Here is a 144,179-nt window from a genome sequence, read left to right on the forward strand (position 1 = left end):
ACCTTTTTTTACGTTTATTAAAAGTCAGCAGCTACAAAAAGTGTAGCTGCTGGCTTTTAATAAACTGACACTTACCTGCTCCACGGCTCCAGCGACAGGCCGGCCGGGGCTCCGCTCCTCGCCCCCCCTCTTCATTCTTAGTGTGGGCACCCGGCAGTAACAGCTTTCGGCTTCACGGCCGGGCACCCACTGCGCATGCGCGAGCGGCAGTGCGCATGCGCGAGCGGCGCCGTCCGATTGGACAGGCGCTCGCCTACAGGAAGGGGCTGTGAAAAGGCGATTAAGCTAATCGCCTTTCCAGCCCCTCGGCAGAAGGAGGAAGTGGGACAGGAAGTCCCCTTCTCCTGAAGCCCCCACTCCCCCCCCCCCCCAAAAAAATGACATGCCAAATGTGGCATGTAAGGGGGCGAGGAGTGGGTTAAGCGGAAGTTCCATTTTTAGGTGGAACTCCTCTTTAAGGTTGGAAAGGGTACATCTACATTTTTACAGCTTCTCGAGCACCCTGGGAACGTTGAAAACTCAAACGCTTATGCCGCGTACACACGGTCTTTTTTTGTCTTGTAAAAAAACGTCGTTTTTTATCATGAAAAAAAAACGAAGTTTTTTCAAACGTCATTTTAAAAAACGATGTTGCCCACACACCATCGTTTTTTCAAAATGCTCTAGCAAAGCGCGGTTACGTACAATACGTACTACGGCACTCTGTTCCATTCAAGCTCCCGTCTCATAACTTGCTTCTGAGCATGCGTGGGTTTAAAACGTCGTTTTAGCCCACACACGATCATTTTTTGTGACACAAAAAACGACATTTTGAAAAACGACATAAAAAATTGAAGCAGGTTCGAATTTTTTTTTGGTTGTTTTTTAGAAGACGAAGGCCGCTAGGTGGCGCTTCCGTATGTTTACGCGAGGAATATGCTAATTAGGTAGATACGGCGATTCAGAAACGTACGTCCCGCGGGCGCATTTTTTTACGTCGTTTACGTTCGGCTTTTTTCGGCGTATAGTTACCCCTGCTATATGAGGCGTAGCTAATGTTAAGTATGGCCGTCGTTCCCGCGCCGAGTTTTGAAATTTGACGTAGTTTGCGTAAGTCGTTCGCGAATAGGGCTGGACGTAATTTACTTTCACGTCGAAAGCAATGACGTTTTGCGGCAGGTTTTCGAGCATGCGCACTTGGACTTTTTCATGAACGGCGCATGCGCCGTCAAAAAAAAACGTAAAATACGTGGGGTCAAAGCAAATTTGAATAAAACACGCCCCCAACATCCCCATTTGAATTAGGCGGGCTTACGCCGGCCACATACGTTATGCCGCCGTAACTTAGGGCGCAAGATCTTTCTGAATACGGAACTTGCGGCCAAAGTTACAGCGGCGTAACATATCTAAGATACGTTACGCCGGCCGGAAAGATACGCTCAGGTATCTGAAACCGGCCCAAGGGCTCCTGCTGCTGTCAATCAAATGCAGTGGGGAGGAAGTGGGGGGGAGAGGAATAAGCCTGGTACACACGATCAGATTGCTGGCCAATCGAGCGTCTGATTTTTGTCTTCAGGGCATGTGTCTGGATCTAGTCTTGCATACTAATAGTACACAATTGTCGGCCAACAAACACAAACGTAATGACGTACTGCAAGGAATTTTCAGCTCTTGAGCGCCACCCTTTGGGCCCCTTCTGCTAATTTCATGTTTGGTCAGCATTGATTCCGAGCATGCGTGTTTGTACTTTCAACTTTTGTGTGATGGACTTGTGTAGTGACCATCAGAAAACCGACAACAGACTGTTGTCCGCCGAAAATTTACTAGCCTGTCAATCCCACATTTGTTGGCAGAAAGTTGAACAATTGTCTGAAGGAGCATACTAACAGTCTGTCAACAGACAATCCCCTGCCAACAATCTGATCGTGCGTACGAGGCTTTAGTCTCGCTGTGTGTGTTTATGAAGCGTGGCTCCATAAACACACATAGGTAGATTCAGAAAGAGTTAGGTCGGCTTATCAGTAGATAAGCCGACCTAACTCTGAATCTACGTCGCCGTATGTTTAAGCGTATGCTCAAACAGAGATACGCTTAAACATATCTAAGATAGGCCAGCTTGCGCCTATCTTAGCTTGCAATTTTTCGGATGGCCGCTAGGTGGCGCTTCCATTGCGGCCGGCCTAGATTATGTAAATGAGGGTATACGCCGATTCACGAACGTACGCCCGGCCGCCGCAGTCGAATTACGTTGTTTGCGTAAGGCCTTAGGCGGCCTAAAGTTATTCCACCTATGAGTTGAATAACAATGTTAAAGTATGGCCGCCGTTCCCGCCGCGAGGTTCGAATTTTTTAAGCCGTTTGCGTAAGTCGTCCGCGAATCGGGAGTTGCGTCGTTTACGTCCACGTCAAAATCAATAGGCCCGTACGGCCTACTTAGCCGCAATGCGCACTGGGAAATGTAGGCGCCCGGCGCATGCGCATTAGCAAAAAGCGTAAAAAAACGTGAGGTCAAGCCTCATTATCATACATCACGCCCCCCTCCAACCAATTTGAATTAGGCGCCCTTACGCCCGCTCGTTTTAGGCTACGCCGCCGTATATTAGCAGGTAAGTAGATTGAGAATCACTACTAGCCTAGCTAATTTACGGCGGCGTAGCCCAAACACACTAAGCTACGCCGCCGTAACTTTACACTATTGTACCTGAATCTACCTAACAGTTCAGGAGTGAGCGGACACTGTGTGCCCCCATAGCAAATGGGGGACACACTAAGAAGAGGAGGAGCCGAGATCACCGCCGGGACGTGAGAAGAAGAGGATTTGGCAAACCGTTCCACTATGAGTCCCTGATCACCACCATTAGTGGTATAAAAACCAAAAATTCCAGTATATATACGCCATAGTTTATAGACTCCATTAGGTGGATTCAGGTACAGTTACGCCGGCGTATCAGTAGATACGCCGTCGTAACTCTGAATCTACGCCGTCGTAAATTTAAGCGTATTCTGGAAACCAGATACGCTTAAATTAGGCTAAGATACGAGCGGTGCAAGTCTCCTACGCCGTCGTATCTTAGGGTGCATATTTACGCTGGCCGCTAGGTGGCGCTTCCGTTGAGTTCGGCGTAGAATATGCAAATGACTAGATACGCCGATTCCCGAACGTACGTGCGCCCGTCGCAATTAGTTACGCCGTTTACGTTAGAGATACGCCGGCGTAAAGATAAAGCTGGTCTCTAGGTGACGCATCACATGCAAAGTATGGACGTCGGAACAAGCGTATCTTTTTATGTCGTTTGCGTAAGTCGTACGCGAATGGGGCTGTGCGTAAATTACGTTCACGCCACAGGCATTGAGCCGACGTATCTTTGGGCGTAAATACGACGTGATACTGCGCATGCGCCGTTCGTTCGGCCATGCATCTACATGGGGTCAAGGCTCATTTAAATACAACACGCCCCCTACAGCCTACTTTGAACTACGCGCGCTTACGCCGGCCCATTTACGCTACGCCGCCGCAACTTAGGAGGCAAGTACTTTGTGAATACTGCACTTGCCTCTCTAAGTTGCGGCGGCGTTGCGTAAATACGATACGCTACGCCCGCGCAACGTAGATCGGCCGAACGTGAATCTAGGCCTATAACTTTCAACATACGCTTATTGGGATTTTTATTTTATTTTTACCAAAAGGCATGTAGCAGAATACATTTTGGCCTAAATTTATGATGAAATTCGATTTTTTTTATTTATTGGATATGTATATATTATAGCAAAAAGTACCGTATTTTCCTGTGTATAAGACGACTTTCTAACCCCTTAAAAGTCGTGGGTCGTCTTATACGCCGGTAACCTAACCTTACCTCAGAATCGCGGCCGTACGATTTTTCAAAAGCCGCGCCTCCTTCGTCTTCTGTTCCGTGATAGGCGGAAACACTCAGCTTCCCAGGAGGCACTGTGTTCAGTGTCTGCCTATCACGGAGGCCCTCTCGAGAGTGTACACAGTGCCTCCTGGGAAGCTGAGTGTTTCCGCCTATCACGGAACAGAAGACGTAGAAGGCGCGGCTTTTGAAAAATCGTACGGCCGCGATTCTGCATGTCTTGGGATAAGGTAAGGGCACAGTCTGGCATGTAATGGGGCACAGTCTGGCATGTACTGGGGCACAGTCTGGCATGTACTGGGGCACAGTCTGGCATGTACTGGGGCACAGTCTGGCATGTAATGGGGCACAGTCTGGCATGTAATGGGGCACAGTCTGGCATGTACTGGGGCACAGTCTGGCATGTAATGGTGGCACCGTGAGGCGAGGCATGACTAGTAGGAAGGGGTAGTCTTATACGGTAAGTATATCCCAAAACCAACATTTTAGCTGGAAAATTAGGGGGTCGTCTTATACGCCGGAAAATACGGTAAAAAAAAAAAATGTGTTTGTTTTTTGGTTTATATAATAAACAAAAAAACCCAGAGGTGATCAAATACCACCAAAAGAAAGCTTGTAAATGTAAAAATAAATAAATAATATAAAATTTAGTTCGAGTACAGCGTTGCATGAACATGCAATTACCAGTTAAAGTATCACAGTGCTAAATAGCAAAAAAAATAGCCTAGTCATGAAAGGAGTAAAACCCTCTGGAGTTGAAGTGGTTAAAAAGACAAAAACAGAGGCTGACACAGAAATGTTTTTATTTAAAAAAAAAAAGTTTGTTCTTCAACTCATTTTAACTTGTGATCCGTCTGCTGCTCAATGACGTCGCACATCCTTAAGACCCCTTTCACACTGAGCCGCCCATAGCGTCGGCGGTAAAACTCCGCTATTTTTACCATTGATGCTATGGGCGGATTTGCGGCGCATTTCGGCCGCCAGCGGGGGGGGGGGGGGTTTTACCCCTCACTAGCGGCCGAGAAAGGGTTAAACCCGCAGCGCATTGCCAGCGGTATAGCCGCGCTGTCCCATCGATTTCAATGGGCAGCAGCGGTGAAGGAGCGGTAAACACACCGTCCTGCTAGCGCAACGCTCCAGTGTGAAAGTGACAGCTGTTTAAGGGCGGATTGCAGGCGCTATATTTAACGCTGCATTGCCTGCAATATGCTCCAGTGTGAAAGGGGTCTAAGAGCTAGTTTACATTTCAAAACAAGGCTTCGGACACGCTTTGTTAAAAGCTCTCAGAACGCAAGTCAAAGCCCCTGTCACTAAATAAAATGGTTCGCTTACGTCCTGTTTACACCTTGCTTTTGCTTCAAAAATGATTCTCAATGTCGCTTTATTGGTGCTTCAGAGCATCTTCAAAGTCTATGGCAAAGCTTGCTTGAAGCCCCAACCCAAGCCCTACATAACTCTTTCGTACCTAAGCCTATTTATGACATTTGTAGCCAGATTCAGGGAGACTTAGGCTGGCGTATCAGTAGATACGCCAGCCTAAGTCATAATTTGCATCGGCGCTAATTTAAGCGTATTCTGGTAACCAGATACGCTTAAATAGGCTCAGATACGAGCGGCGTAAGGGTCTTACACCCTCGTATCCTAAAGTGTAATTTTTAGGCCGGCCGCTAGGTGGCGCTTCCATTGCGGTCGGCGTAGAATATGTTAATCAGTAGATACGCCTATTCACGAACGTACGCCCGGCCGACGCAGTACAGATACGCCGTTTACTTAACGCATTAGCAGGCCTAAAGTTATTCCATCAAATAAATGGAATAGTAATGTTAAGTATGGCCACCGTTCCCGTGTCGAAATTCGAAAATTTTACGTTGTTTGCGTAAGTCGTCCGTGAATAGGGATTTACGTCGTTTACGTAAACGTCTAAACCAATAGGCCCGTGCGGCGGACTTAGCCGCAATGCACACTGGAAAATGTAGGCGCACGGCGCATGCGCAGTTAAAAAAAAACGTCAATCACGTCGGGTCAAGCCTCATTATCATAAAACACGCCCCCTCAGACAAATTTGAATTAGGCGCCCTTAGCAGGCAAGTACATTGTGAATCATGTACTTGCCTCACTAACTTATGGCGGCGTACCTTAAATGCCTTAAGCTACGCAAGTATGCGCTCGCCATCCTGAATCTAGCTATTGGTGTGTACAAGTTAAAATACATATTTTTTGCTAGAAAATTACTTAGAACCCCCAAATATTATATATTTTTTTTAGCAGAGAATCTAGAGAATGAAATGGCGATTGTTGCAATATTTTATGTCACACGGTATTTGTGCGGCGTGTTTCAAACGCAACTTTTTGGGAAAAATTTACTTTCATGAATTTTTAAAAAAATGAAAAAGTAAAGTTAGCCCAATTTCTTTGCAAAATGTGAAAGATGATGTCACGCCAAGTAAATAGATACCAAGCACGTCACACTTTATAATTGCACGCACTCGTGGAATGGCTACAAACTACGGTACCTAAAAATCTCCATAGGCGACACTTTAAACTTTTATTACGGTTACCAGGTTAGAGTTACAGAGGAGGTCTAGTGCTAGAATTATTGCTCTCGCTCTGACGATCGCGGCGATACCTCACATGTGTGATTTGAACACCGTTTTCATATGCGGGCGCGACTTCCGTATGCGTTTTCTTTGTTGCGCAGACTCGCGAGGAGGGGGGCGCTTTAAATTTAAAATTTTTTTTCTTATTTATTTTTATAATATTAAAACAATTTTATTTTTTTTTTTTACATTTTGATCACTTTTATTGCTGTCACAAGGAATGTAAACATCCCTTGTGACAGTAATAGGTGGTGACAGGTACTCTTTATGGAGGGATCGGAGGTCCCTCCTTTGCACTTCAAAGTATTCAGATCGCCAAAAACGGCGATTCTGAATACTGTGTACTTTTTTAAATCCAGCGCCAGTGGCAGCCGAGAAACCCGGAAGTGACGTCATGACGTCGCTTCCGTGTTTACATTGCGGAGACTGAATCAAAGCCGTTTACGGCTTAGTTTCAGTCTACGCCTGGACACTGGAGGCGCCGGATCGAGGATTGGGTCTCCCGGTGGGACGGGAGACCCGGTCGGAGCGGCGGGAGGGGGAAGATGTCCCCTCCCACTCCTCCGGCATAACAACCGAGCAGCTTTTAGCCGCATCGGTTGTAATGTCTGGATAGCCAATCGCCGGCTCTAAACAACGGTACCGGGATGATGCCTGCAGCTGCAGGCATCATCCCGGTATAACCCCCGAAAGCGCATATATGCGTACGCTCAGCGTAAAAGGGTTAAGCACCATGAAGCAACATCTAAGCTTTAAAAAAGCATGTTGAAGTGATAGGAGCTTTGGTGGGGCTTCAAGCGAGCTTTGTCACAGACTTCTAAAGAGGCTTTAAAGCGGAGGTGTTTAAAATCAGCTGCCATAGTACGGTCTGTATCCGTTTTTTTTGTTTTTTTAATCGGCCTCCTTACCTTTGAACATGGGCCTTTAGTGAGCTGTCACTCACTTTTCCCCGCAGGAGTGGGCGTGGTTTTCAAAATCCCCCATCAGCGCTGTCTCCTGGGAGTTAGTCCTGAGAATCCCAGGAGAAGCTGTGTTCGAAATCCCGCGATATCTCGCGGGTCATGTGACTAGTAACTTGTCTGCTAGTCACAGCGGGGAGTGTCCTTTTCAGGACGCTGCCGGCCGTTGTCCTAGCAACGGCGCAGTGTTGACGGCGCTGCTCGCCGTCACACTGCGCGTGCGCGGGATAGAGCGGTGAATGCTGGGACAGCATTCACCGAATCCCGGAAGGGCTTCAGGAGGGCTTCAGAGTGCCCGCAGTTAAGATGGCAATGTCCATCATCAATTTTTATAAAATATTCTTTTGGGGGAAATCGTCTTGGTAGCGGCTGCGAGTAGGAGACTGGTGAGTACAATTTTCGTTGTACCATCAGCGTTACAAAAACATCTTAAAAAAACAAAACGTTTTCCCGCGGAACTCCCGCTTTAAAGCACCACTCGTTAGTGGGGTATCATTTTTGAAGTGAAGCCAAAGCAAAAGCAAGGTGTAAACGGGACTGTAAGTCAACCCCTTCATTTAGTGACGGAAGCTTTGACTGGCGTTCAGGGAGCTTTAACGAAGCCTGTCCAAAGCCATGTTTTGAAGCAAGTGTAAACTAGCCCTAAGAAAGCTTATATGTCCCATCAGAGACACGTGTTCAAAAAACATCTTTGAGACGTAGGTGAAAATGCAGGCAAAGAAATTGCGAAGTCTATATTTATCTTCTTTCCTTACCATTCTTCTTGCCTAATGAATGTGCGCTCTGACCATGCTTACGCGAGTGCTAAAAAAAATCCTCGGCTCCCATATGACATTATTTAAGCTTGGCAACTGTTGCCCTAGGTACACACGGATGCACTCTGGGACCAAGGGAGTAAACGGAGCATTGGGGAAACAAATAGGTTAGGTGGCAGGCAGTAGAGTGATCCTCTTTGCCCTGCAAAAAGTTCACATTAGGTCATGTAATATGGCTTATGCCCATTCCTTGGTGTCCGACAGCGACTTGTTTTTCAGAAGCCTATGCCGCACTCAGAAAAAGACTAGGGGGTCGATTCATGTACCTCTGCGCACTTCTTACGGAGGCGCAGCGTACCGTTTTTTCCCAGCGCCCCTGCAAATTATCTGCGCTACGCTTCATTCACGAAGCAGTAGCCACGTAATTTGCATGGGCGCTCCTCAAAAATGCCCGGCGTAAGGGCGCGTAATTTAAATGATCCCGTAGGGGGCGTGGATCATTTAAATTAGGCGCGTTCCCGCGCCGAACGTAGTGCGCATGCTCCGTCGGGAAACTTTCCCGACGTGCATTGTGGCAAATGACGTCGCAAGGACGTCATTTGCTTCAAAGTGAACGTAAATGGCGTCCAGCGCCATTCACGATTCACTTACGCAAACGACGTAAAATTTAAACTTCGCGATGCGGGAACGACGGGTATACGTAGCATTGGCTGCCCCTGCTAATAGCAGGAGCAGCCCTACGCGAAACCCGACGAACGGAAACGACGTAAACTGCGTACGCAGGGCTCGCGTAGGGTAGTGAATCGGCATTAGTATGCAATTTGCATACTATACGCTGACCACTACGGGAACGCCCCCTAACGGGCATCGTAAGAATGCAGCCTACGATATGACTGGCGTAAGAGCCTTATGCCAGTCATATCTTAGGCTGCAGTCGGCGTATCGAGGTTCCTGAATCAGGAGCATTCGAAAACGCCGGCACAAGTAAGCAATTGCGCTGCGTAACTATGGTTACGCAGACGCAATTGCTACCTGAATCTACCCCTAGGGTATGACTACTATGATGGCCCCAACGCCGAACCTGAATTAGACTTTACTCTCAGGTGACTCCTCTGATGGACAACGAGGTGGCTGTTTCTTGTAAAGCATTTACCGCACTCGAAGCAAGAATAGGGCTTCTCCCCTGTGTGAGTCCTGTGGTGTTTAGAGAGATTCGACTTATCTTTAAAGCACCTCCCGCACACCTCACATGAATAGGGCTTATCTTCCCTGTGGATTCTTCCGTGTCTGAGAAGGTTGGCTTTGTCACGGAAACATTTCCCGCACAGCGAACAAGAGTAGGGCTTCTCCCCTGTGTGAACCCTCATGTGAGTGAAGAGATGAGACTTCTGGGTAAAAGACTTCTCGCAGGCTGAGCACCCATACGGTTTCGTCCGCGAGTGAATTTTTTGGTGCAAAAGGAGATGCGAGTTCCGGGTAAAACATTTGCTGCACTGAGAACACGGGTACAATTTCTCTAGTCTGGGGATACGGAAATCTGTATCCAGGTCGTCAATAATACAAACTTCATGAGTAGAGAGGTCAGAAGATAGATCTTCACTATGAGGTGCTGGGAGGAAATTTGAGACGTGGTGATTTTCTATTGGAGAATCACATATGATGTCATCATCTTCGATTTCTCCATCTACAGTGATAACGGGGTGCTCATACTTTCTGTATCGTCCATCTAGAGAAAAAATAAATAAATAGGGTCATATAAGCAATTTGTGTCATTCATATTTAACCACACCCCAGCCGGCCACTGCATATACACAGCCGGGTGGGCGCACCCTCCTTCTGAGTGGACGTTCAGGAACGTCCCTCAGAAGGAGGGGGATCGCGTGCCCACGCAGAGGCGCGATCCCGATGCGCTCATCCTTGCAGCAACATCACAGATCCAAATCACCGTCACTGAGCGAATACCAACCGAACCTCCGGGAATATCAGCTCCCCTGATCACCATCTTCATCATCGCTGGATCAACAGGATCACTGTACCATCACATCACCATCAAACCATCTCCCACCATGCTCATCATCAAGTACGCAGCAGACCAGACACCCTCCGCAGCCTAAGGAATTTGGCCTCAACGCTACCAACCTCCACGCAAAGAACACTACGGAAAGAACAACTACTAAGAATCTACCGCCAACCAAACCTAAAAAACGAGAAGCCACCGCCTCAATTACAACACTTAGAATGCGCCCTGATCAACACAAAATCGGCAGTCAAGCACAGACAGGAAATCCACGACTTCATTGTCCAACACAACACAGATTGCCTCTTTATCACAGAAAGTTGGCCAACACCCGACTGTAATCCCATCCTAGCGGAATTAGTGCCCGAGAACTATCGCATCCTAACCGAGCACAGAACAGGACGAAGAAGAGGAGGCCTAGCAGTGATCTACAAATCCCACCTCGCTCTCACCAAACCAACTCTACAGAACTCACTGCGCTTTATGGAAACACTCACCCTGCAACTTCAAACAACACCCGAGGAAACCGTCCACATACTACTATGCTACAGACCACCCGGACCAAAGACGCATCTCCTCACACCCTTCACAGAATTCTTCTCGACGTACACCCTGAAAACCAAAAACCTGCTGTTACTTGGGGATTTCAACCTCTGGGCTAACTCAACCCAGGATCCCATCGATACCGCCTGCATCGACCAACTCGAAGAACTTGATCTGCAGCAACTTATAAAGACGTCAACACATGCATCAGGTCACATTCTGGACCTCATCTTCAAACAAAACATGAATATTAACACTCTGGACAACAGACCTTTACCTTGGACGGACCACCACGCCATCAAATTTATATTAACCATCGACACCATCCTTCAAAAACCCAAGCTCCCAACAACAATACACTGGACAAGATCGCAGAAGAAACTACACTCTGAGCTCTTCAAAACCACACTAGCGACCAAAATAGAAGTACCAAATCTGAACCACTATCAAACACTCAACGCCTTAAACAAAGCATTACTGCAGTCGACACAGTCGCTCCAAAACGCAAAGCTCTCAGCCAGAAAAACAACTCGGGCTGGTTTAACGACACTCTCACTCTACTGAAACAAGATAGCAGAAGAGCTGAAGGAGCCTGGAGGAGGAACCCATCAATAGAAAACCACACAAAGTATAAAACCCTCACCAAGAATTACCACAAAGCGATCTTTAAAGCCAAAAAAGAACACTTCGCAAACACCATCTCAAAAGCCCTTAACCGTCCACGGGAACTTTTTAAACTAGTCGCTAAGACTATGAACCCCTCCTGCTTGGAGCCCCCTGCAAGTGAGACACAAGAATTCTGTAATGAATTATCTGACTTTTTTATCGACAAAATCGAAAAGATTCGGATAACAGTACAACAGAAAAAAAACATTAACCCCACTCAGATACAGCAAGAAGAAGCAATCAACATAAATAGTCCACGATCGACGATTTTCGAACTGGTCCCAATTACCATCGACACCACAAAAAACATCATCGGAAGCCTCCAAGACAACACATCACCAAATGACATCATCCCTACAAAACTATTGAAAGAATGCACTGACATCTTGGCACCCACCATAACACACATCATAAACCAATCGTTCAGGGAAGGGATTGTTCCGATCACCCTCAAGCAAGGCATAATAAAACCCCTCCTAAAGAAACCCAACCTCGACCCTAAAGACCCAAACCATCGCAGACCGGTAACAAGCCTGAACACCATCTCCAAGATCATGGAGAAAGCAGTAGTACAACAGATTCAGCCCCATCTGGACGACCACAAACTCCTAGATGCCCTTAAAATTTTGGTTTTCGCCCAGGCCACGGCACAGAAACGGCTCTTCTCAAGATATGGGATGACGCTCTCGAAGCAGCAGATGACGGAGAATCCTGTCTCCTAGTGCTGCTGGACCTTAGTGCAGCCTTCGACACGGTAGACCACAACATATTGCTCACGCGACTCAAAGAAGTAGCAGGAGTCTCTGACTCGGCCCTACCGTGGTTCGCATCTTTCCTAGAAAATCGCACTCAGACCGTGAAACTTGGAGATTTTACATCAGAAACACGGACCATCACATGCGGAGTTCCTCAAGGATCACCCCTCTCACCTGTACTCTTCAACATCTACATCCGCCCGCTCCTCAATATCATCAGCAAACAGGACCTGTGCTACCACTCCTATGCGGACGACACGCAGCTTTACCTTCGAATCACCAACAAAAAATACCAATTTCATGAACTAGGAAAGTGCCTTACACTGATCGACAATTGGATGACGGAAAGCTCCCTCAAACTCAACGGATCCAAAACAGAGCTACTCACCCTTCACGCAAATAGGAAATCCATCTCCAGGACCACATGGACACCACCCACCATCCTCGAACAAACCATCGCGCCAAGCAATAAAGTCAAAAGTCATCTTTGACGAAGACATGACGATGGATGCACAAATAGAATCAGTTGTCAGCGGTTCTCATCATCTGCTCCGCATGCTACGTAGACTCATCCCCTTCATCCCGAAAGAGGACACAGCAGTAGTGGTTGGATCAATCATCAACTCACGACTCGACTTCGCAAATTCACTCTACTTAGGACTACAGAAATACCAGATTTCACGTCTACAAGTCATCCAGAACACGGCAGCCAGACTGGTAACAGGTAAAAAGCTGTGGGAACCAATCTCCCCCGCCTTGAGGTCCCTCCACTGGCTGCCCGTACAGGACCGGGTGACATTCAAGACACTCTGCCTCACGCACAAATGTACACAGGGTAACGCTCCTCAATACTTAAGCGAGAAAATAAAACCCTACGTCACCAAGCGCGTGCTCCGGTCAACCAACCAAAACCTCCTCCAAATCCCCAAATCTCGCTACAAATCTAAGGGAGAACGTAGATTCTCGGTCCAAGGACCTCGGCTCTGGAATGCTCTACCCACGACCATCCGCTTGGAAGAAAACCATCGGGCTTTTAGGAAAAAACTGAAGACCCACCTCTTCTGAAAGACCTGTACAACTCTGGATGCCAGCGCCTTGAGGCGATTAAGTTTGCATTTGTTGCGCTATATAAGTTTCTCACTCACTCGCTCGTGTCACCTGGACACGGCGCATCTCCGATCAGCAGGAGGGCTCTGTGATTGGCCCTCCTGATCACATGACGGCCGTGTCCAATCACAAGCGTCATGTGATGTAAATAGAGAGCTGGTTGCTAGGTGATTGGCTCTCCTCACACAGAAGTAGTCAGTGAGGAGAGCGGATCTCTGCAGCTGGCTCATGATCAGTGAGTATGAGCTGTTTTTTACAGCTTTTTACACGCTGATCACCAGCCTAGTGTCCACACACACACGTCCCCAAAACACTGTCCCCACACATTAAAGTGGTAGTAAACTCTGTACTACCACTTTTACCTACAGGTAAGCCTATAATAAGGCTCACCTGTAGGTATAAAGAATATCTCCTAAACCTGTACGGTTTAGGAGAGATTCCCCTCGCAATGCGCCGCTGACTGCAGCGGCGCATGCACGGCGGGGATCTTCGGCTAAAGGCCCGGCAGCCCCCGGACCTTGCCGGACAGAAGTCTCCCGCGCTTGCGCGGGAGTGACGTCATCGCCGCTACAGCCAATCACAGCGCTGGAGCGGCGATACCCGGAAGACACGCCGAGGCAAGATGACATCTCCCTCGGCGTGGACCAGGTAAGTTCCCCACACCTCGTTCCAAGGTAAGTATTTCATAATGAGCTAGTATGCGGTGCATACTAGCTCATTATGGCTTTTGCTTTTCAGGTATGAAAAAAATAAAAATAAAACAGCAGCGGCTTTACTACCGCTTTAAAAAAACCTGTCCCCCATGTAACAGTAAAATCATATGTCCCACCCAATGATCATCTGCACACATATGTCCATGATCACCTGCGCACAACTGTCCGCGATCACACAAACCAATTATACTTAACTGGATTTTTTTTTACCAAAGACATGTAGCAGAATACATTTTGGCTTAAATTTATGACTAAATTCGTTTTTTGGGGATTTCTTTTAAAATAGAAAGAAGATAAAAAAAGATTCTCCAAATTTCCGCATTTTTTTCGCTTATCTTACAAAAAATAAAAAGTCGTGAATAAATACCACCAAAAGAAAGCTCCATTTGTGTGAACAAAATGATACAAATTTCATTTGGGTACAGTGTTGTATGACCGCGCAATTGTCATTGAAAGTGCAAGAGCGCTAAAAGCTGAAAATTGGCCTGGGAAGGAAGGGGGTGAAAGTGCCCAGTACTGATGTGGTTAAAGCTGGACTCCAGGAAAACTGCTAATACACATATATTAGTTACACATCTCTAATTCATTCCAAAGGTGTTCTTTCGGGTTGAGGTCAGGACTCTGTGCAGGCCTGTCAAGTTCCTCCACCCCAAGATCACTCGACCATGTCTTTATGGACCTTTCTTTGTGCAGGCTCCTGACAACCCCCCCCCCCTAGGCACAAACCATTTTCCCTGGCAGAGGAAGAAGAGAATGTTGTAGAGGCTGAACAAGGAGAATCTGGATTGACTGTCTATTACTCACCTATGCTGATCTCTGAGGGGATTTGCTCCTCCTCTTCATCGCAGGGCTCGTCGCCCCTCACATAGGACTCTTCATCATCTTCAACTTTAATGACGATTAAGTTATTGCCCTAATTAAGAAAAAAACACACCAACAATAAAGCATTACACTTATAGCTAGATTCAGGATTGCGAGCGCATAGTTGCGGCGGCGGCGTAGCGTATGGCATTTACACTACGCCGCCGTAAGTTAGCGAGGCAAGTACCTGATTCACAAAGTACTTGCCTGCTAAGTTACGGCGGCGTAGCGTAAATGCGGCGGGCGCAAGCGCGCCTAATTCAAAATAGGCTGAGGGGGGCGTGTTTTAGGTTAATTATGTTTGACCCGACGTGATTGACGTTTTTTTGGAACGGCGCACGCGCTGTCCGCCTACATATTCCAGTGTGCATTGCGGCAACGTACGCCGCACGGGCCTATTGGTTTCGACGTGGACGTAAATGACGTAAATCCCTATTCACGGACGACTTACGCAAACAACGTAAAATTTTCGAATTTCGAAGCGGGAACGGCGGCCATACTTTAACATTACTATTCCAACTATTTGATGGAATATCTTTAGGCCTGATAATGCGTTACGTAAACGGCGTATCTGTACTGCGGCGGCCGGGCGTACGTTCGTGAATAGGCGTATCTAGTGATTTACATATTCTACGCCGACCGCAATGGAAGCGCCACCTAGCGGCCAGCCAAACATTGCACCCTAAGATAGGACGGCGCAAACCGTCGTATCTTAGATAGGTTTAAGTGTATCTCTGTTTGAGAATACGCTTAAACTTAGGTCGGCGCAGATTCTGATACGCCGACCTAACTGTAACTGAATCTAGCTATTAGTTACTAAAGCCCAACTCTAGACAAAACATTCATGAAACAAGAAAAGCTGCTCCAGGTGAGCGAGTCTCTGGTAATCCCCCCCCCCCCAGCGCTCATGCTGTGTAACATGAAGAAATAATTCCAGAGGGCTGCACTTCCAAAAACCCTTTTATTGAAGCTTTGTATGACAAGTGGTTGACAGATGGAGCAGGGGACAAAGAGGTAGGCGCGTTTTGCGCAAATGTTAGCGCTTAGTCGTTACCAGATTATCTAGACAAAAATAGGGACAGAACTGCTGTGGGGGTTTTATTTCATTGAGAAGATCTCTCCATACATTCTTATCTCTGTGACACCAGGACAAGACTAGAGGTAGACCAATATGGGTTTTTCTCTGTCCGATGCTGATGCCGATATTTAGAAATTGGGGCGGCAAAAGATTTTTGTGGCTGATATTTTAGGCCGATAAAAAAATAAATAAAAAAAAAACAACCTCACCCACTCCACTCCTTCCTGCTTACTCCTGTCACTCTAGCACACACTTGATGTCCTCAGTACAGATGGCACTGGTGTGGAACTGACAGATGGCACTATTGGCACTGGCAGGTGGCACTGATTGGCACTAGCATGTGGCACTCATTTGGCACTAGCAGGTAGCATAAGTTTGGGACAGATGGCACTGATTGGCAGTGACACTAGCAATTGGAACTGGTTGGCACTGGCAGGAGGCACTGATTGGCAGTGGCACTGGCGGGTGACACTGGCTGGCAGTGGCGGGTGATACTGTTTGGCACTGGCTGGTGGCACTGACAGATGGCACTGGCTGGTGGCACTGGCAGGTTTCACACTAAGCCGAGTGTAACTGTGTGAAACTAACAGAGAGGAGAGAGAGAGGAGCTGTCAGCTCGATGTCGGGCGGGACCCAGCAGCTAAATTACACCAGCCAATGATTGGGCCACTTTAGAAAGGGAGCGGGGCCACGTACACGTAGCGGCCCGCCCAGATACCATCCCATTGGCTGGTGTAATATAGCTGCTGGGTCCCGCCCACCCCGGCCGGGTCCCGTCCACCCCCCCCGGCCGGGTCCCGTCCACCCCCGACATCGAGCTGACAGCTCCTCTCTCTCTCCTCTCTGTTACTTGTCAGTTTCACACTCAGCGCGCCGCTTGTTGCTGCAAGAGTCGCCGAGTGTGGAGAAGGGAGGAGGAACGGCCAGTCAGTGTTAGATTAATCGGCGGCCGAAGCCGATTTATCTAAAATGGCCAAATATCGGCCGATATATCGGTCTACCTCTAGACAAGACATGAGGGGACTGAGGCTCACTGGGACAGGAAAACACAGCAATAAAAAATAACACACAACTGACTGAGGTTCCCGGTTCCCATCTCTTTGCTTCATTCAAAACAAAATGTATATATATTTTTTTGTAGAACTGGGCTTGGAATTTTAGTAGGGTTGTCCCGATACCGATACCAAGCATTTCCCCGAGTACTTGTACTCGGGAAACTGCTCAGATACTTTACCGATACCTGACTCTGCCTCCATGCTCCTGTGTGCCCCCTCCGTGCCGCTACCGTTCTGCTCTCCCCCTCCGTGCCACTGCCGTTCTGCTCTCCCCCTCCGTGCCGCTGACGTCCTCTGTTCTGCTCTCCCCCTCCGTGCCGCTGCTTTCCCCCTCCGTGTCCTCCTCCACCACCTCTGTCAAGATGGAGAGCGGCAGTAGGAGCCGCTAAACCCGGCTCCTACCTTTTCCGAATGAACAGAGTCAGTGATCACAGACTCTGTCCATTCATATGACTGAGCATCGTAACCTGTGTTTACGATGCTTCAGTTTATGAATGATAGGAGCCTCTGTCTCCTGTCCATTCATTTCCAGTGCAGCTGAGAAAGGGACTGGGGAATCCGTGTCCTTAGTCCCTTTCTCTGTCTCAAAGGCGAGATCAGGGGTCTGTTATGACCCCTGATATCTCACCAAAGCCCCCCAACAGGGCTAAGAAAAAAAAAATGGCAATAAATAATAAAAATTAATTAATTGTAAAAAATAATACATATTAAATGAAAAAAAAACACTGACACGTCCATCCCCCCCCCCAAAGAAAGCATTGTAAAAAAACAACAAAAAAATTGTGAAATATTTAAATTGTAAAATAAAAAAAAATACTGACACATGACATAAAAAAAAAAAAAAAGTATCGGTATCGGCGAGTACTTGATAAAAAGTATCAGTACTTGTACTCGGTCTTAAAAAAGTGGTATCGGGACAACCCTAAATTTTTGTATTATTAAAGAATCTCTCACCTTATAATGGTAGGTGACATCGTGAGTAAGGTCTATAGCATCTGCTGGGGTCTTCAAATCTTCCTGTGTGGGATCCCGGGAATCCAAAGGACTGGGACATCTCTCTGGGGGATTTCTTTTATTTTTAAATCCATCTGTAGGAAACGCATAAGATTGTTGTACTTACTGTAAAATCAATTTCTTGAAGTCAGTTGAGGGATACCGGAATTCAGATACAGTCGGCTTTTACAGCCTCCTACAGGACTGGAAACTGGCAAACAAATTTCATAGGTTAGCCACCAGTATAGCCCCGACTCTACCCAGCATGCCCCAGTTGCGTAGAAAAGCAGTAATGGGGGGGGGGGGGGGGGGAATAGGATGGGACTTGTGTCCACCAAAGGACTTTGGAGCAAGTACAAAATCTCATTTTCTTTATCATCCATTGAGGGACAAAGAAATTCAGATAGATACAGTCAGGATGTCCAAAAGCAGTCCGAATGAGGAGTGGGCAATACATCTAAAGCATTACAAGCCTCCCTAGAAGGACTGGGGAACACCTACAGCCCAGGATCTGCCTGAAGGATGGACACCTGTATCAGAATGGATAAGGTGACCCCTACCAGATATGGGAACAAGACAACATGACCAAGAAGGATCTAGACCTGGATTATAGGGTTGTCCCTATACCGATACTAGTATCGGTATCGATTCCGAGTATTTGCGGGAGTACTCGTACTCCCGCAAATACCCCCGATACCGAAATAGAATACTCCCCGTTACGCCGCATCCCGCCGCATCCCCGCTGCCGCCGACTGGTTAATACGCGCGGGGAACATTACAGCTTTCATTTGAATAGCTGTAGTGTTTCCCGCCGCGTATAGACACTCCCCCTTGCTCGGGTGAACTGTCCAATCCCGAGCAAGGGGGAGTGTCTATACGCATCGCGGCACGAATCATTACAGCTATTCAAATGAAAGCTGTAATGTTCCCCGCGCGTATTAACCAGTCGGCGGCAGTGGGATGCAGGTAAGGGGGACATGGCTGGATATGGGGGGAGACATGGCTGCATATGGGGAACATGGCTGGATATGGGGGGACATGGCTGCATATGGGGGGAGACATGGCTGCATATGGGGGGAGACATGGCTGCATATGGGGGGAGACATGGCTGCATATGGGGGGAGACATGGCTGCATATGGGGGGGACATGGCTGCATATGGGGGGAGACATGGCTGCATATGGGGGGAGACATGGCTGCATATGGGGGGAGACATGGCTGCATATGGGGGGGATACATGGCTGGATATAGGGGGGATACATGGCTGGATATGGGGGGAGACATGGCTGCATGGGCGGGGACATGGCTGGATATGGGGGGAGACATGGCTGCATATGGGGGGGGGGGGAGACATGGCTGCATATGGGGGACATGGCTGGATATGGGGGGAGACATGGCTGCATATGGGGGGACATGGCTGCATGGGGTGGGACATGGCTGGATATGGGGGGGGGGCATGGCTGCATATGGGGAGACATGGCTGGATATGGGGGGGGAGACATGGCTGCATCTGTGGGGGGGGACATGGCTGCATTTGTGGGGGGACATGGCTGCATTTGGGGACACATTTAAAAAAAAAAGTATCGGTATTCGGAATCGGCGAGTACATGAAAAAAAGTATCGGTACTTGTACTCGGTCCTAAAAAAGTGGTATCGGGACAACCCTACTGGATTAAAAAAAAAAGTCACTGCCAGAGGGGAATAACTCCCCACAAAAGGAAACTACAACCTGAGCCAGTAAAAAGCTGGGATCAAAAGTAAAATTTCTGTCTTTGCAGATGACACCAAGCTATGCAGTGGAATAACGTCCTTGCAGGATGTCTCCAATTTACAAGCCGACCTCAATGCTCCGTCTAATTGGGCGACTAAGTGGCAGATGAGGTTTAATGTTGATAAATGTAAAGTTATGCACTTGGGGGCTAAGAATATGCATGCATCATACATACTAGGAGGAGTACAACTGGGGGGATCTGTAGTGGAGAAGGATCTGGGGGTTTTGGTAGATCATAAGCTAAATAATGGCATGCAATGCCAAGCTGCGGTTTCCAAAGCGAGCAAAGTCCTTTCTTGTATTAAGAGAGGTATGGACTCCAGAGAGAGAGATATAATTTTCCTCTGGAGCAGGAGGGCCTGAGAGATATCATGTACCATGGAGGGTTCTTTATAATTCAGAGACAGGGTGCCTTCTTGAAGAGGAGGGAGGAACCCAGCTACAAAACCCAAAATAGGGTCCAGAAGACATGAGCTGGATATAGAAGGGGTTATACTGGTTATACTTTTCTGTTTGCCAGTGTACAATTTTTCATTAGGCAGCAGTATAACTGAATTCCTGTGTCCCTTATTGGACCATAAGGAAACACTATTTCTCTGACTTTATATCAGAGGATGTGTATCTAGGGGGATCCTCAATACTCTTCTCTCCTGTACAAGAAATGAAAGTCTCCTCTTACCCGGTGATGTGAGGGGCGGCCGCTTCTCCATCAGGACGTCCTTGTAGAGATCCTTGTGTCCTTCTATATACTCCCACTCCTCCATGGAGAAATAGACAGCGACATCCTGACACCTTATAGGAACCTGACACACACAATGATACCGTCACCATCCGGACACATCCTTTTTTTTTACTGGATAATGTCCCAGAATTTCCAGCATGGCTCACCTCTCCTCTCAGCAGATCAATGATCTTGTTGGTGACCTCTAGAATCTTCTTGTCGTTTCTCACAGGTATTACAGAAAGAAGTGGGGGTTCCATAATGAACTTCTCTCTCCTGTTCCATTGTCTTGACCCAGTGTGGTGTCTGTTGGGTGTCATATGCTTGACAGATGTCTTCTTCACAACCATGTAATCCTGAGAGTTAAAATACAAATTCATATCACTTTAACTTAAAATAATGGTACTGAAATTGCACAAGATGGCCGCAAACCTCCTCTTCTCGGGTGCCCCGTCACCACTCTTGGCTCCTCCTCCCTTCCGGGTAACCCCTTAGCAAGCCAGGGTGAGGGGGCGATACTGCTACGTAAATAATTTTTAACTTAATGCTGGGAATGCATTACAGTAAAACTGTTTAGGCTTTAGAACTAGGGTTGTCCCGATACCGATACTAGTATCGGGACCGATACTGAGTATTTGCGGGAGTACTTGTACTCCCGCAAATGCCCCCGATGCCTCATCCGATACTACACCCCCACCCCCCCGCCGCCGCATACCGCAACGAAAGCCGCCGCCGCAACGCCGCATGGTTAAACTGCGTGCGGGGAACATTACAGCTTTCACTTGAATAGCTGTAATGTTTCCCGCCGCGCCGTGTATAGACACGGGTGATCTGTCCAATCCCGAGCAAAGGGGAGTGTCTATATACGCAGCGCAGCGGGGAACACTACAGCTATTCAAATGAAAGCTGTGATGTTCCCCGCACGCTGTTTAACCAGGCGGCGGCATCTAGGTATGGGGGGACATGGCTTGTTATATGGGGGACATGGCTGGTTATATGGGGGACATGGCTGGTTATATGGGGGACATGGCTAATTTTATGGGGGACATGGCTGGTTTTATGGGGGACATGGCTGGTTTTATGGGGGACATGGCTGGTTATATGGGGGACATGGCTGGTTATATGGGGGACATGGCTAATTTTATGGGGGACATGGCTAATTTTATGGGGGACATGGCTGGTTTTATGGGGGACATGGCTGGTTTTATGGGGGACATGGCTGGTTTTATGGGGGACATGGCTGCATATATGGGGGACATGGCTGCATATATGGGGGACATGGCTGCATATATGGGGGACATGGCTGCATATGTGGGGGGACATGGCTGCATATGTGGGGGGACATGGCTGCATATGTGGGGGGACATGGCTGCATATGTGGGGGGACACGGCTGCATTTGGGGACACATTTAAAAAAAAGTATCGGTATTCGGTATCGGCGAGTACTTGAAAAAAAGTGGTATCGGGACAACCCTATTTAGAACCACTTTAGTGATAAAGAGTAAGTCATACCCTGCACCACACACTGGAACCATCTGCTTTTCTTTCCTTTTAACCACTTAAGCCCTGGAAGGATTTACCCCTTCCTGACCAGGCCATTTTTTGCAATACAAAACTGCGTCGCTTTAACTGACATCTGCGCGGTCGTGCAACGCTGTACCCAAACAAAATTTATGTCCTTTTTTTCCCCACAAATAGACTTTCTTTTGGTGGTATTTGATCATCTCGGTTTTTATTTTTTGCGCTATGAACAAAGAAAGGAGTGACCATTTTAGAAAAAACACACAATATTTTTTACTTTTTGCTATAATAAATATCCCTCCTTTTTTTTCAGTAATTTAGGTCAATATGGATTCTTCTACATATTTCTGGTAAAAAAAAGTCGCAATAAGCGTATATTGCTGAAAAGTTATAGCGTCTAAAATAGTGGTAAGATTTATGGCATTTTTACTAGTAATGGCGGCGATCTGCGATTTTTAGCAGGACTGTGACATTGCGGCGGACAGATCAGACACTTTTTTGGGACCATTTATACAGTGATCAGTGCTATAAAAATGCACTGATCGCTGTATAAATGTCACTGGCAGGGAAGGGGTTGAAGCTAGGGGTGATTAAGGGGTTAAATGTGTTCCCTTCTAGGTGTTTCTAACTGTGGGGGGGGATGGGACTGACTGGAGGATGATCTCTCTCTCCTCCCCTGACAGAACGGAGATCTGTCTGTTTACATTAACAGATTTCCATTCTGTCTCTGTCACGAGCGTTTGCGGATGCCCGGTGGACATTGCGGCCACCGTGCACACGCATTGGCTCCTAAGGTGCGCCCCCTATACCTCTTAAAGCGGCCGCCGTACAGCTACGGCGATTTGCGCAGGGGAGCCGACCTGCCACCGTATAAGGACGGCAGCTGGTCAGCAAGTGGTTAATATTATATTCACAATCCTCCTCACCTCTCCAGTCATGTCTATTTTATTACTAGACATAAAAGTGATGTCATGTGACCTCCCAGAATCCCCCTCACCTCTCAGGTCTGTGTTTTATTAATAGAGATAAGAGTGATGTCATGTGACCTCCCAGAATCCTCCTCACCTCTCCAGTCATTAGGTAGATGATCTCCAGAGTGAGGTCTAATATCCTCTCAGTCATGTGATTATGCTCTTTCTCCATCCTCAGCCAGGCGATATTTCCCAGACAGGCTTCAGTTTAATCTGTGATCAAAATAAAAACACACAGACCTTATGATGGAGTCTAGTAAAAGGGGAAGTTCAGCTCTTCCTCCTCCTTCCCCTCTTCTTTATATATTTTTTTTTGGGGGGGGGGTCGGTTACATGATTTTGACAGGCTCCCTCTGGGAGGATGTTCAACCCCCCCCCCCCCCCCCACTTCACCCTTAGACTTTTCTGGGACAGATCACAGGTCCCAGAAGACTGCAGGACCAAAAATAAAATGCAGCACAGTTCATGTTTAGCTGGAAAACGGTTGTGAAGCCGTTTAAAGAATTGGCTTGGGTGAGGACAGCGCTGGATCCAGGGGCAGGTAAGTGTCCTTATATTAAAAGTCAGCAGCTGCAGTATTTGTAGTTGCTGACTTAAATTATTTTTTTTGGGGGGGGGGGGGGGTGGGGGAGACCTGAAGCTCCATTTTAAGGGCTATGTTCTCAGGCTTCTGATATCTCTGGGGCGGAAAGGACTGAAATGGGACAATCCAACCAGGGACTGATCTTGGCAGCACGCAAGTTGCCACAGCAGTGACAGCAGAAAAACATGTAATCTATAGCAGGGCTAAAAGGAAAACCTTTGAACTCCCCAAAAAGAGGTAATGAACTCCAGCAGATTGTTACATTGTAGAATCAGAGGAGCAGACACAAGAAGACATTAAAGCGTAGGTTCACACAAAATGTGAACCTCCGCTTTTTGGAACCCTCCCCCCTCTGTCACATTTGGCACCTTTCAGGGGGGAGAGGGGTACAGATACCTGTCTAAGACAGGTATTTGAACCACTTCCTGGTCCAGCCCCTTTACGTATCTGATATGTATACCCTTTAGAGATATCAGAAGCCTCAGAACATAGCCCTTAAAATGTCTTCTAGGAAACACTGTTCCCAGCAGAGAGCGGGACCAGTGACGGCGCACCGCGATGCTCAATGCATGCGCAGTAGGGAACCGGGCAGTGAAGCTGCAAGGCTTCACTTTCTGATTCCTCTACCCAGGATGGCGGCGAAAGCAGCCGAGGACCGAGCGATTGCTCAGCCTCGTCTGCTGACGTCGCGGGCACGCTGGACAGGTAAGTGTCCATTTTTTAAAAGTCAGCAGCTGCAGTATTTGTAGCTGCTAGCTCCTAAATAAAAAAAATTGGCGGAACCTCCGCTTTAAGGCAAAAGGGAGCCGGAAGGGAAGCGAGGGTGGGGACGGTATAGCCGGAAGGGAAGCGAGGGTGGGGACAGTACAGCCGGAAGGGAGGCGAGGGTGGGGACAGTACAGCTGGAAGGAAAGAGAAGGCGGGGACGGTACAGCCAGAAAGGGAAGAGAAGGCGGGGACGGTACAGCCGGAAAGGGAAGAGAAGGCGGGGACGGTACAGCCGGAAAGGGAAGAGAAGGCGGGGAAGATACAGCCAGAAAGGGAAGAGAAGGCGGGGAAGATACAGCCAGAAAGGGAAGAGAAGGCGGGGAAGATACAGCCAGAAAGGGAAGAGAAGGCGGGGAAGATACAGCCAGAAAGGGAAGAGAAGGCGGGGAAGATACAGCCAGAAAGGGAAGAGAAGGCGGGGAAGATACAGCCAGAAAGGGAAGAGAAGGCGGGGAAGATACAGCCAGAAAGGGAAGAGAAGGCGGGGAAGATACAGCCAGAAAGGGAAGAGAAGGCGGGGAAGATACAGCCAGAAAGGGAAGAGAAGGCGGGGAAGATACAGCCAGAAAGGGAAGAGAAGGCGGGGAAGATACAGCCAGAAAGGGAAGAGAAGGCGGGGAAGATACAGCCAGAAAGGGAAGAGAAGGCGGGGAAGATACAGCCAGAAAGGGAAGAGAAGGCGGGGAAGATACAGCCAGAAAGGGAAGAGAAGGCGGGGAAGATACAGCCAGAAAGGGAAGAGAAGGCGGGGAAGATACAGCCAGAAAGGGAAGAGAAGGCGGGGAAGATACAGCCAGAAAGGGAAGAGAAGGCGGGGAAGATACAGCCAGAAAGGGAAGAGAAGGCGGGGAAGATACAGCCAGAAAGGGAAGAGAAGGCGGGGAAGATACAGCCAGAAAGGGAAGAGAAGGCGGGGAAGATACAGCCAGAAAGGGAAGAGAAGGCGGGGAAGATACAGCCAGAAAGGGAAGAGAAGGCGGGGAAGATACAGCCAGAAAGGGAAGAGAAGGCTGGGACAGTACAACCGGAAAGGGAAGAGAAGGTAGGGACCATACAGCAGGGAAGGGGAGGGTGGGGATGATACAGCCAGAAAAAAAAAAAGCGTGGGCTTGGACAGTACAGTTGGAAAGGAAGGAAGGGCGGGGACAGTACAGCCAGGGGGGAGGAGAGGGCGGGGACGGTACAGCCAGAGGGGAGGCGAGGGTGTAGAAGGTAGACAGGGAAGGGAAATGGGGGGTAGGAATGGTAGTGAAGGGAAGTGAGAGTGGCGAGGGTAGAGAGGGGAGGTGAGGGCGGAGACGGTACAGCCAGAGGGGAGGCGAGGGCGGAGAAGGTAGACAGGGAAGGGAAATGGGGGGTAGGAACGGTAGTGAAGGGAAGTGAGAGTGGCGAGGGTAGAGAGGGGAGGTGAGGGCGAGGATCGCAGAGAGGGAGGAAAAAAACAGCAAGGGTAGGCATGGGAGAAAGGGTAAAGAATTGAGACTGGGTTGAAGGGAGAGGGCATGGAGAGAAGAGAGGTCCAGAACAGAAAGAAAGGAATCAAGAAAAAAAAAAAATGGAGGAAATGGTATAATTGGATAGAGATAAGAAATAAATATGGGGAAGAAGTATTGGACGGATAACGGAAGAAGGGGTTTACACAGAACAGTAAGAGAATGGACAGACGGACAATATGGATCTCTCCTGCCATCATTTATTAAGGATTATCTTCCTTTCCTTGCACTGAAATGTGAAGATTCTAATCAGATCTGACCAGCCTCAGCGCCAGGTTTCCTTCTATCCGTCCCCAGAAATGTGCCGCTCATCACCGACGTTTCCTTCCGCCTCCGTCATGGGGCTTTAAATGGAAAAATCTTTTGCCGCCAACAGATACGGAATCTCTGGTCCAATTCCCCCAATGACAGCACAGGACAGGCCAGCAGACACCCAGTGTGACCAGCACTCCCACCACACCTCTGACCAGTCTGTCCCATCACCTGCAATACTGGGGGAAAGGATCTCAGCCCCCCCCCAGCATGTCACTTCATCCTTTATTCCATGTCACAGCTGAATTACATTTCCTCCATACACCCCATTCATGGTTCTGGTCAATGGATTCATGAGGAGCCCCCAACCTGGAGAATACAGCCAGCACCAACAACGCTCTATTTATTGACCCTCGTTCATATTTATTGCCGCAATCCCCTCACCTGCAGTCTAGACCCTTTACAACCAACCGACCATCAAATCCTTCTCTTCCCTGTAACTTCCGGGTTCACCCTACTGTGGCAATTACTTCCGGGTTCACCCTACTGTGACAATTACTTCCGGGTTCAGCCCGCACAGATGGTCTTCCTCGCGCATAGAAGAGAGGAACGCCGACCTGCGCCCTCTGCTGGCGGAACAGCTGCCTTTCGTACCTCAATAAAATTAGCCGCTTTTTTTTTTGCGTGGTCCATTACAAAACAATTACTGTACTTTATTGCCCTTGTCTTGTCACATTCGGCTCCCAGATTGCTCCGGAAGTGACGTTTTGTCGCCGCCATCTTGCTACACCCCCACACTCCTGCACATTAATTAAGAGTGTGAAGGGGGCAGGCGGACATCTTGTTACACCCACTGGAGCTTTAGATTTCATAGTTATTTTCAACACAAAACGGAGCTTATATACTTAAAAACATTGGCCCAGATTCAGATACAATTGTGTATCTTTGTGTGGGCGTAACTTATCTCCGATACGTTACGCCGCCGTAATTTTGGGCGCAAGTTCCGTATTTAGAAAGGACTTGCGCACTTATAGGTAGATTCAGGTAAAATGGCGTTAATTTAGGGCGGCGTAGCGTAGCCTGTTTAGGCTACCCCGCCGTAAATTAGCTAGGCTACTATTGATTCTCAATATACTTACCTGCTAATTTACGGCGGCGTAGCCTAAAACGAGCGGGCGTAAGGGCGCCTAATTCAAATGGGTTGGGGGGGGGGCGTGTTTCATGGTAATGAGGCTTGACCTCACGTTTTTGACTTTTTTGTCACGCATGCGCCGGGCGACTACATTTTCCAGTGTGCATTGCGGCTAAGTACGCCGTATGGGCCTATTGATTTCGACGTGGACGTAAACTACGTAAATCCTGATTCGCGGACGACTTACGCAAACGACGTAAAAATTTCGAATTTCGCGGCGGGGACGCCGGCCATACTTAACATTACTATTCCACTAGAGCCTAGCACTAACTTGTACTGCGTCTGCCTGGTGTACGTTCGTGAATCGGCGTATCCCCTCATTTACATAATCTACGCCGGCCGCAATGGAAGCGCCATCTAGCGGGCATCAGAAAAATTGCAATCTAAGATAGGACGGCGCAAGCCGTCGTATCTTAGATTTGTTTAAGCGTATCTCTGTTAGAGAATACACTTAAACATAGGTCGGTGCAGATTCAGAGTTAGGTCGGCTTATCTGTAGATAAGCCGGCCTAACTGTTTCTGAATCTACCTATTAGTTACGGCGGCGTAACGTATTTCGTCCGGCGTAAGACCGCCTAATTCAAATGGGGATGATGTGGGCGTGTTTTATTTAAATGAATCGTGACCCCGCGTATTTGACGTATTATACGAACGGCGCATGCGCCGTTCATGAAAGAATCCCAGTGCGCATGCTCGAAATTACGCCGCAAAGCCTCATTGGTTTCGACGTGAACATAACTTACGCAAAGCCCTATTCGCGAACGACTTACGCAAACAACGTAAAATTTTCAAATCTCGACGCGGGAACGACGTCCATACTTAACATTAGCTACGCCTCATATAGCAGGGGTAACTTTACGCCGGAAAAAGCCTAACGCAAACGACGTAAAAAAAAAAGTGCCGGCCGGACGTACGTTTCTGAATCGGCGGATCTGGCGCCGTACGTTGCGCCGGCGTAGTGTAAATAGGCCCGCGTAAGCCCGCCTAATTCAAAATTGGCAGGTAGGGGGCTCCATGTAAATTAGCCGTGACCCCATGTAAATGAATGGCCGTTCGTACGGCGCATGCTCAGAATCACGTCGCAAATACTCCCTAAGAAACGTCGGCTCAATGCTTTCGACGTGAACGTAACTAGGGTTGTCCCGATACCGATACTAGTATCGGTATCGGGACCGATTCCGAGTATTTGCGGGAGTACTCGTACTCCCGCAAATACCCCCGATACCGAAATAGAATACTTCCGCTGCCGGCGCATCCCGCCTCTACGCCGCATCCCCGCTTGGTTAATACGGTCGGGGAACATTACAGCATTCATTTGAATAGCTGTAGTCTTTCCCGCCGCGTATAGACACTCCCCCTTGCTCGGGTGAACTGTCCAATCCCGAGCAAGGGGGAGTGTCTATACGCAGCGCGGCGCGAAAGACTACAGCTATTCAAATGAAAGCTGTAATGTTCCCCACCCGTATTAACCAAGCGGGGATGCGACGCGGCAGCATGTAGGTAAGGGGGACATGGCTGCATATATGGGGGGGGGGACATGGCTGGATATGGGGAGGACATGGCTGCATATGGGGGGGACATGGCTGCATATGGGGGGGACATGGCTGCATATGGGGGGGACATGTCTGCATATGGGGGGGACATGGCTGCATATGAGGGGGACATGGCTGCATATGAGGGGGACATGGCTGCATATGGGGGGACATGGCTGCATATGGGGAGGACATGGCTGCATATGGAGGGGACATGGCTGCATATGGAGGGGACATGGCTGCATATGGAGGGGACATGGCTGCATATGGAGGGGACATGGCTGCATATGGGGGGGGACATGGCTACATATGGGGGGGACATGGCTACATATGGGGGGGACATGGCGGGATATGGGGGGGACATGGCGGGATATGGGGGGGACATGGCTGGATATGGAGGGGACATGGCTGGATATGGAGGGGACATGGCTGGATATGGGGGGGACATGGCTGCATATATGGGGGGGGACATGGCTGCATATATGGGGGGGGGGACATGGCTGCATTTGTGGGGGGACATGGCTGCATTTGGGGACACATTTAAAAAAAAGCATCGGTATTCGGTATCGGCGAGTACTTGAAAAAAATATCGGTACTTGTACTCGGTCCTAAAAAAGTGGTATTGGGACAACCCTAAACGTAACCTACACACAGCCCCATTCACGTACCACTTACGTAAACAACGTAAAATTCGACGGCTGTTCAGACGTCCATACCTTAATATTGGCCGCGCCTCATATAGCAGGGATAACTTTACGCCGGACGTAATCCTTACGTAAACGGCTTAGCGGGCGCAAGTACATTCGTGAAACGGCGTATCTAGCTCGTTTACATATTCTACACGTAAATCTACGGAAGCGCCCCTAGCGGCCAGCGTAAATATGCACCCTAGATACGACGGCGTACTAAGACTTACGTCGGACGGATGAAGCAGGAATTCAGGCGTATCTAGTTCCCTGAATAGCGCGCATAGATACGACGGCGCATCTTTCAACTTACGCGGCGTATCAATAGATACGCCGACGTAAAGGGTTTGTGAATCTAGCTCTATGGGGCAGATCCACAGAGCAAGATTGCCTGCGTATCTACTGATACGCCGGCGTACTTTCAAATTTCCCGAGTCGCATCTTTAGTTTGAATCCTCAAACCAAGATACGACGGCATCTGGGTAAGATCCGACAGGCGTACGGCTTCGTGCGCCTTCGGATCTTAGATGCAATACGTCGGCGCCCGCTGGGTGGAGTTTGCGTCGTTTTCCGCGTCGGGTATGCAAATTAGCGATTTACGACGATCCACGAACGTAGGCGCGGCCGTCGCATTTTCCAACGTCGTCTGTAGTCGGCTTTTTCCGGCGTATTGTTAAAGCTGGTATTTTGCGGCGTATAGATAGACTTGCCATGTTAAGTATGGCCGTCGTTCCCGCGTCGAAATTTGAAATTTAAATTTTTTTTGCGTAAGTCGTCCGTGAATAGGGATGGACGTAACTCACGTCTAAGTTAGCGACGTCATTTAGCGCAATGCACAGCGGGAAATTTCGGGACGACGCATGCGCAGTTCATTCGGCGGGGGGACGCGCTTCATTTAAATGAATCACGCCCCCTAATCGCCAATTTGAATTCCGCCGCCAGAAATACACTACGCCGCCGTAACTTACGGCGCAAAATCGTTGAGGATTCGAAATTCCGCCAGGTAAGGTACGGCGGCGTAGCGTATCTCTGATACGCTGCGCGGATGTAATTCTCTCTGGATCTGGCCCCAAGTATTTAAGCATATAAGCTCCGTTTTGTGTTGAAAATAACTATGAAATCTAAAACTCCGGTGGGTGTAACAAGATGTCCGCTTGCCCCCTTCTCACTCTATCATTACATTACTGTGCAGGAGTGTGGGGTGTAGCAAGATGGCGGCGACGGAACGTCACTTCCGGAGCAATCTGTGATGTGACACTACACCCTCGCTCTCTTATTCATTTGTATAGGGCAGTCTTTATAGAATTGATCATAGCTATAAAGCCTCATGCATATTGGGGTTATCCTGACCTCCTTTCTCCTAGCAGAAGAAAAGCAGCGTATTTATAAATGCATTTAGGAGCGTCAAGCGTTTGGACATTGATTAATTTAATTGGCCAGAAAAATAATTTATTCTGGCCAATTAAATACATTCATGCTCAAGTGTTAAACGCATCTAAGCATTTACACATGTTTAGGGACTTCAAGAGCTTATTCTGCCAAAACGCTGCTACTGAACGCACTGACAGTGTTTTGCATGGACACATAGAGTGGCACTTGCGAGAAAACTTCCGCCGGCGGCCTCCGGCGTAAGCCCGCGTAATTCAAAAGGGCGTGTGCCATTTAAATTAGGCGCGCTCCCGCGCCGGACCTACTGTGCATGCTCCCTTTTGAATTTCCCGCCGTGCTTTGCGCAAAGTGACGTCATTTTTTCTTACGCAAGAAGGAAAAATTTTTAAATTTCGACGCGGGAACGACGGCCATACTTTATACAGCACATACGTGTGCTGTGTAATGTTAGGGCACCAAAAACGACGACTAACTTTGCAACGGGAAACTAGACTAGCAGCGACGTAGCGAACGCGAAAAACCGTCGTGGATTGCCGTAACTACTAATTTGCATACCCGACGCTGGTTTACGACGCAAACTCCCCCCAGCGGCGGCCGCGGTATTGCATCCTAAGATCCGACAGTGTAAAACAATTACACCTGTCGGATCTTAGGGATATCTATGCGTAACTGATTCTATGAATCAGTCGCATAGATAGAAACAGAGATACGCCGTCGTATCTCTTTGGTGAATCTGGCCCAAGGTGCTTTGAGGTGCCCCCCCCCCCCCCCCATGTTGAGGGCATATGGCCTGGTATGGTTCAGGAAGGGGGGGGGGTGCTCACTCATCCCCCCTTTCCTGGCCTGCCAGGCTGCATGCTCAGATAAGGGTCTGGTATGAATTGGGGGACGACGACGGGGGTGGGGGTGACCAGAGAACCTCTTACACCAGAGTTCCCCTTTACACTGAGGTCCCCAACATTCCTCCTTACGTCAGGGTTCACAGAGTTTCCATTTACACCAGAGTGTGCAGAGTGAATACACCAAGGTAGAGAGGATCACTGATGTAAGAGGGGAGTGAGGACATTGATATAAGGGGGACCTTTAAAAAAAATAAACCTGCAAGACAAAGGCATAATGAGCTAGAATGCATGGCATACTAGCTCATTATGAATTACTAACCTCACATCGAAGCGCCCGCAGCGGTCCTCGTACCCCCCCTTCGGCCATCGACATCTCTCCTGGGGGTAATTTCTGGGCATATCCTGGGTAGCTACAGGTAAGCCTTATAATAGACATCCTGTGAACAGACAAGGAAGAAGCAGCAAAGGGGGGGGGGGTAGAACTGATCCCAAGGAGTCATCAGGGCATCCATCACAATTACCTGGGGATACCTGGTCCGGGACATAAACCTGTCTCGTTTTTTGTTGAATCTGTATGCCAAGAGATTCTGGTGCCTCCCATCGTAAGCAAATCTCTGAGTGAAGGCCCCATTCACATAGATTCAGTTATGGCTGATGGCTAAGAAAGTCAGCCTGACAATTTTCCATGCCAAGAATCAGAGGTGTAACTAGAACCTTTAGGGCTCTGGTGGAATAAGCCATAAAGGGCCCCCTGATCCGAGGTCGTTGGTTCCTCTATATGCTTCCTTCTCCACCCCCCTATCCAGGTGTACAGGGGGCCTCATGGGCCCCCTGAAGCAAGGGTTGGGTCGCAATTGCGACCCCTGTAAGTGCGTCCCTTCCCTAACTGTACCTTTCCTTCAACAAGATCCTGGTGTCCTGTGAATCCCTGCTGAGTTCTGCAGGTAAGTGCCAGAACAAGTGCTGGCACTTGGCTACAGTAACTTGCCTGACTGGGGAGCGCTAGAGTGGACAACTAGGGCACTTGCCTCACATCTCTTATGGGTGCCAGGGGTCCCAGATTCTGCAATTGCCTCATCTATGGCATGCGACATCTCTTTCATTTGCGGGAGGGGGGGTGGTAAGAAGATATGAGCTAGGGGGTGCTTTAGGATGCTAGAAGGTGTTGTGGGGGATTTCAAATCCGACCCCCCAGCACAAGTCCTCTCCTCCCAAAGCAACCCCAGCACATATTCTCTTACCCCCCCTCCCCCAAATCAAACAGGTGACGCCTGTCACAGATGAGGCAATTGAGGTATCTGGGACCCCTGGCACCCATAAGAGATGTGAGGAAAGTGCCCCGTGTGCCCACTCTGGCGCGCCCCTGTAAGGCAAGTTACTGAAGCCAAGTACCAGCACTTGTTCTGGCACAGGCCTCCAGAACTCAGCCTGGATTCACGGGGACACCAGTTACTGTGTTCCTCTCCCCTGTATATGTACATCCAAAAACACAGACCTCAGTGTAATTGTCATGGACCTGCCCGACCACTAGGTGGCGCTAATCGCGCATCAGCGCGCAATCGCGCATCAGCGCACACGGGAGCGCGCGCTCGCGGCACGTCGGCGCGCACGGGCACGCGATGATGTTATTTTGGCGCCAGTTGGGCTATTTAATGGGGCTCATCCCATAGCCTCTTGCTGCTCAGTCAACAGCGTTCCTGTTACCTTACCCAACTTCTGTTACCTGATTGTCTTCTGCACCTGTGAACCCGGCTTACCTTTGGACCCTTCTGATCTCCGCCTGCCCTGACCTCCGGCCTGTCTGACTCCGCTCCTGCCTCCTCCTTCCAACGGTCTGCTGCCCGCCTGTTACCGACCTGGCTTGAATCACGACCCTGCCTCTGCCTCCTCTCTGTACCTGATCCGCCCGCCTGTGTTTGACCCGGCCTGCCTGACTCTGCCAGCATCTGTACTACAGTACACCTCCCACCTGCTGCCTGCTTCCAGCCATCTGCACCAAGCTCCTGTCGTCTGCTGTCTGATCTTCCCAGTATCTCCGCAGTTCCTGCACAGCATCTTCGGGGTCTTCAGGAAACCACCGCAGACCTGCACAGCATCATACCAGGCGCTTGTGCGACTCTGAACTCTTGCGCTCCCTGTCTGCTCTATCAGGGGTTCCGGAGTCAGAGGAGCAAGAGTTGCCACTCCCCGCACGTCAGGCTCTGCTCTGTACCAGGTACGCGACAGTAATGCTCCTCCTGCCTCTGTACAGGAGAACATCGGAGCCGAGTTGTAGGAAGAGGCTTTAGTGAGGTCTTTGTGCAGGCAGTCGGCGGGGAGAAGCTGGCTGCTACAGAGGGGGGTAGGTGAACCTGGTAAACCCACAACCCACTCTCTCCTGGCATCCAGCATCTCCATGTATAGCCATCATTCCAAAGTCCACCTAGTCTTTGTAGTTAGGTGCATTGGCAGGTCCATTGGCAGGTCCAAGGACCTCTGATGTTTATCTCAACAGGATATTAAGCTGAAGACTGCATCAAAAGCCTCTACTATCTTCCCTAGCACCCACATCCAGACCCAAAATAAGGGACTTTCCCACATCTTAAGAAACAATCTGGGAATGATGGCAGGGAGATCTAATTGTTGGAGTATCCAAGACATTTGGGAACCCAGGGGCTGACTTAGCCCACCTATAACTAAAACGTCACCTTTGAATGGACTAAATACTTTAATATCAATTGCTCATTAACAAAGTCAGATAATTATTTATGGTATTCACAGCTCAGGTGTAGTAAATATTCTTGCCAAGGCAAGTCTTGAATTGATCATTATTACAAAAACACTGTATCACTGTAAAACACTGAAATATTCTACATGTTGTACATAAAACTACACAACCAAAAATAAAAAACAGTGGGGTAGATTCAGTAACATTTGCGCAGTTTTTACGTAGGCGCAGGGCACCGTTTTTGCCCTGCGCCCCCGCAAATTTTCTGCGCTACCCTCGATTCACAGAGCAGTAGCTCCGTAAATTGCGTGGGCGCTCCGTAAAAATGGCCGGCGTAAGCGTGAGTAATTTAAATGATCCCGTAGGGGGCGTGGATCATTTAAATTAGGCGCGTTCCAGCGCCGAACGTAGTGCGCATGCTCCGTCTGGAAACTTTCCCGACGTGCATTGCGGCAAATGACGTTGCAAGGACGTCATTTGCTTTAACGTGAACGTAAATGGCGTCCAGCGCCATTCACGATTCACTTACGCAAACAACGTAATTTTCTAACATCGCGACGCGGGAATGACGGGTATATTTAGCATTGGCTGCCCCTCCTCGGACGAGAGGGCCTCCGTGATAGGCGAACACTGAACACAGTGCCTCCTGGGCAGCTGAGTGTTCCGCCTATCACGGAACAGAAGACGTCGGAGGCGCGGCTTTTGAAAAATCGTACGGCCGCGATTCTGGTAAGGTAAGATGTTAGGTTACACGGCCGCGATTCGCATCGGATAAGGTAAGGGCACGGTCTGGTCATATAATGGGGCAGGTCTGGTCATGTAATGGGGCACAGTCTGGTCATGTAATGGGGCACAGTCTGGTCATGTAATGGGGCACAGTCTGGTCATGTAATGGGGCACAGTCTGGTCATGTAATGGGGCACAGTCTGGTCATGTAATGGGGCACAGTCTGGTCATGTAATGGGGCACAGTCTGGCATGTAATGGGGCAGGTCTGGCATGTAATGGGGCAGGTCTGGTCATGTAATGGGGCACGGTCTGGTCATGTAATGGGGCACGGTCTGGTCATGTAATGGGGCAGGTCTGGTCATGTAATGGGGCAGGTCTGGTCATGTAATGGGGCAGGTCTGGTCATGTAATGGGGCAGGTCTGGTCATGTAATGGGGTAGGTCTGGCATGTAATGGGGCAGGTCTGGCATGTAATGGGGCACAGTCTGGTCATGTAATGGGGCACAGTCTGGTCATGTTATGGGGCACAGTCTGGTCATGTTATGGGGCACAGTCTGGTCATGTTATGGGGCACAGTCTGGTCATGTTATGGGGCACAGTCTGGTCATGTAATGGGGCACAGTCTGGTCATGTAATGGGGCACAGTCTGGTCATGTAATGGGGCACAGTCTGGTCATGTAATGGGGCACAGTCTGGCATGTAATGGGGCACAGTCTGGCATGTAGTGGCATAGTTTGGCATGTAATGGTGGCACCGTGAGGCGAGGCATGACTAGTAAGAAGGGGGTAGTCTTATACGGTGAGTATATCCCAAAACCAACATTTTGGCTGGAAAATTAGGGGGTCGTCTTATACGCCGAGTCGTCTTATACGCCGGAAAATACGGTAAGTTAAATAAGCATTTCATAAATATATTAAAAAACATTCACGTAAGGACGCCCATATTTCTAGTCGTTACTAATACTGGAGGCCATTGACAGCCTGTCTCCAATTCCAAAATCATCCAATCACTGGGCCACCTGTGACCTCCAGTTACCACACACAGACAGATTATCTAACCCAATAAAAAATCTGCAAATAAGCAGGATCTCTTCCTTATATGTAGAAGAAGAAAGGAAAAAAGTATCACTGTCAGGACCTGGGCTTGAACCTGGGACCTCTTCTGTGTCTAGCATTGACTCTTCCCACTGAGCTATCTGGGATGCTGGACAGCTCCCTGCCGGATCTGCTGGATAAACCTATCTGATCCATTAGACTACTCTGCTTGGTGTCTTGATTGCTGTTGAACCTTGAACCCCTAGCTCCTCCCATGAACTTCCTATAAAAGCCTTGTCTCAGCACTTCCTCTTTGCCAGGTTATTGTGCCTTCCCTGCCAGTGCCTTGCTGTTGTCTTTCCTGCTGCCATCTGTACCTGCAACCACCCGTGTTTGACCCTCGGCCTGTTCTTTGACTACTGCTTGATCCCAACCTGCAGCCACTCGTGATTGATCCCTTGGCTTGTTTACTGACCACGCTGCCGTTTCATCCTTGTCTGTTTATCCGCTATTGGCCCCTGGCTTGCTCACACCCTGGTGGGGCAAACTTGAGGACCACGACCTGGTACTAGCTTGCAGCTAAATCCATCTCCACCATCAGGATCTCTGGGGAAAACCAGCTAGTACTTAGACTCTGCACCTCAGGGGAGCCTGAGTCATCTGCGAGAAGTGACTGCCTGTATGCCTGTCTTGCCACTGCTATTGCAATTGGTCTTCAAGCCCGACGCCTGATCGTGACAATCACATTAGTGCTGGCATCATTGGCAAGCACTGCAATTAATTTTGACTCCAGCCAGTCCATTATAGCATGGCCAAAGACCTCATCAGGAAAAAATGTAACTATCTACAACCAACTTTTGTCCAATTTTTGAGATGACCATTATGTAAAATTCCATTTGAGCTACAATCTCTTGTAATAGGTAGCCATAGACCTCAAGTTTTATGTATAAACGTGCACACTTAGTTCACCCAAGCGTTAAATGTTTATGCTAAGTCAACAGGTGGTGGAAACAGTGGGGTAGATTCAGGTACAGCTGCGCGCTCCTTACGGAGGCGCAGTGTACCCTTTTTACCCTGCGCCTACGCAAATTATTTGCGTTACGCTTCATTCATGAAGCAGTAGCCACGTAATTTGCGTGGGCGCTCCTCAAAAATGCCCTGCGTAAGGGCGCCTAATGTAAATGATCCCGTAGGGGGCGGGAATCATTTAAATTAGGCGCCTTCCCGCGCCGAGAGTAGAGCGCATGCTCCGTCGGGAAACTTTCCCGACGTGCATTGCGGTAAATGACGTCGCAAGGACGTCATTTGCTTCAAAGTGAACGTGAATGGCGTCCAGCGCCATTCACGATTCACTTACGCAAACAATGTAAAATTTAAACCTCGCGACGCAGGAACGACGGGAATCCTTAGCATTGGCTGCCCCTGCTTTTAGCATGTGCAGCCTTACGCGAAACCCGACGTACGCAAACGATGTAAACTTAGTACGCAGGGCTCACGTAACGTTGTGAATCGGCATTAGTATGCAATTTGCATACTACGGTATACGCTGACCACAACGGGAACGCCACCTAGCGGCCTGTGTAAGAATGCAGCCTAAGATATGAGGGCATAAGAGCCTTATGCCACGCATATCTTAGGCTGCAGTCGGCCTAACGAGCTCTCTGAATCAGGAGAAGTCGTTACGCCGGCGCAAGTAAGCAATTGCGCTGCGTAACTATGGTTACGCAGACGCAATTGCTTCTTGAATCTGGGCCATTAAGAAGAGAAGGGTAAGAGACCATCACTTAATCTCAATTAACCACTTCCCGACCTCCTCATGTACATATACGTCAGCAGAATGGCACGGACATGCACAATCACGTACCTGTACGTCCTCTGCTAGACGTGGGTGGGGGTGTCCGATCGGGACCCCCCCGGTACATGCGGAGGTCGGGTCCGCTCGGGGAGCAATCCTGGACGACGGCGCGGCTATTTGTTTTTAGCCGCTTCGTCGCGATCGCTCCCAGGAGCTGAAGAACGGGGAGAGCCGTGTGTAAACAAGGCTTCCCCGTGCTTCACTGTGGCGGCGCATTGATCGGGTGATTCCCTTTATAGGGAAGACCCGATCGATGATGTCATTCCTACAGCCACACCCCCCTACACTAGTAAACACACACAAAGTGAACACTAAATGTTACAGCGCCCCCTGTGTTTAACTCCCAAACTGCAACTGTCATTTTCACAATAAAGAATGCAATTTAAATGCATTTTTTGCTGTAAAAATGACAATGGTCCCAAAAATGTGTCAAACTTGTCCGAAGTGTCCGCCATAATGTCGCAGTCACGAAAAAAATCGCTGATCGCCGCCATTAGTAGTAAAAAAAAATAAAAAAAATAAAAATGCAAAAAAACTATCCCCTATTTTGTAAACGCTATAAATTTTGCGCAAACCAACCGATAAACGATTATTGCGATTTTTTTTTTTACCAAAAATATGTAGAAGAATACGTATCGGCCTAAACTGAGGAAAAAAAAATTATATATGTTTTTGGGGGATATTTATTACAGCAAAAATTAAAAAATATTGCATTTTTCTCAAAATTGTCGCTCTATTTTTGTTTATAGCGCAAAAAATAAAAACCGCAGAGGTGATCAAATACCACCAAAAGAAAGCACTATTTGTGGGGAAAAAAGGACGCCAATTTTGTTTGGGAGCCACGTCGCACAACCGCGCAATTGTCTGTTAAAGCGACACAGTCCCGAACTGTAAAAACCCCTTGGGTCTTTAGGCAGCAATATGGTCCGGGGCTTAAGTGGTTAATACAAGAATTGTTCAAAGATGTAAAATAAAACCATATCCAGTCTATAAATTCCTTGTAGAACAGCCAAACAAGTCCCTACTACGCTTCCTCGGCTGTGTCCCGACACAGGTTTTCTTGCCTCCTGTGGGAAACGAGATGAGCCACCAACGAAGACTTATGTGAAAACCGTCTTTCACATTCGGAACACGGATAAGGTTTATCACCTGTGTGGATTCTCTCATGAACAACCAGATCCGATTTATTGATAAAACCTCTCCCACATTCAGAACACGAGTACGGGCGGTCTCCGGTGTGGGCCTTCTCGTGCCTTACCAGATTTGATTTGTTCTTAAAGCTTTTTCCACATTCGGAACATGAATACGGGTTATCGCCAGTGTGGACTCTCTCATGTCGAATCAGACTAGACCTGTAGATAAAACACTGGCCGCACTGAGAGCAGGAATATGGCTTTTCCCCTGTGTGAGACCTCTGATGTCTAACTAGAGCCGACTTGTTAGTAAAACCTCTCCCGCACTCAGAACACAAGTAAGGCCGATCACTGGCATGAATCTTCTGATGCAGGAAAAGGTTTGATCTTTCGGCGAAGCGTTTCCCACATTCTAAACAGGAATATGCCTTTTCCCCACGGTGGCTCCTCTCATGCCTGAGGAACTGATACTTCCAGGAGAAACATTTGCCGCATTGTGAACAGGAATATGGCTTCTCCCCTGAGTGAGAGCGTCGGTGCGAGATAAGGGTTTCCCTGCGCGTGAAACACTCTCCACACTCCGAACAGTAAAACGGCTTCTCAGAAGTGTGGGTCCTCTCGTGGTTAAGCAAGTTGGATCTTTCGCTGAAGCATTTGCCACACTCTGAACATGAATAAGGCTTCTCCCCTGTGTGAACCTTCTCGTGTATGATGAGAGACGATTTCCAGGAGAAACATTTCCTGCATTCCGAACATGAGAATGGCTTTTCCCCCGTGTGAGTCCTTTGATGACGGACAAGACCTGATTTCTGGGTAAAGCATTTTCCACACTTGGAACAGGAATAGGGCTTCTCCACAGTGTGAGCTTTACAGTGCTTACTAAATTCTGTCTCCTGGGTAAAAGATTTTCCGCACTCAAAACAAGGAAAAGTTTCATTCTCTACAGGAACTGTATGGTAGGAGAGAGTGGGTGACAAATCTGAAGAGCAACCTCTGTGTGTGGTGGAACCACATACCAGCACTGCATGAAGATCCTGGGTAATAGGGTTTCCTTCTGACAAATCAGAGGTGGTATCATCTTCTGTCTTGTCTGAAGAGGTAACAGACCTTTTCTCCATACTATATCTTTTGTATCGTCCATCTGGTGGTAATAAGACATGGAAGGGTACAAAAGCAGTTAAACAAATGTTTAGAAAAGGTCTTGAAAATAAATTAGGGTTGTCCCGATACCACTTTTTTAGGACTGAGTACGAGTACCGATACTTTTTTTCAAGTACTCGACGATACCGAATACCGATACTTTTTTTTAAATGTGTCCCCAAATGCAGCCATGTCCCCCCACAAATGCAGCCATGTCTCCCCCCATATCCAGTCATGTCTCCCCCCATATCCAGCCATGTCCCCCCCCCCATATCCAGCCATGTCCCCCCCCACATCCAGCCATGTCCCCCCCCACATCCAGCCATGTCCCTTCCCATGCAGCCATGTCACCCCATATGCAGCCATGTCTCCCCCCCATATGCAGCCATGTCTCCCCCCCATATCCAGCCATGTCTCCCCCCATATCCAGCCATGTCTCCCCCCATATCCAGCCATGTCTCCCCCCATATCCAGCCATGTCCCCCCCCAATATCCAGCCATGTCTCCCCCCCCCCCCATATGCAGCCATGTCCCCCCATATGCAGCCATGTCTCCCCCCCATATCCAGCCATGTCTCCCCCCCATATGCAGCCATGTCTCCCCCCATATCCAGCCATGTCCCCCCATATGCAGCCATGTCTCCCCCCATATGCAGCCATGTCTCCCCCCATGCAGCCATGTCTCCCCCCCATATCCAGCCATGTCTCCCCCCCATATCCAGCCATGTCGTCCCCCATATGCAGCCATGTCTCCCCCCATATGCAGCCATGTCTCCCCCCATATGCAGCCATGTCCCCCTTACCTGCATCCCGCTGCCGCCGACTGCTTAATACGCGCGGGGAACATTACAGCTATCATTTGAATAGCTGTAATGATTCGCGCCGCGCTGCGTATAGACACTCCCCCTTGCTCGGGATTGGTCAGTTCACACGAGCAAGGGGGAGTGTCTATACGCGGCGCGAATCATTACAGCTATTCAAATGAAAGCTGTGATGTTCCCCGCGTGTATTAAGCAGTCGGCGGCAGCGGGGATGCGGCGTAACGGCGGCGGGATGCGGCACATAGGGCAGCCCTAACCGTGTCTGTTGCCCAAAAAGAAGCTCACGCTCCTTTTCGGGTGACAAGTGTGGCACATTTTTTAACCACTTGCCGACCGCCGCATGTATATGTATGTCCACAGAATGGCACGTACAGGCATATGGGCGTACAGGTACGTCCCCGCCTTTCCGCAGGTCAGGGGGTGCGATCGGGACCCCTCCCGCTACATGCGACGGTCGGATTCCCACGGGGAGCGATCCGGGACGACGGCACGGCTATTCGTTAATAGCCGCACCGTCGCGATCGCTCCCTGGAGCTGAAGAACGGGGAGAGCCGTGTGTAAACACGGCTTCACTGTGGCGGCTGCATCGATCGAGTGATCCCTTTTATAGGGAGACTCGATCGATGACGTCAGACCTACAGCCACACCCCCCTACAGTAAACACACTTCAGGGAACACATAACTCCTACAGCGCCCCCTGTGTTTAACTCCCAAACTGCAACTGTAATTTTCACAATAAACAATGCAATTTAAATGCATTTTTTTCTGTGAAAATGACAATGGTCCCAAAAATGTGTCAAAATTGTCCGAAGTGTCCGCCATAATGTCGCAGTCACGAAAAAAATCGCTGATCGCCTCCATAAGTAGTAAAAAAAAAAAATAATAATAAAACTATCCCCTATTTTTTAAACGCTATAAATTTTGCGCAAACCAATCGATAAACGCTTATTGCGATTTTTTTTTACCAAAAATGGGTAGAAGAATACGTATCGGCCTAAACTGAGGAAAACATTTATTTTATATATGTTTTTGGGGGATATTTTTATAGCAAAAAGTGAAAAATATTGATTCTTTTTCAAAATTGTTGATCTATTTTTGTTTATAGCGCAAAAAATAAAAACCGCAGAGGTGATCAAATACCACCAAAAGAAAGCTCTATTTGTGGGGAAAAAAGGACGCCAATTTTGTTTGGGAGCCACGTCGCACGACCGCGCAATTGTCTGTTAAAGCGACGCAGTGCCGAATTGTAAAAACCCCTTGGGTCATTTAGCAGCATATTGGTCCGGTCCTTAAGTGGTTCACTCAGCCAGGAGAAAGGCGTTTACAAGAGCTGACTAACTATATACTGTATTCCTTGCAAATACCATGACCCACCACCAAAAACAGCTCAAAATACATTTTCCTTTACCTGACGTGCATGCGGATACCACATGTATTATTTTTTCTCTGTACCCATTCTAGGGTCCAGAAACAAAAGTGTGTTTGCATTTTGCCTTTATGATGTCACAGTGATCATTTGATGAGGAGCCCATCCTACCAGTTTCTGATCATCATTCTATGACCATACGCTATCCATAACAGCTCTGGAGGACAGGGTCTCAATACAAAACAGAGATGCATGTATATGAGAAAACGGAATAGGCCCCACCCAGTGTACATCCGCCAGGAAGGGATTCAACATGTTTTACTCACCTGTCCTGATCTGTGGAGGAATTTCCTCCTCCTTACAGAACTCATCGCTCCTCATGTCCGCATCTTTATCTTCTTCGACTTTAATAATTTTTACATCCTAAACAACACAAAACAATAGACAGCAAGTTACATAGACTACGGTTAAAATGGATGAGATCATACAACAAAATCAGTTACATCGCACATCCTAAAGCGTATCTAAACTCAAGAACCAAAATGTAATACATTGCTCCTCACCAGTCCGTAGATGTGGTGGCTGCATTTGTTTTTTTTGTTTTTCCCCAAGTTGAAGTAAAGGCTTTTTTTAACCACTTCTATACAGTGCAATACTTCCCCCTTCCTGCCCAGGACAATTTCCAGCTTTCAGCACTGTGGCACTTTGAATGACAATTGCGCGGTCATGCAATGCTGTACCCAAGCAACATTTTTATCATTTTCTTCCCACAAATAGAGCTTTCTTTTGGTGGTATTTGATCACCTCTGTGGTTTTATTTTTGCTAAACAAACTAAAAATGACCGAATAAAAAAAATAAAAAAAAATAAAAAAAAAAGTTTGCTTTGTTTCTGTTATAAATTGATGTTTTCTCCTTCACTGACGGGCACCGATGAGGCTGCACTAATGCAAACTGATGAGGTGGCATTGATAAGGTGGCACCAATATGTAGAATTGATGGGCAGGCTACACTGATATGCAGCACTGATGGGCACCGATTGGCTACACTGATATGCAGCACTGATGGGCATCGATAGGCTACACTTATTTGTAGCACTGATGGGCACCGATGGGCTACACTGATATGCAGCACTCATGGGCACTGATGGGCACTAATAGATGGCACTGATAGGCAGCACTGATGAGGTACCGACAGGCACTACTGATGGCCATCCGTGAAGGGTACTGACAGGTGTCAATGATGGGCACTGATTGTCACTTTGATGGGCAATGATTGGCGATTTGGGTGGGCACTGACTGGCAGCTGATGGGCACTGACTGGCAATTTGGGTGGGCACCTCTGATGGTGGCTGTGCTGATAATCAATGTGCTGATTATCGATGCTGACAGGAGAGCCGCTGACCGTGGGAAAGACGATTACCGGCACTTCCTGGTTCACGCTGTGATTGGTCACAGCTGATCACATAGTAAAGAGCCTCCGTCAGAGGCTCTTTACCACGATCAAAGATGCGGTTTCAGAGTTACACACCACTCCACCGGTCCCAGCGCTGTGTGCCCCCCGCGGGCGCGCAATCGCGGCTTATCCTGCTGGACTTCACAAGACGCCCAGTCAGGATAACTGAACCACTTCCCAGCCGTCATTTTGCTAAAGGCCGGGCGGGAAGTGGTTAAACTTGTAGCTACAGATAAGCCTATAATAAGGCTTATCTGTAGGTACAGTAAATATCTCCGAAACTTGCATGGCTTAGGAGATATTTACACTGTATGCAGCCGCTAATGTCACCGGTGCATGCGCTCTGAAGGGACAGCATACCGTGCCATCCCTTCAGAGCTCTGTGCCATGGCTGTGACTCTGGCGAGTGACGTCATCGCGGTTCGGCAGTACTAGACACACAACACTCAGCCCGCCGATCAATGACACGCCGATCTGATGATTGGGACAGTTAAGGTCACAGGAGGGAACTGGTGACACTACTTTCCTACATGGGGCTGCACATATCAGTATTGCGGGATGCAGTTATTTCAACACAAAACTGAGTTTATATGTGTGACGGTATCGGTATGATATCCCCGTCAACGTTCCCTTCTTCCCATAACGAAAATCACCCCAATATTCCACGAGGAGGGATATCCCTGGAATCGCCCAGAAAGCCACACATGAGACAAGCTTACTGCTTGAACAACACAGCCTTTAATGTTATATCACACAGCTTATATGTCATTTCCAAAACTGTTACAATGACAAATCTCCGCCCCCCTCACACTGGGGCTTCCATACAGATGACTAGGTAGACACGACGGGGCCGATGCTGAAACACATTTTCTTTAGACAATGACATCAATGACGCTGAGCACTAGCTGTACTGAATACATCAACCAGACCGCTCGACCCCGCATATAGAGAGATAATTACCACAATGAAGCAATCAGAATAATTAACACAAGCCACTTAAACACAGCTCTCCTTCACACAACACAATAGATCAATTAACCTTTAGAAATAGTGAGGGGACATTAGCACGTCAATAACCTGTCAGAGGAATGAATCACATGAAATTCCTTTCTACCTCTACCCATATGGCTAGCAGGGAGCAGTAAACTGAGACATATAGGCAAATGTATCACAATGGCCCCCCTTTTGCTCCCTGCTCCGGCAAACCCGGTTGGACCTTCCCTGGTCCAGTAGGGTTGACGGGTTCAGAGCTTTTAGTCCGAGGTTAACTCCGTTTGGCATGACTGACCTCCCTTGGCAACTGCTTCAGACTCAGGTATGTCACCGGGTCGTCAGATCACACGCCGGTCAGTCCCCAAGTCTTTGTGCGATCTGCAAAGTCACCAGAAGTCAGTGTGAAGACAGCGAATGGGTCTGTGCGCCGCCGTCTAGGTGTCCCGCTATGGGAGGGGGCAGGTTATGGCTCTGAAGTGACAATCCCAGGAGATTCATAAAAAGAAAAAGTTATATTTGTTGAAATGCTGTAGCACTGGTGCTCAGAGTCCGGGGGGGGGGGGGGAGGGGAATCAGAGCCCCATAAGGTCAGCCACCCCCTGCTCCCTCCGCAGCCGCCGGTTCTCCTCTTTGAGCTTCTCCAGCTCCATCTCCAGTTCATGGAGCCTGGGGGGTCAGCCTGCTGTGACCTCAGGTGGTTGTTCTCCTCCTCCATGCGGCTTATGCACTCCTCCAGCTCTATGTACTCACGGATCAGATCCTGCTTGCTCATGTCCTGCAGGCTCTCCACGTGGTCCTTCATCATCAGGAACTGGGTGGTGGTGTAAGGGGCCACCGGTGGGCCCTTGGCGAACATCTCGGCACGCATCTGGGACGCCCGCTGTGACTCCCTCTCCTCCAGTCGCTTCTTCTCCTCCCAGGTCAGCTTGTTATACGGCTTCCAGGACCTCTTCTTCTTGAAGGGTGGCCGGCGGTGCCTCTTTCTGCCCAGCTCCCTCCAGGGCCCCTCCGGCTCAGGGCTGTCGCCCATGACCAGCTGACAATGGTGTTCCCTGTTGTCCGTAATAACAGATTGTACCATGAGGGCTTCGTAAGGGGTGCCCAATGGTTCTTCCTGACCCAGCTCCTGGGGATCCCAAGCCGAGTCTACACAATGGGCTGCTGCTGGTGGGCGGTACCCAGGTTGAGACCAATTTGACCTGGTGTTGTCATTCATGGGGCAATTCTGCTTGAAGTGACCCAGCTGTTTGCACCGGAAGCAGCGTTGTTCGTTGCCCTCCTGGCGTGGATAGCGAGGGCTAGATGTCACCGGTCTGTTAGGAGGTTGGTATCTAGCGGTTGGTGGGTGTGAGGGCACCGTTTGTGGTGGAGGTTGTTCCTGTGGTGTGACCTGGTTCGTCTTGCGAGTATCTGCATATTCATCCGCCAACTTAGCGGCCTCTGGTAGAGTCATGGGCCTGCGATCTCTCACCCAGTCTTTGACGTCCGTCTGGATGTGATTGTAAAATTGCTCCAGGAGCATTAGTTGCAAAATGTCCTCTGCGGTGGTGGCCTGGCTGCTGTTAGCCCAGTTAGAGGCCGACCGGGACAATTGGCATGCCCATTCCGCATAAGAGTCTTTCGTGGTTTTGCGTGAGTCCCTGAACTTCTGTCGGTGGGACTCTGGGGTTACTGCATAACGAGCCAGGAGCGCTTCTTTAACCCGGGCGTAGCTATGGATATCCTGATCTGGCACTGTACGGAAAGCATCAGAAGCTTTGCCTGACAGTTTGCCTGACAATATTGCAACCCACTCTCCTCTAGCTATTCGGTGCAGGTTACATTGTCGCTCAAAATCCGCCAGGAAGTTATCAATCTCACAGTCCTTTTCATCAAAAGCTTTAAAAGCGCTAAACGGAATCTTCCTTGCGTCTGCTGTGCTGTACTCACTGTTTGGAGAATGTGCGGCTGCTTGTTGGACTGCTGCCAGTTTTAACTGTAGCTCTGCGTCTCTTATTTGTTTATCCTTCTGTAGTTCTGCGTCTCTTATTTGTTTATCCTCCTTCGCTAACAGGTCCATCACTTTCAGCACCACATCCGCCGCTGGGTTCGGGCCGAACCACGCTAGCTTCTCTCTCATTAGCTTGTTGGCTGGCGATTCCTCTTCCTGAATCACTGGTGTCTCCATCTCTTGTACTGCTGGCGTTGCTGCAATCCCGTCCTCCTGGTCTAGCTCCATTGATTCTGCTATGATGACCCGCTTGGTTTTGTTGCTAGCAATCCTTCCACGAACTTCCAGTAGTTCTTCCAGTGTCTGCTTGGAATCCGGGTGTGAAGGGGAATAGAAGGGAAAAATCCCACTGCTACCAACCAATTGTGACGGTATCGGTATGATATCCCCGTCAACGTTCCCTTCTTCCCATAACGAAAATCACCCCAATATTCCACGAGGAGGGATATCCCTGGAATCGCCCAGAAAGCCACACATGAGACAAGCTTACTGCTTGAACAACACAGCCTTTAATGTTATATCACACAGCTTATATGTCATTTCCAAAACTGTTACAATGACAAATCTCCGCCCCCTCACACTGGGGCTTCCATACAGATGACTAGGTAGACACGACGGGGCCGATGCTGAAACACATTTTCTTTAGACAATGACATCAATGACGCTGAGCACTAGCTGTACTGAATACATCAACCAGACCACTCGACCCCGCATATAGAGAGATAATTACCACAATGAAGCAATCAGAATAATTAACACAAGCCACTTAAACACAGCTCTCCTTCACACAACACAATAGATCAATTAACCTTTAGAAATAGTGAGGGGACATTAGCACGTCAATAACCTGTCAGAGGAATGAATCACATGAAATTCCTTTCTACCTCTACCCATATGGCTAGCAGGGAGCAGTAAACTGAGACATATAGGCAAATGTATCACAATATGCTTAAATACAGTATTTGTAAATCCGACGGACTGTTTACATGTTAAATTAAATGTGAAAATCAGAGGTGTTCTGTCACATTAGCAATAAACAGTCCGTCGGATTTCCAAACACTGGGGTAGATTCAGGTACCGCTGCGCACTCCATACGGAGGCGCAGCGTCCCGTTTTTGCCCTGCGCCCCCGCAAATTATTTGCGCTACGCTTCATTCACGAAGCAGTAGCCACGTAATTTGCGTGGGCGCTCCTCCAAAATGCCCGGCGCAAGGGCGCCTAATGTAAATGATCCCGTAGGGGGCGGGAATCATTTAAATTAGGCGCGTTCCCGCGCCGAGCATAGGGCGCATGCTCCGTCGGGAAACTTTCCCGACGTGCATTGCGGCAAATGACGTCGCAAGGATGTCATTTGCTTCAAAGTGAACGTAAATGGTGTCCAGCGCCATTCACGATTCACTTACGCAAACAATGTAAATTTTAAACTTTGCGACGCGGGAACGACGGGTATACGTAGCATTGGCTGCCCCTGCTATTAGGAACCGACGTAAACTGCGTACGCAGGGCTCGCGTAACGTTGTGAATCGGCGTTAGTATGCAATTTGCATACTATACGCTGACCACTACGGGAACGCCCCCTAGCGGCCATCGTAAGAATGCAGCCTACGCTACGATGGCATAAGAAGCCTTATGCCATTCATATCTTAGGCTGCAGTCGGCGTATCGAGGTTCCTGAATCAGGACCATTCGATACACCGGGGCAAGTAAGCAATTGCGCTGCATAACTATGGTTACGCAGGCGCAATTGCTCTTTGAATCTACCCCACTGTATTTAAGAACATAAGCTCCGTTTTGTGTTGAGAATAACTGTGAAATCTAAAACTCCGGTGGGTGTAGCAAGATTTGTCTTTTTTTTTTTTTGCCGATCCGAAAATGATCCGATCCATGACTCCTGATCCGATCCGTGAGTTTTTTGATCCGTTGCACCCCTAGTGTGAACCCAGCCTAACAGTTTTTTTTTTTAAAAATTGCAGTGCATTATTTCTCTGTGTCAATAGCATGAAGTGAGACAGAATAGACTTGTATACAACCATTGCCCAAGTTTAATTATGCTATGTATGTCTATAAGATGTATTGTGCAGGTATGACTAACATTTCAGAGGATTGGGGCCAGAGTGGATTAAAATTTATTTTGAGGACAGAGAAAGCAGCTGAGCTGCTGAGAGAACAACTCCAGTGCTTCTCTTGGGAAATTTGAGGATGAGTTGCTCTACAGTGCACACAACTAAAGAGGGCGGGGATGGCTTGTGTTATGGTACGTTTACTGAATGTTAAGGATATGAAAACCATTGGTTGTTCAGGAATTGCAGTTGACATGGACACCAGATAAGGAGCTGTTTCACTCTCCGACACCACCACTTCAATATCTGAGAAGACCCTCAAATCCATTTATATAGAAAAAAGCTGCGCTGCATAAGTGATGAAGCCAAAAAATGTACTCAATACCTATTAGGATACTAAATGCATCTTAAAGCAACCATAAGTGATTAAAATTCAAAATCAACTTATATAAAGTGACATGTGCATGCAAAAATTATTTTGAAGTGCAATCCGCATGAATATAGTCCCAAGAAAAATTCAGAGATATCCAAATTCCGTGCAAACTTCAAATGCCAGAAAAAGAAAGTGCTGAAAGTGTCCTCAGGGAAATCGTGTCCAAGTAGCAGGAATAGATGAAAACCACCACCTCTTATCTATATCCTGCTTACCAGAGAGACTGGATCCCTAAACAGAGATCAAATGCGCATATGGCTCCGCAGCCCAGATGGTAATCGGTCAATCCAGCAAGCAGAAAGGTCTTCTGGTCTCAGGACACAATATTACTCTCCTCTACCTCCACAATACAGCTCTCAACGAATCACCATGTAGACATTAATTCCAAAGAAAAGAAGAAACGACATAGAGCAGTATTGCTAGCATAAAGTGTTTAATAAAAAAGTCAGTCTCACTTACATTCAGTAGAAAAATAGTGGGCGTTAGTATATATTAAGCCGGGCCGGCTCTCTTGTACCGCTCGCTCCTTCCGGATGGCAGTGAGGTACACACTGTAATGGCGTCAGCACGCCGCTCCTCCCTACGCCGTTTCGTCCTATGGCAGACTTCCTCCAGGGGCCCCTGGAGGAAGTCTGCCATAGGACGAAACGGCGTAGGGAGGAGCGGCGTGCTGACGCCATTACAGTGTGTACCTCACTGCCATCCGGAAGGAGCGAGCGGTACAAGAGAGCCGGCCGGCTTAATATATACTAACGCCCACTATTTTTCTACTGAATGTAAGTGAGACTGACTTTTTTATTAAACACTTTATGCTAGCAATACTGCTCTATGTCGTTTCTTCTTTTCTTTGGAATTAATGTCTACATGGTGATTCGTTGAGAGCTGTATTGTGGAGGCAGAGGAGAGTAATATTGTGTCCTGAGACCAGAAGACCTTTCTGCTTGCTGGATTGACCGATTACCATCTGGGCTGCGGAGCCATATGCGCATTTGATCTCTGTTTAGGGATCCAGTCTCTCTGGTAAGCAGGATATAGATAAGAGGTGGTGGTTTTCATCTATTCCTGCTACTTGGACACGATTTCCCTGAGGACACTTTCAGCACTTTCTTTTTCTGGCATTTGAAGTTTGCACGGAATTTGGATATCTCTGAATTTTTCTTGGGACTATATTCATGCGGATTGCACTTCAAAATAATTTTTGCATGCACATGTCACTTTATATAAGTTGATTTTGAATTTTAATCACTTATGGTTGCTTTAAGATGCATTTAGTATCCTAATAGGTATTGAGTACATTTTTTGGCTTCATCACTTATGCAGCGCAGCTTTTTTCTATATATTGCCTTTAATGTACGTCTAACATTTTGGCTGCAGCAGCAATTAATTGTTATTTATTTCATTATTTTTGTGTTATAATTTAGATCCATTTTATTTCACATATTTAGACCAGCGCAGTATTAATCCATTACATTTGTCCTCAAATCCATTTACCTGGTAATCCAGCGGGAGTTCGGGATCTCTTTCCAATGAATTAGTGGGACTGGGACATCTTTCTGGTGTATTTCCACCACTAGCTCCAACTGTAAAAGCCACACAATGCAGTCACATAAAGTGTAAAATAAAGTTAACACCGTTTTCTTAACCTTTAGAAAATGCGTATAGTTGCACTGCTAATAGTTACAGCGGAGTTCCACTCATTTTTGTGTTTATTAGACGTCAGCAGCTACAAAAACCATAGCTGCTGAATATTAATAACCAGACACTCACCTGTCCCATGGTCCAGCGATGCAGCTGCCCGATCCCTCACTTCCCTCCCTCTCCGCAGCGCCAGTGTGGGCACCTGGCACAGCCGGGTGCGCACTGCATATGTGCGAGTCGCGCATCGCCTCCCCATTGGTCGGGCAATATTCTAGGATATGTGACGTGCCCTAGAACAGGGCTCGACAAATCCCGGTCGCCAGGTCGCCATGGCGACTAGAAATAGGGTCCTGGCAACTTGGCTTGGAAGGGGGGCAAAAAAATATATATATATATATTTTTTTTTGTGAGCTGGCGCCATCTGGTGGTGAGCCGTTGGTATTACAAGTTATTACCACCAGATGTGTAAGCTGGCGCCATCTGGTGGTGGCCGTTGGTATTACAAGTTAAGCATTACAAGTTAAACAGCAATTCTAATGTAATTTTTCACTATTTTTCACTGCCATCTTCTTCCCTCTAATTAAAACCCCCAAACATTATATATATTTTTTATCCTAACACCCTAGAGAATAAAATGGTGATCGTTGCAATACTTTCTGTCACGCCGTATTTGCGCAGCGGTCTTACAAGCACACTTTTTGGGGAAAAAATTACACTTTTTTTAATTAAAAAAATAAGACAACAGTAAAGTTAACCCCAATTTTTTTTAATATTATGAAAGATAATGTTACGCCGAGTAAATTCATACCCAACATGTCACGCTTCAAAATTGCGTCCGCTCGTGGAATGCCGACAAACTTTTACCCTTTAAAATCTTCATAGGCGACGTTTAAAACAATCTACAGGTTGCATGTTTTGAGTTACAGAGGAGGTCTAGGGCTAGAATTATTGCTCTCGCACTACCAATCGCGGAGATACCTCACATGTGTGGTTTGAACACCGTTTACATATGCGGGTGCTACTCACCTATGTGTTTGCTTCTGCACGCAAGCTCGTCGGGACGGGGTGCGTTTTCTGGCTCCTAACTTTTTTAGCTGGCTCCTAGATTCCAAGCAAATTTGTCAAACCCTGCCCTAGAAGATTCCAAGGAGGGAGGAGGCTCGAGTTGAAGAGGGAGCAGGCCTGTCAAAACTAGGTACCTGCCCCCCCCCCCCCGCAAATGTGTCATATTCAGGGGGGTGCTTAAAGCGGAACTTCCCCTTCTGGGTGGCGCTCTGCTTTAACAAGTCCCTATCCACATCAGCCTGAGAGTGCCCTCCCTGTGTGCTCCCAGCACACTGACTGAGATCTCACCGACAGCTCTCAGGCACAGCTTCTGATCAGGAGCCAGCGGGACGGGCTCATGATTATGTGACAGCTGAAAGAGCCAATCACAGCGGTCAGTTGATGGAGAGCCGCACCACCTCTGGGCATTAAAGCCAACCTAAAGGGCCCTTGGGAGGCAGCAAGAAGGAGTTAAACGGGAAAGTATGGCATATCTTCAGCAAGCACATCTTTTGAGTTATTATTGCAGTTTTTACCTTACTGAGCTCCAGCATTATATTCAATTTAATGTATAATTTGAATGTGTATTTTTTAATACTATAATTGTATCTGACAATTAAAATATTAAACAGGGACACACTACCATCTACAGGCTCCAGTGGTATCTGCAAGCTAGAGGCTAATTTTGTGAATGAAGCCTCCAGCCTCAGTGTGATTTCAAAGTTATAAAGGACATCATGATTACATGATTGAGAACTGTTGTGATTGGTTCCTGATTAATAGTGGAGACTGGATCAGTCAAAGGCAGCCAGGTCTGAGGTAGCAACTACACACACACAGGAGGGGATTCACTAAGGGTCCTTTCACACGTGCGGACCGTTCGTCCGTTTTTTCATACGTCCGTTTACGGACTGCAATGCTTTCCAATGGGATAGCGTACGTTAGCGGATGAGCATCCGCTAACATCCGTTAACATCCGTCTCCGTTAGGCTCCGTTTTTTTGAACGGAAGAAAACCCTATTTTTCTTCCGTCAAAAAAACGGAACGGACGAAAAACGGATGTTAGCGGACTATCCGTTTAACATCCGATCCGCTAACATCCGTTTTTCATCAAAATATGTAATAAAAATAAAGTTCTAACAAAAAAAAAAAACGGATGAAAAAACTGATGAAAAACGGATGACAACTGATGAAAAACGGATGACAACTGATGAAAAACGGATGACAACTGATGAAAAACGGATGTAAAACGGATGAAAAATGGATAAAGAATTGATCTAAAAAACGGTCCGCACGTGTGAAAGGACCCTAAAACTGGTGCGCTCAGAATCTGATGCAGCTATGCATAGTAACTAATCAGCTTCTAACTTCAGCTTGTTCAATTAAGCTTTGACAATAAAACCTGGAAGCTGAAGGATTACTACGCACATCTGCACCAGAGTCTGTGTGCTCCAGTTTGGGTAAATCTCCCCTACAGTGTCAGCTGTTATATGTCAAAGGGAAAGTGCAATTTAACCAGGGCTTTTTTTCAGCAGGAACATGGGGGGAAAAATTTTCCCGCACCTCTATCACTAAATTAATTTTATGGCAAGGCTTGCTGGAGGGTCTATTTTTGCTAGTTAGTTATTGTTGTGGGCTAGAGTATCTTATGATGCTGTGGTGGGATCTGTTTTTGCTGGGGTGGGGTCTATCAAATGCCATACAAATTACTTATAGCTAGATTCAGGATGTCGAGCGCATAGTTGCGGCGGCGTAGCGTATGGCATTTACACTACGCCGCCGTAATTTAGTGAGGCAAGTACATGATTCACAAAGTACTTGCCTGCTAAGTTACGGCGGCGTAGCGTAAATCGGGCGGGCGTAAGGGCGGCTAATTCAAATTCGGCTGAGGGGGCGGGTTTTATGTTAATGGGGCTTGACCTGACGTGATTGACGTATTTTACATATCCAAATGTGCATTGCGGCCAAGTACGCCGCACGGTCCTATTGATTTCGACGTGGACGTAAATGACGTAAAACCCTATTCACGGACGACTTACGCAAATAATGTAAAATTTTCGAATTTCGACGCGGGAATGGCGGCCATACTTTAACATTACTATTCCAGCTATTTGATGGAATATCTTTAGGCCTGATAATGCGTTACGTAAACGGCGTATCTGTACTGCGTCGGCCGGGCGTACGTTCGTGAATAGGCGTATCTAGTGATTTACATATTCTACGCCGACCGCAATGGAAGCGCCACCTAGCAGCCAGTCTAAATATTGTACCTCAAGATAGGACGGCGCAAGAATACACTTAAACTTAGGTCGGCGCAGATTCCGAGTTAGGTCGGCGTATCTACTGATATGTCAATCACGTCAAGTCAAGCACCATTAACATAAAACACGCCCCCTCAGCCGAATTTGAATTAGCCGCCCTTACGCCCGCCCGATTTACACTACGCCGCCATAACTTAGCAGGCAAGTACTTTCTACTGATACGCCGGCCTAACTCTTACTGAATCTAGCTATTAGTACCACAAAATGAGACTTGGTTCCATATTCTCTAAATGGGTCGGTACTGGATGGTGGGTAGGAGCCAAGAGACAATGCTCAGAGGTGGGTAGGGGGCAGAGACGAAGGGTGGCTCAGAAGGGGGGAAATCCTGCACCTATTCTCTGAAAAAAGCCCAGATTTTTACCTACCTTCATAACAGGTTGTGGCGCTGCCCCCCCCCCCCCAAAGAAGTAAAAGTCACCAGCTACACATACTGTAGCTACTGACTTTTGACTTTTAACATTAGGACACTTACCTGTCCTGGAATCCAGCGATGTCGGCACCCCAGCTGCTGCCGCCGCCATTGCCAATGAGGGAGCCAGGTAGTGAACCGCTCCCTAACTGGCCCAGCAGCAGTGGAAGGAGGAGGGAGGAGGGGCTGATCTTCTGACGTACCTCGCCGCGGCGAGGTCCGACGGAAGTGGGGACTAGGTCAAAAACAGGTATACCGCTCCGCCAGAAAGGTGCCAAATGTAGCACCGGAGGGGTAGAGGTATCAGATAAGCTTTTGGATGGAGCTCCATTATAAGTGGGATCTCAATGTGCATCACTCACCTATGCTGATCTCTATAGGAATTTCCTCCTCCTTGATCCTTCCTTGTCCTTCATCTCTGGAATCTGTGAATAAAGATGAGAGTAAGCAGGGGAGGCCTGTCCATTAAGGGTGCACGAGCGCCGCCTCCCCCTTCCATTGCCGCGTCCACCCCCTATTCATGCGTCCGGCCCCTTTCAGGACGCCAGGCGCATGAATTACAGCAGCATTTTTTTTTTAAGCACCTGATTAGAGCCAAAGGCTCCAATAAGCTTTTAAAATAAGGTGGGCTTCCTGGACGCAGAGCCTTGCGCTTGGAGCCCACTCAGGTGTGTTAGAATAGCGAATAAATATTCGCTATTCTAACACTGAATCGCCTCCCTGCCAATCAGGATGCACGGGTGTAAGATGCGTTTCCTGATTGGCCAAAAGGAAAAGCGGTCTGAATGGCTGCCGAGGAGGAAGGTGACCGAGCAGGGGTGAGCTGGGTGAAGACGGTCATGGTTGAGGTGAGTGCACCGACCGACTAACCAACCTACCCGGGGGGGTGGTGGCTGCACTGTTTGACACCCCCCCCTCCACACAAAAAAAGTGCACTGAGATGTATGAGAGACCCCAGAGAGTGTGTGTGTGGGGGGGGGGGGGGGGGGGGACTGGTCACGTCTCTTGGCTGGTAACACACAATGACATGATGTGAGGAGGAGAGCCGGAGTCTAATAGAGGCTGATGTCTCCTGACTCCCCCACTGGGCACATACTGTCTCCCCATTACTGTCTACTGGCAGAGGAGGGGGGAGAAGAAGAGATTGTTGTAGTGACTGAACAAGGAGAATCTGGGACTCTTCTCTGGATTGAGACTGCATTCACACCCGAGGGACGCAACGCGTTTGGCACCCAAGTAGCTTATGTACCTTTTTTGGCACTGAGCCAAGTGAATTTTTGCAGGTTTTTTTGTTTGGAGTGCTATTAAAAAAATAAGATTGTTGTAGTGACTGAACAAGGAGAATCTGGGACTCTTCTCTGAATTTAGTGTTTATTACTCACCTGTGCTGATCTCTGTAGGGATCTCCTCCTCCTTACACGGGTCATCACCATCAAAGAACAAATCATCATCTTCAACTTTAACAACAATTAGGTTTTCACCCTGGATTAGACAAATCACTTAAATGAGTTTTAAGGACTTTTTTTTAAGATTAGCAAAACAAGACTTAATTTTTTAAAGTGACACTAAAAAAAAAAAAAGTATGTATTCTTACCCCCTCCCCCCACCGCCTCTGGGCCCTTTAACAGGATCTAAATGCCAGGAGGCTGGAAGAGGTTAACCTAGAAAATGCTTTATATTGCTCTCATCCTCCTCCAAATGGTCCCACTGTATGTTGGAACTTAGGGCCAGATCCACGAAGCCCGGGCGCAATTTAACTTTTCGGATTTAAGTTACACCGCCGCAATTTATCCAAGTTAGTGCCCGATCCACAAAGCACTTACCTGGAAATTTGCGGCGGTGTATCCTAAATCCGTCCGGCGCAAGGCGGGCCCAATCGAATGGGGCGAGTCCCATTTAAATCAGGCGCCCCCGCGCCGGACGTACTGCGCATGCTCCGTCGGGTAAATTACCCGACGTGCATTGCACTAACTGACGTCGCACCGACGTCATTTGCTTAGACGTTAATGTAAATGGCGTCCAGCGCCATTCACGGACGTCTTACGCAAATGACGTTGATGTTTAAATTTCGACGCGGGAACGACGGCCATACTTAACATGGCTTAAGACAACTAGGGCTCAGCCCTAGTTTTACGCGGCGTAACTTGACGGAAACTACGTAGAGTTAGATCGACGGGCCGTTCGGGGATCGCCGTAATTATTTATTTGCATATTCTACGCCGGCCGCAATGGCCTCGCCACCTAGCGGCCGGCCTAGAATTGCATCCTTAAGATCCGACAGTGTAATTCAATTACATCTGTCGGATCTTAGGGCTAGCTATGCGTAACTGATTCTATGAATCAGTCGCATAGTTAGAAACAGAGATACGACGGCGTATCAGTAGATACGCCGTCGTATCTCGTTTGTGAATCTGGCCCTTAGTCACTCTCTCTTGCTGGCTCCCTAGATAGACTAGGCACTATGGACTATGGAAGGTGTAGTGTGCATATAGCAGTGCATATAAATGCAACTAATGTACAATGCTCATTCCAAACAAACAGAAGTGAGCTCCAAGATTATAAGCCCCTGTGGGTGGGGCGAAACATGGCGGGGGTGTGGCCTGGGTGGAGTTAGGCTGAGGCTGTCATCACTTATTACACTCCGGGTTTGTATGGTGTGTGGTGGCTGAGATTTTTTTTCCCTTGTTCTACGGATTCTATGGAATCAGGGCGGACTCCTAGCCTGACCTGTACCCCCAGTGGAATACACCGAATGGGGGACATAGATGCCGGAGCGGAGACCCTAAAGTCAGCTTAGGTTCACAAACAAAAGTGAGGGTGAAAATAAGAGCTGATGGAGGACATTACAAGGAGGCGGAAAAACAGTAAAAAAACGTTTTTATGAAAAATAGATTACAAGGCCATTAAGTAGATGTGTATGAAGACTAAGGTTATTGTTTAGTGTCACCTTAAGTTGCCAATTATGAGAGATTACACTGTGTCCATACTCTTTCTTCTTGCTTACTAGATAGCCCTTTAAGATCTTGTGACGCTTCCGTATAGAGTCCCGGGAATACAGAGGTCGGGGACATCTCTCTGGGGGATTTCTCTTACTGGATCCATCTGTAGGAAACACACACACTAGTATCATAGTAGGTAAGGTCGAATAAAGACAATAGTCCATCCAGTTCAACCTGTGTAGGTGCACATGTGTCAGTGTCTATATTTCCCATATCCCTGTATGTTGTGTTTCTTAAGATGCACATCTAAAGCCCCATACACACAATCAGTTTTCTGCAGGTTTTTCTCTTTGGGATTACCAAAACCACAATATGAGGTCAAACCTTGAGAGTTTTAATTTTTATGCAATCAGGCAGGCCTTTGCACTACATGGTTTTGGTAAACCTGAAGAGAAAAACCTGCAGAAAAACTGATAGTGTGTATGGGGCTTTAGAATCTCTTAAAACTATCAATGCACCCCACAGCCACCACCAATTATGGAAGAGAGTTCCACATCCCCATTGCCCTGACAGTGAAAACCCCCCTTTGCAGTTTAACCACTTAAGGACCGCCTAACGACGATATACATCGTCAGAATGGCACCGCTGGGCACAATCACGTACCTGTACGTGATTGTATAAAGCCCAGCGTTGGGTCGCGGGCGCGTGCCCGTGGCGCGCTCCCGCGACCCGGTCCGAAGCTCCGTGACCTCGGCCGTGGGACTCGCGGACCCGATCGCCGCTACAGTCCCGCGATCGGTCCTCGGAGCTGAAGAACGGGGAGAGCCGTGTGTAAACACGGCTTCCCCGTTTTTCACTGTGGTGCTGTCATCGATTGTGTGTTCCCTAATATCCATGACGTCAGACCTACAGCCACACCCCCCTACAGTTGTAAACACACTTCAGGGAACACATAACCCCTTCAGCGCCCCCTGTGGTTAACTCCCAAACTGTAACTGTCATTTTCACAATAAAGAATGCATTTTAAATGCATTTTTTGCTGTGAAAATGACAATGGTCCCAAAAATGTGTCAAAATTGTCCGAAGTGTCCGCCATAATGTCGCAGTCACGAAAAAAATCGCTGATCGCCGCTATTAGTAGTAAAAATTTTTTTTTTATAAAAATGCAGTAAAACTATCCCCTATTTTGTAAACGCTATACATTTTGCGCAAAGGGTTGTCCCGATACCGATATCGGTATCGGGACCGATACCGAGTATTTGCCGGAGTACTCGTACTCCCGCAAATACCCCCGATATCTAAATAGAATACTCCCCTAATGTCAAGTATGGCCGCTGTTCCCGCGTCGAAATTCGATTTTTTTACGTCGTTTGCGTAAGTCGTCCGTGAATCGGAATTTATGTCGTTTATGTCCACGTCAAAATCAATAGGCCCGTGCGGCGTACTTAGCCGCAATGCACACTGGGGAATGTAGGCGCCCGGCGCATGCGCAGTTCACAAAAAACTTAAAAAAACGTAAGGTCAAGCCCCATTAACATAAAACACGCCCCCCTCAAACACATTTGAATTAGGCGCCCTTACGCCCGCCCGCTTTAGGCTACGCCGTCGTAACTTAGCAGGCAAGTACATTGTGAATCATGTACTTGCCTAGCTAACTTACGGCGGCGTAGCCTAAACACGCTAAGCTACGCCGCCGCAAGTTTAGGCAACTCTACGTGAATCTACCTAATTGTTTCTTTGTCTTTATATCAGAGGATGTGTATCTAGGTGGATCCTCAATACTCTTCTCTCCTTTACAAGAAATGAAAGTCTCCTCTTACCCGGTAATATGAGGGGCGGCTGGCTCGCCATAATGACTTCCTGGTAAAAATTCCAGCTGGTCCCTTATAAATTCAGCTGATCTGTAAGGGTTAAATAGTAACAAGTATTTTGAATAAAAAAGTAAATTTCATGATGGCTACATGGGAAATGGCCCTAACAGACAGATTTTTTGAGTCATGATACGGTTTTGAACATTGTTAGTGGTAAATTAATTGTTTAAGGCTAGATCCACCAGAAACCAGTGTGGGAAACCCGCGATCCCCGTGCAATTGTCGAAAACCACGTTTAAAATGCACTGCAGTTGCAATCTGCATCAGGTGTTGATTTGAAGTTAAAGCGGAGTTCCACCCAAAAGTGGAGCTTCCGCTTTAAGCACTCCTCGCCCCCTTACATGCCACCTTTGAAATTAATTTTTTTTTTTAGGGGGGAGTGGGGGCTTCGGGAGGACTAGGACTTCCTATCCCACTTCCTACTTCCTCACAGGGACTGCCTAGGCGACTCCTCCTCTCACCTTAGGCCGCCCCTCCCTTTAGGTGATCTCCTGGGACACGTGACAGGTCCCAGGAGATCGCCTGTCCACTCATAGAGCGCAGCACGACTCGCGCATGCGAGTGAAGCTGAAAGCTGTCACGGCCGGGTGCCCACACTATGAATGAAGGTGCCGGCCGTACAAGCTCCGGGTGGCCGCGTCGCTGGACCGTGGAGCAGGTAAGTGTCTGTTTATTAAAAGTCAGCAGCTACACTTTTTGTAGCTGCTGACTTTTAATAAACAGTTAAAGGCTGGAACTCCCCTTTAAAGTGACACTATAGGTTTGTTTTATTATTATTTTTTTAAATAACAAACATGTCATACTTACCTCCACTGTGCTGCTGGTTTCACACAGAGTGGCCCCGAACGCCATTTTCTGGGGTCCCCCGGCGGCTGTCTCGGCTCCTTCCCGCATCAGATAACCCCCTCTGGAAAGCGCTCTCCCAAGGGGGTTTCCTTGCGGGCATGCTCCCGAGTCCAGCATTCGGCGTCTACAGCTGCTGAATGCAGGAAATCGGCGCGGCGCTAATCACAGGCAATGAGACATTTCCCGATCTCTGCAGCCGAGCATCGGGACAATGTCTCCCTGCCTGTGATAAGCAGAATTTGCCCAGGTGGGAAGTGGTTTACCAAGTTGCATTTATACACATGTGCGTGTGTTCATGCATGTTCGTGTGTAAGGATGAGCTCCGGCGTGTTCGCATAGAACACGTGCGGAGCCCGCCAGGAAGTCGGCACCCGCGCTGTGCTAATCACAGCCAGGCAGACATTTCCCGATGCTCGGCTGCAGAGATCGGGAAATGTCTGCCTGGCTGTGATTAGCGCAGCGCGGGTGCCGACTTCCTGGCGGGCTCCGCACGTGTTCTATGCGAACACGCCGGAGCTCATCCTTATTCGTGTGCATTTACACTATGCTCCGGTGCAGAAAAATGCAGAATACCGTATTTTTTCTAAACGCACATGAAAGCACTGCAATGGTGTCAATTAGGCTCAGTGGAATACATTCAGTTTTCTTGCATATGAATTTGTACCGCATTTATGCTGTGTTTCAAAACGCACCCGACTGCCTCTGGTGTAAAATGAGCTGAAGTTTGGGTATATATTTTATTTCCATAGATAAATTGTTCCAGCTTGGACCAGTGTTGCCAACCTACCAGATTGAAATTTACTGGCACGACACCCGAAATTTACTGGCGCAGACACGTTTTTACTGGCATTTCACAAGAGTTACTAAATTAAATTTTTAGGTCCAAATTTCAGTATTTATGCTACAAACAAGTACAGTAGGCAAATAGCAATGTGATTTAGATATTAAGGTAAAAAACATATTTTTGTTATTTTCGATATAATAAGGGCAAATTATTTAGTTCCATCACCCCTGCCTTCACCCCCCTCTGCCACCAACACCCCCTGCCTTCACCCCCCTCTGTGGTGCCACAATCTCCCCCCTGCCTCCAATCTCCCCCAGGCCCCCTGCCTCCATCTCCCTCTGCGGTGCCACCAACAACCCCTGTCTCCATCCCCACCCTCTGTGATGCCACCATCCCCCTCTGCAGTGCCACCAAAACCCCCTGCCTCCAATCACCCCCTACCACTAAGACCCCCTGCCTCCAATCTCCCCCTGGCCCCCTGCCTCCAATCTCCCCCAGGCCCCCTGCCTCCATCGTCCCCTGCCTCCATCCCCCTCTGCGGTGCCACCAACAACCCCTGTCTCCATCCCTCACCCTCTGCGGTGCCACCAACACCCCCTGCCTCCAATCACCCCCTGCCACCAACACCCCCTGCCTCCTATCACTCCCTGCCTTCATCCCCCTCTGCGGTGCCACCAACAACCCCTGTCTCCATCCCTCACCCTCTGCGGTGCCACCAACACTCCCTGCTTCCAATCACCCCCTGCCACCAACACCCCCTGCCTCCAATCACTCCCTGCCTTCATCCCCCTCTGCGGTGCCACCAACAACCCCTGTCTCCATCCCCCACCCTCTGCGGTGCCACCAACACCCCCTGCCCCTAACACCCCCTGTCTCCATTGCCCACTGTCTCCATTCCCCTTTGCGGTTCCACCACAGCCACCATCACCCCCTGCCTCCAATCTCCATGCACAGTTCCAAGCTGAACCGATCTTGGCTATTTTTACTGGCACATTCCCGCAACCACAGACATTTACGAACGGGGGAAAAAGGTGCTCGTTTTTACGAACTGTCCGTATAAATACGGACGGTTGGCAACACTGGCTTGGACCATTGTAGTTATGGATATCTTAGCTATTGATGTGGAGGCTGACAATCACTGTAAGAGTCGCTACTACTACAGTGACGGTCGCAATCTTCTGGGTCCTGTGAAAGCGGCCTCCCATTGGCATAGTAACTTCAGAGGATGGCTTACTTGGCACTGCCTATGGTTGTGGCGGGAGAAGGATGCCATTTATAAATGGTGCCTGAAGATGGGTACATTCCCCATGCAATGTAGTAGACCAGAGCCGTGGTGTGATAGTCTGAAAGTAAACCTCTTCTGCAGTACAATCATTGCACCCAGGGGTGCCAAATACATATTTGTGTTGCCTTTATGGCTGCTAGGTGATCCCCATAGGTGTCTATTGGGCCAGAAACAAATTACTAGCGACCAAAGAGGATGAAAGATTTGGGGGACAGCAAATTTCACAGACTGAGATCTCCACACTGGGGGCAGGGAATCATAAAGTGTATTGTTCACCCTGATAAACCAATCACACCATACTAGAGTTCCCCTTTAAGATGTAAAGCAACACAGCACACAGAATGATAACAGCCCCTAGCTTTGTGCTGCAAATGACCCCTGACCTACCTTAAAGGGGTCACGTGACCGCTACCCTGTCCACACAGAATGCTGGGACCCCCTTCTCTCATAATAAGAAGACATTATTACCTCCTCCTCACTGGACACACTCTCCAGACTCACAGCTCCACCAGAACAGCAGCTCCTCCCCTCCTCCTTCTATGGGCTACGACAAAATGGCCGACGACTAACTCCTCCAGCACAACTCTTTTAATAGTTTGAATATGTATTCACAAGTCAGTTATATCTTTGGATTGGAGGCAGATAACTCCATGCAGGTGAAATTATAATCGTTTTGTCACACAAAGTAAACATTTAGGTAACCAGGAAGTAGTTGTGGTGGTGGAACGCAAACACAGGAAATTGTAGGCATAGACCGGAAGTTGTTGTTCTGATATAGTAGAGGAAACATTAGCAGCTCTGTTATTCACTGTCCTATAAAATAATAGCAATACCAGTGATTAGTAGGAAAGATATAAACATTATATTTATATATTCCCCATTGTGCAAGGTTGGCTTAACCCCTTGTCACCCAGCTGCCCTGTCCCCATAAAGACAATGACTTACAGACAGCTTCTTCCACCCTCAGGCCATCTCTACCTAGTTCCTTTACCATGTACTAGAGATATTTTGATAACAGCCGCCCAGTCTTTCCTTCTCTGAAGTGATGAAGGCAAAGCTCCCAACTGTTCCTGATTTCCCTGATTTGGAGCAATGTCCCTTTTCCCCTCATGTGTCCGTCATTTTGGTCTGATCTGTATAGATGTATATAAAAATGCACTTTTTATCCATCAAAAAGCGTTTTCCAGCGCTAAACCTTTCATCTGATTTCTAAATTGTTGCATTTGTAAATTCCAAAAGCCAATATAAAGGAATAGCAGTTTACAATATGGGTCCCATGCATTGGTAACCACAATGCCTTTTAGCATGCTCCAAACTGCATGTTGCCTAAGCACTATGTGGTTTGGTGTGGCGCGAATTAAAAAAAAAAAAAGGGTTGAGGACTTTTTTCCCGTGTTTCTTACATGTACTGTAGGACAGACCATTGGAATGAATAGGCTGCCCTACCCGCATCCAACATCATGTGCAATCACTCATGGACAGATATGAGCCAGGGCTGAGGCTGGGTTCACACTACTACACTACTTTCATCCTACTTTGCTCTGTGTTCAATGTTTCCCTATGAGAGCGTCTTGTAGCGTCCTACACAAGTCGGTCCGACTTTGAAAATGCTCCCTGTACTACTTTTGGTCCTACATTGATCCTACTTCAGGCCCATTGAATATCATTGAAGTCGGACCAAAGTAGTATCCTGTTCATGAAAGTAGGATGGATGTAGGACCAATGTAGGATAAATGTAGGACCAATGTAGCAGAGCAAAGTAGGATGAAAGTAGTGTAGTAGTGTGAACCCAGCCTGAGGCTGGGTTCACACTTGTCCGACAAACGGTCCTACATTGGGAGCCTCATGTAGCATGACGTGTGAAAATCAATGTTTCCCTATGAGAGCGTCTTGTAGCGTCCTACACAAGTCGGTCCGACTTTGAAAATGCTCCCTGTACTACTTTTGGTCCTACATTGATCCTACTTCAACCCATTGAATATCATTGAAGTCGGACCAAAGTAGTATCCTGTTCATGAAAGTAGGATGGATGTAGGATAAATGTAGGACCAATGTAGCAGAGCAAAGTAGGATGAAAGTAGTGTAGTAGTGTGAGGCTGGGTTCACACTACTACACTACTTTGATCCTACTTTGCTCTGCTACATTGGTCCTACATTTATCCTACATTGGTCCTACATCCATCCTACTTTCATGAACAGGATACTACTTTGGTCTGACTTCAATGATATTCGATGGGCCTGAAGTAGGATCAATGTAGGACCAAAAGTAGTACAGGGAGCATTTTCAAAGTCGGACCGACTTGTGTAGGACGCTACAAGACGCTCTCATAGGGAAACATTGAACACAGAGCAAAGTAGGATGAAAGTAGTGTAGTAGTGTGAACCCAGCCTAAGGCCTCATGCACACAGCTGTATAAAATATGCGCAGGATCTTGCTGGCAATAAAAATAAATAGGTAGATTCACGTACAGTGGAATAAAGTTACGGCGGCGTAGCTTAGTGTGTTTAGGCTACGCCGCCGTAAATTAGCTAGGCTAGTAGTGATTCTCAATCTACTTACCTGCTAATATACGGCGGCGTAGCCTAAAACGAGCGGGCGTAAGGGCGCCTAATTCAAATGGGTTGGAGGGGGGCGTGTTTAATGGTAGTGGGGCTTGACCTCACGTTTTTGACGTTTTTTTAAACTGCGCATGCGCCGGGCGACTACATTTCCCAGTGCGCATTGCGGCTAAGTACGCCGTACGGGCCTATTGATTTCGACGTGGACGTAAACGACGTAACTCCCGATTCGCGGACGACTTGCGCAAACGACGTAAAAAATTCGAACCTCGCGGCAGGGAACGGCGGCCATACTTAAACATTGTTATTCCACCTCATAGGTGGAATAACTTTAGGCCGCCTAAGGCCTTACGGAAACTACGTAATTCGACTGCGGCGGCCGGGCGTACGTTCGTGAATCGGCGTACAAGCTCATTTACATAATCTACGCCGGCCGCAATGGAAGCGCCACCTAGCGGCCATCCGAAAAATTGCAATCTAAGATAGGACGGCGCAAGCCGGCCTATCTTAGATATGTTTAAGCGTATCTCTGTTTGAGCATACGCTTAAACATACGGCGGCGTAGATTCGGAGTTAGGTCGGCTTATCTACTGATAAGCCGGCCTAACTCTTTCTGAATCTACCTAAAACTGTCTGGTTGGGCATTAACCTGAGACACCCAGGCTTGTCTAGGTGACTAGTTGTTAATTAGCGTACTGTTTAACCTCCTCCTGCCCATGCTATAGCCAAAAGACGGCTACAGCATGGGCCTTAATTGCCGGGATGGCGTCCATGCACGTCCTCCTGAGAACGGGGGGTGCGCGGGGCGCTCTGTGATTAGCAAATCAATGAGACTCGGCTGATCACAGATCGATCCCGGACACTTATCACGTGACCAGCTGTCAGCCAATGACAGCTAATCACATGATGTAAACAGAAGATTGGTAATCTGCTTTTTTCCCCTCATGCTGACAGCGCGAGGAGGAAAAAAAAAGACGATCGCGACTTCTGTCAGAGGGACATCGGTCCCGAACAGGGAGAGCTGCCACTGCCTCATCTGTGCCCACCAGTGCAAATCACTGATGCCTATCAGTGCCCACCAGTGTCAACTATCAATGACCACCAGTGCCAACTATCAATGCCCATCAGTGTCACCTACCAGTGCCCATCAGTGCCACCTGAGTGCCCACCAGTGCCACCTACCAGTGCCATCAGTGCAGCCTCATCAGTGCACATCATTGAAGGAGAAAAATTACCTGTTTCAAAATACATTTTCGGTCTTTTTTTTTAGCAAAAAATAAAAAAAAACAACAGTGATTAAATACAACCATATGGGTACAGTGTTGCATGACTGCCCAATTATCATTCAAATTGTGACAGTGCTTAAAGCTGAAAATTGGCCTGGGCAGGAAGGGGGTTTAAGTGCCCAATAGGCAAGTGTTTAATTAGATTACTGTTTATGTTGGCTGTTCCTTAAAGTGGTTATAAACCCCACTTTATGACTTTTTTATGAGCTGGCGCCATCTGGTGGTGGCCGTTGGTATTACAAGTTAAGCATTACAAGTTAAACAGCAATTCTGTCATTTTTCACTATTTTCACTGCCATCTTCTTCCCTCTAATTAGAACCCCCAAACATTATATATATTTTTTATCCTAACACCCTAGAGAATAAAATGGCGATCGTTGCAATACTTTCTGTCACGCCGTATTTGCGCAGCGGTCTTACAAGCGCACTTTTTTGGGAAAAAAATACACTTTTTTTAATTAAAAAATAAGACAACAGTAAAGTTATCCCCATTTTTTTTAATAGTATGAAAGATAATTTTACGCCGAGTAAATTGATACCTAACATGTCACGCTTCAAAATTGCGTCCGCTCGTGGAATGGCGACAAACTTTTACCCTTTAAAATCTCCATAGGCGACGTTTAAAAAATTCTACAGGTTGCATGTTTTGAGTTACAGAGGAGGTCTAGGGCTAGAATTATTGCTCTCGCTCTACCAATTGCGGCGATACCTCACATGTGTGGTTTGAACACCGTTTACATATGCGGGCGCTGCTCACGTATGTGTTCGCTTCTGCGCGCGAGCTCGTCGGGACGGGGCGCGTTTTCTGGCTCCTAACTTTTTTAGCTGGCTCCTAGATTCCAAGCAAATTTGTCAACCCCTGGGTAAGCCTATATTAAGGCTTACCTGTTGGTATAAAGAATATCTCCTAAACCTGTACGGTTTAGGAGATATTCCCCCCGCAATGCGCCGCTGATTGCAGCAGCGCATGCGCAGCGGGGATCCTCGGCTAAAGGACCGGCAGCCGCCGGACCTTACCGAATTGAAGTATCCCGCGTGCAATCACATCGCCAATCACATCGCTGGAGCGGCGTTACCCGGAAGACACGCCGAGTCAAGATGATATCTCGCTCTGCGTGGACCAGGTGAGTTCCTCTCACATCGTTCCGAGGTAAGTATTTCATAATGAGCTAATATGCGGTGCATACTAGCTCATTATGGCTTTTGCCTTTCAGGTGAAAAAAAATAAATAATAATAATCGCGGGTTTACAACCGCTTTAATCCTGGTACACACTATGAGCTTTTTTCCATTCAACCCAATGGGTTAAACGGAAAAAACTGTCAGCTCCAGTTGTAGCCGCTGTACTAACAATATCCCCCACTGAGCAGTCGTGTTCTGACAGGGGGACCATTGGCTAAGAGCGCCGATCAGCTGCAGTTTTCCAGCATGCTTGTCCGACAGAAGCTGCCAAACATGAGCCGAATGTCGGGCAGTTTTTATTGAACCGGCCGATGTCACCCGGCATTCGGCCCATATGTACGAGGCTTTAGATGATGTGCTAATGATAGTACTGTTTACAGTTTGCATTGTTTAGGATAATGTGATCATGCTCTTACCTGATTTTGTGTGGTATAAATTCTCTGTACATTTACAACAAAAGTCAGTTCCAGTTTGCACCTAAGCTAGCGCCGTCTAGTTCTTGGGTGCAATGCTCAGCTATAATACCTGGTTGCTGGTCCCAGATTGGAGGAAGCTGTATCTTAGAGGAAGCACCCAAGTGGGGTGCTAAGCAGCCCGTCACACAAGGGTTCACACAAAAAACACAGATTAGAGCTCTGGCTGACAGAGCCTACTGGCTGAATAGAGGACTCAATAGTAATTATATGCAATACTTCATATTAAAAAATATATATATATCATGCATAGGGGTATAGACCTCAGGGTAGGAACAATGGCCTTTTTGTTTCCAACCCTCAGAGATTTGTAGTCTCCTAATAAACTCTTAAGGAAAAGGATTTGTTATATTATTATTACATAGTTAGCAAATGTTGTCATTAACGTTTTCCATATCTCTGTATATTGCATTCACTTAGAAACACAGCTAAAAGTATTTTTTTTTATCCATATTCCTCGTTGACACCACCAACTGCGGAAGGGAGTTCCACATACTTACCACTCTAATAGCAAAGAATTTCATATTCAATTTTTGGTTAAGCCGCTTCTCACCCATCTTCATCTTTTGGCTGTGTCTTTTTTTAGAGACCTTGGGCTGGATTCAGATACATTGGCGTATCTGTCCGCCAGGCGTAACGTATCTCCGATATGTTACGCCGCTCTAACTTTGGGCGCAAGTTCTTTATTCAGAAAGGACTTGCTCCCTTGGTTACGGCGGCGTAACGTATGTGTTGCGGTGTAAGGCCGCGTAATTCAAATGTGGAAGGGGGGGGGGCGTGTTTTATGTTAATGTGTGATGACCTGATGTGATTGACGTTTTTTAAGACCGTCCGTGTACATATCCCAGTGTGCATTGCTCTAAATGACGTCGCAAGGACGTCATTGGTATCGACGTGAACGTAAATTACGTCCAGCCGTATTCGCGAACAACTTACGCAAACAACGTAAAATTTCAAAACTCGGCGCGGGAACGACGCCCATACTTAACATTAGCTACCCCTCATATAGCAGGGGTAACTATACACCGGAAAAAGCCGAACGCAAACGACGTAAAAAAAAAAGCGCCGGGCGGTCGTTCGTTTCTGAATCGGCGTAAATCCTCATTTGCATATTCCTTGCGTAAAAATTACGGAAGCGCCACCTAGCGGCCAGCCTGGAATTGCAGCCTAAGATCCAACGGTGTAAAACACTTACACCTGGCGGATCTTAGGGATATCTATGCGTAACTGATTCTCTGAATCAGTCGCATAGATACGACAGGCGGAACTCAGAGATACGACGGCGTATAAGGAGATACGCCGTTGTATCTCTTTCTGAATCCGGCCCCTTGGGTTAAATAGTTTCCTCCCAATGCTAGAGTCACCATTGAAAGGTTCGTATATGGCAATCTTATGTCTTCTTAAGCATCTCTTCTCCATAGAGATTGTTTAATGATTGTATTTGCTCTTTATAATTGAGGTCCTCTAGACCCCTTATTAGCTTTGTCACCCTTCTCTGGACTCTCTCCAGTTCCAGCACATCCTTCTTGAGGACTGATGATCAGAACTGGATGGAATACTGTAGATGTGGCTGGACCTGAGTTTTGTAAAATGGTAGAACTATAGATTTATCTTTTGAGTAAATACCCTTTTTTTTTTTTTTTAATCTTTTTTTTTTTTTTTTGTGTATTTTTGTGCGTGTACTCGAGAGAGGAGCCGGACTGCAGGAGTTGGGAGTAGGCAGGCCTCCCCCAGAGGCAATCTGTCACCTTTCTCCATGCCTCGGTGGCAATGGTGGGTGTGTGAGGGGGTCCTCCCACACAGCCCACCCTACCTGCTCCGCTTTGAAGCCCAACGGGGCAGAGGGACTCCCTATAAGGGAGTGAGAGGATTTGCCCGCTCAACCAGCCCTGTTGGTCCTTCGCCTCTCTTTTTAGAGACCGCGTGGTCAAAGTGCGTGCGTGTTAACCCAATTTTGAGTGCGTGTAAGTGTGGTGGTTTTTGTGGGAGAGGGGGGGGGGGGCGTACTAAGCGCAGGCTTACCTCGCATAGCACATCCACCGGGAGCCGGGCTGAGACCACCAAACTCAATTGACATGGATCCGAACCCCTAGCTGCAGAGGTGAATGGCTTGTCAGCGCAGTGCCAATCGCGTTGAGCCACCGCAGCTCCTGTAAATACCCTTTTTAAAGAGGATGAAAAAAAAAAAAAAAGTCAGCAGCTACAATTACTGTAGCTGCTGACTTTAACAAAAGGATACTTACCCGTCCAAGAATCCAGTGCGGTCCTCACCCGGGCTGCTTTTTGCCATTTTTCAGGTCCTCAGCATGCTTAACCACTTCATTACTGGGCACTTAAACCCCCTTCGTGCCCAGACCAATTTCCAGCCTTCAGCGCTGACGCATTTTGAATGACAATTGCGCGGTCATACAACACTGTACCCAAATTATATTTTTATCATTTTTTTCCCACAAATAGAGCTTTCTTTTGGTGGTATTTGATCAACTCTGCGATTTTTATTTTTTGCGCTATAAACAAAAAAATACAGAAAATTTTGAAAAAAAACACAATATTTTTTACTTTTTGTTATAATAATATCCCAATCAGCAATTTTCTCCTCCAATCGCATGGGCCCAAGTAAAATGAGAGCAGGTATAGTGGGACAGGGGGCAGAAAAGCTCAACTTTCCCTTTTTGGGTGACGGATCAATTTTCTTTCCTGAAACCGTGGGTGCAGGAAGGAAAATCGCTAGATTGCCCCATCAACAAAGTCAGTTCTGATGGGGAAACCTTTCCCCTGGAGCCATTGGGGTAGATTCAGGAAGCAATTACGCCTGCGTATCCATAGATACGAAGCGTAATTGCTAAGTAGCGCCGGTGACTTGTCCTCAATGTTCCCCTATGGGGGAAGTTCCTTCACTGACTGCGCAGGCGCAAACTTCCCGACGGAAATCTCCGAACCTCGCCCGGCATCCAGGCTCATTCTTTAACATCCCCGTGGATTGGAGGATGTTAAAAAAAGAGCCAGGAGGCCGAGCGAGCGGAGCGAATCCGCCGTTCGGGGATTTCCGTCAGCAAGTTTGCACCTGCGCAGTGCTTGAAGGAACTTTCCTGATAGCTGGAACCATCTCAGCGCATCAGTTCGCGCATGCGCTGGAACTTCCATGATACCTGGAACCAGCACGGCAGATCACCGGCGTATCGACTTTCTGTATTCAGAAAGCTCGATACGCCGACTGTAGCCTAAGATACCACTGGCATAAGGCTCTTATGCCGTCGTATCTTAGGCTGCATTCTGACGCTGGCCGCTAGGTGGCGTTCCCGTAGTTGTCAGCGTAGAGTATGCAAATTGCATACTCACGCCGATTCACAAACGTACGCGCGCCCGGTGGTCGTGTTTTACGTTGTTTGCGTTCGTCGCTCTCGTCGTAAGGCTGCTCCTGCTATTAGCAGGCGCAGCCAATGGTAAATATAGACGTCGTTCCCGCGTCGCGATTTTCGAAATTTACGCCGTTTGCGTAAGTGGATCGTGAATGGCGCTGGACGCCATTTACGTTCACGTCGAAGCAAATGACGTCCTTGCGACGTCATTTACCGCAATGCACGTCGGGAAATTTTCCAGACGGAGCATGCGCAGTACGTTCGGCGCGGGAACGCGCCTAATTTAAATGATCCACGCCCCCTACGGGTGCAGCTGTCCATAGTAGCCAATCAGCTTCTAACTTCACCTTGTTCAATTAACCACCTGAACCCTGGAAGATTCCCCCCCCCTTCATGAGGCTTCGTTATAGGTTGAACGTTTGTCTTTTTTCAACCTCACCTACTATGTAACTAAGACTAGACCATTTTTTTGCAATAAGGCACTGCATTACTTTAACCTTTGCGCGGTCATGTGACTCTGTACCCAAATAAAATTTATGTCCGTTTTTTTCCCCCACAAATAAAGCTTTCTTTTAGTGGTATTTGATCACCTCTGCTTTTTTTTTTTTGTACTGTAAACAATTAAAAAAATATATTTTTTTTTCTTTTTGCTATAAAACATATCCAATATTTTTATTTATTTTTACAAAAATCATCGAATTCCTTCATAAATTTAGGCCAATATGTATTCCGCTACATGTTTTTGGTAAAAAAAATCCCTTTAAGCATATTCAGGCATATTCACAAAGACTTACGACGGCGTATCAGTAGATACGCCATCGCAAGTCCGAATCCGCGCCGTCGTATCTTAAAGCGCATGCTCAAACTGAGATACGCTTCTCTGTTGCTAAGATACGACCGGCGTAAGTCTCCTACGCCGTAGTATCTTAGCTGCATATTTACGCTGGCCGCTAGGGGCGTGTAAGCAGATTTACGCCGAGAATATGCAAATGAGCAAGATACGCCTATTCACGAACGTACGCACGCCCGTCGCAGTAAGATACGCCGTTTACGTAAGGCGTTTTCAGGCGTAAAGATAAACCACCAAAAAAATGGCGCAGCCAATGTTAAGTATGGACGTCGAGACAGCCGTCGAATTTCACGTAGTTTACGTCGCTTGGGTAAGCCAATTCAGAATGGGGCTGGGCGTAGGTTACGTTCACGTCGAAAGCATTGACTATTTGCGACGTGATTTTGAGCATGCGCACTGGGATACGTTCACTACAGAAACATGTGCCCAGCTCAAATTTTATGAATCGGATTTACATCCACTTTAAATACGCTAAATATGCACTGTTATTGTAACACTGACATTGGCTGGGAAGGGGTTAACATCAGGGGCGATCAAAGGGTTAACCGTGGGCCTAATCTGTGTTTTTCTAAACTGTGTGAGGTCCTTTTACTAGGGAAAAACATGGATCCTAGTCACTGCTTTGCAGAGACTAATAGGTAGATTCAGGTAGATGTGCCTACACTTACGGCGGCGTAGCTTTGCGTGTTTAGGCTACGCCGCCATAAGTTAGCTAGGCAAGTACATGATTCACAATGTACTTGCCTGCTAAGTTACGGCGGCGTAGCCTAAAGCGGGCGGGTGTAAGGGCGCCGAATTCAAATGTGTGTAAGGGGGGCGTGTTTTATGTTAATAAGGCTTGACCTTGCGTTTTTGAGGTTTTTGTTGACTGCGCATGCGCCGGGCGCCTACATTTCCCAGTGTGCATTGCGGCTAAGTACGCCGCACGGGCCTATTGATTTCGACGTAAACGACGTAAATCGCTATTCGCGGACGACTTACGCAAACAACGTAAACATTTTGAATCTCGAAGCGGGAACGGGGGCCATACTTTAACATTACTATTCCATCTAATAGATGGAATAACTTTAGGCCTGATAATGGCTTACGGAAACGGCGTAAATGTACTGCGGCGGCCGGGCGTACGTTTGTAAATCGGCGTATCTACTAATTTACATATTCTACGCCGACTGCAATGGAAGCGCCACCTAGCGGCCATCCGAAATATTGCAACCTAAGATAGGTATCTTAGATATGTTTAAGCGTATCTCTATTTGAGAATACACTTAAACATAAGTCGGTGTCGATTCTGAGTTAGGTCGGCTTATCTACTGATAAGCCGGCCTAACTCTTACTGAATCTACCTAATAGGATCCATGCCTTCTCTCTTGTCAGATCGCTGTTCTGCCTCTCTGTTCGATCATCGGCGGGTGCCAGTGGACATCAAGATCGAGGTACCCACCGCTGGACTCCCGCTGTGTATAATCAAAGCGGATGCGAGCCGTCACCACGCACCGCTACTTAGATATATTTATATATATATATATATATATATATACGTGATCCATCACACAGGTGTCGCCCTGTATAGGGTGGTCCTAAATGGGTTAAGCTTTGACTAACTGAAAGCTGATTGGTTTCTATGCAGAGCTGCACCAGATTTTTCACGGTCCAGTTTTAGTAAATCAACCCCAATGGGCTAGATTCAGTTAGGGGGACGTAAGTTTGTGCGGGCGTAGCGTATGTTATTTACGCTACGCCGCCGCAATTTAGAGAGGCAAGTGCAGTATTCACAAAGCACTTGCTCCGTAAGTTGCGGCGGCGTAGCGTAAATCTGCCGGCGTAAGCGCGCCGAATTCAAATTGTCAAGAAGTGGGGGCGTGTTTTATGTAAATAAAACATGACCCCACGTAAATGACGTTTCTCGCGAACGGCGCATGCGCCGGCCGTGAACATATCCCAGTGCGCATGCTCCTAATCACGTCGCAAATAGTCAATGCTTTCGAGGTGAACGCAATTTACGCAAAGCCCTATTCGCAAACGACTTACGCAAACGACGTAAAATTTTCAAAATTCGACTCGGGAACAACGTCCATACTTAACATTGGCTATGCCTCATATAGCAGTGCCTAGTACACACGAGAGGATCGATCCGCGGATTTTGATCTCATGGTTGTACTAACCATGAGATCAAAATCCCTGCGGAATTCCATCCACAGTGACGTGTCACGCCGTCGCCGCGATGATGACGCGGCGACGTGCGCGACGCTGTGATATAAGGACTTCCACGCATGCGTCGAATCATTACGACGCATGCGAGGGATGGATTCGGACGGATTGATCCGGTGAGTCTGTACAGACCAGTGGATCAATCCGTTGGACTGGATTCCAGCGGATCGATTTCTTAGCATGTTAAGAAATTTTGATCCGCTGGAAATCCATCGGCCCGAAAAATATCCGCTGGATCGTACACGCCAGGGGATCTATCCACTGAAACCGGTCCGCGGATAAATTCCAGCGGATAGATCCTCTCGTGTGTACGGGGCCCAGGAGTAACGTTATGCCGGAAAAAGCCTTACGCAAATGACGTAAAAAAATCCGCTGTGCGCACGTAGGTTTCTGAATTGGCGTATCCAGCTCATTTGCATATTCTACGCTGAAATCGACGGCAGCGCCACCTAGCGGCCATCGTAAATATGCAACTAAGATACGACGGCGTAAGAGACTTACGCCCGTCGGATCTTAGCCTAATTTCGGCGTATCTTGCTTTCTGAATACAGAAAGAAGATACGCTGACGCAGCTTTGAATTTACGCGGCGTATCAATAGATACGCGGTCGTAAATTCTTGCTGAATCTCAATGTCTTTTGCAGATAAAGGCAAGTTCTGGGCAGCAGATTAAAGGATCGCTGCTCTGAGTTCATATCTTGGGGAGAATGGGCTTTATTCACAATATAGTCAAAAATATTCCAATTGCACACCTTCCAGGAAATGGCCAACGTTGCTTTTTCTGGATCGCTAACATGCATTCAATTTTTGGATGTTTTTTAACCACTTAAGCCCCGGACCAAAATGCTGCCTAAAGACCCAAGGTGTTTTTACAGTTCGGGACTGCGTCGCTTTAACAGACAATTGCGCGGTCATGCGACGTAACCCCCAAACAAAATTGGCGTCCTTTTTTTCCCCACAAATAGAGCTTTCTTTTGGTGGTATTTGATCACCTCTGCGGTTTTTATTTTTTGCGGTATAAACAAAAATAAAGCAACAATTTTGAAAAAAATGCAATATTTTTTACTTTTTGCTATAATAAATATCCCCCAAAAACCTATATAAAAACATTTTTTTCCCTCAGTTTAGGCCGATACGTATTCTTCGACCTATTTTTAGTAAAAAAAATCGCAATTAGCGTTTATCGATTGGTTTGCGCAAAATTTATAGCGTTTACAAAATAGGGGATAGTTTTATTGCATTTTTATTAATAATTTTTTTTTTTACTACTAATGGCGGCGATCAGCGATTTTTTTCGTGACTGCGACATTATGGCGGACACTTCGGACAATTTTGACACATTTTTGGGACCATTGTCATTTTCACAGCAAAAAATGCATTTAAATTGCATTGTTTATTGTGAAAATGACAGTTGCAGTTTGGGAGTTAACCACAGGGGGCGCTGTAGGAGTTAGGGTGCACCTAGTGTGTGTTTACAACTGTAGGGGGGTGTGGCTGTAGGACTGACGTCATCGATCGAGTCTCCCTATAAAAAGGATCACTCGATCGATGCGCCGCCACAGTGAAGCACGGGGAAGCCGTGTTTACATACGGCTCTCCCCGTTCTTCAACTCCGGGGAGCGATTGCGACGGAGCGGCTATAAACAAATAGCCGCGCTGTCGTCCCGGATCACTCCCTGACCGCCGCATGTAGCGGGGGGGGGGTTCCGATCGGACCCCCCACCCGCTAGAAGGACAGGACGTACATGAACGCCCATGTGCCTGTACGTGCCATACTGTGGACGTACATTTACATGCGGCGGTCGGGAAGTGGTTAAATGACCCTTGGTGTGCTGGCGAATATGTGTATTTTATTCACAATATGCCTGGGTGTACTGACCACCCCTCTATAGCAAAGAAAAAGGAGGGCTTGTTTGTGATAAGTGATGGCATGGAACTCAACAGTATAAAAAGATGTCTAGGTGCCACATCCAGAGCGCAGAACCTCACGTTCCCTGTGGGAGCCGAGATGTGACAACAGGGAAGACTTTTTTGAAAAGCGTTTCCCGCACTCGGAACACAAATACGGCTTCTCTCCGGTATGAGCCTTCCGGTGCGAGATAAGGCTGCCCCTCCTGGCAAAATATTTCCCGCATTCCGAACATTCGTACGGCTTCTCTTCTGTATGCGTCCTTTGGTGCAAAACGAGATACTGTTTCTGAGAAAAACATTTCGCGCATTCCGAACAGGAAAAAGGCTTTTCATCTGTGTGAGTCCTGTGGTGGGAGATAAGATGGGCTCTCTGTGTAAAACGTTCGCCACATTCGGAGCAAGGATATGGCTTCTCCCCCGTGTGAACCCTCTCGTGTATGGCAAGAAGCGTCTTTTCCGCAAAGCATTTACCGCATTCAGCGCAGCGGTAGGGCTTCTCCCCCGTGTGACTCTTCTGGTGTTTGACGAGTAGGTCTCTCCAAGCGTAACACCTGTCACACTCGGCACACGAGAACGGCCTCTCGGCTGTGTGAATTCTCTGGTGCCTAGCGAGTTCTGACTTCTGCCTGAAGCCCTTCCCACACTCCGAACAGGTAAACGGCTTCTCGGCGTTGTGAGTCCTTTCGTGGGACATAAGGTGGGCTCTCAGGATGAAGCGTTTTCCGCACACAGGGCAGGAAAACGGCTTGTCGGCTGTGTGAGACTTCTCGTGGTATACGAGGTGTGATTTCTCCACAAACGATTTCCCACACGCCAAACACGAGAACGGTTTCTCGCCTGTGTGGACCCGTTCGTGTCTGATGAGCGTAAACTTCCGGGAAAAGCATTTTCCGCATTCGGCACAGGCATAGGGCTTCTCCCCTGTGTGAGTACTTTGGTGTGCAATGAGATGGGCTCTCTGGATAAAAGCCTTCCCGCATTCCAAACAGGAGAATGGCTTCTCGGTTGTATGTGTCTTTTTGTGCTTAGAAAGGTTTGACCGTTCGGTGAAACCTTTCCCACACTCAGCACAGTGGTATTTCTTATCTAAAGTCCGGATCCTCTGGTGCTTGGTAGGTTCGGAGTTCTCAGTAAGGAGTTCGCCCTGTTGACGATGGGCAGCAGGGTGAACGATCGTGTTTGTAGAGGTATCAGAAGATCGTACTGGAACACGTTTAATGCGTAAAGAATCACATATGATGTCATTGTCTCCTGTTTCAGCAACTGGAAGGATAGCGGGATGTCTCTCTGTACCGTACCATCTATACTGTCCATCTGGAATAAATAAATAAATTGGAATATGAATGGTTTATTTTCAGGAAAGTTCTCTAAAATTAGAAATTTCAGTGGTAGAAGCCTTTAAAATGGACATGTGGTTTGCATGCGGCGGGCACATGCGCATGTTACTCCACTGCGGCTGCATTCACCTGGGGGAACATGTAAGGGAAGCCCAATGGCCCAGATTCAGTAAACAATTGCGCCTGCGTAACCTACTTGCTCCGGCGTTACGAATGCTCCTGATTCAGGAACATCATAACGCCGACTGCAGCCTAAAATCTGCGTGGCATAAGGCTCTTATGCCACGCAGATTTTAGGCTGCATTCTTGCGTTGACCGCTAGGGGGCGCTCCCATTGTGATCAGCGTATAGTATGCAAATTGCATACTAACACCGATTCACAATTGTTGCGCGGGCCCTGCGTACGCAAGTTACGTCGTTTCCGTATGGCGTGCTTAGCGTAAGGCTGCTCCTGCTAATAGCAGGCGCAGCCAATGCTAAGGATACCCGTCGTTCCCGCGTCGCGATGTTCGAATTTTACGTCGTTTGCGTAAGTGAATCGTGAATGGCGCTGGACGCCATTCACGTTCACTTTGAAGCAAATGACGTCCTTGCGACGTCATTTGCCGCAATGCACGTCGGGAAAGTTTCCCGACGGAGCATGCGCTTTACGATCGGCGCGGGAACCCGCCTAATTTAAATGATTCCGGCCCCCGGCGGGATCATTTACATTGCGCGCGCTTACGCCGGGCAATTTTGCCGGCGCGCCCTCGCAATTTACAGAGCTAATGCTCCGTGAATCGAGGGCATCGGCGCAAATTTGCGGGGGCGCAGGGCAAAATTGTTGCCCTGTGCCTCCGCAAAAAAAGAGCAAATCTCTTTGAATCTGGGCCTATGTAAATGGTAATTGGAGACTTAGGGCCAGATTCAGGTAGGGCGGCTTATGTTGAGGCGGCGTAGCGTATCACATATACGCTACGCTGCCGTAAGTCAGAGAGGCAAGTGCTGTATTCACAAAGCACTTGCCTCCTAAGCGCGCCTAATTCAAATGTGGAACAGGGGGACGTGTTTTATGTTAATGACTGGTGACCTGACGTGATTGACGTTTTTTACGAACGGCGCATGCGCCGTTCGTGAAAGAATCCCAGTGCGCATGCGTCGGATAGAATGCTTAAGATACGTCGAACACTGCCTACGACGTGACGTAACTTACGCACAGCCCTATTCGTGTACGACTTACGCAAACAATGTAAAAAGATAGGCCTGTTCCGACGTCCATACCTTGCATGGGCTGCGCCACCTAGGGAGCAGCTTTATCTTTACGCCGGCGTATCTCTTACGTAAACAGCGTAACTAATTGCGACGGGCGCACGTACGTTCGTGAATCGGTGTATCTTGCTCATTTGCATATTCTACGCTGAAATCGACAGAATCGCCACCTAGTGGCCAGCGTAAATATGCACCCTAAGATACGACGGCGTAGGAGACTTACGCCGCTCGTATCTTAGCCTAATTTAAGCGTATCTGGTTTCCAGAATACGCTTAAATTTACGACGGCGTAGATTCAGAGTTACGACGGCGTATCTACTGATACGCCGGCGTAACTGTCTCTGAATCCAGCTATTAATGTGGAGGTCCTTGCAAAATCCAAAATCCCTGCATCTACAGACACCAGAGATCTAACAATAACCTCTCTATCCATGTAAAGAAAAAAGAAGTATACATACCTTTTTAAGTTTAGGCGGGCGTAGCATATCTCATATGTGCTACGCCGCCGTAACTTAGAGAGGCGAGTACCGTATTCACAAAGAACTAAGTTACGGCGGCGTAGCGTAAATGGTCTGGCGTAAGCCCGCCTAATTCAAAGTAGGCTGGTAGGGGGCGTGTTGTATGGTAATGAATCGTGACCCCATGTAAATAACGCACCTAACGAACGGCTCAGTATCACGTCAAATTTTCTCCGTAAATTACGCCGGCTCAATGCTTAGTCGACGTGAACCTAACCTACGCCCATCCCCATTCACGAACGACTTGCGCAAACGACGTAAAATACGACGCTGTTGCGACGTCCATACCTAACGTGACTTACCCCTGCTTTATGAGGGGTAAAGTTACGCCGGTCGGACGCCTTACCTAAACAGCGTATTTTAATACGCCGGGCACAAGTACGTTCGTGAATCGGCGTATCTAGCTCATTTGCATATTAGACGCGGAAATCAACGGAAGCGCCACCTATCGGCCAGCGTAAATATGCACCCCAAGATACGACGGCGTAGGAGACTTACGCCGCTCGTATCTTGGCCGAATTCAAGCGCAAATGATTCTAAGAATCAGGCGCGTAGATACGACGGCGCACATTCGGACTTACGACGGCATATCTCCACGCAAGTCCTTTGTGAATCTGGGCCCTGGTGTCTATAGATGCAGGGATTTTAGATTTTGCATGGACTTCTACTTTAAAGTGTAACTAAAGACAAATCTTTTTCTATTAGGTTTGACCGGAATGGAGAGAGATTCAAACACTTGTCAGTTTTTATTGTGCCCCTATTAGGGAGATTCACCGTCTCTATTTGTCCTGTTTACCATTAGCATTGAAAGTGAAAGTGAAAGTAAAAGAAAATCTTTTGTATTGTCCCCAGAAAATAGAGGAGAAATCTTCCAATGGGGACACTAGCTCTGATGGTCTGGGCTGTCCCCAAGGAATTCCCTTACTTTTCAGGGATTTCTTCTCGCGTCCTGTTTTGGGACAGGAGAAACCAACAGGGGGTTATAATCCCCCCAAATGGCCCGTACACACAATCAGAAAGTCATACCAAAATTACTGCTTTTGAAGTGATCGTACTGTAATCTGATTGTTGCTACACAGTTTGAGAGCCGATCGTGGCAATTCATGTGAAATTCTCTGATGGGACAAGCACAAAAGTGTTTCTCGTACAATTTTCATTTAACCACTTAAGCCCCGGACCATTTTGCAGCTAAATGCCCAGGCCAGGTTTTGCGATTCGGCCCTGCGTCGCTTTAACAGACAATTGCGCGGTCGTGCGACGTGGCAAAATTGGCATCCTTTTTTCCCCACAAATAGAGCTTTCTTTTGGTGGTATTTGATCACCTATGCCGTTTTTTATTTGTTGCGCTATAAACAAAAATAGAGCGACAATTTTGAAAAAAATTCAATATTTTTTACTTTTTGCTATAATAAATATCCCCCAAAAACATATAAAAAAATGTTTTTTCCTCAGTTTATGCCGATACGTATTCTTCTACCTATTTTTGGTAAAAAAAAAAAAATCGCAATAAGCGTTTATCGATTGGTTTGCGCAAAATTTATAGCGTTTACAAAATAGGGGATAGTTTTATTGCATTTTTATAAAAAAAAATTTTTTTACTACTATTGGCGGCGATCAGCGATTTTTTTCATGACTGCGACATTATGGCGGACACTTCGGACAATTTTGACACATTTTTGGGACCATTGTCATTTTCACAGCAAAAAATGCATTTAAATTGCATTCTTTATTGTGAAAATGACAGTTGCAGTTTGGGAGTTAACCACAGGGGGCGCTGTAGGGGTTAGGGTTCACCTAGTGTGTGTTTACAACTGTAGGGGGGTGTGGCTGTAGGACTGACGTCATCGATCGAGTCTCCCTATAAAAGGGATCACTCGATCGATGCGCCGCCACAGTGAAGCACGGGGAAGCCGTGTTTACATACCGCTCTTCCCGTTCTTCAGCTCCGGGGAGCGATCGCGACGGAGCGGCTATAAACGAATAGCCGCGCCGTCATCCCAAAAATGTATCAAAAGTGTCCGCCATAATGTCGTAGTCACAAAAAAAAATCGCTGTATTTTTGTTTGCTGTCACAATGTAGAGTAAAGTAGTAAAAAAAATAAAAAAAAATAAAACTATCCCCTATTTTGTAAACGCTATAAATTTTGCGCAAACCAATCGATAAACGCTTATTGCAATTTTCTTTTACCAAAAATATGTAGAAGAATACGTATCGGCCTAAACTGAGGAAATTTTTTTTTTATATATGTTTTGGGGGGATATTTATTATAGCAAAAAGTAAAAAATACTGAATTTTTTCCAAAATTATAGCGCAAAAAATAAAAACCGCAGAGGTGATCAAATACCACCAAAAGAAAGCTCTATTTGTGGGGAAAAAAGGACGCCAATTTTGTTTGGGAGCCACGTCGCACGACCGCGCAATTGTCTGTTAAAGCGACGCAGTGCCGAATTGTAAAAACCCCTTGGGTCATTTAGCAGCATATTGGTCCGGTCCTTAAGTGGTTAAGGACCGATCCTCTTTTTCAGATTTGGTGTTTACAAGTTAAAAACTATTTTTTTTGCTAGAAAATTACTTAGAACCCCCAAACATTATAATTTTTTTTATCTAACACCCTAGAGAATAAAATGGCGGTCATTGCAATACTTTATGTCACACCGTATTTGCTCAGCGGTCTTATAAGCGCACTTTTTTTGAAAAAAATACACTTTTTTTGAATAAAAAAAAAAAGACAACAGTAAAGTTAGCCCAATTTTTTTTTTATATTGTGAAAGATAATGTTACGCCGAGTAACTGATAGTAATTGATACCCAACATGCCACGCTTCAAAATTGCGCCCGCTCGTGGAATGGCGACAAACTTTTACCCTTAAAAATCTCCATAGGCAAAGTTTACAAAATTCTACAGGTTGCATGTTTTGAGTTACAGAGGAGATCTGGGGTTAGAATTATTGCTCTCGCTCTAACGATCGCGGCGATACCTCACATGTGTGGCTTGAACACCGTTTTCATATGCGGGCGCTGCTCACGTATGCGTTCGCTTATTTTACCTTTTGTGTCACTTTAACTGACAATTGCGCGGTCGTGCGACGCTGTACCCATACAAAATGTATGTCTTTCTTTTGGTGGTATTTGATCACAATAAACCAAAAAAGCCTGTCAATTTTGAAAAAAAAAAACACAATGGGGTGGATTCAGTAACGACTTGCGCCCTCTTACGGAGGCGCAGTGTACCGTTTTAACGCTGCGCCTCCGTAATTTACGTGCGCTACGCTTCATTCATGAAGCAGTAGCTACGTAATTTGCGCGGGCGCTCCTTAAAAATGCCCGGCGTAAGGGCGCGTAATTTAAATGATCCCGTAGGGGGCATGGATCATTTAAATTAGGCGCGTTCCCGCGCCGAACGTAGTGCGCATGCTCCGTCGGGAAACTTTCCCGACGTGCATTGTGGCAAATGACGTCGCAAGGACGTCATTTGCTTCAACGTAAACGTAAATGGCGTCCAGCGCCATTCACGATTCACTTACGCAAACTACGTAATTTTCAAACATCGCGACGCGGGAACGACGGGTATACTTAGCATTGGCTGCCCCTGCTAATAGCAGGAGCAGCCTTACGTGGAACCCGACGAACGTAAACTGCGTACGTAGGGCGTGCTTACGGTTGTGAATCGGCGTTAGTATGCAATTTGCATACTCTACGCCAGGGGTGGGCAATTATTTTTTCGATGGGGCCACATGAGAAACTAAAAATATTTTGGAGGGCCGGGCCAAAAGGCTAAACTCAATACTGCATAAAATCAATTGTATTTCTTTATAAAAAGCAGTAAATATCATTGTTGGACAACTGGTACGAGTACTTGTTATAGTTAAACAATGAAAAAGTGAGGTTGCCTTACAAGAAAAAAAAAATTATTTATTAAACAAAATTTCCCAAAACAATGAACATTTTTCACTATTTGTGACTCATATTAGTGAAAATTTCCAATCACGTTCACTCAAACACATTTTGAGTTTCATTTACTGTTGGAAAGAGGTTCTTAGCATTCTCAAGACATAATGCAAAGACACTCCAAATCTTAACCACTTGCTTACTGGGCACATATACCCCCCTCCTGCCCAGGTGAAATTTCAGCTTTCGGCACTGCATCGCTTTAACTAACAATTGCGCGGTCGTGCGACGTGGCTCCCAAACAAAATTGACGTCCTTTTTTCCCCACAAGTAGAGCTTTCTTTTGGTGGTATTTGATCGCCTGTGCGGTTTTTATTTTTTGCGCTATAAACAAAGAAGTGAGACAATTTTGAAAAAAATACAATATTTTTTACTTCTTGCTATAATAAATATCCCAATTTAAAAAAAAAAATCTTTTTTTTTTCTCAGTTTAGGCCCATACGTATTCTTCTACATATTTTTGGTAAAAAAAAAAAAAATCGCAATAAGCGACTGGTTTGCGCAAAAGTTATAGCGCTTACAAAATAGGGGACAGAATTATTTTTTTTTTATTATTTTTTTTTACTAGAAATGGCGGCGATCTGCGATTTTTAATGGGACTGCGACGTTATGGCGGACACATCGGACACATTTTTGGCGCCATTCACATTTATACTGCGATCAGTGCTATAAATATGCACTAATTACAGTATAAATGTGACTGGCATTGAAGGGGTTAACACTAGGGGGTGAGGGAGGGGTTAAATGTATCCCTGCTTAGTGTTCTAACTGTAGGTGGAGGGGGGGTGACTGGGGGGGTGACCGATCTGTGTCTCTATGTACAAGAGACACAGATCGGTCTCCTCTCCAGAGACAGCACCGCTGTCTCTGTGTAAAACGGCAATGAGAGATGATCTCATATGTTTACATATGAGATCCTCTCTCATTGGCCGCACAGATCGCCTCGCGAACGGCCACTCTGATTGGCCGTTCGCGGCGATCTGTAATTGGCTGTGTCCGAGGGACACGGCCAACACAGATTTTCCCCGCAGCGCGCTCTGGAGCGCGCGCAGGGAACGCCCAAAGGGGCGGCCGTCAATTGACGGCAGTTTGGAAATTGGGATCCGCACTGTAGCCGTCAATTGACTATAGCGCGGATCCCAAGTGGTTAAAGGGGTAGTCAACTGGAAAATATTTATTTTCAACTGGTGACAGAAAGTTAGACGGATTTGTAAATTACTTCTATTAAAAAATCTTAATCCTTCCAGAACTTTTTAACGGCTGTATACTACTGAGGAAATCCCTTTCTTTCTTGATTTGCGTGATGCGTTGTCCACAGTGCTCTCTGCTGACACCTCTGTACATTTTAGGAACTGCATGAGCAGGAGAAAATCTCCATAGCAAACCATTGGTGCTGTGGACAGCTCCTAAATGAGGTGTCAGCAGAGAACACTGTGGACAACAAATCACACAAACCAAGAAAGAAAGGGATTTCCTCAGTAGTATGCAGCCACTAAAGTGGCTAAAAAGTACTGGAAGGATCAATATTTTTTATAGAAGTAATTTACAAATCTGTCTAACTTTCTGTCACCAGTTGAAAAGAAAATGGGGGAGATTTATCAAAACCCGTCCAGAGGAAACGTTGCTGAGTTGCCCATAGCAACCAATCAGATTGCTTCTTTCAGTTCTCAGAGGCCTTTTCAAAACTGAAAGAAGCAATCTGATTGGTTGCTATGGGCAACTCAGCAACGTTTCCTCTGGACGGGTTTTGATAAATCTCCCCCAATGTTTAAAAGAAAATGTTTTTCAGTTAAACTACCCCTTTAAGCAAGATACATCATATTGAACTGTCACTAAACATCACTACTAACAACATTTCACTACTAACAACATTTGTAGTCTTTGGTGTTTTAAGTTCTCTTTTCTTGTTCAGTGAGAGAAATCTAGTCTCTGCTGGGCTTTAACAAGTGCATCGAAGTCAGGTTGAATGTCTGAGGTGGAGATGCGAAGCACAGCTGACAGATGATCATCAGTGAGAGAGGATCTATACCTGGATTTCGTGAACTTCATCATTGAAAATGTTTGTTCACATACGTATGTAGAGCCAAAGAGAACCAACATCTTCTGAGCACGTCTCCTCATGTTTGGAAAGTTCTCCTCCTTGAGAGAAGAGTAGAAATCTAGCAGAGATCTTGACTTAAAGTGCTCTGCCAGTACTGCATCAGACTGCAGGTCGATGAGTTCCAGTTGAACATCACTGGGTGCATTATCCACACTGCAGGTAAAGGGAGAGGAAATCAGGCACATTTTGTCTTCGATTTGTCTGAGATCTTCAAATCGCCTTGAAAACTCACCATGCAATGCTCCCAACATGGATGAGTACCTGCGGAGGTCATCAGCTGGTGGTGTGACTTCTTTCAGGGTTTGCATGTGAGTTATATTGTTGCTCTCCAGTTGTCTTGAAAGAAACTGTAACTTTGTCATGAAAGCCTTCACCAGGCTGTGCATTTCATGAACAAAAAGGTTCTTGCCTTGCAGTTTGGTGTTCAGTTCATTCATCTGTGCAGTCAAATCAACAGAAAATGCAAAATCTGCCATCCAGTCCTCATCTGAGAGCTCAGGGAAGTCTTTGCCTTTCTTCTCACAATACTCCCGAATCTCTGCTTTCAGGTCCCAGACTCTTTTTAGCACTTTTCCCAGACTGAGCCATCTGACAGCTGTGTGGTAGCCGATGTCACGATGCTCGGTCTCATGCTCCTTCAATAGTGCGACAAACTGTCTGTGGTTCGATGCTCTTGCCCTGATGAAGTTTACTATTTTAGTAACAACATCAATGACATGGTCAATTTTTAGCACTGATTTGCATAACACATGTTGGTGTAGAATACAATGCAAAAATACCAGTTTCTGATCCATGTCGATTTCAGTCACTTTATCTTGCATACGTTTCAAAAGTCCGACATTTTTTCCGGTGAGATTTGGACATCCGTCCGTTGTGACGCCTGTCAGTCTGTCCCATTTCAGTCCCAGCCTGTCCATGCACTCATTTACCTCCGTGAACAGATCACTCCCTGTCGTCGTTCCTTTCATCGACCGCATTGCTGCCAGCTCCTCCGTAATCTTGAACTCGGGGGTTATCCCGCGGACGAATACAAGTAACTGGGCTGTGTCGCGGACATCACAGCTTTCGTCCAAAGCCAAGGAGAAAAAGTCGAAACGTGCCACTTCACGTTGCAGCTGAAGCTCCAAATTCCCCGCAATGTCCTCGATCCTTCTAGTCACGGTTCGCCTGGACAGCGGGACTTGCTCAAATGCCGCTTTTTTTTCAGGGCATATTAGTGCTGCAGAGTCCACCAAGCACTCTTTGATAAACTCCCCCTCTGAGAACGGCTTACTGTATTTCGCGATTTTGTGGGATATCACAAAGCTGCTCTGGGTTGCTGCATCCCTGGCTGCGTGAAGTTTTGTAAAACAGCCTTGCTGCTTTTGCAACTTAGCTAGCAAAGCTTCCGAAGTCTGCACCCTTTCTGCGTCAGTCAAGTTTTTATATTTTGCAGCATGTTTTGTCTCGTAATGCCGACTCAAATTGTAGTCCTTAAAAACGGCGATCTGCTCCCCGCAAACTAAACACGCGGCTTTACCTCTGATTTCGGTAAATAAATACTTAGCAGTCCAATTATTTTGGAAGACTCTGCATTCAGCATCTACCTTTCTCTTTTTAGCAGACATTTTGAGACCTAGAGTCCTGTTGTGACAAGGATCCAATCACGTGCACCCAGGGCTGCCTATGCAACCAAAAACAAAGTATTAGGTTGGTTGCATAGTTCCCCCATATTTGTAGCATAGTTTCCCTATATTAGGTAGCAGTTCCCCCACATTATGTAGCTGCAGCAGTTCTCACAGATTTGTAGCATAGATTACCCCCAAACACCCCCCCTCCACCAATGCCGTTTTATTTTTTGCTTGCAGGCTGTAAGCAACAAATAAAATGGCACAGGGGGACAGGGGGGGGGGGATTTGGATGCTGCAACAAATGAAACAACACAGGGGGATTAGGCAGGGTGCTGCAAGCTGCAGAACCCCCCTAATCCCCCTGTGCCGTTTTAATTTGTTGCAGCATTCCCCAAGGCCCCCCCAGACCACCTGTGCCCTTTTATTTATTTTCTTTTTATTGTACTGCCAGCATCTATGGGCAACCGCCCCTACCACTGCACCCCTTCCCCCCCGGGCCCGGTGTCTTTTTAAATACGCATACACACTCACCTGGCCTGAGAGTCCGGGAGGCTCAGGTGGTGTACGGTGCAGTCGGTGAAGTGCTGTCCGCCCTTTGAGAGGGAGCCAGGGAAGAGGGGGTCCCGTTCTCTTCAGCGGCAGCCGCAACTGACGAGTGATATCAATGACGTCCTCCTGCGCGGTCTGCGGAGAAGCATCACGTGTGTGATGTCCGTCACCAGTCCCAGCAAGCAGCAAATTAAACAGGCCGGAAAAGCTGTTGACAGTGGCCGCAGCGCAGCCCAGGCTGACTATTAAGCAGATCTGGCTGTGCCGCAGCCGCTATACAACAGTTAGCGGGCATGACAATTACCCAGGAAGCCACTGCGGTACTGGTAAAGACAGTCAGTGGCTCCCTGAGGATGAAAGCGACGGCGGCGGCCGCAAGACGATTGACGGCGGCCGCAAGGAGATTGACGGCGGCCGCAAGGAGATTGATGGCGGCGTTTAAAAGACGGGCAGCGGTGGCGCGATGCGCGGGCCGGTCAGAGAACGTAAGCGGGCCGTATGCGGCCCGTATAATGCCCAGGTCTGCTCTACGCTGACCACTACGGGAACGCCACCTAGCGGCCATCGTAAGAATGCAGCCTAAGATACGACGGCATAAGAGCCTTATGTCAGTCATATCTTAGGCTGCAGTCGGCGTATCGAGGTTCCTGAATCAGAAGTCTATACGCCGGCGCAACTAAGCAATTGCGCTGCGTAACTATGGATACGCAGACGCAATTGCTTGTTGAATCTACCCCAATATTTTTTACTTTCTGCTATAAAACACATGCGATAAATGTAAAAAAAATAAAAAGGAATTTATTAATCAGTTTAGGCCAATATGTACTCTGCTACGTTTTCGGTAAAAAAACAAACGCAATAAGCGTATATTGATTGGTTTGCTTAAAAGCTATAGGCCCGGATTCACAAAGCACTTACGCCGACGTATCTCCAGATACGCCGCTTAAGTGCAAATATGCGCTGTCGTATCTATGCGCCAGACTCAGAAACCAAGATACGCTTGAAAATAGGCTTCATCCGACCAACGTAACTTGAGTGGGCGCATATTTACGCTGGACGTATTTGGCGCTCCCATTGATTTTCTATTCACATATGCAAATGAGGGAGATACGCCAATTCGTGAACGTCCGTCCGTCCGACGCAGTGCGCGTAAAGTCATACGTCTGGCGTAAAGTTATGCCCCATAAAGGAGGTGTAACTCAGCAGCATCCATGCAAAGGGCTGCACCAGGGAACACAAGCTGACGTATTTTACGTAGTTTACGTAGGACGTGAATATGACTAGGCGTAGGTTACGTTCACGCCGTAGGCAGTGATCCGGCGTATCTTAGGGAGTAGTTCCGACGTGATTCTGAGCATGCGCACTGGGATGCGCCCACAGGACGGCGCATGCCCCGTTCATTATACGTATCTGTCTGAGACTCAGCCCATCATTTGCATGGGGTCACGCCTCATTTGCATGGCTCACGCCCACTGCCGGCTTACGCCTAGGAAACCCAGCGCAGATTTGGCAGCACTGGCTTTGTGAATCCAGTGCTTGCCTCTCTGCGCTACGTCGGCGTAGCGTAAAGGAGATACGCTACGGCGGCATAAATATGCGCCAATGTATGTGAATCCGGGCCATAGTGTCTACAAAATAGGGGAAAGATTTAGGGGCTTTTTATTTTTTTTACTGGTAATGGCGGGGATCAGCGATTTTTCGCGGTACTGCAACATTGCGGTGAACAAATCCGACCCTAATGCCGCGTACACACGATTATTTATCAGCATGAAAAAAAAACTTTGTTTTTCAGCATGTTGAAAATACGACGTTTTCCCAACTTCATCATTAAAACGGCCTTGCCTACACACCATCGTTTTTAAAAAATGATCTAGCAAAGCGCGGTGACGTACAACACGTACGACGGCACTATAAAGGGGAAGTTCCATTCGCCTTTGGGCTGCTTTAGCCGATTCCGTATTAGTAAAAGACGATTCGCGCTTTTCTGTCTGTTACAGCGTGATGAATGTGCTTACTCCATTATGAACGGTAGTTTTATCAGAACGAGAGCTCCCGTCTCATAACTTGCTTCTGAGCATGCGCGGGTTTAAAACGTCGTTTTAGCCCACACACGATCATTTTTTACAACCCGAAAAACGACATAGTTTAAAACGACGTTAAAAAATGCAGCATGTTCGAATTTTTTTTTTTGTCGTTTTTTCAGAATCTGAAAAATGATGTGAAGCCCACACACGATCATTTTAAATGACGTTTTTGAAAAACAAAGTTTTTTTCATGCTGAAAAATGATCGTGTGTACGCGGCATTAGTGCCACTTTTTGGTGACCAGTGACACCAATACAGTGATCAGTGCTATAAAAATTCACTGATCATTGTATAAATGGCACTAACAGAGAAGGGGTAAACACTAGGGGGTGATCAAAGGGTTAAGTGGGAGGTGTTTCTAACTTTAGTTGTATGTGCACCGACGGTAACCTGCTCCCGCTGTGATTGGACATAATCAGCGGGTCCGGCGGACTCGATGTCCGCCGGGGACCCGTCAATCGTTCGGGAGAGAAGCACAACGTCAGTCTGCATGTAAACAAGGCAGATTTCCATTCTGTGAGAAGTCAAGATAGTGATAATGGGCCAGATTCTCGTAGATCAGCGTATCTACGAGCGGGGCGTAGCGTATGCCATTAACACTACGCCGCCGCAACTTACTAGAGCAAGTGCCGTATTCTCAAAGCACTTGCTCCGTAATTTGCGGCGGCGTGGTGTAAATGGCCCGGCGTATCCCCGCGTAATTCAAAGGGGGCGGCTTGTATTTAAATTAAGCGTGCCCCCATGCCGAACGTAGCCCAGTGCGCATGCTCCGTAGTATGCCGCAAATACATTGTTTTCGACGTGAACGTAATTAACGCACAGCCCTATTCGCGACGAGTTACGTAAACAACGGAAAAACCCGACGCTGTCCCGACAGCCATACTTAACATGGCATACGGCGGACCGACGTAAGGTTACCCCTCATATAGCAGGGGTAACCTTACGCTTACGGAAACAACGTAAAGTACGGCGAAGCGGCGCAAAAACTTTCGGGAATCGGCGTATCGGCTCATTTGCATATGCGACACCGAAATCTACGTAAAAGCCACCTAGCGGCTAGCGTAGTACTGCATTTAGGATCCGACGGTGTAAGTGACTTACACCAGTCGGATCCTAGCCTAATTCTGGCGTATCTTGTTTTGAGAATACAAAACAATGATACGCCGGCGGGATTTTCGAATTACGTCGCTGTATCTGTAGATACACCGGCGTAATTCTTTTGAGAATCTGGCCCTCTGTTTCTGCATAGCAGGAACATGGATCTCTGCCTTCCCATAGTACAAGCACCTCCCCCAACAGTGAGTAAGAACTCCCTAGGCACACAGTTAACCCTTTGATCGCCCCTGAAGTTAACCCCTTCCCAGCCAGTGTCATTAGTACAGTGACAGTGCATATTTTTTAGCAATGATCACTGTATTAGTGTCACTGGTCCCCAAAAAGTGTCAGTTTGTGTCCGATTTGTCAGACGCAATATGGATTTAAAGTTCATTACTCACCTGTGCTGATCTCTGGAGGGATCTCCTCCTCATTATGCAGATCATCGCCCCTTACAGACAGCTCCTCTGCTTCCCCTTTAACCTCGACTTTAACGATGATCAGATTTTCATCCTTAATGACAACAAAAAGGAACAGAAATAGTAAACTAATTTCAATAAACAGAAAATTATCACTCAAAACCCCAACTGTGGGCTGATGTTACATTTACCCATGCAAAGGGCGGCCACCCCCCCCCCCCCCCAGCACTGCATTGGGTTAAATTCTTATTTGTCTAAGAAGGTATAGGTGCAAATATTTACCTTACTTAGCCAGCGCTCACCGCCGATTTTCTACGCTCTGGAATGTGGGCAGGCTGGTGTGCGCAATGCAGAACTGCTGGTCTTGCACTACAGTGGAACCTTGAATTACAAGCATAATCCGTTCCAGGAGAATGCTTGTAATCCAAAGCACTCGCATATCAAAGCGAGTTTCCCCACAGAAGTCAATGGAAACTAAGATAATTTGTTCTGCATGGACTTCTATTGCATGCAATACCGCATGTGGCCAGAGGTGCGGGGGCGCCGGAGAGACTCAGAAATACTGATCGCTCAGCTGAACTTGGAGACCCACGGAAAGGCTCGGGAACCGAGTATTTCCGAACCGTTCCAACGATCACCGGCACCCCCACACCTCTGGTCAAATGCTGTACTGGTCTGTAATTACCGCTCACATCCACAGCTGCCTGGTCTGTTATTACCGCTCACATCTACAGCTGCCTGGTCTTTTATTACAGCTCACATCTACAGCTGCCTGGTCTGTTATTACCAGTCACATCTACAGCTGCATGGTCTGGTATTACCAGTCACATCTACAGCTGCCTGGTCTGTTATTACCGCTCACATCTACAGCTGCCTGGTCTTTTATTATCGCTCACATCTACAGCTGCCTGGTCTGTTATTACCGCTCACATCTACAGCTGTCTGGTCTGTTATTACCGGTCACATCTACAGCTGCCTGGTCTTTTATTACCGCTCACATCTACAGCTGCCTGGTCTTTTATTACCGCTCACATCTACAGCTGCCTGGTCTGTTATTACCGGTCACATCCACAGACTGCAACTGCAACAGAACTAATAAAGTGCAGTCAGCATGTACACTTCATCAAAACCTAATTTCATCTGCATTTGCCTTCACAAAACCTAATTTTATCTCATCTACCTGATCCTCCTGAGGGATCTCCTGATCTTCCTGTGTGGAGTCCCGGGAATACAGAGGACGGGGACTTCTCTCTGAAGGATTTCTGTTACTGGATCCATCTGTAGGAAACACACACATGTAGATTCAAAGGTGCATTAATGATACAAACTAAGCAGGTAAATAAAAAAGTCCTCCAAAATAATAATAGGTTGTGGAGCTGTTTTGTACCGGAATTACAGACCTTACCTGTGCTGACGTCTATAGAAATGTCCTCCTCTTTAATCCTTGTGTGTCCTCCCTTCTCCTCAGCTTTGATGTCTCTCTCAGTGTCTCCGGGGTCTGTGAATAAAGAAGAGAGTGAAGCCCCCTGTACTGAGATGTATGAGAGACCCCAGAGAGTGTGTGGGGGGGGGGGGGGGGGAGACTGGTCACGTCTCTTGGCTGGTAACACACAATGACATGATGTGAGGAGGAGAGCCGGAGTCTAATAGAGGCTGATGGCTCCTGACTCCCCCACTGGGCACATACTGTCTCCCCATTACTGTCTACTGACAGAGGAGGGGGGAGAAGAAGAGATTGTTGTAGTGACTGAACAAGGAGAATCTGGGACTCTTCTCTGGATTGAGACTGCACTCACACCTGAGGGACGCAACGCGTTTGGCACCTAAGTAGGTTATGTACTTTTTTGGCACTGAGCCAAGCGTGTTTTTGCAGGTTTATTTGTTTGGAGTGCTATTAAAATAATAAGAGATTGTTGTAGTGACTGAACAAGGAGAATCTTGGACTCTTCCCTGGATTGAGACTGCATTCACACCTGAGGGACGCAACGCGTTAGGGAACCTAAGTAGGTTACGTACCTTTTTTGGCACTGAGCCAAGCGTGTTTTTGCAGGTTTATTTGTTTGGAGTACTATTAAAATAATAAGAGATTGTTGTAGTGACTGAACAAGGGGAATCTGGGACTCTTCTCTGGATTTAGTGTTTATTACTCACCTGTGCTGATCTCTGGAGGGATTTCGTCCACCTTACATGGACCATCACCCAACACATACGGTTCTTCTTCATCCTCAACTTTAACAACAATCAAGCCTTCATCCTGGATAGGAAACACTAACTTTAACCATGTTCGATTTAGCATGAGACTGGTTTAGTTAAGACTTTTTTTCCCATCTACCTGATCAGTTTGAGGGATCTCATGATGTTCCCGTGTAGAATCCCAGGAATACAGAGGATGGGAGAGACATCTGTTACTGGATCCATCTGTAGGAAACACACACTGACTGAATACATTGGGCCAGATCCACGTACCTCCGCGCATCTATACGTCCGGCGTAGCGTATCTCAGATACACTACGCCGCCGTAACTTACAGCGTATTTTCCGTATCCTGAAAGAATTTGCTCCGTAAGTTACGGCGGCGTAGTGTAACTGTGTCGGCGTAAGGGCGCGCAATTCAAATGGATAAGATGTGGGCACGTTTTATGGTAATACGCCTTGACCCCACAAAAATGAAGTTTTTTTGGAACGTCCGTGGGGGTATCCCAGTGCACATGCTCCAAATTAACCCGCAACAAGCCAATGCTTTCGACGTGAACGTAGGCAAAGCCCTATCCGCAAACGTTTTACGCAAACGACGAAAAATTCGACGCTAGCCCGACGTCCATACTTAACATTGGCTACGCCTCATATAGCAGGGGGAACTTTACGCCGGAAAAAGCCTTACGGAAAGGACGTAAAAAAACTGCGCCGGCCGGACGTACGTTTGTGGATTGGCGTATCTAGCTAATTTGCATACTCGACGCGGAAATAGACGGAAGCGCCACCTAGCGGCCAGCAAAAATATGCACCTACGATCCGACGGCGTACTAAGACGTACGCCAGTGGGATCGAGCCCACAGTCAGTCGTGTCTTGTTTTGTGGATACAAAACAAAGATACGACGGGGCATCTTAAAAATTACGCTGCGTATCGATAGATACGCCGGCGTAATTCCTTTGTGGATCTGGCCCATTGTTTCTATGTCTTTATATCAGAGGATGTGTTTATCTTTCAGGGGTCTCAAACTGGCGGCCCTCCAGCTGTTGCAAAACTACAAGTCCCATGAGGCATTGCAAGGTTGACGGTTACAAGTATGACTCCCACAGGCAGAGGCATGATGGGACTTGTAGTTTTGCAACAGATGGAGGGCCGCCAGTTTTGAGACCCTTGATCTAGGTGGATCTTCAATACTCTTCTCTCCTTTACAAGAAATAAACGTCTCCTCTTACCCGGGGATGTGAGGAACGGACGATTCTCCATCATGACGTCCTCATACAAATCTTTGTATCCTTCTAAATATTCCCACTCCTCTCTATGTCTGCATTTTTGTAAAGGCTAGGAATCTCACACTGCAATATATCAAATAAATTCATGGACATAAAATTCTCACAAATATATATATTCCAAAAAGTTTGTAATGCAATAGATGAAAATATTATTACTAAGAAATCAGACCATTTTCTTCTGGAAATTTTGGGTAGAATGCTTCACTGTTGGTGGTCAGTGGGTAGAATGCTCCAGTGTTGGTGATCAGTGGGTAGAATGCTCCAGTGTTGGTGGTCAGTGGGTAGAATACCCCACTGTTGGTGGTCAGTGGGTAGAAGAATGCTCCAGTGATGGTGGTCAGTGAGTAATATAATCCAGTGTCAGTGGTCAATGGGTAGAAGAATGCACCAGTGTTGGCGATCAGAGCTGGCAGTTGATGGGAGGAAGAACGCTTAGTGTTAAAGGTTGGTGGGTGAAAGAATGCCCTTGCGTTGGTGGTCAGTGGGTAGAAGATTGCCTGGCATTGGTGGTCAGTGGGTGGATGATTGCCTGGCATTGGTGGTCAGTGAATGGATGATTGCCTGGCGTTGATGGTCAGTGGTAGGAAGAACACCTGGCGTTGGTGGTCAGTGGGTACAGGATTGCCTGGTGTTGATGGTCAGTGGTAGGAAGACTGCCTGGCATTGATGGTCAGTTGTAGGCAGATTGCCTGGCATTGGTGGTCAGTGTGTGGAAAATTGCCTGGCATTGGTGGTCAGTGGGTGGAAGATTGCCTGGCATTGGTGGTCAGTGGTAAGAAAATTGTCTGGCATTGGTGGTCAGTGGTAAGAAAATTGTCTGGCGTTGGTGGTCAGTGGGTGGAAGATTGCTTGGCATTGGTGGTCAGTGGTAGGAAGAATAACTGGCGTTGGTGGTCAGTGGGTGGAAGATTGCTTGGCGTGGGTGGTCAGTGGAAGGAAGAATACTTGGCATTGGTGGTCAGTGGTAGGAAGAATACCTGGCATTGGTGGTCAGTGGTAGGAAGAATACCTGGCATTGGTGGTCAGTGGTAGGAAGAATACCTGGCATTGGTGGTCAGTGGTAGGAAGAATACCTGGCATTGGTGGTCAGTGGTAGGAAGAATACCTGGCATTGGTGGTCAGTGGTAAGAAGGATACCTGGCATTGGTGGTCAGTGGTAAGAAGGATACCTGGCGTTGGTGGTCAGTGGTAGGAAGAATACCTGGCATGGGCTCCCAGACATTTCCTGGACCCTGGAATTTTGATATGAATCAGTCCCCCAGGATCCAGGCCAGTTGGAAGGTCTTAGAACTATTTTAGTTTATTCTCCTTATTGCTTTAATAAGGAATCTGTCTGCCCTGAACCCTCCATGCCATTTATATAACCTCCAGAGATTTAAAGGCTCAGAGACTTTCTACAGGAGCTGAGTGCTGGTCTATTCCCTGTCAATTAATAAGAAGACATTATTACCTCCTCCTCACTGGGCTCACACTCTCCAGCTCTCTCGCTCCAACCATTATTATTCTTGGGGGAAAAAACCCTAATAACACTTCTTCCGGGCTACAACAAAATGGCCGCCGTCCTCCCTCTTCTAATACGGTGGAAAGTGGCCACCTAGTGCGCAAACTGGTTCCTGCGAGGACCCATACTAGAGAAATGGTTCTCCATTTAGTTGTAGTGCACATTATTGGAAGCGAAGCTGGAGCCATTTTGTTGTGGTCCAGCAGCAAACTGAAATTGGAAGGAGAATACAGCTGCTAGATACGTCTGCTCTGTCTATTGTGTATTTACTTCTACAGTGCAGCCAGTGAGTGAGCTGAGGCTTCTGCAAAAGGTATATCACAGTTCATGAATGCATTAGAACTCTGAGATTTTTTAGGATTGTTTTTGTACATGAAAGGTGGCTTGGGCATATTTACTACAGAGTGCAAGCTATGAGCAGAGCTTCTTTAACCACTTAAGGACCGGACCAATATGCTGCTAAAGGACCCAAGGGGTTTTTACAATTCGGCACTGCGCCGCTTTAACAGACAATTGCGCGATCGTGCGACGTGGCTCCCAAACAAAATTGGTGTCCTTTTTTTCCCCACAAATAGAGCTTTCTTTTGGTGGTATTTGATCACCTCTGCGGTTTTTATTTTTTGCGCTATAAACAAAAATAGAGCGACAATTTTGAAAAAAATGCAATATTTTTTACTTTTTGCTACAATAAATATCCCCCAAAAACATATATAACATTTTTTTTTCCTCAGTTTAGGCCGATACGTATTCTTCTACCTATTTTTGGTAAAAAAAAATCGCAATAAGCGTTTATCGATTGGTTTGCGCAAAATTTATAGCGTTTACAAACTAGGGGATAGTGTTATATTTTTTTTTCTTGTTTACTACTAATGGCGGCGATCAGCGATTTTTTTCGTGACTGCGACATTATGGCGGACACTTCGGACAATTTTGACACATTTTTGGGGCCATTGTCATTTTCACAGCAAAAAATGCATTTAAATTGCATTGTTTATTGTGAAAATGACAGTTGCAGTTTGGGAGTTAACCACAGGGGGCGCTGTATGAGTTATGTTTCACCTAGTGTGTGTTTACAACTGTAGGGGGGTGTGGCTGTAGGTCTGACGTCATCGATCGAGTCTCCCTATAAAAGGGATCATTCGATCGATACGCCGCCACAGTGAAGCACGGCGAAGCCGTGTTTACATACGGCTCTCCCCGTTCTTCAGCTCCGGGGGGCGATCGCGACGGGGCGGCTAGAAACGAATAGCCGCGCCCTCGTCCCGGATCGCTCCTGAAGCCACGGGAACCGCCGCATGTACCGGGGGGGGGTCCCGATCGGACCCCCGACCCACGTCTAGGCAGAGACGTACATGTACGCCAATGTGCCTGTCCGTGCCATTCTGCCGACGTAAATGTACATGCGGCGGTCCGGAAGTGATTAAAGCGAAACTCCGGGCACATAAACTTTCATTTAAATATATTATTCAAAAGCCACAAAGGGTATATGTTGATGTTATGTGCACCTAAAATCTATGCAAACCTAGCGATTACCTTGTAACAGTAGCAATAGTGACATCATTACCATGCTGTATATAGTCTGTGCGGAAATCAGAGCTGTGGGAGGAACCCAGCAGGCTCCACCTACTACAGGCAGCCTGCAGAAAACTACAGGAGGGGGGCGGAGACAAGACCAGTCACCCTGCACAAGGAGAGAGAGCAGCAGTGACTGGTCTTTATTACAGGCAGCTCCCGTGCAGAGGCAAAGTGGGGGACAAAAATTGCCGCTCCAGTCAGGTTGGGATCTTCTTCTCAGAAACCGAGGCAAAGTGGCACAGATCTGGAAGAAATACGCAAAGCACACCAAGATTCAAGGAGGAGTACATGGAAATCTTGGCCCAGATTCTCAAAGGACTTACGACGGCGTAGCGCCATGTACGCCGTCGTAAGTCCGAATGAGAGCCGTCGTATCTATGCGGCTGATTCTTAGAATCAGTTACGCATAAATTCGGCTAAGATACGAGCGGCGTAAGTCTCTTACACCGTCGTATCTTAGTTGCATATTTCCGCTGGCCGCTAGGTGGCGCTTCCGTAGATTTCCGCGTCGAATATGCTAACGAGCTAGATACGCCGATTCACAAACGTACGTGCGCCTGGCGTAGCAAGATACGTCGTTTACGTAAGACATACGCCGGCGTAAAGTTACCCCTCATAAAGCAGGGGTAAGTCATGTTAGGTATGGACGTCGGAAACGTACGAACAGCGTCGTGTTTGCGTAAGTCGTCCGGGGCTGGACGTAAGTTACGTTCACGTCGACTAGGCATTGAGCGGGCGTAATTTAATTTAAAAATTCGACGTGATACTGAGCATGCACGCGCATGCGCGTTCGAAAAAAGCGTCATTTACGTAGGGGTCATGATTAGTTTACATAAAACACGCCTCCCTGTTCCTCATTTGATTTAGGCGCGCTTACGCCGGCACATTTACGCTACGCCGTCGTACCTTTAGACGCAAGTGCTTTGTGAATACAGCACTTGCCTCCCTAAGTTGCGGCGGCGTAGCGTAACTACGATACGCTACGCCCGCCTACATTTACGCCGCCCTACGAGAATCTGGGCCCTTGTATTTAGAAAACATTGGCTTAAATGGCTTTAAATAAGGGTTTGTTTTAGTGGGCTTTCTGCTGCTAATATTGGATAAAAGTACGTATTATCTCCAGCTTACTCTGAGGGGTGCGTGTTGTTGTTTGTGCATTTGGGCTGAAACCAAATTTTATCATTCCGGTTGCATGAACAGGCAAGTTTATATCTCTGGTACTGAGATCAAGTTCACCTTAACCACTTCCATACAGGGCACGTATACACCTTCCCGCCCAGACCAATTTTTAGCTTTCAGCACTGTTGCACTTTGAATGACAATTGCGCGGTCATGCTACACTGTACCCAAACAACATTTTTATCATTTTGTACCCACAAATAGAGCTTTCTTTTGGTGGTATTTGATCACCTCTGGGATATTTATTTTCTGCAAAAAAAAAAAAAAAAATGACCGAAAATTTTGAAGAAAAACGTTTTTTTTTTTGTTTCTATTATAAAACATTGTAAATAAGTATGTTTTCTCCTTCACTGATGGTACTGCACTGACGGGCACTGATACGGCGGCACTGATGGGCACCGATGAGGTGGCATTGATGGGCACTAATATGCAGCACTGATGGGCACGGATAGGCGGCATGGATGGGCTTGGATAGGCGGCACGGATAGGTGGCACAGATGGGCACAGATAGGCGGCACGGCTGGGCACTGATAGGCGGCACGGCTGGGCACTGATAGGTGGCACGGATGGGCATAGATGGGCACTATTGTATGTGTTTTACTAATGGGTGCCAAACAATGCCTGCCAATCAGTGATGCCCATTGTGGGCACTGATTGGCATCCATTGCAGCACTGATTGGCATCCATTCTTTGTGTCCTCATCCCTGGTGGTCTAGGGTGGCATACCTTTATTTTTTTAATTCCTGGTGGTCCAGTGGGAATCCCTGGTGGTCCAGTGGGCATCCTCAGGGGGGGCTGTGCTGATAATCGATCAGCAAAACCCCTCCCTGTCACAGGAGCAGCCGATCGTCTCTCCTCTACTCGCGTTTGACAGTCGCGAGTGAGGAAAAGCCGATTACCGGCTTTTCCTGTTTACATCGTGATCAGCCGTGATTGGACACGGCTGATCACGTGGTAAAGAGTCTCCGTGAGAGACTCTTTACCTTGATCGGTGTTGCGGGGTGTCAGACTGACACCCTGCAACAACGATCGCCGCGATGCAACGGCTCAGAATCCTGAGGACGTCATATGACGTCCAGTCAGGATTCTACAACCACTTTGCCGGCGTCAATTTTTCATTGGCGGGCGGCAAGTGGTTAAAGTGGTTGTAGACCTCAGACATGAAATATGAACAAAGCATATCCTTCTATAGTGTGTACTTGTCTCAGTCCAGAGCACTAAGTGTCACTTTTGTCTGCTGTTTCCTTCCTCTGCTATTAGCATGAGTCACTTCTGACAAGTTTTCCGGACACCAAGAGACAAAAGGTGACAGGGAGGGAGCTCCAGCTGATTGACAGCCCCAGCTCTGTTCCTTATGTTGTTTCATCTCTGTGTATCACCTGAGGATAGTCCCTTTACCAGGTATATGTGAGGGTTTACAAGCACTTTAAAGTGGTTGTAAACCCTTACAGACCACTTTTACCTACAGGTGCAAGAAATATCACCTAAACGGTTTAGGAGATATTTCCAAAAGACATGCACCATGCGATCATGCCGTTAGTGGCGGCACCCGTGTGCAGGAGTGACGTCATCGCGGCTCCGGCCAGTCACAGTGCCGGAGCCGCGATACAAGGAAGACACTCTGGGAAAGATGGCGGCGGCAGAGGTGAGGAACAAGCACCGTTGCGGGGGCTTCGATCTCAGGTTAGTAATAAATAATGAGCTAGTATGCTATGCATACTAGCTCATTATGCCTTTTACTTGCAGGGGGTTTTTTTTTTCAGATTTTTTTTCAAGAGGGTTTACTTCCACTTTAAGGCCACTTTAAGATCGGGTCTTTTAGGCAGATCCGATCAGACTATGGGGCGGCAGGTGTCAACGTACGTGTGTCTGTTGACACCTGCTGACATCTGATCCTATTCTATGGGGGATCTGTTCCCCCATCTGTCTGGCAGATCAAATCTGATGACAGATGGATGTAAACGAACAGGCGGTGCATTTACATCTGACCACCCATACAGGAAAGCAGGATGTGTCTGTGTCCACTCTGCATCAGTGGAGCAGACATGGACCTGTGATCCACCTGCTCAGCGCCAATCAGCAGACAATGGGGTAGATTCAGGTACATTTGCGCATTTTTTACGGAGGCGCAGCGCACCGTTTTGCCACTGCGCCTCCCTAAATTACCTGCGCTACGTTCGATTCACGGAGCAGTAGCTCCGTAAATTGCGTGGGCGCACCTGAAAAATGCCCGGCGTGAGAGCGCGCAATTTAAATGATCCCGTAGGGGGCGTGGATCATTTAAATTAGGCGCGTTCCCGCGCCGAACGTAGTGCGCATGCTCCGTCGGGAAACTTTCCCGACGTGCATTGCGGTAAATGACGTCGCAAGGACGTCATTTGCTTCAAAGTGAACGTGAATGGCGTCCAGCGCCATTCACGATTCACTTACGCAAACGACGTAATTTTTCAAAAACGCGACGCGGGAACGACGGGTATACGTAGCATTGGCTGCCCCTGCTAATAGCAGGGGCAGCCTTACGCAAAAACCGACGTACGCAAACGACGTAAACTGCGTACGTAGGGCTCGCGTAGGGTTGTGAATCGGCATCAGTATGCAATTTGCATACTCTACGCTGACCACAACGGGAACGCCACCTAGCGGCCTGCGTAAGAATGCAGCCTAAGATATGACGGCATAAGAGCCTTATGCTAGTCATATCTTATGCTGCAGTCGGCGTATCGAGGTTTCTGAATCGGGAGCATTCGATACGCCGGGGCAAGTAAGCAATTGCGCTGCGTAACTATGGTTACGCAGACGCAATTGCTCTCTGAATCTACCCCAATGTGAAAGAGCCCTACGTCCTTATCAGGGCCACCATCAGAGGGGTACAGGCAGGTGCCCACAATCATCCTCACCTATCTTTATGAGCCCCTCATTAGCCCAAAAATCTGCTGCGTTGATCTGCAAATCTCAACTTGGGGAAGGTAATTCGAGACCCCCTTAGCCCCCATAGTTTGTTACTAGCTTGTTTTGGATTGGAGAGTATCTAGCTTGGTCCTAGCCACTACCAGTAGTACTTCTAATAGGTAAGTAGCCCACCACATTGAAGGACCAACAGCAAGGAGTTGGATCAGCTCTCAACTTTCCATCTTGAAGTCAAGCTTTCCATAGTGGAGAGTCTCATGTTTTTTGGCTCTCCAAGATGCTTTGGGCCAGATTCACGCAGAATGGCGGCGGCGTAACGTATCGTAGATACGTTACACCGCCGCAAGTTTTCATCGCAAGTGCCTGATTCACAAAGCACTTGCGATGAAAACTACGCCCGCGGCCTCCGGCGCAAGGCGGGCCAATTCAAATGGGCGTGTGCCATTTAAATTAGGCGCGCTCCCGCGCCGGACCTACTGCGCATGCTCCGTTTCCTAACTCCCGCCGTGCCCTGCGTGCCGTAATTTTTTCGAACGGCGACGCGCGTATCGTACTTCCGTATTCCCGGACGTGTTACACAAACGACGTTAAATTTTAAATTTCGACGCGGGAACGACGGCCATACTTTAGACAGCAATACGTTTGCTGACTAAAGTTAGGGCACCTAAAACGACGACTAACTTTGCGACGGGAAACTAGACTAGCGGCGACGTAGCGAAAATCCGCCGGGGATCCCCCGTAACTCCTAATTTGCATACCCGACGCTGGTTTACGACGCAAACTCCCCCCAGCGGCGGCCGCGGTACTGCATCCTAAGATCCGACAGTGTAAAACTATTACACCTGTCAGATCTTAGGGATATCTATGCGTAACTGATTCTATGAATCAGTCGCATAGATAGAAACAGAGATACGACGGAGTATCTGAGATACGCCGTCGTATCCCTTTTGTGAATCTGGCCCTTTGAGTTTGCCTGCAGTTCAGGCTTGAGACCATGTTAGATATAAGTTTACTTCAGAGGGTCATTTCACCCACAACTGGTGTTTCCATTATGGCGGGCTTCTGGGAACCTGTATCACCCGTTGGCTTCTTCTATCTTTTAGAGCAGTGGTCTCCAACCCCAGGGCCGTGGCCAACTACCGGGCCACAGCCTGTGTGCAGCCGGGCAGCAAAGTCTGCACTATCTGAGGTGCGGCGGGCGAGCAGAGAGATATCACCGCTCTTCCACCCATAGAGCACCGCCGCTACACTGTTGGGGGTGAAGCGGGCGAGCTGAGAGATGGCATCATCTCTCACCGCTGTTCCGCCCACACAGCCCGGCCTGTATTTTGTTAGAGGTGAAGCAGGGGAGCAGAGAGATGACATCGTCTCTCACCGCCTGCCCCGCATCACTGCTGTTCTCCCTCACGTGGAACCCACCATTCCACTGCACTGCCTCTGTGCTTAGTGACAATTTGCATCTGGGTGGCAGGAGACTGTGGCATGTGCAATCTGCATCTGGTGGCATGTGACTGTCTGCATCTGGTGGCATGTGGCAAGTGACTGTGGCAATCTGCATCTGGTGGCATGTGGCAAGTGACTGTGGCAATCTGCATCTGGTGGCATGTGGCAAGTGACTGTGGCAATTTTCATCTAGTGGCATATGGCAATCTGTATCTGGTGGCAGGCAATGTGGCAAGTGGCAATCTGATGACAGGCACCGTGGCAAGCTGCATGTGGTGGCAGATTCTGCATTATGGTGAGTTGAACTATTTAATTTTATATTACAATATAAAAATAGAAATAATGCACTTCAATCATCCTGACACCATATTGACCATGGTGTTGTGATGATTTAAGTGCTAACACCAGCCATTTCCTGACAAATTGGCCGCGAATAACCGCTTTGGCACCCCCCCCCCTCCCCTTCCTCCGGCCTTGGCACAATTTTCATCCACAAAGCTGGTCCCCGGTGCAAAAAAGGTTGGAGACCACTGTTCTTTCATCCTCGGACAAGAGGATGAAAGAATGTCCGTGATAGGCAGAACACTAAACACAGTGTCTGCTGGGAAACTGCATGGTCCGCCTATTACTGAATAGAACGAGGAGGAGGCGTGACTTTTCAAGAATGGCCGCCCGCCGTCTGACTCTGCACCATAATTAGATACACAGTGAGGAGTATAGAATCATGTATGGCGATCGGCAAGGCTGCAATTGGCACCTTGAGGTGAGATTGCAATGGTCACATTGAGGTGAGATTGCAATGGGCACAGTGAGGCTTGCAATGGGCACAGTGAGGCTTGCAATGGGCACAGTGAGGCTTGCAATGGGCACAGTGAGGCTTGCAATGGGCACAGTGAGGCGTGCAAATGGCCATTGTTGACCCTCTGTTCCACTTTCAGTAGCTGCTGCATTTCTCACCCTAGGCTTATACTCGAGTCAATACGTTTTCCCATTTTTTTTTTTGTGGTAAAATTAGGTGCCTCGGCTTATTCTCGGGTCGGCTTACACTCGAGTATATACGGTAGGTCCTACTGTTTGAATTCTTGTTTGTGCCTCTTCAGCCATGAAGTGTCTTGTTATATTTTCTATAATGCCAAATATAGCCGACACTTAAGTGCCCTAATATTAAAAGTCAGCAGCTGCAGTATTTGTAGCTGCTGACTTAATATTTTTTTTTCAGCTGACATCCGCTTTAACAATCCTTTATTTTATTGGTCTTATGTAATATTCTGATTTTCTGAGATATAAAATTTTGAGTTTTTGCTAGCCGTTAGCCATAATCATCAAAATTAAAAGAAAGAAATGCTTGAAATATATCACTCTGTGTAATGAATCTATAAAAAAATATATGAGTTTCAGTTTTTGAATTGAATTACTGAAATAAATACATTTTTTTATGATATTTTAATTTTTGAGATGCACTTGTATGTGCTTTTTTCCATAATTCTTCTTTTGTCATGCTTTGTTGCATTACCTGATTAGATTTGCTGAAAGCTCATCAGAAGGTACTTTCATAGGTACCAGAGTTTGTTTTCTCAGTCATGACTGATCCAAATAGAACGGACCAGGAAAGAAAGATATTGACCGAGAGAATATACAAAGAAAGGAAGAAAATGACAAAGAGTATCTTGAACCTCACCCTGGAGATTATCTACCTGTTGACCGGAGAGGTAAGAGGGATTCTGGAAATGTCACATTGTCCTTACTCCAATCTATAATGGTTCGTGTTTTTCACCCCCGTTTTACTTACCTAAGCCCGTTCACCTGCTGTGCGCATCCCCTGGTGTCCTCTTATTCACGGAGTCTGGCCATTGATTGGATAGATTGATAGCAGCGCAGCCATTGGCTCCCACTGCTGTCAATCACATCCAATGATGCGGCCGCCGGGGGGGGGGGGGGGCGGGACCGAGTCATACACTTGGCGTCTATGAACGCAGACTGTATGACACTGGAGCGCGCCCGCCAACTAACCCCCTCGGGAAAGAGCTTCCCAGAGGGGGTTAGCTTTAGCGGGGAGGAGCTGAGACAGCCACCGTGGGACCCCAGAAGAGGACGATTGGGGCCACAAAACAAACTGCACAGTGGAGGAAAGTATAACATGTTTGTTATTAAAAAATAAATAAAAAACCCTTGAAGGGAGATGTGAGTGATTCCAGAAGCCTCCTATGACTTCACTCTTATGACTTTTAATAATATGACTGGAGAAGTGAGGGAATCTAGGAATGATCCACTGACACCTCATCTCTTACACACTCCTCTTTCTCCACTCCTCCCACGGGTCAGTCTCCTTTTCCTTCGCTCCTACCATTGGTCATTCTCCTCGTCTCCTCTTACTTCGCTCCTTCTGTTGTTTGGTTGTCTTTTCTTTCACTCCTCCCATTGGTCAATCTACTGTTGCTGGACACATCCTGTTGGTCAGTCTTCTCTTCCTTCACACCTCCTTTTGGCCATTCTCTTGTTCTTTATGCCTTCCATTGGTCATTCTCCTCTTCTTCTTCTCTTCTTTCACTCCTACTGTTGGTCAGTTGTCTTTTCCTTCACTCCTTCCATTGGTGAGTCTCCTTTCCCTGGACACCTCCTGTAGGTCAGTCTTCTCTTCCTTCACACCTACTTTTTGCCATTCTCTTGTTCTTTATGCCTTCCATTGGTCTTTCTCCTTTTCTTCTCTTTCACTCCTACTGTTGGTCAGTTGTCTTTTCCTTCACTTCTCCCATTGGTCAGTCTCCTGTCCCTGCACACATCTTGTAGGTCAGTCTTCTCTTCCTTCACACCTCCTTTTGGCCATTCTCTTGTTCTTTATGCCTTCCATTGGTCATTCTCCTCTTCTTGTCTTCTTTCACTCCTACTGTTGGTCAGTTGTCTTTTCCTTCACTCCTCCCATTGGTCAGTCTCCTGTCCCTGGACACCTCCAGTAGGTCAGTCTTCTCTTCCTTCACACCTCCTTTTTGCCATTCTCTTGTTCTTTATGCCTTCTGTAACGGTCACCACCGTTTACGACCTTCCATCCCATCCAAGACAGCTTATCGACACTCCAACCAACAGGCAGACCCGATCCATTCCATAAGAATTCCCTCAATAACGAGACTGACAAGCTCTGTTACTGCGTCAAAATATGAACTAACTTTTAATGGCTTCTTAGCTTGTTTATATGCAGTACAACAGGTCACAGAATTTACAGGAACAATCAAACTGTCCACCCCACTCATCACACCATGGGGGGCTTCAATCACATTCTTTTACATAATGATATTAAGAGTTAATTATCCCCTAGACATTGCGTCTCCGACAATAAGTCATTCATCTGCCCAATCCACATTGCACAGACGTCTGACCTTTAGAGTCACAACACATCTATCATCAATAGCGCACAAAGCAGCATCACACAATGAAAGGTCTTAGGAGCAGACCTGAATTAACACCTCTACAGCCTTACACAATGGTTAATGGAATATCTTAGGAGTCTATGCAATTAACACCTTTCAAAAGAATGTGTCCCCACATTGAATAGCCAACAACTTGTGATATCTCAAGACATCCTGCAACCATGAATTATTATTAATGTCCCATCTCATGTAATACATGAATTATGATTCACTTGCCACCCCATGCCCAAAGGGGCACAGGGTGGACTCAGACCCAAGAGTTATCAGTGACGCTGACACAGGAGTATCCCCCATCCTCACAAAGTCTCTGGGTGTCATGGGTCATCCTGTTACACCTTCCATTGGTCTTTCTCTTCTCCTCTTTCACTCCTACTGTTAGACATTTTTCTTTTCCTTCTCTGACAGGGTCAGTCCCTTGTGCCTACTGTTGGCCAGTCTTCTCTTCCTTCATGCTTTCTTTTCTTCATTCTCTTCACACCTCCTATTGATCATTTTCCTGTTCTTTATGCCTTCCATTGGTCATTTTCCTCTTCCTCCCGCTGGTCAGTCTCCTCTGGCTTTATGCCTCCAGTTTATCCATTAATAAGTCTCATTTACCTGTACGGGTCTTGTTGGTCACTGTTATCGGACTTCACACTTCTTATTGGTAACTCAGCTGCCTTCACCCATTGGTAGATCTTGTCTTCTCATTCTGCATCTGCCCTATTTAAATGTTCTATGATTTCCATCTTTTTGCCCAAATAATTTTTCATCTATCTCAGCTATCCTTTTGGAAAACTTGTGTCCCGCCCACCCATCAGCAGTATTATCTTCAGAAAGGAGGGAATTAAATGTATCCTCACATGTAGTGGGCATGTGGATACATGGGGGAATTCAGTGTGCCACGTCCTAAATAGATTCAAAAGGGAAATGACCTATGGGCAAGTCATGGACTTTTAGGGCACTATACGCTGGTACAGATATAGTCAAAAGAAAAAAGGGGATATGGTATGGTATCTAAATGTAACTTAATTATCTTTCAGATCCTATGATCTTCAACTATACGTATCTGTTTCAGGTATTATCAAGCCCTCTACTAGAGCAGTATTTGACCTAAGGACTGGCAACTCCTTTTGAGTGCCTACTACCGGGTTTATCTGCTTATGTTTTATTAATCTATGTAAGTATTACTGCTTTGCTCCTAGGCAAGTGCACTATTACTAGAATTAGTGGCCCAGATTCAAGAAGCAATTGCGCCTGTGTAACCATAGGTTACACAGCGCAATTGCTTACTTGCTCCGGCGTTACGAATGCTCCTGATTCAGGAACATCGTAACGCCGACTGCAGCACAAAATCTGCGTGGCATAAGGCTCTTATGCCACGCATATTTTAGGCTGCATTCTTGCGATGACCGCTAGGGGGCGCTCCCATTGTGCTCGGTGTATAGTATGCAAATTGCATACTAACACCGATTCACAATGTTGCGCGAGCCCTGCGTACGCAAGTTACGTTGTTTCCGTACGGCGTGTTTAGCGTAAGGCTGCCCCTTCTAATAGTAGGGGCAGCCAATGCTAAAGTATACCCGTCGTTCCCGCGTTGTGAAATTTGAATTTCACGTCGTTTGCGTAAGTGATTCGTGAATGCCGCTGGACGCCATTCACGTTCACTTGGAAGCAAATGACGTCCTTGCGACGTCATTTGCCGCAATGCACGTCGGGAAAGTTTCCCGACGGAGCATGCGCTCTACGCTCGTCGCGGGAGCGCGCCTAATTTAAATGATTCCCGCCCCCTACGGGATCATTTAAATTGCGTGCTCTAGCGCCGGGCAATTTACGGAGCTTCTGCTCCATGAATCAAGGGCAGCAGAGCAAATTTGCGGGGGCGCAGGGCAAAATCGTTGCCCTGCGCCTCCGTAAATAATGCGCAGATCTTTTTGAATCCGGGCCAGTGTCTGTAAGTTATTCTTTTCCCTCTTTCCTACTAATTACTGTACCCTTATTACCATATATCCTCGTCCCTATTGTGCAATCCTAGGGAAACTTGTAGCCACCGCGTGGTCTTCTTTGTGCACCCCCTACTGGTGCCTCCTGGGGTTTCCTTTTTGGCCGTATCTGTGCCACACACGCCTATTCAATTTGTCTGCCCACACACACATTTTTTGTCTTTATAAATATATAATTAATGTAATTTTTTGTATGTTACTTACACATGTTTTTTGTCATTGTAGCAAACTTTAATAAGAGGCTTTATGAAGAAGCGCTAATCTCGGCGCGAAACATGTCAAGCCACAGCGTTGTAATTACCATCTCACAGACATGAGTCTTTGGTTCCTCAATTACTTCCAGGATATATCGAATATGTAAACGGTTGGAGGTTACACCTCCCTAAATGTTTCCTTAACCACTTCCAGACCTGCGCACGACGATGTACGTCCATTTTTTAAAGATTGATATCTCGGTAACGGCAGCAGCTGCTGCCACAACCGAGGTATCAATCTTTAGTGTGCGCTGTCTGGTAAACGATAACGGCAGTCTCCGCGGCGGATTCGCCGTTATCGGTGGTGGGAGAGGGGCCCCCCCCCTCCCGCCGCTCTCCCGCGCCCTCCGCCGCTTACCGGAGCCATCGGTAGCGGCGGAGGCGATCGGGACCGTTCGGCAGCTGAGCGGGGACGAGACTTAAGGAAAAATCTCCTTCGCCCGTCCCCATAGCTCCGCTGGGCGGAAGTGACGTCAAAACGTCAGTCCCGCCCAGCCTCTTAAAGAGACAATTTTTTTTTTTGTCATTTGAAAAAATTACATTTCCAAATTTTTTTTTTTTTTTTTTTGCATTTAAGCCCAAATATGAGATGTGAGGTCTTTTTGACCCCAGATCTCATATTTAAGAGGACCTGTCATGCTTTGTTCTATTACAAGGGATGTTTACATTCCTTGTAATAGGAATAAAAGTGATAAATTTTTTTTTTTCAGTGTAAAAAGTAATAAAATAAATAAAAATAAATAAGAAAACAAAAAAAACATTTTTTTAAAGCGCCCCGTCCCGACGAGCTCGCGCGCAGAAGCGAATGCATACGCGAGTAGCGCCCGCATATGAAAACGGTGTTCAAATCACACAAGTAAGGTATCACCGCGATCGTTCGAGCGAGAGCAATAATTATAGCCCTAGAGCTACTCTGTAGCTCAAAAAATGCAACCTCTAGAATTTTTTAAACATCGCCTATCGAGATTTTTAAGGGTAAAAGTTTGATGCCATGCCACGAGCGGACGCAATTTCTAAGCATGACATGTTGGGTATCATTTTACTCGGCGTAACATTGTCTTTCACAATATATAAAAAAATTGGGCCAAATTTATTGTTGTCTTATTTTTGGATTCAAAAAAGTGATTTTTTTTTTAAAAAAAGTGCGCTTGTAAGACCGCTGCGCAAATACGGTGTGACAAAAAGTATTGCAATGACCACTATTTTATTCTCTAGGGTGTTAGAAAAAAAATATATATAATGTTTGGGGGTTTTAAGTAATTTTCTAGCAGAAAAAAATGTTTTAGTCTTGCAAACACCAAATCTGAAAAACACCTAAGGTCTGGAAGTGGTTAATGTGAATTTCTACTATTATTATGAATACTTCCTACAATTTCCTGATGGTCTTGAGGGACAACTACAATGCTGCTAAGTTTTTTGTGTACAGTTCCTAGCGAACTGAGCTTTTATATGTAGAATTTTTGTAATAAATCTTTTTTAGAACAAATCCCCTTTTTTCTTTTGACTATATCTGTACCAGAGTATAGTGCCCTAAAAGTCTGTGACTTGCCCATAGGTCATTTCCCTTTTGAAGCAGTATTATCTTGCTTATCACTTTCCCACTGTTCGTTGTGTTCTTTATTTTGAATGTCCAGTCGTCTCATTTATGACATTTTCTCTCCCATCTGTCCAGTCTTGCCCAATGACTTACACATATGTATTTTTTTAATATCCAGGATTACACAGTAGTAAAAAAGACAGCTTGTGAGTGCATGACAACCAGCTTCAATCCTTATGCGTCAGCGCAGTGGAAGAGGAGCCAGGGCCCCACCAAGGAACTTCTACCTCCTTTCCTAATAGTGGAGAAAAACAAAGAGAAAAAGATTTTAGAAGTCATCGACAACATTGTTAAACTGCTGACGGGAGAGGTAAGCGGTTATGGGAGATATGGGACATTATTCAGTAACAAAAGGGATCTTTTGTATCTGGATGGTGACGGTATCATTGTGTGTGTCAGGTTCCTATAAGGTGTCAGGATGTCACTGTCTATTTCTCCATGGAGGAGTGGGAGTATGTAGAAGGACACAAGGACCTCTACAAGGACGTCATGATGGAGAACCCGTTGCCTCTCCTATCAGCTGGTAAGAGGACAAGAGTACTATAGATCCTCCTAAGTAAACATATCCCCCGATATAAAGACCTAGAGTAATTATATTTAGTCAGTGTGTGTGTGTTTCCTACAGATGGATCCAGTAACAAAAATACAACAGAGAGTTGTCCCCGTCCTCTGTATTCCCAGGATTCTACAAAAGAAAATCGCAACATTTCTCAGGATGATCAGGTAGTTGGAATTAAGGGTCTTTTTTTAAAGCAGAACTCCATGCAGATTTAAAAGAGAAGAATTAACCGCTTCCCGACCGCCGCATGTACATATACGTTGGCAGAACGGCACGTACAGGCACATTGGCGTACCTGTACGTCCCTGCCTAGACGTGGGTCGGGGGTCCGATCGGGACCCCCCCCCCCGCTACATGCGGCGGTCGGATTCCCTCGGGAGCGATCCGGGATGACGACGCGGCTATTCGTTTATAGCCGCCCCCTCGCGATCACTCCCCGGAGCTGAAGAACGGGGAGAGCCGTATGTAAACACGGCTTCCCCGTGCTTCACTATGGCGCTGCATCGATCGAGTGATCCCTTTTATAGGGAGACTTGATCGATGACGTCAGTCCTACAGCCACACCCCCTACAGTTGTAAACACACACTAGGTGAACATTAAATCCTACAGCGCGCCCTGTGGTTAACTCCCAAACTGCAACTGTAATTTTCACAATAAACAATGCAATTTAAATGCATTTTTTGCTGTGAAAAAGACAATGGTACAAAAAATGTGTCAAAATTGTCCGAAGTGTCCGCCATAATGTTGCAGTCATGAAAAAAAATCGCTGATCGCCGCCATTAGTAGTAAAAAAATAAAAAATTATAAAAATGCAATAAAACTATCCCCTATTTTGTAAATGCTATAAATTTTGCGCAAACCAATCGATAAACGCTTATTGCGATTTTTTTTTTTACCAAAAATAGGTAGAAGAATACGTATCGGCCTAAACTGAGAAAAAAAAAATGTTATATATGTTTTTGGGGGATATTTATTATAGCAAAAAGTAAAAAATATTGCATTTTTTTCAAAACTGTCGCTCTATTTTTGTTTATAGCGCAAAAAATAAAAACCGCAGAGGTGATCAAATACCACCAAAAGAAAGCTCTATTTGTGGGGAAAAAAGGACGCCAATTTTGTTTGGGAGCCACGTCGCACGACCGCGCAATTGTCTTTTAAAGCGACGCAGTGCCAAATTGTAAAAACCCCTTGGGTCATGTAGCAGCATATTGGTCCGGTCCTTAAGTGGTTAATTAAATCAGGGGCATTACCAATCCTGCCAGATTTGCTACAATTAGCACCTATGGCCAGAGAGGCCTGTTGGAATTGGGCAATTTTGGCCAAAAGGCTTTCTCTCTATCCTCAAAGAAGGTGACCTTATTAAAAAAGCATTTATGTTCCGCAGCTGAGGTATGCAGACGGTCCAGAGAATCCTGAGCCAACATCAAGGCCTTTGGAGCGGAATCAGTATTGTGAACAATATAAGCAGGTTCATACTGCTGCACTTAGTCTTCCATTTGAGAAAATAGCTTAGGTGGTCATTTCTTCACAGCCTGTATCTCGGCTATAATAAGCCCCCTAATGCCTCGTACACGCGGTCAGACTTTTGTCCGTGCAAAAGTCCGCCTTGACCCCGTCTGAACTCCGACAGACAAAAAGAAAGCAGGTTCTCTATCTAAGGTCGGTCGGACTTCCGACAAAAAAAGTCGAATGGAGGCTACACACAACCGGACTTTCCGAGAAAAAAAGCCTGTCTGACTTTTTTTTTTCGGAAAGTCTGGCCGTGTGTACGAGGCATTAGGAACGCCTCCCATTTTTGAAGGGTATCCCCATAGGAGGCATGATTAAAAAAAAAAGGTAGTTATTTGTTGTACAATGAGATCAAGAGATGGAAACAACTATAGCCAGTAGGCATAAGGGCCAGATCCACAAAAACCCAGCGCAACGTAACTTTTTCAATTTAAGTTACACGGCCGGAAAATTTCTACCTAAGTGCCCGATCCACAAAGCACTTACCTAGAAATTTTCGGCTGTGTAACTTAAATCCGGCCGGCGCAAGGCGTTCCTATTCAAATGGGGCGAGTCCCATTTAAGTTAGGCGCGCTCCCGCCCAGGCCGTACTGCGCATGCTCACGACGTCATTTTCCCGACGTGCTTAGCGTGGTTTTACGTTGCGCCGGGTTTTGAGAATCGCGACGGGCGTAAAAAAAAAAATACGAGTTGCGGCGGGAAAAAAAAATATTTGAAAAAAAAAAAAAGGCAACGCGGGATAGAAGGGTCTACTTTTACAAGGCCTAAACAGTTTAGGCCTTGTAAAAGCATTCCTAATTTTACGATTGCAAACTAATACTTACGGAAAAAATAAAGCGTAAAAGCTTCGTGGATCTCCGTAAGTGCTAATTTGCATACCCGAAGCGGCATTTCGACTCGAAATGCCCCCAGCGGCGGATGTGTTACTGCATCCTAAGATCCGGCAGTGTAAGTCTCTTACACATGTCGGATCTTCTCCCTATCTTTTGGAAACTGATTCTGTGGATTAGTTCCAAAGATAGAAACAGGGATACGACGGCGTATCAGTAGATACGCCGTCGTATCCCTTTTGTGGATCTGGCCCATGGTTTCCAAGGTGGTTTAGGGAGGTCTGTCGGGGGACGGGTGACAAGCTCCAACACCAATGGGGAATGATCCTGCACTCCACATAGTGGATCCAAGATAGTAATAAATGGGTCTTAGAAAAACAACTAAATTGCTTAGTATAGGGAAATTTATATTTATCTCCATAAATCCAGCAGCTCCACCTCTGACAGTAATCCCCCAAGAACCTTACCTCTGGTCCCCCAAGGCTGAAACATCAGAGGGTGTCTATCTCAGGTAGGGTCAAGATAACAGTTAAAGTTCCCCATTATCAACAATCGGAGGTCAGGTTTGTCAGGCAGGTAGGACAATAGGATCTGCAGAACATCTCTCGAAAAAGGAGGGGGAATATCTACAAAGGCCAATACTAAAGTCAGGCTGTAAAGCTTACAGTAAATAAATACATAATGGCCATTAGAGTCCACCTATGAGTCAAGTTCCTTAACCACTTAACCCCCGGACCATATTGCTGCCCAAAGACCAGAGCACTTTTTGCGACGCTTTCGGGACTGCGCCGCTTTAACTGACAATTGCGCGGTTGTGCGACGTGGCTCCCAAACAAAATTGGCGTCCTTTTTTTCCCACAAATAGAGCTTTCTTTTGGTGGTATTTGATCACCTCTGCGGTTTTTATTTTTTGCGCTATAAACAAAAATAGAGCGACAATTTTGAAAAAAATTAATATTTTTTTTACTTTTTGCTATAATAAATATCCCCCAAAAATATATAAAAACCAATTTTTTCCCTCAGTTTAGGCCGATACGTATTCTTCTACATATTTTTCGTAAAAAAATCGCAATAAGCGTTTATTGATTTTTTTGCACAAAAGTTATAGCGTTTACAAAATAGGGGGTATTTTTATGGCATTTTTATTAATATATTTTTTTTACTAGTAATGGCGGCGATCAACGATTTTTTTTCGGTACTGCAACATTATGGCGGACACTTCGGACACTTTTGACACATTTTTGGGACCATTGGCATTTTTATAGCGATCAGTGCTATAAAAATGCATTGGATTACTATAAAAATGCCACTGGCAGTGAAGGGGTTAACACTAGGGGGCGGGGAAGGGGTTAAGTATGTTCCCTGGGTGTGTTCTAACTGTGGGGGGGGGGGGGTGTGGCCTCACTAGGGGAAACACTGATCCTCTGTTCATACATTGTATGAACAGAAGATTAGCATTTCCCCCCCTGACAGGACCGAGAGCTGTGTGTTTACACACACAGCTCCCATTCCCCGCTCTGTAACGAGCGATCGCGGGTGCCCGGCGGCGATCGCGCCCGCCGGGCACACGCACGGGAGTCGGGGGCGAGCGGGGGGCCGCTCGAAGAGCGGACATATAGCTACGGGCACTCGCCCAGGAGAGCCGACCTGCCGCCGTATAATGACGGTGCGCGGTCGGCTAGTAGTTAGAAGCCAGGGACCAAGACAAGAATTATTCCAGCTCTGCATTTAACAATACATACTGTAATATATTTTTTAGGGCTGTGCAAATTAACTTTTAATTAATCGATTAATATTTAATTTTTTTTTTTTGATCGATCAAAATCTTTTTGATCGATTTAAAATTCTTTTGATTGGTACTCACCTCTCTCCCGGCTTCTGGGCCTTCAGGGAGTTCCCGTCGGAGATCCGGTGACGTCACAGACACCGGCGGGGCTTGCCGTGTCCATCTGAAGGGCTCGTTTGCTGTGCCTTCATAACTGCATGCTGGCGGGACCTTACTATCTGCCACACGCAAGGGCTGTTACACTTCCCTCTATTACTTCCCTCTATCAACCTGGGATTCTACAACCATCCACTGATAGTTCCCTTCATGGGACATCTACATGCCGACGGACTGATGTTAACCCCTCCTCATCTGTAATCAGCAGTGGTATTGTTGTACACATTTTTATACCAGTATCATACTTAGCTACATGTTTTTATGACTGCTTTTAGTACCGTTTGGTATTACTCGCACCATTTTTACAGTTTATGTAGCTACATCGATTTTATCTCCAGTGCAATATTTATTTGGTTACCTACTTGAAGACTATAAAAGTTTTAATGCTATTCCCATCGAGCGCTGCCTTTGTGTGTTTTTTGTATCCTGCTATCCATTTTCCAGTTGTTGGTAGCTGCACTGGGAATCAGCCTGCAAGGAGATCAGCTAAAAGTAGTTGGATCTGTATGTGCGTTATAATTAATCGAAATTAGTCGATTAATCGATAAAAAAAAAAACGATTAATCGAACAGAAACATTTTGATCAGTAACAGCCCTAATATTTTTTAAAATGCTAGTAGTGTAAGTACCTGCTTCTTGAAGTCCCCGTAGAGCAGAGCTCAGAAAGAGGGAAGAACATGCACTAGGAGCCGGATCTATGTAAAGCTCAGGACTGGATGGGCAAACAGCTCTCATACTGTATATGTGGCAACTGTTCAGCTTGAAATGATAACATTAAGCTCTTCTAAGTAATTGCACAGGAACAAGGTCATTTTGAAAATATGAGTGGATATTAACATGTGTAAACGTATTCGTTAAACAAGACATCTTTGTGTTTTTTTTTACTTACCTAGGGTGAAGACCTGATTATTATAAAGGTGGAAGACATAGATAATGAAGAGACATATATAAGGGGTGATGAGCTGTGTAAGGAAATCCCTCCAGAGATCAGCACAGGTGAGTAATAAACACTAAATGCCACATTTTGCCACATTAACCACTTGCCACCCCGCCACAGTACATTTACTGTCCCATTGATCAGGGTGCTTGGTACCCATCCTCTGTGAGCAGCCGGGGTATCATGTGTTTGCTATTCTTGGTCATAGCAATCACATGATTATAATGTTCCCACTCATGTTTTGCTTGTCTGATGCACTGATTGGCCCACAACTATCACATGGTACCTGGTCCAATCATAGCACCCTGTGCCATTTGATTAGCTGTAGTCAATCACAGATCACACGCTTTCATGAATGAAAGCCATTCATGACCGATAACACTATTGCTTATAAAGTGATCATCAGTGTTATAAGCATTATTAGTGTAAAAAAATCCCTGATCACCCAGAGGCATGATGGAGTTCAGCTATGAGGAAACATTAGAGGCTAGGTTTACACAAGTCCATTGTGAATTTCCCCTCAGTTTTCTCCGTGAATTTCCAAAGCAGCTGTTCAGCGATTCAGCTGCGATTTAGATATAGTTCAGATGCAAATTTTTGGAGCAGGCGACCATCAGCATCTTTAACATTAGCTGGTTGTTAAGGAGGAAGCTGGCAGTTACGTCCTTAACCACTTAACGCCCGCCGCACGACTATTTACGTCCGCAAAATGGCACGGACAGGCAGATGGGTGTATATATACGTCCTTGCCTTGTCGGGGGTCCGATCGCGACCCCCTCTGCTGCGTGCGGATTCCCTCGGGGAGCGATCCGGGACGACGGCGCGGCTATTTGTTTATAGCCGCTCCGTCGCGATCGCTCCCCGGAGCTGAAGAACGGGGAGAGCCGTATGTAAACACGGCTTCCCCGTGCTTCACTGTGGCGGCGCATCGATCGTGTCATCCTCTTTATAGGGGAGACACAATCGATGACATCAGACCTACAGCCACACACCCCTACTGTTGTAAACACTCACTAGGTGAAGCCTAACTCCTACAGCGCCCCCTGTGGTTAACTCCCAAACTGCAACTGTCATTTTCACAATAAACAATGCAATTTAAATGCATTTTTTGCTGTGAAAATGACAATGGTCCCAAAAATGTATCAAAATTGTGCGAAGTGTCCGCCATAATGTTGCAGTCACGAAAAAAATCGCTGATCGCCGCCATTAGTAGTAAAAAAATAATAAAAATGCAATAAAAATATCCCCTATTTTGTAAACGCTATAAATTTTGCGCAAACCAATCGATAAACGCTTATTGCGATTTTTTTTTTACCAAAAATAGGTAGAAGAATACGTATCGGCCTAAACTGAGGAAAAAACAATTTTTATATATGTTTTTGGGGGATATTTATTACAGCAAAAAGTAAAAAATATTGCATTTTTTTCAAAATTGTCGCTCTATTTTTGTTTATAGCGCAAAAAATTAAAACCGCAGAGGTGATCAAATACCACCAAAAGAAAGCTCTATTTGTGGGGAAAAAAGGACGCCAATTTTGTTTGGGAGCCACGTCGCACGACCGCGCAATTGTCTGTTAAAGCGACGCTGTGCCGAATCGCAAAACCTGGCCTGGGCATTTAGCTGCCTAAAGGTCCGGGGCTTAAGTGGTTAACAACGGATGACTCATCAGCTGTCAGCAGGGTTACCTTATCCGCTGACAGCTGAATGTAAAAGAAATCAGTGCCGGCAATAAAAAATTGTGAAAAACAGCTTGGGGGTTCCCCCAATGCATTTCAGGCCCTTTCAGGTCTAGTATGGATTTTAGGGGCGTGGTGTCTCCCCCAAATTCATACCAGACCCTTAGGTGCCAATTTTTTTTTACAAAAATGGCTTGGGGTTCTATCCAAAATGTATACCAGATCCTTATCCGAGCATGCAGCTTGCACATTACATACCCGGAAGCGGCGGTGAAAATACGGTATGTACGGCAGTCTGACAACTCGGCTGAATGTCATGTTAAAAAATTTTTTTGGGGTGAACCCCCACTTTAAGAAAAACGTAGAAAGTTAGTTTTAACTTTAATTATAAAACGTATCTAGTATATTGACTGTGGGCTGGATTCAGGTAGAATTACGCATTTTTTACGGAGGCGCAGGGCAACGTTTTTGCCCTGCGCCCCCGCAATTTAAATGATCCCATAGGGGGCGGGAATCATTTAAATTAGGCGCGTTCCCGCGCCGATCGTAGAGCGCATGCTCCGTCGGGAAACTTTCCCGACGTGCATTGTGACAAATGACGTCGCAAGGACGTCATTTGCTTCAAAGTGAACGTGAATGGCGTCCAGCGCCATTCACGATTCACTTACGCAAACTACGTAAATTTCAAATTTCGCGACGCGGGAACGACGGGTATACGTAACATTGGCTGCCCCTGCTAATAGCAGGGGCAGCCTTACGCAAAAACCGCCGTACGGAAACGACGTAAATTGCGTACGCAGGGCTGGCGCAACGTTGTGAATCGGCGTTAGTATGCAATTTGCATACTATACGCTGAGCACAACGGGAACGCCACCTAGCGGCCATCGCAAGAATGCAGCCTAAGATATGCGGGCATAAGAGCCTTATGCCGCGCATATCTTAGGCTGCAGTCGGCGTAACGAGGTTCCTGAATCAGGAGCATTCGTTACGCCGGGGCAAGTAAGCAATTGCGCTGTGTAACCTATGGTTACACAGGCGCAATTGCTTCTTGAATCCAGGCCCGTCAGTCAATTTATAGTAGGCAAGTAGGCATCACTTTAGCCAGTCACGCAGACATACCAGAGTGTTTACATTTTCTGGAAGCAGACAGATGTTGCCGATACACAAAGAATTGTCTGCACAAAACTGCTTAGGACAGGAAAACGATGGTTATTTTTGCCCCCTTCCCCTGATGGAGCCTGATGCATCCTCCTGCTCCACAGATGCAAAGGTACCTCAATCCAATGGGTGCAGTTTGCTCGCATCCAGCAGGGTAAGTCTCACTGTCCAGGCTGTCCGGTGACGTCAAGAATTTTGATCGATCAAAAAAATTAATTAAGATTAATAGAGGAATTAATCTTAAATTTCCCCAGCCCTACTTATTTCCAATGGGCCAGATTCACAAAGCAGATACGACGGCGTATCTGCTGATACGCCGTCGTATCTGTTGTTCTATCTATGCGACTGATTATAGAATCAGTTACGCATAGATAGCTATAAGATCCGACAGGTGTAATTGTTTTACACTGTCGGATCTTAAGATGCAATACCGCGGCCGCCGCTGGGGGGAGTTCGCGTCGTAAACCAGCGTCGGGTATGCAAATTAGGAGTTACGGCGATCCACGACAGATTTTCGCCTTCGCTACGTCGCCGCTAGTCTAGTTTCCCGTCGCATAGTTACACTTTTTTTTTGGTGCCCTAACTTCACACAGCAAGCGTATTGCTGTGTAAAGTATGGCCGTCGTTCCCGCGTCGAAATGTAAAAAATGAACGTCGTTTGCGTAAGCCATCCGGGAATACGGAATTACGCTACGCACGTCGCCGTTCGAAAAAATTACGTCACGGCACGCAAAGCACGGCGGGAGTTAAGAAACGGAGCATGCGCAGTAGGTCCGGCGCGGGAGCGCGCCTAATTTAAATGGCACACGCCCATTTAAATTGGCCCGCCTTGCGCCAGCGTAGGTTTTCATTGCAAGTGCTCTGTGAATCAGGCACTTGCGATGAAAACTTGCGGCGGTGTAACGTATCTACGATACGTTACGCCACCGCAATTCTACGTGAATCTGGCCCAATGTTCTTATCGTATTTCCACCAGATGGAAGACATGTCAGGAATATTGCTGATAAACACATTGTTATCTCTCCAGATGGTGAAACAGATGACGACATTGCTTCCAGTTCTTCAGAGGAAGCCCCCCTTACCCCAGATCTCCATCCAGGTCTTCACACCACTGATCTGTTATCTGATCCCTCCACACATGGTAGATTTCTTCCTGACTGCTCACCACCTGTCGCCTTTCATACTCCTCATAGAGTAAGTAAAACCCGATTTATGGGAGGAACAAACATGATCACCCATCGACCAGCTGGGGAAATGCCTTATTCATGTACTGAATGTGGGAAATATTTTCCTTGGAAAGCACTCCTTATTAGACACCAGAGAACCCACACCGGAGAGAAGCCATTCTCATGTTCTGTATGTGGCAAATGTTTCGCCCAGAAATCCATCCTCGTCCGGCACGAAAAGGTTCACGTAGACGAGAAGCCATTCTCCTGTTCGGAATGCGGAAAGTGCTTCCGGCAGAAGTCTGACCTCGCTATACACGAAAGGGTTCACACTGCCGAGAAGCCGTTTTCCTGTCCCGAATGTGGTCAGTGTTTTACGCAGAGGGGAAATCTAATGTCGCACCTGAGGAGGCACACCGGGGTGAAGCCCTTTTCCTGTTCTGAATGTGGGAAATGTTTCTCGTGGAAAATGCTTCTGATAAAACACCAACGGATGCACACGGGAGAGAAGCCCTATTGCTGCTCGGTATGTGGGAAATGCTTTACTGATAAGGCAAATCTTCTGCAGCATGAACGAATTCACACCGGTGACTACCCGTACACCTGTCCACACTGTGGGAGAGGCTTTGCCCATAAATCGAGCCTGGTCCGACATGAGAGGGTCCACATGGGCGATCAGCCATGTTCATAAAGGAAGGATCCCCTTTTCGATGTGTATTGATTGCAATAAGACAGGGCTCGACAAATCCCGGTCACCAGGTCGCCATGGCGACTAGAAATAGGGTCCTGGCGACTTTTTTTTGTGAGCTGGAGCCATCTGGTGGTGAGCCGTTGGTATTACAAGTTATTACCACCATATGTGAGCTGGCGCCATCTGGTGGTGGCCGTTGGTATTACAAGTTAAGCATTACAAGTTAAACAGCAATTCTAATGTAATTTTTCACTATTTTCACTGCCATCTTCTTCCCTCTAATTAGAACCCCCAAACATTATATATATTTTTTATCCTAACACCCTAGAGAATAAAATGGCGATCGTTGCAATACTTTCTGTCACGCCGTATTTGCGCAGCGGTCTTACAAGCGCACTTTTTTGGGGAAAAAAATTACACTTTTTTTTTTAATTAAAAAATAAGACAACAGTAAAGTTATCCCCATTTTTTTAAATATTATGAAAGATAATGTTACGCCGAGTAAATTGATACCCAACATGTCACGCTTCAAAATGACGTCTGCTCGTGGAATGGCGACAAACTTTTACCCTTTAAAATCTTCATAGGCGACGTTTAAAAAATTCTACAGGTTGCATGTTTTGAGTTACAGAGGAGCGCGGGCGCTGCTCACGTATGCGTTCGCTTCTGCGCGCAAGCTCGTCGGGACGGGGCGCGTTTTCTGGCTCCTAACTTTTTGAGCTGGCTCCTAGATTCCAAGCAAATTTGTCAACCCCTGCAATAAGATATTTGTTCAAGTGTCAGGATAAGGCATCTGAATAAAGCTACGTATAGATTTCTAGATATAAACAGCGGGGTAGGTTCACGTAGCTGCGCGCCTAGTTACGGCGGCGCAGCGTATTGTATTTACGCTACGCCGCAACTTACAGGAGCAAGTGCAGTATTCACAAAGCACTTGCTCCGTAAGTTGCGGCGGCGTAGCGTAAATGGGGCCGGCGTAAGCCCGCGGAATTCAAATGTGGAAGGGGGGCGTTTTTAATGCTAATGTATTATGACCTGACGTGATTTACGAACGGCGCATGCGCCATCCGTGTACATATCCCAGTGTGCATTGCTCTCAAGTACGCCGCAACGACGTATTGGTTTTGACGTGAACGTAAATTACGTCCAGCCCTATTCGCGAACGACTTACGCAAATGACGTAAAAAATTAAAATTTCGAAGCGGAACGACGTCCATACTTAACATTGGCTGCGCCTCCTAATAGCAGGAGCAACGTTACGCTGAAAAAGCCTTAACGACGTAAAAAACTACCGCCGGGCGCACGTACGTTTGTGAATCGGCGTAACTAGGTAATTTGCATAATCTACGCCGAAAACTACGGGAGCGCCACCTAGCGGCCAGCGTGAGAATGCACCCTAAGATACGACGGCGTAAGAGACTTATGCCAGTCGTATCTTAGGCTAATGTCGGCGTATCTTGCTTTCTGAATACAGAAAGAAGATACGCCGGCGCAGATTTGAATGTACGCAGCGTATCTATAGATACACAGGCGTAAATTCTCTCTGAATCTACCCCATTGACACTTGTTTGGGCTGAGCATGCATGTTTCACACTTAGTACGCCTTATCGCAGGAGAACAGGAATGAAAGGCCAGGAAATAAAGTTTGGGCATCCCATTCTTTTTCAATCAGTGATTAAACCAGAAGGTATCACTTGGCCAGTGACTAATGCTGGCCATACACTATATGAAAAATTGTCCGAAAATCGGTCGTTCAGACAGTTCGTTCGTTTTTCGAACAGTAAGGGGCAGATCCACAAAGATCTGCCCCGGCGCATCGTATCCGAGATACGCTACGCCGCCGTACCTTACCTGGCTTTGGTTCTAATCCATAAAGATTTTGCGCAGTAAGTTACAGCGGCGTAGTGTATCTCAAACGGCGTAAGGGCGCGGAATTCAAATTGGGCGGGTAGGGGGCGTGTTTCATTTAAATGAAGCACGTCCCCGCGCCGAACGAACTGCGCATGCGCCGTCCCTAAATTTCCCACCGTGCATTGCGCTAAATGACGTCGCAAGGACGTCATTGGTTTTGACCTGGACGGAAATTACGTCCATTCCGATTAACGAACGACTTGCGCAAAAAATGGATGACCCCAGAAGAGGAGAAACAGGGCTGCTCTGTGTAAAACCATTGCACAGAACAGGTAAGTATGGCATGTTCATAATCACTTTAAGATGCATTCCCACTATTTGCAACAATAAAACGATGAATGCGTAAATGACCAGCTCTTATTGTATTACCTTCTGTAGATACTTAGCACTGAAAAATAGACCTAATAAATTCAAAAAGAATTTGTAAAATGGTGTCTGGTATTTTCTTTATGACCGATAGATAACACTGGTACCTTCCTCTTGGACACAAGGTGTAATAAGTGGCCAATACCGGTTAGTAGGTGGGCACATAGGATTGGATGAGGTGGGCCAAGGATCAACATGTGGTTAATTTTTGTAAAATGGCGACTAAAAACATGAATGCATCATACATATTATTCTAGAGAGAGTAAAACTGGATAATACAATGGTAGAGAAAGGCATGGGTATGAAAATCTTATGCCCTGTACCCATGACCGGTTTTCCTGACATGCCAAAACCCGACAATTTACCCAACGTGATTCCTCTTAAGCCTGCCATGCATACACACGTTGCCCTGCCCATGCCTTATATCAAGACATCACTTGTATATCAAAACAAAATGGCCCGGATTCAGGTAGTATTGCGCATTATTTACGGAGGCGCAGGGCAAAGTTTTTGCCCTGCGCCCCCGCAAATTTGCTCCGCTGCCCTTGATTCACGGAGCAGAAGCTCCGTAAATTGCACGGGCGCGCTGGGAAAATGCCCAGCGCAAGAGCACGCAATTTAAATGATCCAGTAAGGGGCGGGAATCATTTAAATTAGGCGCGTTCCCGCGCCGATCGTAGAGCGCATGCTCCGTCGGGAAACTTTCCCGACGTGCATTGCGGCAAATGACGTCGCAAGGACGTCATTTGCTTCAAAGTGAACGTGAATGGCGTCCAGCGCCATTCACGATGCACTTACGCAAAGTAGGTCAAATTCAAATTTCGCGAGAACGACGGGTATACGTAGCAGGGGCAGCCTTGCGCGAAAACCGCCGTACGTAAACGACGTAAATTGCATACGCAGGGCTCGCGCAACGTTGTGAATCGGTGTTAGTATGCAATTTGCATACTATACACTGAGCACAACGGGAACGCCACCTAGCGGCCACCGAAAGAATGCAGCCTAAGATATGCGGGCATAAGAGCCTTATGCCGCGCAGATCTTAGGCTGCAGTCGGCGTAACAAGGTTCCTGAATCAGGAGCATTCGTTACGCCGGGGCAAGTAAGCAATTGCGCTGTGTAACCTATGGTTACACAGGCGCAATTGCTTCTTGAATCTACCCCAATGTATTTAAAATTGTTGCTTGTTTTGCAAAATGCTCTAAAACCAAGTTAGTCTTGAACCAAGGTTTTACTGTACACCAGGCATGTCCAAAGTCTGGCCCGGGGGCCAAATGTGGCCCCCCTGTTGATTTAATATGGCCCCCCTGGGGATTTGGATATATATATATACATATTTTTTGTGGCCCGCAGGGCCACAAAAGATATGTACTATATTTATTGGCACTGCCTTGGAGGGGGCAGGACAAGCGCCGTTAAATTACATGAAGAGAATCTCCTGTTTACTCAGCAGCGTCTCTATTGGAAGTCCCGTCTCCTGGGATGCCATTGGACGACTGTTCTGTCTATCATAGGAGGCGGGACTTTGTATTAAAGAGGCCACAGGGTAAACAAGAGATTCTCCTGCTTGTAATCTGTCAGCACTCGTCCAGCCCCCCTCCCTCTGCCTTCCGAGGCTGAAGATGGGCATCATTCAGGCTGCACTGATGGCAATGATAAGGCTGCATTCATGGCACATGTGAAGCTGCATTTATGGCACGTGAGGCTGCATTGGTTGCAATGGTAAGGCTGCATTCATGGCACATGTAAGGCTGCATTTATGGCACATGTGAGGCTGCATTGTTTGCAATGGTGAGGTTGCAATGGTAAGGCTGCATTGGTTGCAATGGTAAGGCTGCATTCATGGCTATGGTGAGGCTGCATTCATGGCAATGGTAAGCCCGTGCGTGTTATATGTCGATAAATACGGTATATCCAAATAACACTCCCAAGCTCATCCTTAGTCCTGAGCAGCGCTCTGGGATTCGTTGGGGCCACAAATAAAATATATACAGTGTATCCAAATAACACGCCCAAGCTCATCTCTTCACCACACACAGCCACAAAGGCAAGAGAATTCTTGTTGGGCAGAGTATTAGTGCTCAGACGAACACACTTGGACCGAATTTTAATGGTTCAAAGATTGTCAGGCAAAATAGTCGGCCCTCACGCATGTTCACCTAATCAAATCTGGCCCTCTTTGAAAAAAGTTTGGACACCCCTGCTGTACACTGTTAATTTATGTATGTGTAGCGCCTGGTTACTTTGAAGTACCGGTGCTATTTAAATTTAAAGGGAGATCAGATTGTAGTTGATCCAAATTGTTATGCTTAAAACAGGGTCTCTGTCTCAGCTTGGCTGTGCTGTGGGCTCATTCTGTTGTGCTGGGGTGTTCTTCCCACCCCTGTGCAGTAGATGGCAGCAGTGGAGTCAAGGTTTGGGTGCTCTTCCCCAGCCGCCAATCAGGAAGGTGTAGCTTCGCTGTGCATGCTGGGGGAGGGTATTTATGGGGCAGACGCCATTGGTTCTGGGTCTTCTTCGTCCAGTGTGGCACCCACCTTTAGGGTGGCCACATCACGGCGCCCCTGCGTTATGACCTACCTGGCCGGGGCGTGCGTGCCACGCGGTGTTCCTGGTTCTGGGGCCATGTTTTCTCGGAACATCTGAGCAGCGACGGGGACCCAGTGAGCGACTGGGTTCTCACCTTTGAGGATCCCAAGCGGTAGTGCTGTTAGGTGGGGAGTCCGTCTGAGGAGCGCCAAAAGGGCTTCGACCAACCACCGGGGATCAAGGTAGCCGGACACTGAAGGATTGATCACCTGTCAGTCGGTACTTGGGCGACGTTAAGAAGGAGATCCAGGCGTAATTCACCTAAGGAGGATTGCCTCAGTAACTACAATCAGAGAGGGCCTGTGGCAGAGGTGTCTCCCTGACGTTCATTCAGGAGACACTTGTTGCGGACATTCTTTTACTATTGCTATATACACCATTCACCCCTAGGAATTCTGAAGAGCCACGAGGTAAATGTGCCACCGAAAACCAGCAGCTCATCCGGGGGTAATGCTACATATGCATTTCCTGTCTCTGTGAGGTTGGGTTTGAAAACCCCAGAGGAAGGAAGTAGATAGGGAGATTTTTGGAGACCTGGGCCCGGATTCGGAAAGAATCGCCTATCTTTAGGCGGGCGTAGCGCATCTCATATGCGCTACGCCGCCGTAACTTAGTCAGGCGAGTAGTGTATTCAGAAAGAAGTTGCGCCCGAAGTTACGGCGGCGTAGCGTATATGGGCCGGCGTAAGCCCGCCTAATTCAAAGTAGGCTGGTAGGGGGCGTGTTGTATGGTAATGAATCGTGACCCCACGTAAATGATGCACCTAACGAACGGCGCATGCTCAGTATCACGTCGAATTTTGTCCGTAAATTACGCCGGCTCAATGCTTAGTCGACGTGAACGTAACCTACGCCCATCCCCATTCACGGACGACTTACGTAAACGACGTAAAATACGATGCTGTTCCGACGTCCATACCTAACATGACTTACCCCCTTTATGAGGGGTAAAGTTACGCCGGTCGTACGCCTTACGTAAACAGCGTATTTTAATACGCCGGGCGCAAGTACGTTTGTGAATCGGCGTATCTAGCTCATTTGCATATTCAACGTGGAAATCAACGGAAGCGCCACCTAGCGACCAGTGTAAATATGCACCCCAAGATACGACGGCGTAGGAGACTTACGCCGCTCGTATCTTGGCCAAATCTATGCGAAAATTATTCTAAGAATCAGGCGCATAGATACGACAGCGCACATTTGGACTTACAACGGCGTACGTGGAGATATGCCGTCGTAAGTCCTTTGTGAATCCGGGCCCATATGACCATACAGGAGCTGCTGCTTTATTTTATCCAGGTCAGAAGATGGAGGAGGGATTTTCCCATCACCGCCGATCTTGTCTTCACGTCTCAAACATAGACGACGCCACATCCCAATCAGCCTCGGGGCCCTGTAACTGAACTTTGCTGCAACATTCATCTGGAGGTATTCTTATTAGAGGAGATATGAAAAAACAGACGCACATACTCACCTGTGTGGCTGCAGCATTGGTCTAAACCAGTGGCGGCTGGTGCTCAGATTTTTTTTTGGGGAAAACAAACCCAAATCAAACGCAGGTACTGTGCCATCAAACGCAGCCACTGTACCCATCAATTGCCGCCAGTGTGCCCCATAAAATGCTGTCAGTGTGCCCATCAATTGCTGCTACTGTGCCCCATCAAATGCTGCCAGTGTGTCGATCAATTGGCGCTACTGTGCCCCATCAAATGCTGCCTGAGTGCCGATCAATTGGCGCTACTGTGCCCCATCAGATGCTGCCTGCACTTACCTGTCTCGGAGCCGGTCAGCGACGGTCTCCTGCATGTCCTCCATGTCTTCTTCCGTCCTCTTTCAGGCATCCAATCACAGCGCCTGACGTTTCAGCCAATCAGGTGACCGGTAACAGACTGATTGGCTGAGAGGCAGATTCAGTGGCCTAGATTCAAGAAGCAATTGCGTCTGCGTAACCATAGTTACGCAGCGCAATTGCTTACTTGCGCCGGCGTTACGAATGCTCCTGATTCAGGAACCTCGTTACGCCGACGGCAGCCTAAGAAATGACTGGCATAAGGCTCCTTATGCAGTCATATCGTAGGCTGCATTCTTACGTTGGCCGCTAGGTGGCGTTCCCGTTGTGGTCAGCGTATAGTATGCAAATTGCATACTAACGCCGATTCACAACCCTACGCGAGCCCTGCGTACGTAGTTTGCGTACGTCGGGTTTCGAGTAAGGCTGCTCCTGCTAATAGCAGGGGCAGCCAATGTTACGTATACCCGTCGTTCCTGCGTCGCGAAGTTTAAATTTTACGTCGTTTGCGTAAGTGAATCGTGAATGGTGCTGGACGCCATTCACGTTCACTTTGAAGCAAATGACATCCTTGCGACGTCATTTGCCGCAATGCACGTCGGGAAAGTTTCCCGACGGAGCATGCGCACTACGTTTGGCGCGGGAACGCGCCTAATTTAAATGAGCCACGCCCCCTACGGGATCATTTAAATTGCGCGCGCTTACGCCGGGCATTTTGCCGGAGCGCCCACGCAATTTACGGAGCTACTGCTCCGTGAATCGAGGGTAGTGCAGATAATTTGCGGGGGCGCAGGGCAAAAACGGTGTCCTGCGCCTACGTAAAAACTGCGCAAATCTTACTGAATCTACCCCAGTTTTAGCAAAGTGAATTCCTTTGAACAGCGAATGCCCAGCATGGCACCCACTGTTTACTTTTTTGAGTGCCTTGTAGAGCCTATGGCTCTAATTAGGTGCTTCCAGAAAACACCCCAGCTGGTGTAATTCAGGTGCCCTGTGCCCGAAAAGGGGCCGGACACCTGAATAGGGAGTGTCAGCAGCAACCATAGATGGATTCATGCAATGCATGAATCTATCTATGGTAATAGAGCGGTGCAGGAGAAAGGGGGCAGCGCTCCTGCGCCCTTTATGGAAGCACTGCCACTGGTCTGATCTGATGCTGCAGCTGTCCCCTTGCCAGCCCTAAGACCGAGAACTGAGCGATTATGTGACCACTGATCACTCAGCTCTTGTTCTTCACTGAACATACAACACTGTCAGCCACCAGCTCTTTGTTCTGCCGCTCCAGCGCTCTGCAGGAGGTGGGAGTGGCTGGCTCAGGCTCTCAGTGGCCCGCTTCTGGGTGGATCCCGACCACCTAGTCACAGGAAGGCAGAAATACTTTTACTGCTAGGTCTGTACGGCATATGGACCTGACATTCCTCTTCTGCTATAAGCTTATAGTTACTCCAGGGACCATGAGCTTATAGAGGAACTGTTCAGCAGACTCTGCTGAAAAAAACAATGACAATATATTAATCAGATCAAAAGCAATCTGTAAAAAAATATATAAAAATAAAATTGTGCCCGTTAAAAATAAATTACATATATATATTAGTGCTGTCAAGCGATTAAAATTTCTAATCGCGATTAATCGCATTAATGTCATAGTTAACTCACGATTAATCGCGCGATTAAGGAGGTTCACCCTTTAAAACATTTTTTTTTTGTTTTCTTATTTATTTTATTTTTTTTTATAATATTAAATTGTGTTTTTTTATTTTTTTACATTTTGATCACTTTTATTGCTGTCACAAGGAATGTAAACATCCCTTGTGACAGCAATAGGTGGTGACAGGTACTCTTTATGGAGGGATCGGGGTCTAAAAGACCTCCGAGCCCTCCTTTGCACTTCAAAGTATTCAGATCGCCGAAAACGGCGATTCTGAATACTGTGTACCTTTTTAAATCCGGCGCCATTGGCAGCCGAGAAACCCGGAAGTGACGTCATGACGTCGCTTCCGTGGTTTCAATGCGGACACTGAATCAAAGCCGTTTACGGCTTAGTGTCAGTCTCCCCCTGAACACAGAACGCGGCGGATCTAGGATCGGGTCTCCCGGTGGGACGGGAGGCCCGGTCAGAGCGGCGAAAGGCGGCGGGAGGGGGGGGATGTCCCCTCCCGCTCCTCCGGCATAACAACCGAGCGGCTTTTAGCCGCATCGGTTGTTATGTTTGGATAGCCGATCGCCCGCTCTAAACAACGGTACCGGGATGATCCCTGCGGCTGCAGGCATCATCCCGGTATAACCCCCGAACGCCGAGGACGCACATATGCGTCCCGTCGGCGTGAAAGGGTTAAGAGGTACGTGCTGACAAAAAAAAAATGTTTTAAAGGGTGAACCTCGTTAATCGCGCGATAAAAAAATTGACGGCGTTAAAATGGGTTTGTGTTAACGCCGTTAATAACGCGTTTAACTGACAGCACTAATTTTATATATATATATATATATATATATATATATATATATATATATATAAAAACTAAACCATACCACCCCTTTCACCCGGGTGGACCGATGGTGTCCACCTATCCGGTTTTTGTGAATTTTTGGGGGAACTCCACGCCATTTTTTTTTTAAATTTGGGGTGGAGTTCCCTTTAAATACACACCAGACCTGAAGGGTCTGGAATGGATATTTGGGGGGAACCCCACGTCATTTTTTTTTAAATTGACGGCGGGGGTTCCCCTTAATATCGATTCCAAACCTGTAATGGAATTTGGGGGGACTCCCATGCTATTTTTTTTTTTTTTTAATGAATGAATTCGCTCTGAATTGCCAGAGCCGACAATTCATTATAGCCGCAAGTCTGGTTTTAAAAGACTTTTTTTCCTTTCAGAAATGACACTTTGTGCAGGGACAGTTCTATGTACGGGAAACATGCGCTATTTCACATGCTAACTTTACATAGGATGCATTAAGGTGAAAAACATTTACCTTTACAACCCCTTTAAGAAAAGGCTTCCAGCTTGTCACTCTACCCCACAGCCCAGACACATGAAGAATACGAGAGATTGTTGTCACATGTACCACATAGCCAGTACTTGCCAGATATTCCTGTAGGCCTCTTGGCAGCCTCCTTGATCAGTTTTATTCTTGTCTTTTCATCAATTTTGGAAGTCTAGTTCTTGGTGATGTAGTGACATATTTTATTATCTTCTGCACTTGATGATGACTGTCTTCACCGTGTTCCATGGTATGGCTAATGCCTTGGAAAAAAAATTTGTACCCTTCTCCTGACTGATACCTTTTAGCAATGAAATCCCTCTGATGCTTTGGAAGCTCTCTGCGGACCATGGCTTTTCCTATAAGATGCGACTAAGAAAATGTCAGGAAAGACCTACTAGAACAGCAGAACTTTATTTTGGGTTATTCAGAGGCACTTTAAACGATGGCAGGTGGGCACTGACTCCTATTTAACATGAGTTTGAATGTGGTTGCTTAATTCTGAACACCCCCAGTTAAAAGAGGGTGGGCACACTTATGCAATCACATTATTATTTTTTTTACTTCCTCCTTTTAAAAGATTTCAGTTTATTTTTCAATTGCTTATTCACATTAAAGGTGGAAAAAGTTCTGAAATTATTTACTCGTCTCATTTTTTTTTACATCACAGAAACCTGACATTTTAAAAGGGGAGTGTAGACTTTTTGGCCTGGATTCACATACATCGGCGCATAGTTATGCCGGCGTATCGTATCGAATATATACGCCGACGTAGCGCAGAGCGGCGAGCACAGTATTCACAAAGCAAATGCGCTCTACGTTGCGCCGGCGTAACGTAAATTCCTAGGCGTAAGCCGGCCTAATTCAAAGTAGGTGGAAGTGGGCGTGATCAATTTAAATGAAGCGTGACCCCATGCAAATGATGGGCCGACCGAACGGCGCATGCGCCGTCCCGTGGACGCAACCCAGTGCGCATGCTCAGAATCACGTCGAAAATACTCCCTAAGATACGTCGAATCACTGCCTACGACGTGAACGTAACCTACGCCCATCCCTATTCACGTACTACTACGTAAACGACGTAAAATACGACGGCTGTTCCCTGGTCCATACCTTAACATGACTTACACCTGCTTTATGAGGCTTAACTTTACGCCGGACGTACGACTTACGCAAACCGCGTATATGAATGCGCCGGGCGCAAGTACGTTCGTGAATTGGCGTATCTCCCTCATTTGCATATTCAAATCGTAAATCAATGGAAGCGCCCCTTGCGGCCAGCGTAAATATGCGCCCACGATTCAACGGCGTAGACAAGTTACGTCGGTCGTAGGAAGCCTATTTTCAGGCGTATGTAGTTCTGTGGGCACGGCGCACAGATACGACGGCGCACATTTACACTTACGCAGCGTATCTCGAGATACGTCGGCGTAAGTGCTACGTGAATCCGGGCCTTTATATCCACTGTAGAGCCTACCTCATCCCCTGTCTGGAAGACATCCAGCATCATCTAGCTCTTTTGCCTCCCCAACCTGTCTATCCTAGCCCTCCCCCTTTCATTTATTGGACTTCTTTTAACCATAGAGTCTCCGCATTCTAATATCTGCATAATGTCTTCCAAAACCCAGCCCACTGCCTGCTTTAGGGCTGAGGGCTTTTATGAGGAGTACTGAGTGAGGGAGCTGTGATGTTTTCAGGAAGCTACTGTATGTACAGGGCTGGTGCAAGGATTCTTTACACCCTAGGCGAAACCTTAATTTGCCGCACCCCCCCATTGGCTCCATCCCTTTGTCCTGCCCATGTATACCCCACCTTTTTAATAAGGCGCCCGTCAATGCAGCCTCACCTGCGCCCATCAATGCAGCCTCACCAGCGCCCATCAATGCAGCCTCACCAGCCCCCATCAATGCAGCCTCACCAGCGCCCACCAATGCAGCCTCACCAGCCCCCATCAATGCAGCCTTTTATGATCATGCAACACTATACCCAAATGAATATTATGTAATTTTCCCCCGAAAATAGAGCTTTCTTTTGGTGGCATTCGATCACCTGCGTTTTTTTTTTTTTGTTGCGCTATAAAGAAAACAAGACAGACAATTTTGAAAAAAACAAACAATATTTTTTACTTTCTGCTATAAAACATATCTAATAAAAAAATTGAATTTCTTCATAAACTTAGTACTCTGATAGATATTTTTGGTAACAAAAATCCCAATAAGCGTATATTGATTGATTTGCTCACAAGTTATAGCGTCTGCAAACTATGGGAATTTTTTTTTTTTTTTTTACTAGTAATGGTGGCAATCAGCAATTTATAGCAGGACTGCGATATTGCAGTAGACATTGTGGCCCGGATTTAACGTAGAATGGCGTATCTTTGTGCGGGCGTAACGTATCCTATTTACGTTACGCCTCCGCAACTTTGACAGGCAAGTGCCGTATTCTCAAACCAAAGTTGCAGCGGCGTAGCGTAAATAGGCCGGCGTAAGCCCGCCTAATTCAAATGTGGTAGATGCGGGCGTGTGTTATGTAAATTTACTGTGACCCCGCGTAAATGACGCTTTTTACGAACGGCGCATGCGCCGTCCGTGAAAGTATCCTAGTGCGCATGCTCCAAATGAACCCGCAAGAAGCCAATGCTTTCGACGTGAACGTAAATGACGCCCAGCCCTATTCGCGAACGCCTTACGCAAACAACGTAAAATTTTCAAACTTCGACGCGGGAACGACGTCCATACTTAACATTGGTACGCCGCATCTACGCCTCATATAGCTTTACGCCGGGAAAAGCCTAACGTAAACGTGTACTGCATCGGCCGGGCGTACGTTCGTGAATTCGCGTACCTAGCTGATTTACATATTTCTAGGCGTAAATCAGCGTACACGCCCCTAGCGGCCAGCGTAAATATGCAGTTAAGATACGACGGCGTAAGAGACGGTCGGATCTAATACAAATCTATGCGTAACTGATTCTAAGAATCAGGCGCATAGATACGACGGCTCGGACTCAGAGTTACGACGGCTTATCTGGAGATACGCCGGCATAACTCGTACGAGAATCCGGGCCTGTGACACCAACACTTTTTGGGTGACACTAATACAGTGATTAGTGCTAAAAATATGCACTCACACTGTTCTAATGACACTGGCTGGGATGGGGTTAACACCAGGGGCAATCAAAGGGTTTACTGCGTGCCTAGCCAGTGTTTTACTATACCGTTTGAGGGGCTTTTACTATGGCAAGAGATGGAATTTATTCTTTGCTTTGCAGGGACACAAACCTCATCCCTTCCCTCCTGTCAGAACTACGATCTGCCTTGTTTACATGTCTCTGTCTGATCATCTCTCTTATGATGTTTCTGTGTCCCTGTCTGATGATCGGCTGGTGCCAGCCCACATCGAGTACCCGGTATCCGCCGATTCACAGTGGAAGCGAGCCGCTGGCGGCACGCATGAGCTCCCCTTACCTGGAAGTGTCGGATCATATATATACCATATTTATCGGGGTATTGCGCGCTCCGGCCTATAGCGCGCACCCCTAAAGTGGACCCGACATTCCTGTAAAAAAAGATTTTTGTACTTACAGTTTTGGTGTCTTGTGCAGCGGCCTCGTCGGGTCCGGCGTCCGTCTGCGGCTTCGGGTGTCCTCTTCGTCGGGTCCGGCGTCCTTCTGCGGCGTCCTCCCCGCGCCGAATTTGAATACTGCCCCGGCATATACCGAGCGCAGTACACTCGCGTATAGTTGTCAATGCTCGGCTACTCTCGCGCTCACGTCCTGTACGTCAGCGCGAGAGGAGCCGAGCCTGCCCGACTATACACGAGTGTACTGCGCTCGGTATATGCCGGCGCAGTATTCAAACTCGGCGCGGGTATCGGCGTATATCGCGCACCCACGATTTTGCCCTGATTTTCAGGGCAAAAAAGTGCGCGGTATACGCCGATAAATACGGTATATATATATATATATATATGTGTGTAATCCGGCGCACAGCTTCCGCCCTGTAGCAGTAAAACTGCTATAGGGGGGGATGGAAAGGGGTTAAAAAAAAAAAAACAACATGTACTTAAAGCGGAGCTCCACCCAAAAGGGGAAGTTCTGCTTTAAGGCCTTCTCAACAACACCACCCCCCTCCTCTTCTTCACAAGGTAACTGTTTTTTTAATGGGGGGAAGCGGGTCCCTGATTTTGATAGGTACCCACTACGACTTCTGCTCAAATCGGCCATGCCCATTCTTCTCTCCCCCCTACCTCCCTGCAGTCATCTGGGACATGTCACAGGTCCCAGAAGACCGAGGAACCATCCACAGTAGCAGAGTGGTTCATGCATGTGCTGTGGGCACTCGGCTGTGAAGCCGCAAGCTGTCACAGCCGGGTGCCCACAGTTGAGATGCTGGCACCGGGTAAAGACCAAGAGAAGGGACGGCTCAGGTGAGCACATCGCTGGATCCTGGGACAGCTGAGTGTGTGTTTATTAAAAGTCAGCAGCTACAGTTTTTGTAGCTGCTGACTTTTACTATTAGCGCACTTACCTGTCCAGGGATCACCCAAGCCGAGTCTTGTCGGGTGCTGGTTTCCTACTACACATGCATGAATCGTGCTGCGCTTTCTCAATAGGCTGGCTGCGGTGAGGGCCAAACTTCTGGTGGAGTTCACCACAGTGAAATCGGCAGGAAGTGGGAGCTGGTACCAGTCAAAATCAGGCACCCGCTCCCTCCCACAAGGTGCCAAATGTGACACCGGAGGGAGGGGAGGCAGACAAGCGGAGCTTCCTCTTTTGGGTGAAGCTCCGCTTTAAAGCGGAGGTTCACCCTAATAACATGTATATCTGACCAACTCCCTTATATTCGTAACAAGTACTGTCCGCAATTCGTTTTTTTTTTTTTATGCTTTACGTACCTTGTAATCCATTTTTTCAATCTACTTCTCCCCGCGGGAGTAGGCGTTTCTATGCCTAGGGGGATTGTCATCTGGGAGGTCGCCCAGATGATTGACGTCGGTTCCCCCCGTCGGATAAGGCCCCGCCCCCTGTATTGCGTAGGCGCGCACGGGGTTTCCGAAAGAAGCCGAACATGCAGAGTGCAGGCGCCGTATAGAGCCGACTCTATTTCTTTTTCGGAAGCCCCGTAACTCGTGCGCGCCTACGCAATACGGGGGGCGGGGCCTTATCTGCCGGGGCGAACAGACGTCAATCATCTGGGCAACCTCCCAGATGACAATCCCCCTAGGCATAGAAACGCTGCGTCCCATGCTGTAGCGCAATTTGCTCATTTTTAACCTTCCTTTTTTATACAATAAATTTACCATCGGTATCTACGTACTTCACCATTGTGGCATCTATTTTTTCACTCCATTCTCTGGTCTGATCCCTGAGACACACGGACATCCGGATCCCAGGACCTCCAAATGTTCCAGGACACCATAAGGAGTGGCGTTGATCTAATAGAAGGAGGAACCCATTGCCACATGCACATATACCATTGGATAAAGGCTCTTCTCTGAGATACACAGATACACAGATTCCAGGACCTTCAACGCTACGGGTCACCATAGGAACGCATCCAGGAGTGGCGGGGCGCTGACCTAACAGAAGGAGGAATCCCTTGCCCTATGCGTACACACCATTGGTTGAAGGTAAGGGCAATAGGAGATAAATTATTGGATTCAAAGACCTTGTCTAGATGATCCATCCTCTTAATCTGCTCCTCAAGATTATCCATTTGCCATCTCATTGATAGACTTTACACTCAGTGGCCTGGATTCAAGAAGCAATTGCGCCTGTGTAACCATAGATACGCAGCGCAATTGCTTACTTGCCCCGGCGTAACGAATGCTCCTGATTCAGGAACCTCGTTACGCCGACTGCAGCCTATGATATGCGCGGCATAAGGCTCTTATGCCCGCATATCTTAGGCTGCATTCTTGCGATGGCCGCTAGGTGGCGTTCCCGTTGTGCTCAGCGTATAGTATGCAAATTGCATACTAACGCCAATTCACAACGTTGCGCGAGCCCTGCGTACGCAATTTAGGTTGTTTCCGTACGGCGGTTTTTACGTAAGGCTGCCCCTGCTATTAGCAGGGGCAGCCAATGTTACGTATACCCGTCGTTCCCGCGTCGCGAAATTTGAAATTTACGTAGTTTGCGTAAGTGAATCGTGAATGGCGCTGGACGCCATTCACGTTCACTTTGAAGCAAATGACGTCCTTGCGACGTCATTTGCCGCAATGCACGTCGGGAAAGTTTCCCGACGGAGCATGCGCTCTACGATCCGGCCGGTAAAGGCGCCTAATTTAAATGATTCCCGCCCCCTACGGGATCATTTAAATTGCGCACGCTTGCACCGGGCATTTTGCCGGCGCGCCCACGCAATTTACGGAGCTACTGCTCTGTGAATCAAGGGCAGCGCAGCAAATTTGCGGGGGCGCAGGGCAAAAACGTTGCCCTGCGCCTCCGTAAAAAATGCGCAATTCTACCTGAATCCAGCCCAGTGTTTTTTTGTTTGCAGTGGGACAGTCACCATTTTTGTTTTGTTTTGGGCTCTCCTAGCCCAATCTTCATTACAGGTCACAGTGTGTTGGCTATTCAGCCATTATGTGCATTACACTTATATTTTAGCGCTTATCATTTTTTATATATTTTTATGCTATTGGTTTTGTGCACCTACAGATTAAGCAGCTTTAATATTTATTCTTCTTTTTTCACGTATTCACTTAATAATTGGTCTCCATTTATTATACAACATACATCTACTTGGCTCACATTTCAACACTCACAGTAGCGCAATAGACCACCCACTTTTCATAGAAACGCCTACTCCCGCGGGGAGAAGTAAATTGAAAAACATGGATAACAAGGTACGTACAGCATAAAAAAAAAACTAATTGCGGACAGTACTTGTTACGAATATAAGGGAGTTGGTCAGATATACATGCTATTAGGGTAAAGCTCCGCTTTAAGTATTCAGACCCTTTATTCAGTACTTTGTTGAATCACCTTTGGCAGCAATTGCAGCCTTGAGTCTTTTTGGGGTTTGACACAAGCTTTGCACACCTGGATTGCTTAGCTGTGTGCTTAGAATCATTCTCATGTTGGAATGTGAACCTTCATTACAGTCTAAGGTCCTTAGAGATGTGGAACAGGTTTTCATTGAGGATATCTCTGTACATTGCTCCATTCCTTCAACCCTTACTAGTCTACCAGTCCCTGCTGCTGAAAAACACCCCCACAGCATGATGCTGCCATCACCATGCTTCACTGTTGGAATGGTATTGGGCAGGTGATGGGTAGCGCTGAAGGGGTTAAGTGTGTCCTAGGGAGTGATTCTAACTGTCAGGGGGGCGTGGCTACGAGTGACACGTGAACCTTCATTACAGTCTAAGGTCCTTAGAGATGTGGAACAGGTTTTCATTGAGGATATCTCTGTACATTGCTCCATTCCTTCAACCCTTACTAGTCTACCAGTCCCTGCTGCTGAAAAACACCCCCACAGCATGATGCTGCCATCACCATGCTTCACTGTTGGAATGGTATTGGGCAGGTGATAGGTAGCGCTGAAGGGGTTAAGTGTGTCCTAAGGAGTGATTCTAACTGTCAGGGGGGCGTGGCTACGAGTGACACGTCACTGATAACTGCTCCCGATGAGAGGGAGCATACGATCAGTGACAGTGTCACTAGCCAGAATACTAGTCTCCCAGTCCCTGCTGCTGAAAAACACCCCCACAGCATGATGCTTCCATCACCATGCTTCACTGTTGGAATGGTATTGGGCAGGTGATGAGCAGTGCCTGGTTTCTTCCAGACATAACATTTAGAATTGAGGCCAAACAGTTCAATCTTGGGTTCATCAGACCGGAGACTCTTGTTCTTCACAATTTGCGAGTCCTCCAGGTGCTTTCTGCAAATTCCACGCAGGTGTTCATATGTTTTGCACTGAGGAGAGGCTTCTGTCTACCCACTCCACCATGAAGCCCACATCAGTGCAGGGCTGCATTGATGGTCGCCCTTCTGGAAATGTCCTATCTCCACATAGGATCTCTATAGCTCAGTCAGATGACCATTGAGTTCTTTGTCACCTCCCTTACTAAGGCCCTTCTTTCCCGACTGCTTAGTTTGGCCGGGCGACCAGCTCTTGGGAGAGTCTTAGTCGTTCCAAACTTCTTCCATTTGAGAATTATGGAGGCCACCGTGCTCTTGGGAATCTTCAGAGCGGAAGAAATCTTTTTGTAGCCTTCACCAGATCTGTGCCTTGCAATAATCCTGTCTCTGAGCTCTGTAGGCAGTTCCTTTGACCTTATGGCTTTTGCTCTGATACAGTATGCATTGTCAGCTGTAAGAACATAAACAAAGAGAGAGAAAGAGCACCAGCCCGAGTGTAATAAGCCGTAAGAGATAACAATACATATGCACTCACAATGAAAAGTCTTGAATCATGCGTATCAATGAGTAACAAGTCCACAAAGAGTCCCTCAGTCCTGTTGGGGGCGTATCGCACTCGTCTGGTGTCTGTCCATAGGCCAGATCAATGTTAACCACTTGAGACCCGCGCTATTGACAAAAGACGTCAACAGCGCGGCTCTCAGGTGCCAACTGGACGTCTTTGGACGTCTTTTTAAAAGGATTACCCGCGCGCGCCTCTGGGGGGCGCGCAGCGGGTAAACACTGTCCCGGCGCATCGCTGGGGAGCCGATGCGTGTACCTGGCGGGCGCGATGTCCGCCGGGTACACGCGATCGGCGGTGACACAGCAGGGACGTGGAGCTCTGTGTGTAAACACAGAGATCCACGTGCTGTCAGAGGAGAGGAGACCGATCTGTGTCCCTTGTACATAGAGACACAGCATCGGTCACCTCCCCCAGTCACCCCCTCCCCCCACACAGTTAGAACACACCCAGGATACACATTTAACCCCTTCCTCACCCCCTAGTGGTTAACCCCTTTCCTGACAGTCACATTTATACAGTAATTAGTGCATTTTTATAGCACTGATCGCTGTATAAATGTGAATGGTCCCAAATTTGTGTCAAAAGTGTCCGATACGTCTGCCGCAATGTCGCAGTCCCAATAAAAAAAATCGCAGATCGCCGACATTACTAGTAAAAAAAAAAATAATAAATCATAATTCTGTCCACTATTTTGTAGGCGCTATTTTGCGCAAACCAGTCGCTTATTGCGATTTTTTTTTTTTTACAAAAATATGTCGAAAAATACGTATCGGCCTTAACTGAGAAAAAAAATAGTTTTTTAAAAAAAAATTGGGATACAGTATTTATTATAGCAACAAGTAAAAAATATATATATATTTTTTAAATTGTTGCTCTTTTTTTGTTTATAGCGCAAAAAATAAAAACCGCAGAGGTGATCAAATACCACCAAAAGAAAGCTCTATTTGTGGGGAAAAAAGGACGTCAATTTTGTTTGGGAGCCACGTCGCACGACCGCGCAAATGTCAGTTAAAGCGACGCAGTGCCGGAAGCTGAAATTTCGCCTGGGCACGAAGGGGGTTTATGTGCCCAGTAAGCAAGTGGTTAACCAGGGGATGCTTGCTGCAGCTTGGGGCGGTCGCTCTCTTAGCCGTCAAAGCCACCGACAAGGCCATAGGGCGCATGCGTGGCTCGAGAACGACCGGCGTTGTGACACTCCGCCTTGCAGAGTAAACAAGGGATCCAATAGGTCAATCGTTGCCAGGATGATGTGTTTTAGAGGCGTGGCTTTCTTTTTTTCAAGTCCCTCTGGCAACAGTTCACCGCTCCTAAGATAGCTTACATAATTGGCCTCAGTTACTATCCCTCACTGGTAGCTAATACCCTTTATACATCTTTTATGCATTTTCAGTGCATCTTTTTAAAGCTTTTTACTAGGGTTGTCCCGATACCACTTTTTTAGGACTGAGTACAAGTACCGATACTTTTTTTCAAGTACCGATACCGAATACCGATACTTTTCTTTAAATGTGTCCCCAAATGCAGCCATGTCCCCCCACATATGCAGCCATGTCCCCCCACAGATGCAGCCATGTCCCCCCCATATATGCAGCCATGTCCCCCCATATATGCAGCCATGTCCCCCCCATATGCAGCCATGTCCCCCCCCATATGCAGCCATGTCCCCCCCCATATGCAGCCATGTCCCCCCCCATATGCAGCCATGTCCCCCCCCATATGCAGCCATGTCCCCCCCATATGCAGCCATGTCCCCCCCATATGCAGCCATGTCCCCCCCCCATATCCAGCCATGTCCCCACACATATCTGCAGCCATGTCCCCCTTACCGTACATGCTGCCGCGCCGTGCCGCCGCTTGGTTAATATGGGCGGGGAACATTACAGCTTGAGCTTTCATTTGAATAGCTGTAGTCTTTCGCGCCGCGCTGCTTATAGACACTCCCCCTTGCTCGGGATTGGACAGTTCACCCGAGCAAGGGGGAGTGTCTATACGCGGCGCGGCGGGAAAGACTACAGCTATTAAAATGAAAGCTGTAATGTTCCCCGCCCGTATTAACCAAGCGGGGATGCGGCGTAGCGGCGGGATGCGGCGGCGGCGGAAGTATTCTATTTCGGTATCGGGGGTATTTGCGGGAGTACGAGTACTCCCGCAAATACTCTGAATCGGCCCCGATACCGATACTAGCATCGGTATCGGGACAACCCTACTTTTTACTCAAACTGTATAATATATCCTTTGTGTAACCTGTTATAATTGTAATCACTAACTTATAGTAAAAAATTAAAGCAGGGTTCCAACCACAATTAGCATTTTTTAAATATACCGTATTTATCGGGCTATAACGCGCCCCGGCGTATAGCGCGCACCCCCGAACTTGAAGGAAAATTCCTGCAAAAAAAAAATACTTACAGTTTGGATGCCCCTCGTCGGTGTCTTGCCCATCGTCCTGCCCGTCGTCCATCGGTGGCCTCGTCCTTCTGCGGCCATCGTGGTGTCCTCATCGCTTCCCGCGCTGTGTTCGAACCACTGCGCCGACATATACCGAGCGGAGTACACTCGGGTATAGTCGGGCGGGCTCGACTCCTCTCGCGTAAAGGACGTACAGGACGTGAAACTCGACGTCCGAGAAACTCGACGGGCAAAACACATCGTTTTGCTCGTCGAGTTCCTTGTGAAGCCGCCGAGGATCTCGCCGAGCCAACTTTTCCCATTGACTAACTAGGAAATAGAGAACATGTTCTCTTTTTGGCCCGACGAGATCCTCGTCGGTTTCCTCAACGAAAAGTGTACACACGACCGGTTTTCTCGGCAGAATACGTCTCCCATCGAGTTTCTGGCTGAATTCTGCCAAGAAACTCGGTCGTGTTTACGGGGCCTCACAGGTTTTCTTCTAAGATTGCCCTGTATTTGGCTCCATCCATCTTCCCATCAATTCTCCATCATCTTTTCAAAGTCTCACTGATCTGAACGGGTGCCATTGAAAGCAATGCGCTGTGACTTGTCATGAGACTTTATGTGTCCAAAGTCGCATGACAAGTCACACAAGTGTGAATGGAGCCTTACCTGATGCAGAAAGGTTCTCCCAACTTTGCCAGAGAGAAACATTCTTGATATTTACATTGGAATCAATGGCACCAGGTGGATTAAATGGGGAGGTGAAAGTTAGTACTATTATCCGACAACCTTTCCCTCCTGTTTTCTTTTAGTTTTTTGCTTTCTTTCTTTTTATAAAGAAATCTTTTGCTTTCTTTCTTTTTATAAATACATTACCTGATGGTAATAAATCAAGTGGGTAAGTATTATGGGCCAGATTCAGGTAGGGAGCGCGTAACTCTGTGCGGGCGTAGCGTATCCCATTTACGCTACGCCTCCGCAACTTTGACAGGCAAGTGCATTATTCACAAAGCACTTGCTCCGTAAGTTGCGGCGGCGTAGCGTAAATTGGCTGGCGTAAGCCCGCCTAATTCAAATGTGTAAGATGTGGGCGTGTTTTATGTAAAATCATCGTGACCCCACGTAAATTACGCTTTTTACGAACGGCGCATGCGCCGTCCGTGAACGTATCCCAGTGCGCATGCTCCAAATTAACCGGCAAATAGTCAATGCTTTCGACGTGAACGTAAAATTCCGTACAGCCCTATTCGCGAACGACTTATGCAAACAACGTCATCGACGGAAAATTCGACGCTGGCCCGACGTCCATACTTAAAATTGACTACGCCTCATAAAGCAGGGGTAACTTTACGCCGGAAAAAGCCTTACGTAAACGGCGTATCTGTACTGCGACGGCCGGGCGTACGTTCGTGAATAGGCGTATCTAGCTTATTTACATATTCTAGGCGTAAATCAGCGTACACGCCCCTAGCGGCCAGCGTAAATATGCAGTTAAGATACGACGGCATAGGAGACTTACGCCGGTCGTATCTTAGCAATATTTAAGCATATCTCAGCTTGAGAATACGCTTAAATATACAACGGCGGGGATTCAGACTTACGACGGCGTATCTACTGATACGCCCGTCGTAAGTCTACCTGAATCTGGCCCTATGTGTCCTTTCAAAAGAAATATGTATATACTGTATGTTATTATAAGATCACCATTGTTTGTCACTGTGGTATGGTACATCATCAATTGATTAGTTCATTGGCCTCCAAACTACGGCCCTGGCGCCAGATGTGACCCTTTGCTGGCTTTTATCCGACCACTGGGGCACTATTTTATTCACTGACACCAGTGAAGGACACAATTCCTACCAATTACATTAATAATGGGGCACAGTTCCTCCCAATAACGGGGCTCAATTTCTCCCAATGACACCAATGACGGGGCTCAATTCCTCCCAATGATGGGGCACAATTCCTCCCAATGACACCAATGATGGGGCACAATTTCTCCCAATGACACCAATGATGGAGCACAATTCCTCCCAATGATGGGGCACAATTCCTACCAATGATGGGGCACAATTCCTCCCAGAGACGGGGCTCAATTTCTCCCAATGACACCAATGACGGGGCTCAATTTCTCCCAATGATGGGGCACAATTCCTCCCAATGACACCAATGATGGAGCAGAATTCCTCCCAATGATGGGGCACAATTCCTCCCAAAGACGGGGCTCAATTTCTCCCAATGACACCAATGACGGGGCTCAATTTCTCCCAATGACACCAATGATGGGACGCAATTCCTCCCAATGACACCAATGATAGGGCACAATTCCTCCCAATGGGACAAAAGCCCTCTAAATGACACCAGTGATGTGGCACAATTCGTCCCACTGAGACCAATAATGCGGAATTGTTCACTTCTACTGATGCAGGGACATTTTGGACTTCCGATGGTCTGGCTCCCCTGAAGTCTGAAGGACAGTAAACTGGCCCTTTGTTTAGAAAGTTTGGAGACCCCTGAATTAGTTTGTTAGTAACAATCAGTCAGTTTTTACCAATCGGTTGGTCTTTTTGGATTATGCGAGATGGTTTCTGGGTATGTGCTCACGTTAGTTTTTTGGAGTGTATGCATATATGTATACATATGT

The 144,179-nt window shown here is 47.2% G+C and overlaps 5 protein-coding genes and 1 long non-coding RNA gene across 7 annotated transcripts in view; 1 reads left to right on the forward strand and 5 right to left on the reverse strand.

The window, feature by feature from the left end:
* Positions 1-9,146: 9,146 nt before the first annotated feature.
* Positions 9,147-20,436, reverse strand: LOC120909936 (gastrula zinc finger protein XlCGF17.1-like). Its single transcript, XM_040321754.1, has 4 exons — positions 20,403-20,436; positions 17,915-18,048; positions 14,771-14,879; positions 9,147-9,891 (listed from the first exon to the last, which is right to left on the reverse strand). The coding sequence occupies exons 1-4, from the start codon at positions 20,431-20,433 to the stop codon at positions 9,224-9,226; spliced, it is 942 nt and encodes a 313-aa protein (XP_040177688.1). The 5' UTR covers positions 20,434-20,436; the 3' UTR covers positions 9,147-9,223.
* An 18,445-nt stretch (positions 20,437-38,881) lies between these two features.
* LOC120909877 (zinc finger protein OZF-like) lies at positions 38,882-63,314 on the reverse strand. The gene is made up of 8 exons (XM_040321652.1): positions 62,991-63,314; positions 59,557-59,637; positions 57,802-57,899; positions 56,180-56,279; positions 55,160-55,222; positions 50,877-50,965; positions 42,783-42,879; positions 38,882-40,271 (listed from the first exon to the last, which is right to left on the reverse strand). Exons 2-8 carry the CDS (start codon positions 59,585-59,587, stop codon positions 39,022-39,024), a joined length of 1,728 nt encoding a protein of 575 aa, XP_040177586.1. The 5' UTR covers positions 59,588-59,637; positions 62,991-63,314; the 3' UTR covers positions 38,882-39,021.
* Positions 63,315-76,225: 12,911 nt separating this feature from the next.
* LOC120909872 (gastrula zinc finger protein XlCGF57.1-like) lies at positions 76,226-96,294 on the reverse strand. The gene is made up of 8 exons (XM_040321641.1): positions 96,188-96,294; positions 94,681-94,800; positions 93,590-93,675; positions 93,409-93,511; positions 92,663-92,755; positions 92,438-92,535; positions 91,240-91,351; positions 76,226-77,662 (listed from the first exon to the last, which is right to left on the reverse strand). The coding sequence occupies exons 2-8, from the start codon at positions 94,712-94,714 to the stop codon at positions 76,395-76,397; spliced, it is 1,794 nt and encodes a 597-aa protein (XP_040177575.1). The 5' UTR covers positions 94,715-94,800; positions 96,188-96,294; the 3' UTR covers positions 76,226-76,394.
* A 148-nt stretch (positions 96,295-96,442) lies between these two features.
* LOC120910473 (oocyte zinc finger protein XlCOF8.4-like) lies at positions 96,443-121,138 on the forward strand. Its single transcript, XM_040322230.1, has 6 exons — positions 96,443-96,551; positions 104,899-105,051; positions 110,716-110,977; positions 111,199-111,320; positions 116,332-116,434; positions 120,238-121,138. Exons 2-6 carry the CDS (start codon positions 104,923-104,925, stop codon positions 121,065-121,067), a joined length of 1,446 nt encoding a protein of 481 aa, XP_040178164.1. The 5' UTR covers positions 96,443-96,551; positions 104,899-104,922; the 3' UTR covers positions 121,068-121,138.
* A 16,230-nt stretch (positions 121,139-137,368) lies between these two features.
* LOC120909962 lies at positions 137,369-138,420 on the reverse strand. The gene is made up of 2 exons (XR_005741390.1): positions 138,064-138,420; positions 137,369-137,802 (listed from the first exon to the last, which is right to left on the reverse strand). It is a non-coding gene; the product is annotated as an uncharacterized LOC120909962 (long non-coding RNA).
* A 20-nt stretch (positions 138,421-138,440) lies between these two features.
* Positions 138,441-144,179, reverse strand: part of LOC120909947 — an 18,176-nt gene continuing 12,437 nt past the window's right edge. For both annotated transcript variants that reach the window (XM_040321769.1, XM_040321770.1), the window contains exon 7: positions 138,441-139,027. In XM_040321769.1, the coding sequence (XP_040177703.1) occupies positions 138,747-139,027 (281 nt within the window). In that variant the 3' untranslated portion in view covers positions 138,441-138,746. The remainder of the gene's footprint in view (positions 139,028-144,179) is intronic.

This window comes from Rana temporaria, chromosome 8 (assembly GCF_905171775.1).
Source record: "Rana temporaria chromosome 8, aRanTem1.1, whole genome shotgun sequence".
Lineage (NCBI taxonomy): Eukaryota > Metazoa > Chordata > Amphibia > Anura > Ranidae > Rana > Rana temporaria.

What these genes read in the sequence shown, in the direction of transcription:
- LOC120910473 (XM_040322230.1), top strand. Translation starts at nt 104,923, where the DNA reads ATGACTGATCCAAATAGAACGGACCAGGAAAGAAAGATATTGACCGAG. An exon ending in TCTACCTGTTGACCGGAGAG is followed by an intron (nt 105,052 to 110,715) that starts GTAAGAGGGATT and finishes TTTAATATCCAG; the next exon opens with GATTACACAGTAGTAAAAAA. An exon ending in TTTGTATCTGGATGGTGACG is followed by an intron (nt 110,978 to 111,198) that starts GTATCATTGTGT and finishes AATTATATTTAG; the next exon opens with TCAGTGTGTGTGTGTTTCCT.
- LOC120909936 (XM_040321754.1), bottom strand. Translation starts at nt 20,433, where the DNA reads ATGGAGAAGCGGCCGCCCCTCACATCACCGG. An exon ending in GCCGCCCCTCACATCACCGG is followed by an intron (nt 18,049 to 20,402) that starts GTAAGAGGAGAC and finishes CGTTTCCTACAG; the next exon opens with ATGGATTTAAAAATAAAAGA. An exon ending in CCCCTCAGAGATCAGCATAG is followed by an intron (nt 9,892 to 14,770) that starts GTGAGTAATAGA and finishes TTTTTTCTCTAG; the next exon opens with ATGGACGATACAGAAAGTAT.
- LOC120909872 (XM_040321641.1), bottom strand. Translation starts at nt 94,714, where the DNA reads ATGATGGAGAATCGTCCGTTCCTCACATCCCCGG. An exon ending in TCCGTTCCTCACATCCCCGG is followed by an intron (nt 93,676 to 94,680) that starts GTAAGAGGAGAC and finishes TGTTTCCTACAG; the next exon opens with ATGGATCCAGTAACAGATGT. An exon ending in AGATCCCTCAAACTGATCAG is followed by an intron (nt 93,512 to 93,589) that starts GTAGATGGGAAA and finishes TTTCCTATCCAG; the next exon opens with GATGAAGGCTTGATTGTTGT.
- LOC120909877 (XM_040321652.1), bottom strand. Translation starts at nt 59,587, where the DNA reads ATGGCGAGCCAGCCGCCCCTCATATTACCGG. An exon ending in TCCTATAGAGATCAGCATAG is followed by an intron (nt 50,966 to 55,159) that starts GTGAGTGATGCA and finishes TGGCTTTTACAG; the next exon opens with TTGGAGCTAGTGGTGGAAAT. An exon ending in TCCTCCACAGATCAGGACAG is followed by an intron (nt 40,272 to 42,782) that starts GTGAGTAAAACA and finishes TATTACCACCAG; the next exon opens with ATGGACGATACAAAAGATAT.